Source organism: Triturus cristatus, chromosome 1_1, assembly GCF_964204655.1.
Source record: "Triturus cristatus chromosome 1_1, aTriCri1.1, whole genome shotgun sequence".
Taxonomy (NCBI): Eukaryota; Metazoa; Chordata; class Amphibia; order Caudata; family Salamandridae; genus Triturus; species Triturus cristatus.
Genome location: NC_140579.1, coordinates 1,131,915,517 through 1,132,059,695, shown reverse-complemented (window position 1 = coordinate 1,132,059,695; position 144,179 = coordinate 1,131,915,517). Strand labels below are relative to the sequence as shown.

The 144,179-nt window shown below is 48.9% G+C and overlaps 1 protein-coding gene and 1 long non-coding RNA gene across 3 annotated transcripts; both read left to right on the top strand.

The window, feature by feature from the left end:
• The first annotated feature begins 30,062 nt into the window (after positions 1–30,062).
• On the top strand, positions 30,063–108,772 carry BLACAT1 (BLACAT1 overlapping LEMD1 locus). Of its 2 annotated transcripts, XM_085599771.1 has the most exons (3): positions 30,063–30,128; positions 99,287–99,431; positions 106,259–108,772. In XM_085599771.1, the coding sequence occupies exon 3, from the start codon at positions 106,302–106,304 to the stop codon at positions 106,401–106,403; it is 102 nt and encodes a 33-aa protein (XP_085455897.1). In that variant the 5' UTR covers positions 30,063–30,128; positions 99,287–99,431; positions 106,259–106,301; the 3' UTR covers positions 106,404–108,772. The 2 variants fall into 2 exon arrangements, with proteins under 2 accessions (XP_085455897.1, XP_085455898.1); XM_085599772.1 differs by lacking the exons at positions 30,063–30,128; positions 99,287–99,431 and adding an exon at positions 35,435–35,595.
• Positions 35,710–36,125, top strand: LOC146871732 (uncharacterized). Its single transcript, XR_014959596.1, has 3 exons — positions 35,710–35,776; positions 35,871–35,943; positions 36,026–36,125. It is a non-coding gene; the product is annotated as an uncharacterized LOC146871732 (long non-coding RNA).
• Positions 108,773–144,179: the final 35,407 nt, after the last annotated feature.

Sequence of the window (144,179 nt, the reverse complement as noted above, 5' to 3'; positions counted from 1 at the left end):
GCTGGAGGGGGACCTTAGGGTGTTGGAGCTCCGCATGGCTGGTGGGGAGGAAGGGCAGACACACTCAGACTTTAGAGCTAAATTATCGGAATATACTGAAACAGCGCTTCGGGAGTCCAAATTTATGGGAAAATATTGGAAACCTTGGAGATATGGTGAGGGGGAGCGCCCTGGGAGGGCTCTAGCGGAGGTCATACGGCAGCCCCGGTACTCCGGCTACATCTTGGAGATAGCTGACCCACGCGGAGAGACGCATAGGGACACAGAGGGGATTCTGGCGGCATTCACATCACACTATTCCTCGCTATACACTTCGCAACGCAAGGATCCTCTTGACTTGGATACTTTCCTAGGGGAGGTTGCGTTGGGCTGGTTGGAAATTCATCACAGGGAGTTCCTGTGTGCACCATTTGAGTTGGATGAGGTACGCGAAGCGATCATGCAGCAGAAGTCTGGTAAGGCGCCGGGGTCGGACGGCATTCTAGCTGAATTTTATAAATCCTATATAGATACTTTAGCCCCTATATTGAAGGAGCTTTACCAGGAATCCTTGGAGTGTGGGGTGCTTCCCCCCTCCATGAGGGAGGCTCTGATAACCTCCCTCCTGAAGCCGGGCAAGGTGGCCTCCTCCTGTGACTCTTATAGACCGCTGTCACTCCTTAACTGTGACACCAAAATCCTAGAGAAGCTCATCGCTAATCGGGTGCTTCTCCTGATGGGAAAGTTGGTCCTACCAGACCAGGCCGGTTTCATTCCGGGACGGGCGACGTCCCATAATCTTCGAACACTGTTCTCCATAGTACAGAATGTTTCCCCGGAACTCCCGCTGGCCGCTATTTTCTTGGATGCTACAAAAGCGTTCGACTCGGTAGAGTGGGACTACCTATTTGGCATACTGCTTCGTATGGGATTCCCCCCCTTATCTGTGTCTTGGATACAATTGCTGTATCAACAGCCCACTGCCAGGGTACTGATCAACGGTCGTCGCCGATTCACATTACTAGAGGGACTAGACAGGGATGCCCGCTATCCCCCTATTGTTTGCCCTCGCGATCGAGACACTGGCGTGTAGATTACGCCAGCATCACAGGGATAGAGCACTTCGGTGCCCCCTCCGACAAATACTGATCTCTCTCTATGCGGATGATCTGACGCTATATGTCCGGGACCCCCAGCACAATCTCAATCCTATACTGCGGGGGTTTCTTGTATATGGCAAGCTTTCCGGAATTCACATTAATTGGGCGAAGTCGCAGCTGCTGCCGCTGACGACGGCAGTATCCAGGTTTTCCCTGGACTATCCGTTGGAGTGGTGTGATACTGACCTGCGGTATCTAGGGATCCAAGTGTCTGGGGACAGGGACGAAATGATCCGCCTCAACTATGGTACGGCTTTGGACCGGCTTGCCACGCGCATAACGCATAACGAGGTGGATATCCCTTCCCCTGTCTATGGCAGGGAGAGCATCTTTGATCAAGATGGTGATCCTTCCACAGTTCTTGTATCTTTTCCTGAACCTCCCTTATAACCCTGGGCGTCATTTTTTCAAATTGCTTCGGACGAAATTGATACGGTTATTTTGGGGAGGTAGACAGCCCTGAGTGCGATGGGCAACGCTTACCCGACCTTATGAGCAAGGTGGATTTGATATCCCGGACTTCGAACTCTATCATGCTTGTGCCCAGGCCCACTATGCATATTTCTGGGTGCACCCGCCGGACTGCATGCCGCAGGTCGTGGCGGAACACGGGCTAGCAGATCCTATCCCACTGGACGGATTGCTACACGCCCCGCCTCGCTCGCGCAGCACTGATCCGACCACAGTCACGAGCACGGTGGACGCGTGGCATTATATACTGCGTGTTTTGGGGGACCCACCTTTATACTCCTCGCTACTGCCCTTGTCGTACCACCCACAGCTGTCCCTGCTGCAGGAGGCAGGTTTTAGACAGCTATGCAGGCAATTGCAAGTAGGGAAATGGGGAGATCTGTTTCGTGGTGGCGTTTTTGGTACGTCAGAACAGTTCTTTGGAGATATTTGCCCCACAGCCTTAGAATGTTTTCTGTTTGTACGACTTTGGCAGGGCAAGCGTGCTATACTCCCGCACTTCCCACAAGAGCCCACGAATTTCAAGCCACTTCATCAGATGGTACAGATGGCTGACCCCAAGCATTTGGTGTCCACCTTATATAGGACGATTCGAACCGAGCGCGCACCACCACAGAGTGCTGCCCGGTCGCTGTGGTCCACAGATCTTGGCGCTGACATAACGGACGAACAATGGCACTATTGCTGCGCACAAACTGCACACATCTGCTAGCTGTTGCTTGCGCATAATTCATTACAAGTTTCTGCAACGCATGTACTGTAACCCGGCCAAGATGTTTCGGTTCAGACTTAGAGACTTGGATCAATGTGATAGGTGTGGTGCTAGTGGGGCAGGATTCTTACATCTAGCCTGGGAGTGCCCGCAGGTGAGAGAGTATTGGACACAGGTTGTTGGTGCAGTGTCTGGTATGACGTCTGTGCCGCTGGAATGTGATCCCTTGTTGGCGCTCCTACTAAACATATTCCCAAAACATATCGCCGCTACATTACCATCTCTCTTTTATTGGCAAAACGCAGAGTGGCCTGCAGGTGGGGGAGGGTTACATCTTGCAAACCGAGAGTAGAGCAACTAAATGGTATGGCGCTGGTCGGCTATGGCCTGGGAAACAGCTAGGAATATACAGCGCTGATGGTGCGGGGGTTCCTGTGGCCGCATTGGCTGAATGTAGCTGGGGTGATGCGTGGTGTGGCTGCTCCTCCTGGTGTAAGCTGAGGTTGGGATGGGGTGGCAGGCTGGATCATGAGTGGCTGACCGAGGATGACTGAACAGAGTCATAACTCTAGACTAACGGTTATGTCCTGGAATGTCCGTGGGCTGAATGATGCAAGAAAATGTCGGAGGGTGGAGGCCTATTTGGACCAGCATCAGGTGCAGGTCGCCCTATTGCAGGAAACGCATCTTAGCCCCCGGTCAGCCTACACTTTCGCGAATAGGTGGGCGGCAGTACGTTGTTTCTCCTCATATTCTGGGTATGCCAGAGGTACGGCGATTCTGATTAAAAAAACGGTGCCGTTCGTAAGGTTGGGTGAACGCATGGATGAAGAGGGGAGATTCGTCTTGTTGTGGGGCAGACTGGGTACTGATACGATTACAATTGTCAACTGTTATGGGCCTAATGTGGACACGCCTGCGTTTTACACCACACTGTGGGGCGAGATACTGAATACTGGATCCATGCATATCATATGGGGTGGGGATTTTAATATCACATTGTCGCCTGGGCTGGATAGATCGGATGGTAGCCCCCAATATAACAGAAACGCGAGAGATGCGGTGGCGGGTATAATGACGGAAGGTGCCCTAATAGATAGTTGGAGGTTTGCGCATGCTGGAGTCCGCGAGGGAACGCATTTCACGGTGTATGCCAACACTTGGTCTAGACTCGACTACTGCCTACTGTCCCGTGGACTGGCGGTTGATTTGGGCAGGGTGACGCATTTGCCACGGTCCTACTCGGACCATTGTCCGGTGCTGGTGCAGGTAGCGATCCCGGGGTACGGCAGGGCAGCGCCGCGGTGGCGTTTGCAACCCACGGCACTATTGGATCCACTATTCCAGACGGAATTGGGGGAGGAGATTGCGGAATTTTTTCCACGTAATAAGGGGTCAGTGGCCAGTGTTGAGACCATCTGGGAGGCGTTTAAGGTCACGATTCGTGGTTTTTATATCTCCAAGAGCTTTGGAGTATTGAAGTCGATACGCAGCACGCTTACTAAGCTGGAGGCCGAACTCAAGGAGCTGGAGTCTGCCATGGCCCGAGGGCCGATGGGCCCACTCCATAAGGAGTTTAGGGACAAGCTGTCGCAGTACGAGCGAGAGGCGGAAAGAGAGGCCAATTTTAGGGGGAAGCACTGGCAGGCCCGTCGATATTGTGAGGGGGAGAGACCTGGGCAGGCATTAGCAGGCATCACTGGGCACTTACAGGGCGCCTCGCACATATTAGAGATACGCGCGCAGAGCGGAGCTATATATCAAGACACAAAGGGGATATTACGGCAATTCACTGAGCATTACAAGGGATTATACATAGCCCGTGACGTTGGCGAGGTCCAGTTTGGAGACTTCTTAGACGATATAGCTTTATGCTGGTTGAGTGATGAACACAGGCAATTTCTGGGAGCTCCATTTGAGCTTGATGAGATACGGGAAGCGATAATGTCTGAGTAATGGCAAGGCGCCTGGGCTGGATGGCTTGCCGGCGGAATTTTATAAATGCTATATTGACATAATGGCTCCTGTGCTTCGAGAGGTCTATGAGGACTCTCTGGAGGCAGGCGTGTTGCCGGGGTCGATGAGAGAGGTGGTGATCACCTCCCTGTTGAAACCTGATAAGGCGGCGGAGGATTGTGACTCCTATAGACCACTGTCCCTGATAAATTGTGATGCCAAGATTCTGGCGAAGGTGTTGGCCACGCGACTCTCATTGTTAATGACTAAAATTGCCCTTCCTGATCAGGCAGGATTTGTCCCGGGTAGATCCACCGCTAGTAACTTGCGAACGCTTTTCTCCTTGATTCAAACGATTGCGCCGGAACTGCCTGTCGCGGCTATATTCCTGGACGCCACTAAGGCGTTCGACTCAGTTGAGTGGAATTATCTATTCGCTATTCTGTACCGGATGGGTTTTCCCAAAATCTTTGTCGCTTGGATAAAATTGCTTTATACTGACCCCACGGCTAGAGTGTTGATCAATGGGGACCTATCGAATCCGATTCCTTTAACTAGGGGGACCCGACAAGGGTGCCCGCTGTCCCCGCTGCTGTTCGCCATAGCCATTGAACCTCTGGCATGTCGTATCCGACAACTCCACAAGCACAGTGCCTTCAAATGCTGTCAAAGGCAGATTGATGTGTCCTTATATGCTGATGATATAACGCTCTATGTGGTAGACCCGAAGACTAACCTGAATTCGCTGCTCCGCGAATTTGTGGTATTTGGGAGATTGTCTGGGATCCACATTAACTGGAGGAAGTCGCAATTTTTCCCCCTGACGGCCGCGGTCGGCCGATATGCACTAGATTACCCGCTGGAGTGGTGTGACTCGGATCTCCGATATATGGGGGTTCGAGTTTCGACGACCCGGGAAGAGACTCTACGTCTGAATTATGGCACAGCCGTGAGCAAGCTGACGGAGGATGTGTCGCGCTGGATCTCGTTGCCGTTGACCATGGCCGGTAGGGCTTCATTGATTAAAATGGTGGTGCTGCCTCGTTTTTTGTACTTCTTCCAGAACATTCCGTATTACCCAGGTGCATTCTTCTTCCGGACGCTGCGCTCTGAGTTGCTGCGATTGTTCTGGGCAGGTAAGCAGCCCCGACTGGCCTGGTCAACTATCATCATGCCGTACAGTAAAGGGGGATTTGACGTTCCCGATTTTCAGGTGTATTATCTGAGCGCGCAGGCACACTTTGCATATCATTGGGTTACCCCTACGCGCTGCATGCTGCAGCTGGCGGTTGAGGACTGGGTGGCTCGGCCTCTGCCGTTACAGGGACTAATCCATGGTCCAGTCACTGCGATCGAGACACCGCTTACCACCGTGACTTGCACGATTGATGCTTGGCAGCGCATATTGCGCAGGCTGACAGCCGGTCTGCTGTATGCCCCGCGGTTGCCGTTGGTTTATCATCCAGGCCTCTCTCTGTTGCAGGAAGGCGGGTTCCGCGTGTTGTGTGCTAAGATAAAGATCCGATTCTGGGGACATCTTTTCGAGAATGGTCAGTTTAAGACGAAGGAACAATTTTTCGCGGGGCATCAGCCTAATCCACTGGAGGTCTTTTATTATCTCCGGCTGCGGCAAGGGATGAGACTGGTGATGCCGCATTATCCGATGGAGCCAGAGGTGGTGAAGCCGTTGCAGGTTATGCTCGCTTCTACGGATGGTCGGCACTTGGTCTCTCAGTTATATGGCAGTATTCGTGAGGGTGGTGGGACTGCAGGATGTAAAGCGCTTCACGGATGGACTGTTGAGATGGGTAGGGACATTACGGAGGCGCAATGGGCGTATTGCTGCGAGCTCACTTCCCAGATCTCATCCAGCTGCAGATTGCGCATTATCCATTATAAGTTTCTGCAGCGCTGGTATTACACTCCTGTTAGGAAGTATCGATTTCGTTTGTCAGATTCTGATCGATGTGAGAGGTGCCGCTCGGAGGGGGCTGATTTTCTGCATCTGGCTTGGACATGTGCAGGGGTGGCTGACTACTGGCTGCAGGTCCACGCTGCGCTTACGGCCATGGTGGGGGATGTGGTTGAGCTTGACCCGCTAGTGATGCTGTTGGGCTATACGGTGTCGGTGCCTAAGGTGCACCGTAAATTTGTTAACATTGTGTTGTTGCTGGTGAAACGGCGTGTTGCATGTAGGTGGGGTAGGGGTCGCGCACCAAAGTTCAAGGAGTGGATAGAGGATGTTCTGTACTGTCAGGACCAGAATGCGATATATGCCGAAATGCAGCCTCTGAAGAGTAGGGCAAAGGACATATGGGATCCGTTTCGAGCATATCTAGCGGCGCAGACTAGCTCCACTGAAGGGGGCAGGTAGGGGCCGTGGAGAGTAGTGCGGACGGGTGTGACGTCCGGCTAGTGGGGGCTCATGGTGGCATGGACGTGGTGGAGAAGAGAAGAGTGGGGATGTGGGTGGCGGGGTACTCTGCTTGCGTGCCCAGAGTGACTGGTATTGGTGTGACCCATGGTGGACTATGTGTATATATTGTGCCCCATGATTGGGGTATGTTGGCGGTACATGACCCGAGTGGGCCTAATGGACATTCCCTCGCTATGTGACCTGCGGATGCTCTGTATTACTCAACATTGACGTACAGAGGGGTGTATACAAACGTGCCGCCGGGCCCCCGGGTTGTCGGCTAATTGGCTGTGTAAACGATGTTTGAAATCTAAATGCAATATCTACTGTAGCCGGCCGGTGAGGTTGTAGGCGAATGACTGTATGGTTGCTGAAAGGTGAAATAAAGGTTTTTGAATCAAAAAAAAAAAGGAGTGGTTACATGACATGATTTACTGTCAGGAACAATTGTCGATCTATGCGGAAACGATCCCGTGCGCCTCTCGACCTAGTGATATCTAGGGCCCCTTAAAAGATTATTTGCTATCACACACAGTGAATGCCCCGACAGAGGCAGCTGGTCCTACTGAGGGGGATGGGGATCCACATACTACAGGATAGGGTGTGGGGGGATGATTAGGGACAATATGTGGAGTGCCCGGCCCTGGGGGGGCATGTGACCCTGCGATGGAGATACCGTGGATGATGGTTCTTATGAAAGTTATCCGTGGATCCCGATGTCGTGCACTGGACCCCCATTGATGTACTGTATAGGAGTTTGATATTTGTGATCTGTAACGTTAGAGGCTGACGAATGTGCAGAGGAACACCCCCATGGCTTTAACTGTATAATGGCCATGGCCCTTACAAATATTGTATTTTGTCGCACACAATATATGCTCCATGTATGTCCTTCTTTTTGGTACGTTACTGTTATTACCTGTGTGTCTGATTTCACATCCTTCTGCAGAGCCTTGTTTTGTGTAAAACTAAAAATCATAAATAAAGATTTAAAAAAAAAAAGTCCAGTCATGTGTCTCTGTGTGGTGAGTTGGTGATTATTGTGGGACATTACAAGTGCTTAACCCTATGTACTCTGGAGATTAGCCTGACTGCTCGCGCCACACTACCTAGAGGGTGAGCAGGGGTTATTTGCTAAGAGTAATCCTTTGCCCTGACGTGGAGGAGAGGGTCCCTGCTTGTCGCAAGTGCATACCTGCGCCAACCAGAGACCCCCGATTCTAACAAGTGTGCACAAAGGGAGGAGTCATGACTGTGCACAGAGTGGAGAGCTGGCATAGGCCCGAGCTATGCTCGATCATCCAGCCCGACAGGTTCACCCCTGCCCAGGTTATTCCCCATTCTCCACAGCTCCTGTGCTGTATGAAGACACTGCCCCTCTGGGATGCCGGTTATTCCTCATTTCCCCTCCTCTCCACAGGCTCCTGCCGCGGTAAGTGCTTGTTTTGCAGTTTTTCTATAGCGCCGACTCCATGTTGCAGCGCTTTACACGAGGCCCAGTGACATTCCACATGGACACACTCCTTTAGGCACCAGGGGATTTCCCAGGATCACAGGATGTGGAGCTGGCGCCGAGACTCGACCCTTCTCCCCGGCAGGGCCGGCCTTAGGCATGTGCAAGCTGTGCACCTGCACAGGGCCGCCAAACCCCAGGGGCCGCCACGAGGAATCGGATACAATACATATTCGTGGCGGCCCCTGGCAGGGATTTGGCGGCCTCTGGCTAAGTTTAAGCACTTGCGCGCCCTCTTTTGAAACCCGGCCCTACGGGACTAACTGTTAAACCCGAGCGGCCTGTTTCTCGATGCTCCCTTGCCTCTGGGACTCTCTGCGGCGGGTCTAACGGGGGTCTTTGCAGACGGTGCCCAAGGTTTCTGCTGAGACTCGTCACTTGTGCGAGGGCGGGCCGGGCGCGCGCCGTGTGTGCGCAGGCGGGGAAGCAGGGGTAGGAGGCACGCAGCAGTCCCTCCTGCAGCTCCCGCGCCTCTGCAGTTCGGCGGCGGCCGCGGCAGCGCGTTGCGGACTCCCCTCTGAGCGTGGCACGGTGAGTAGGCCCCGGACCTCGGACTCACTCAAGTAAACAGCAGCAGCTCAGTGGTGATGTTTACCAAGGGTGGGGGGGGGGGGCGGGGGGGATTACACATGTAAAGGTCTGGAAGGCTGCAAGAATCCCCCCCCCCCCCGAGTTGTACTTTGAGTTTCGCTACTTTACAGCATCGGTAAATTTCAAAATGCTTTATGCAAATACAGTGCAGCTCGGGCAAAAACAAACATATATGAGCCTACAATGGGCACCATATACATTTTTTTATTTACTGATCAAAAATCGGTAAATAGAAAAAATGTCACCTGTGTGAAAGCGCTTTTCAAAAGCGGGACAGCCAGGCAGCAAATGGCAGCTGCCCAGACATCCAACATAAGTATATGTTGAGGATTTGAAGAGGTGTGGAGGGAGAAGAAATAGCTGGAAGCAAAGACCCTCACAATTCAAAATGAGGAGCGAGCAGGGGTGTAGCTTCCATTAGTGCAGCAGGTGCAGAGGCACCAGGGCCCAGAGGCCTGAGAGGCCTCTCATTATTGTCCTATTTCACAGTTCAAACAGCAGCCAGGTGGCGCATTTCCTTCCCTGTACTAGTGCATATGGCACACTGACTACTCCACTAGGAGGGAGGTGGAATAATTTAGGAAGACAGAGGAGAGAACGACAGATGAGATGTGGTTGACGTGAGCGCTAGGGATGGAACAGAAAGGGAAGACAAGAGACAGGGAACAAGAGAGAGATGGGTGGTTACAGATACATAGGACAGAGAGGGACGAATTGATGTTTATTTGTAAGATAATTACAAGACGGAGTACACAAACATAAATGTGAAATATGTACAAATATAGTTCAGCGAACAATCATAATTTGTAATTAGGAAAAGATAACACTTTTGAGACAAATAATTTAATAGCGTTGATATTTCTTCCCACGCATTTGGATGCAGGGAGGCGACAGCGCATAAAATAGCGTAGCAGATAGCTAAAAAAAAAGTCGCTATATCAGGGAAATCTGGCCTCCAAACTTCTAAAAAAAAAAAAACAGCCCAAACACTGATCGGTCAGACCATCCCATGGGGCACTGCGTGATTGCACTATAGGTCAGTCCGACCCTGGATCTGAGACCTGGAGGGACCCAGCACACCTAAAGCCCTGGGACATCAGTTTAAGGTTCTTTCACACAGAGGACGGCTACAGAAAATCACTTGTATTTCAAAACAATCTTCACAAGCTGCATATGTGAAAGCTTTGTTCACACACAGGCCAGACACAGCATGTCTTACAATTTAAGTCTCTCACACAGAACTGGTAAGTAAATCTTGTGCAGCACAAAAATGCATGTTCTTCCCATGCAAGATGAGGGAGAGGAGAGGAGTTGGCTTAATGGCTAGGACGGTCGACCTCGAATCTGGGGAACTGGGTTCGAGTCTTGGCAATGACGCTGAAGATCCTGTGATTCTGGGCAAATCACTTTATCTCCCTGTGCCTAACAAAAATTAATGTGTCCTCATGTAATGCAACTAGTGCTATGTAAGGCGTTCTGATACCTGATAACTCCAGGACAAGTGTGTCACGAGGCGGCTATGCAGTGTCTGCAACGGACATGGCAATGTGTAAGACACCATATTCAATATGGTATCGATATTACTGTTTCCAGGCAAAGAGCCACAGATTCTCTCTCTGTGGGGGGGCTGTGGGTCCGGGGCCCCCCTGTCATGGCCCTGCAGCCGTCTGTGCCAGTCCCTCACATCGTGTGTCACAATGCCCTCCTCCTCCTAAATGTTATCGTTCTGAGACGAATTCGGAAGGGTAGGAGCAGCCGCAGGTACTGGTCATCTAACGCCTTTTCTGGACGTTTTATTAAAACACCTTCCTGACCTCCGCCCCGCCCGGACCCCCTCTTCCGGGGCCCCCTACCTACGCTCCCTGCATAGGGCCACCATGAGCCTAGAGCCGCCCCTGTCCCCGGCTCTGAACTCGGCCTCTCGCTCCCCTGTGAGAGGCCAGTGGGGCAAGAACTGCGTCAGGTCGGTGTCTAGGGGCAGCAGATAGTGCCTAGAGGGGCCGGGGCTGAACACAGAGTGGATAATAGAAGGGCAAGGTGCACAGTGTGTGGAGGCTGGAGTGTGCACAGTGTGTGGAGGCAGGAGTGTGCACAGAGGGAGGAGTATGCACAGAGGGCAGAGGGACGAGTGTGAAGAGAGGGGAGATGGAGGAGTGTGACACAGAGAGCAGATGAAGTAGTGTGCATAGAGAAGAGAGTTGCACAGAGAGCAGAGGGAGGAGTGTGCACAGAGGAAGAGGGAGGAGTGTGTGCAGAGGGAGGAGTGTGCACAGAGAGGGCGAAGGTATGAGTGCACATAGGGAGGAGGCATGGGTGTGCACAGAGGGAATAGAGGCGTGTGCACAGAGGGAAGAGGGAGGAGTGTGCACAGAGAGGGCAGAGGCATGAGTGTGCACAGAGGGAGGAGGCATGAGTGTGCGCAGAGCGAAAAGAGAGGAAAGAGTGAGGAGTGAGCACAGAGGGCACAGAGGCATGAGGGTGCACAGAGGGAGGAGGCATGAGGTTGCACAGAGGGAAGAGATAGGAGTGTGCACAGAGGGAAAAGGGAAGAGTGTGCACAGAGAGGGCAGAGGCATGAGTGTGCACAGAGGGAGGAGTCATGAGTGTGCACAGAGTGGAGAGCTGACATCGGCTGAGCTATGCTCGATCATCCAGCCCGACAGGTTCACCGCTCACCACGTGAAGCCTCTTCAGCTAAATATAAAGCCGAGGAAGGACTGTGATGAGTGTCTCCCACTGGAGTATTCCTCATTCCGTGGCCTCACCCCTGCCCAGGTTACTCCCCATTCTCCACAGCGCGTGTGCTGTATGACGACACTGCCCCTCTGGGCTGCCGGTTATTCCTCATTCCCCCTCCTCTCCACAGGCTCAGGCTGCGGCAAGTGCTTGTTTTGCCGTTTGTCTATAGCACCGACTCGGTGTTGCAGCGCTTTACACGAGGCCCAGTGACATTCCACAGGGATATAGTGCCAATATCGGCAACTGTTGTCACATCACACATAGTAAATACATAAATAAACCACACGACACTTTTTGTAAGTGGAGAAATATTGCTGCAGGTTTATTAGCATAACCAATATGCAAACATGGTGGGTTATCTTACGGGCGATCCGATCCCAGGGCAGGCCAACCCCTAGCAGCCTGCCCATCTGATAAGCCTAAATTACACCATGGCAGTCGCCGATTGGTGCATACCAAATCTTGGGAGGGGCCACTCCTCCCATCCGTGGACCAACAGTCCACGTGCTTACTCACGCCCCCCCCCCCCCGAAAGAGGTGGGCGGAGCGTATGCTGGCAGCCCCCGGTTGCTCAGACCCACAACCGCCCGTAGGACTAACGGGGCGCCGTAGTTCTTCCAGGGGACAACTCTAGACATCCCTGGGTATCCTGGCTTAGCACCACGCTGTGCTGCTGCATGAAGTACCCCTTGGTATCTGCAGACTCTGGATCGCCCTGTAACTCCTCCACAGCCTTGGGAGTGGCCACCGTCACTACGAGGGCCCCCCACCAAGGTAGCCTTATTTCCTTACAACCTGCTGCAGCCAAAGCTTCCCCTAGGTCCAGTAGGAAAGGATCCATGCCTAAACTAGAGAGGTGCACCCCATCTCCCTCCAGGCACCCTGTGGACTCGGCGTGTATAAGACCTTGCCTGATGAAGCCAAAACCTCTTTGCGTTTTAACTTACAACATGCTGATAACCGGGCTTCCCCAGGTCCAGCCAAACAAGTCTTAGCCAATGCAGAACCGGAGCCAGCATGCCCCCCTCAGGACAAGTGCCCCCATTCTTTCAAAACTCCCCGTGGATTTTGACTGATATGACCTGAAACCTAAAAATAGGCGTTGGTCCAATGTTACCTTTGCATGGCTGAAGAACAATACCTATGACAAGCCACTCCTGCCAGGGAGTGCCTGCGGGTGGAGGTAAGAGTTGACAAACCCGCTCTACTTCCACTTACCTCAGTTATCTGAGTCTAGCACTAGTCGGAGTAAGACCATCACTTTCCGACAGTCACCACCCTATGTGAAGCCTTGCCCTCCCACACTTCTGCTCGCATACCAGGGAGCAGACAGGACAGCGTGACCCAGGGGGGAACCAAAGCATAAACACCTCCCATGTTGAATACTGGGAATGCCAATAGTTCTCCTGCTACTTTGTAGCCTAAATATGCTTCCCAGGAGTTTCCCCCAATCATAAGGACCCAATCACCCCCGTTGGAAGGCCACTTCCACAACCTGCCAGCCAGTGCTAGAGGGCGGAAGAAGTTACCCGTTACCGTTACTCACATCAATCGTACCTGTTTTGTCGAACTAAAGGACTGGCTACTAAGTGAGCTGACCAGGCTCTGCCCTTGTAACCAGAGGTCAGACCCAAGCCCCTCTAAGTTCTGCTGCTTCACCTGCCTGTTAACACGAATCCCAGGGCAGACCACCGGCCTCTAACCCATGGTTGGCCATGCCAGAGCTGAAACACCTCTGAAAAGCATGACAACAGGCTAACCGCCAACATTGCCTTCTGAATGTTCCTGACACTGCCAAGGAACATGCGCATAGCTGAAGCAACTGGCACCATACCATAAAAGTACCAGTTTAGCCTTCTATGACTGTAAAATGTGCTCTTGTGGTTGTCCATATTAGTGCTCCCTCCCATCCATATCAGCCCTAACCACGCAACCCACACCCTCTTGACACTGGCACACTCCCGCCCCAGCAGACACTAGAGTGCCTGTTTGTGTGTAGCCCCTAACCTACGTTTATCACTGTCGGTATACCATGGTGTGGTGGCACTCAGCTGACTCTACTGCTGAGTGCACATTGCACCATCACAGATATGTCTTTGCCTATTCCATGTCTGGCTGCAAAGTTAGATGACATTGCCAGCCCCAGTCCCGGGTGAAAATAGCAGCTTTACTGCTGCTGGTGCTATTGAGGTACACGTAGCCTGTTGAAACAGAATGTAATTCCCTTACTACTGGTGTGCATCAACCCACAACCATTGGCTCTCCATGGTACAATACCTTCCTGCTAGTAGTGGTTTCCTTGAAGAATGTTGACAAATCATTGTTCGCAATGGCGGAACTGCAGGATCTAAAGAGTTTCTAGAAGGACACCTAGTTCACACCCCCAAAATCACAATTATAGCTGTGTTGCATGCGGAAGGGCAACCTACCAAAGTATCCAAACGCAACCAAGAAGTCTAACCTTACCCTGAACAGTAACCCCAACTGGCCCCGAAGTGAGACAAAGCATGCTAGGGCAACTCAGCAGCCTCCCTCCTACTTTGCTGCTGGTTATAGGCTCAACAAATTGACAGCTGATAGCTCTGACCCCCCGTGCGACCCCTGATCGCTAACTTTGCCAGGGGGGCGGGGGGGGGTTCCTTCAGTACTACCTAACATGCACCATTCTACCAGTGCCTAAAAGACCTTTGTCCTGCTGCCTGGCCTAATTGTTCTGGCCCCGCACTAGAGGCTCCCGCTTAGGCCTTGGGTCAAAACAATTCACCAGGACATTGCTTGGCAGGGTGTGCTGCCAGGTTCTGCCTCCTCATCCATCGCATCCAGTTATGTAATCAACACTCATCAGCCACCTACAGCCATCCGGACTAGGACTTCCAGAGTCACAACAGGAATCACAGTCACAACCCAGAGAACGGACGTGCTCACCCCAACCTACTGATGCACAGACCGCTTGCATACTGCTCACAGTATGGCTGGGACAAGAGAGGCTGTTAAATTAAACCCCTTTTTGATGAACGTTAGACAGACCCGACAGGGAGCATCATGTGAAATGAGGTCGGGACCACCACACCCGGCTGTGAATCCGCCCGGTGAATTTTGTCATGACCCCTACTAAGCCCTTAGTGATCACCAACAACAACCTGCAGTGGCCAGGTGGCAGGCACCCTGCGGGACCTTCAAATCCCAATAGTCTCCAACTCCTTGCCGCCTGGCGGCACTCCCTGCTGCAGGTATCTTGTTGCCACCACAACTCGCCCCTCTTGACCCGTAGAAAATTACATCGCTGAACTTGGGCATTCGCCCTCGTCCCCATATCGGCCTGCAGCGCGGTGAAGTGTAATGGCATGGGTAGGAAGAGCATACGCGTGGAAAAACATGCACGGTAAGATGTGTGGTAAAGGCATGCAATGTATTTTCCTGCAGTGTTATTATGCATAAAGGGGCCACCTCCGCTTCAGGAGGACCTAGGTATCTGACTAATAACTCCTTTCACTTTCCACCCCCATGATCTCAACTGCTAGGTTCAAGTGCACGGGTACCATTCTTTGGCAAACACACCCATCATGAATACAATTTATGCACACCACTACAAAGTGGGAAGCAGCTTAACAAAAGAGACTACATTAACAACACTACGGGTCTTCATAGAACAATAAGGACAATTACTTGCAAGAGGTATCAAGCTATGTTTTTTTTTTTTTATTTCCGGGTGACCCCAAAATGGGTTACTAAATGACAAAGTGCGGGGACATATTTAAATTGACTTCTGCCGTAGTCAAGCGCATGAGGTTTTTTTTTTTTTTTGGGGACCACAAATTCCGAAAACTTTTTGGGTCAAAGAAAGAGGGAAATTAAAAGCTTTAGTGTTGGAATCTGAGGTTTTCCGTTGTGCCGAATACTTGTATTTGTTCACGTAGTGGGTAAACGTGTCGATCAGAATCTAGAGGCGGTTGGACACCGAATACTTAACTTGCCATGTTTAATCTCGTCTTTCTTTGTAAAGGGCTTTGCGTGAGCGTGCACTGCAGCTGTATAAGCAGCAAGCCTTCGCGCTGGGTAGGCAGAGGCAGAAAGACCAGATCCGGCCCCTTTGGAGGCGGGTGGTGCAGTCGGCCCTGGTCTGGCACGCCTCCTGGACCAGGGTCTCTGCTTGTGTAACAAGCTCCTGTAGCGTCGGTTAACTGTTCAGTGACCCAAACATTATATAAATAGCTTGTATGCAAAATTAACAACTGGCACAAGGTGCTTGGTGAGGCGCAACACATTGGGGAAGGGCAGGAGCTTGGTGAAAGACTTATTTAAGTTTTTATGTGAGTGTTGCGGCGAAAGCTTCACACTTATTATAAACGATGTCAAAGCACTTTCATGGGTTGCGGCACGTGCCATGGAATTTCTACTGTACCAGCTACAAACTATCTTCCGTACACGGCATGCACTGCGTGACTTGTTGGCATCCTTGTAGATTCCGATTATCAGATTAACTACAAGCATGCCCAGACCCCAATACCCGGGAGCTCTTCACTATCAATGAACGTCACGAAGCGCTGTCCAAGAAATAAGCCGTTGACTGCGTCCAATCCACTCACTCGTCATTGGATATCTAACACAGTAGAACTTTCCTTCACCGCAACACGGACCATGTATGTTTCTAAAACATCCCGAGGTTCGCTTCAATAAATCTCTATGATTTACTACTAGCAATTTTATTGAAAAGTATCGTTTAGCACCAGCATCTTTATTTACAAACCCAGTAAGTTTTTTGCTGCTTATTTATAACACAACCGCCTAGCGTTATGGGACATTATGGTTTATGTGCAGATTAGCGAAACACAATAGCGTGTGCAGAACTAGAATGACAGCTGGAAATACATTTTGGTTGGTGAGGGTGCTTGGTCCTGGCATATCCCAGAGGCTCTTCACCCGGTTTCCTAACAGAGCCTGGGCCGAGCCCTGCATGATCGGTGCTGGCTGAAGCGGGGTCTGCCCGTGCTCTTCAGGTAGCAGCTGCCTTTGTTTCAACCGCAGCAGTACCCCGGTTACCTGCCCATCTCCTATCCCGTTTTCCAAAGGGAACGCTTTGGGAAGCCTGCAGCAAGCACGCGCCCAAAACACCACTGCCTTGCCTGGGCATCAGTTTATACACCATGGAGTAACACTCCCTCCCACAAAGGCTGAAAAAGGGGTGGTGGTCTGGAGACTGGTGCGAGTGGCGAATAAAAAGGGAGGCTAATATGGCTCAGCTCTGGTAAAGCGCTACTTAAGAACGAAGTGTTAAGTGTTACTGTAACTACAAAACCCTTTTCTCCATGCAGACTTTTTTTTTTTTACCATAAATGTTTACAGGTAATTAGCGCCATTTTAAGCAAAAAATAAATAAATAAAATTCTCTGCGCGTTAACCCTTTCCTCTGCACCTAATCTTACATCCAGTGTAAACCAAACACTTATTTCCTGCCTGAACACCATTGTGGGCTAAAAATATCACGTTACATTAAGGATGTTATGTATGGCATGGAACCTGTGGATGCCGAACGGCAGCATGTATCTAGGTAACATTACACCCAAGAGCGAGGGAATTGAGTTCTTGTATTTGGAGATAGAGAGTAACTAACCGGAGGTCGTGATTTATGGGGACCAACAGGTGTCTCCGCCGGGTCTACCTGCTTGTTGTACAGTACATCCCTGCGACCCAGGGAGCAATGCCGAATTATCATCACCGGCGAAACATAAACGCGACTCTGTGGGCGCAAGAAAGCCTGGCCACTGCGGTGCGATCAGTCGCCTGACGGCCCCCCAAATTACCCCCTCCTCCACCCCCTATTCCTGGTTGGAGTCTGCCGGTCTTGGTCGGAACCTGAGTTGCAGCGCAGAGGACTGCGATATCCGTAGGTTGCATGGTGGAGTGAGAACGGGCCGAAATTGCAAAGTTCCCATGCCGGTGTTCCATGCAATATGTCATATAACTAGTATTTTGCAATATAGCAACCTATGATGTACTTTGGTGTAGTAGTATCTTTCAGTACAGTCCGGTGCTGCCGATAGCTGCGCTTCATATTACATTTGTCGGTAGCAGTAAGGATGTGTGTAGCATGGAGGGTAGGAGTGATTTATGGCAGTCCCCGGCTCCTGTTAGGTGTGTAAACCTAACACTTCTATATGTTCTTCGTGATGAGAAGCAATGCATATATCTCATGCCAAGACATCAGACCTCTTGCCCTGCTTCTAGTGCCTAGACCCATCTCTCTCGACTTTGCGCATGGCTTTGCCCAGTGGCAAATCAGAACGAGACCTGATTTTAGGTCTCGAGTTAGGCAAGAGCTTATGATTTTATAAGGGTTTCTAGTGTATTGGGTCCCAGACTGAGCAGTTTCTCAGCGGTGGCGATGTAATCTGCTAAGGGGACTATCGCCTGTGCGCTCGGGCCTTGGAAGCACAAAAGGGGGGGCGAGCCCCCGCAGCAGGCGTGAACAGGATGACTCGGAGACTGTAGTCTGGTCACCTTACCAGGGAGCCAAAACCGCTGTCCGAAGCAGAAGCCGGACCACCCCCCCCCCACAATCCCGGAGACCAGAAGCAGCAGATGCGCTGCCTGTCCACCACCGCCCAGGTCATGGGTACGTACTGTGCCCATTTCGGCCGCCCCAGTAAGCTCTGGTGTGCTACGGCACTTAGGGTCGCAGAAGTACACACGAGGCCCGGGGGCCCGCCACAGCAACATGGTGCTCCGCCCCCACCACTCCCAGCCGAGGTAAGCCCGCAGCTCTGCCCCTCCCCGCCAATACTTCATAGCTCGGGGGCCGCCTAGTGAGCCCAACCCACAGCTGGGGGGGGGAAGACAACAAAAACCAGGGCCGGCAGCAAAAGTCGGTACCCGCCAGGACGGCAAGTTGGGGGTAGCAGGCAACAGGGAAGTGAGGCGGGGTTCGAGGTGCTTCAGGGCGCAGGCAACAGGAAGTAGTGACCCTGAGGCGAACTCACGGCGAGTTGGAACCACTGAGGCTAGTGAGGGTTGAGCGTGGGCAGTGAGCATGGAGGAGGCCGGCATAGATCTGATGCGTTTTACGCTCAACAAAACGGCTGGCAAGCCCACCTCTGGCTCTCCGCTATGCTCGTGTCTGTGCTCCTTCATTAACCCTGGAGTCCATTAAAGTTTGACAGCCTCTGCACCGACGATTTGGCACGAGGGGAGGGGGGACATACACGGAGCCTTACCCCCTCCCCTCCTTGCCAGGGAATGCCCAGTCGTCCCCAGCTCGATACCACTCTACCGGGAGCCACTTGGCGCACCTGCATTCCCGCGCTCTTGCCACTCCCGAACATGAACGGGACGGGAAAGGGCCCGGATGCTGAGTTCCTGCCCCCCAGGTGCATCACCCCTGCACTGCACGAGCGCCCTGTACTGGAGGAGCTGCATCACACCCCCCCCCCAATCCAGCACCAGCCCTGCAATGGCCGGACGGTACCGGGTGTTAATTGTTAGGGGGGGGCACAAAAACTCACCGTGTGTAGTGTTACAATTAGCGCTCTAGCGTTTAACGCTAGAGCGCGCAATGTGATTACGCAACGCGTACGCCACGTTCGTGGCGTACGCCTGGTTATAAATAATAAAGGGGCGCGGCCTGAGAGTCAGTCACGCGCCGACACCCGTACACAGTGTGGTGTCCCTTACTGCAGCTGCAGCGCGAGCATCGGGGGGTCCACACCAGCGCAAGCGGCCCCCACAACACTGGCGACGAGAGCGGAGATCACACCACGTGTGCCCCAGCTGATCGACGCGCTCCGCGGCAGTCCCGCGCGCGCGCACGTGCTCCTGACGGGCCGACTGGAAGGAACAGGCTCAATCTCATGCGGGCGGTGCAGCTGGGCCCCTTTAACCACCGGTGAGTGCACGTGTGCACCAAACACAGCCCATCCTGGCAGATGAACATCCCTGCCACTGAACTGTAGACCTCTGTGTCCCTGCTGTGTCCTGGCTGGGCCTTGAAGCCCTCTGCCCCAGTTGCCTGCTGCACCCGGGCTGAACCCTTACGCCCTCTGTCATCACCAAGTGTGGGCATCTCCTGCCACTGCGGCCTCCTCTGCCTGCTGCCGTCCCGCCTGCTGTGCTGTGCCCCAGGGAGCCATGGGGGATGATGAGCGCCCCGCCCAGGCAGTGCCACTGCACCCCGCGTCCGGCGTTCTGCCGCCGTTTAGTGAAGCTGCTGACCCTGCCACGGCCGCCCCACGCTGGCAGACGTGGATTGGCCGACTCGACAACTATTTTGCGGGCACCAGGGAGACGGATGGCACCGTGAAAAGATCCCTACTACTCCACTACGCAGGGGAAGAAGTCTATCTCCTATTCAAGCACCTCCCCAACACAGGGAACGCGGACGACTATGACGCGGCAGTGAGAGCCCTCAATGCTCATTTCGACCCCCAGTTGAACCCAGACTTTGAACACTTCAAGTTGCGCCAAGCGAGACAAAAGGAAGGGGAGTCGGTGGATGCATTCCACGCTCGACTGAGGGTGCTGGCAGACACGCACCTCGTGGGTGATAGAGCCAAGGAGGAGATCAGGGCCCAGATCATATGCGGCATATGCAGCAAAAAGCTACGGACACTCATTCTCCGCCAACCGAACATCCCGATGGCGGACATTCTAGTGCTGGCACGGTCCCATGATCTATCCGACGCCCGCGCGGAGGAGATGGAGATGGCTCTCACAAGAAGCGCCGGATCAGGAGTAACAGTCAAGACAGAGCGGGCCGACGCAATACAGTCGCGTGGAGCTTCCCGCCGGCCGGCGGCAAAGAAGACTGCAGCCCCGTGCGGGTACTGCGGGTATGATGAGCACGGAGGCAGACCGTGCCCCGCGAAAGGAAAGGTGTGTGACAACTGCGGCGTGATGAACCACTTTGCGTCTGTTTGTCGCAAACGCGCCACGCAACGAGACCGGAGAGGAAAGAGGCCGGAGAAGGCCATGGTGAGACAACTATCCCAGCTGTCGTTGTCCTCTCCCACCAACCCAAGGAGCAAGCAAGCACAGGCCCTGCAGGAAAATGCAACGGAGTCCGATGATGACGAAGGGGAGACATACCTGATTTCATTCACCAGAGCCCTCAAGAGTTCGAGGAGACCACAACCGAGGTGTGACATCCTAGTCGCCGGGTCCCGGATAAACGCAGTGATCGACACAGGGGCGTCAGTCACCGTGATGGGAGTGCAACAATACAATCGCCTCCGACCCAAGCCGGAACTCCGACGGTCAAAAGCCCAGATTTATGCCTACGGGAGTGACACACCCCTGCCGTTGGCAGGAAAGATGACGGTGCCGGTGAAGTCAGATGACGCAGAGATAACGATTGACATACATGTGGTCAATCAAGAGGCCGACACCCTCCTCAGCGGGCACGCAGCCGAAGACCTAGGGTTGATCGCATTCCTCCGGAAGGTGCAAGAATCCCAGACGACTACCCTGCTGGACCAGTTTCCAGAGCTGTTCACTGGTCTGGGGAACATCCGACGACCACCAGTCAAGCTCCACATTGACCGGTCGGTCACACCCACAGCGCTAAAACACAGGAGGATTCCCTTCCACCTACGTCCGTTGGTAGAGGAGGAGCTGAAGAGGTTGGAAGAGCAAGGTGTCATAGAGACAGTAACCGGACCCACCCCCTGGGTATCACCCATGGTGATAGCGGAAAAGCCCCGGCAACCAGGCAAGATTCGAGTGTGCATCGACATGAGGCTGCCCAACAAGGCCATCAAAAGGGAGAGGCACATCACACCCACGATGGATGACATAATCGCAGACCTTAACGGAGCACGGTGGTTCTCCAAACTGGACCTCAACGCGGGGTACCACCAACTAACGCTGGCCGAAGAGAGCAGGTATATTACTACATTCAGCACGCACCTGGGGCTACGCAGGTACCGACGCCTCAACTTTGGCATCTCTTCAGCGGCCGAAATATTTCAGAACACTATTAGAGACATCTTGCAGGGGCTACCGGGAGTGCTAAACATCAGTGATGACATACTGATAAACGCCACAACCGTGGATGAACACTACCGACGAGTCCGGTCCACATTAATGAGGCTGAGAGAGTTTGGAGTCACGTTGCACAAGGAGAAGTGCCAGTTCTTTCAACAAAGCATCGAGTTCTTCGGATACACGTTTACCAACCATGGCATTCAAGTAGATCCAAGAAAATCCCAGGCCATCAAGAACGCCCCACCACCAACTTCGGCGTCGGAAGTCCGCAGTTTTCTCGGGATGGCCACGTACTGTGGGCGGTTCATCCCAAACCTGGCCACCACGGCGGAACCTCTCCGACGCCTCACGAAAGCAGAGGCCCTATGGCGCTGGGGGCAAGAGGAAGAAGACGCCTTCAATGCGATCAAGACCACGCTCCTGGACCAGGTCACCCTGGTATACTTTGATCCGACCAGGAAAAAAGAACTGCTTGTCGACGCCAGCCCGGTGGGACTGGGCGCAGTCCTTACGCAAGAGCAAGAACCAGGAACATGGGCCACCCTGGCATACGCCAGCAAGGCGCTCACCCCGACTGAACAGCGGTATTCTCAGATTGAACGCGAGGCACTAGCTATCCGATGGGGTTGCCGGCATTTCCACCTATATGTCTGCGGACACCCGTTTACTGTGGTGACAGACCACCAGCCTTTGGTGCCCCTGTTCAAAGGGACAGCACCCCACCCCCCCCGAGGATCGAGAGGTGGGCCATCGGCCTACAGCAATACCAGATGGAGGTGACATACCGGCCAGGTGCGAAGAACCCGGCAGACTTTCTGTCACGACACCCGGAAAAGGGGGTGACATCTTCGGGCGGGAAGGAAGAAGAAGAGGAGACCGAGGCACACATCGACCTCTTAGCTGCTCTAACGTGCCCGCGGATACTGACAATCCAAGAGATCATACGTGCTGGGGAGCACGACGCCGTGCTGGCAAGGACACGGGGAGCTCTTCAAAAAGGGTCCTGGGTTGATTTCCTGCACACCGCCAACTCGTGGGCAGATGAGGACAAGAAGGACTTGCAGCAGATGTGGCGAGTGCGGAATGAACTAAGCATGACCCGTGATGGTGTCGTCCTGCGAGGGTCTAGGATCGTCATGCCCACCGCACTACGCCGTCAGGCCACGACAATTGCTCACGAGGGCCACCAAGGGACGGAGAAGATGAAGACACGGATGAGGGCGAAGATATGGTTCCCGGGGCTAGACGGCATGGTGGATGAGGTGGTAAGAAGCTGTGCCGCGTGCCAGGTGACGAGCGGCCCGGAACCTCCGGCCCCCATCGTGACAGAAGAACCAGGAAGATACCCGTGGGACAAGATTAGTATAGACTTCGGGAGCCTCCCAAACGGAAAAGTGTCGCTGGTGGTCATGGACAACTTCTCGAAGTATCCCATAGTGGAAGCTCTACCGTCTACAGCCTTCATGTTCCTGGGACCAGCGCTGGAGAAAATATTTGCCATGTTCGGGCGGCCCTCGGAGGTGAAGAGTGACAATGGGCCACCCTTCCATGGTCATGAGTTCCGGGAGTTCCTTCAGCGTCAGGGAGTACAACATCGGCAAATCACTCCTCAGTGGCCACAGGCCAACGGAGAAGTAGAGCGTTTCATGAGGACCCTGAATAAAGTAATTCGAATAGCCGGAGTAGAGCAACTAGACCCCGAGAGGGAAATCCAGCGATTCCTGGGAGAATATCGGAGCACGCCCCACTGCTCCACCAAACAAGCCCCGTGGTCTCTCATGCTCAATGGGCCCCGCCGCGATGGGCTACCCAAAGTCCCAGGGTGGGCGCCCCCACCGTTCGAGGCGGAGGAGGTTTTCCAAAGACGAGCACACCGCAACCGACAAGTAAGCCGAGCCAGAGGCAGTCAAGACCGCGACATCAGACCAGGGGACAACGTCCTCGTGAAGGACAGAAGGCCAGGAGGAAAATTCAGACCCCGGTATGAACCAGGCAGTTGGACTGTGGCACAGAGGCGGGGTACAATGGTCACAGCAGAAAGAGGGGCGGAGTCGACCACCAGGAACATCTCGTGGTTCAAACACATTCCGGAGGCCACCGACCGCGACCAGAGGGGACTGGACGGAGGGGAGGAAGAGATCTCAACCCCAGAGTTGGGACCAGGACTGACGTCCAGTGGGGCCTGCAGCGCCCCAGAGCAGAGCCATCATGCCCCCACGGAAGGTGAAGCCCCGAATAACCACCCACCCAGCTCCGGCACTCGTGCCACTGCCAGGTATGGTCTGAGAGCGAATCCTACGCCCAGCAGCCGCCTTAAAGACTTTGCCTGCCACGCAAGTGAGTGACTATTATGGACATTAGTTTATTTTGTTGTCCAAGTTGGGGAGGGATGTTACAATTAGCGCTCTAGCGTTTAACGCTAGAGCGCGCAATGTGATTACGCAACGCGTACGCCACGTTCGTGGCGTACGCCTGGTTATAAATAATAAAGGGGCGCGGCCTGAGAGTCAGTCACGCGCCGACACCCGTACACAGTGTGGTGTCCCTTACTGCAGCTGCGGCGCGAGCATCGGGGGGTCCGCACCAGCGCAAGCGGCCCCCACAACATGTAGCAGCTCCTCACCGACCAGATGGCGTGATGCACGGCGCCCAGGGTAGTGGTAAAAGATATGACCAGTCAGTGTATAGGCAGGGGGGTGCGAGTTCGGACCCATGGCGCACGCCACACGTGTCCAGGCAGGCCAGCACCACGTCCAAACGGCATCCAGGGCCAAGGCGAGACGAGAGGGACAAGAGGGCGAGGAAGGGGCGGGGACAGCCTAAATACCCCTGCCCCCTCCCCCTCTGCCGGAAGTATCCATTCGCCGGACGTCTTCCCTGGCTGAGCCCAGGGACTAGACCGGCTACCCCCAGTGCCTTCATGCGGCACTAAGGCGGCCGCCCTGTTAGGGGGGCTGCTGCGCAACCCCCGGGGCAGCCTTGCACACTCCTATAGGTGCCAGGGGATTGCCCAGGATCACAGAATGTGGAGCTGGCGCCGAGACTCGACCCTGCCCCCGGCTCCCAACTCGGCCTCTCTGCTTGCTCCCCCTTGAGAGGTCAGTGGGGTAAGAACTGCATCAGGGCGGTGTCCGGGGGCAGCAGATATCGCCTAAAGGGGCCGGGCTGAACACAGCGTGGATATTAGAAGGGCAAGGGGCCCAGCGTGAGGAGGCTGGAGTGTGCACAGTGTGTGGAGGCAGGACTGTGCACAGAGAGGGGAGTGGTGCACAGGGAGGAGTGTGCACAGTGTGCGGAGGCAGGAGTGTGCACAATCTGCGGAGGCAGGTGTGTGCACAGTGTGCGGAGGCAGGAGTTTGCACAGAGGGAGGAGTGTGCACAGAGGGCAGAGGGAGGAGTGTGCAGAGAGGGGAGAGGGAGGAGTGTGATACAGAGAGCAGAGGGAGGAGTGTGCACAGAGGATGAGGGAGGAGTGTGTACAGAGGGCAGAGGGAGGAGTGTGAACAGAGAGGGTAGAGGCATGAGTGTGCACAGAGGGAGGAGGCATGAGTGTGCACAGAGGGTAGAGAGGAGTGTGCATAGAGGGAAGAGGGAGGAGTGTGCACAGAGAGGGCACAGGCATGAGTGTGCACAGAGAGAGGAGTCATGAGTGTGCACAGAGGGGAGTGCAGTTTTTCTATAGCGCCGACTAAGTGTTGCAGTGCTTTACACGAGGCCCAGTGACATTCCACAGGGACACACTCCTTTAGGCGCCGGGGAATTGCCCGGGATCACAGGATGTGGAGCTGGTGCCGAGTCTCAACTCTGCGCCCCCCTCGCCTTGCTCCCCCGTGAGAGGCCAGTAGGGCAAGAACTGTATCAGGGTGGTGTCTGGGGGCAGCAGATAGTGCCTAGAGGGGTCGGGGGTGAACACAGAGTGGATAATAGAAGGGCAAGGTGCACAGTGTGTGGAGGCTGGAGTGTGCACAGTGTGTTAAAGCAGGAGTGTGCACAGAGAGGGGAGAGGTGCACAGGGAGGAGTGTGCACAGTGTGCGGAGACAGGAGTGTGCACAGTGTGCGGAGGCAGGAGTGTGCACAGAGGGAGAAGTGGGCACAGAGGGCAGAGGGAGGAGTGTACATAGAGAAGAGAGGTGCACAGAGAGCAGAGGGAGGAGTGTGCACAGAGGAAGAGGGAGGAGTGTGTAAAAAGTGCAGAGGGAGGAGTGTGCACAGAGAGTGCAAAGGCATGAGTGTGCACAGAGGGGAGAGAGAGGAGTGTGCACAGATGGAAGAGGGAGGAGTGTGTACAGAGGGAAGAGGGAGGAGTGTGCACAGAGGGCAGAGGCATGAGTGTGCACAGAGGGCAGAGGCATGAGTGTGCACAGACGGAGGAGGCATGAGTGTGCACAGAGGGATGAGAGGAGTGTAGGAGTAGGATCTGCTTCACATGGGTACCCCCACTTTTTGCTGGTGTTTCACTGCTTTTCGACCTTAGTCTGGCTGTGGGCCTGCTAATCAGGACCCCAGTCTAGCTGCTTCCTCTCTAAAATGGTTTGCATGCACATTAGGTACATATCTAATTGGATTCTGGAGTGCCGTATAAGCCCCTGGTATATGGTATACTATGTACCTAGGGCATAGGTACCTCAGAGGCCTACCAGTGGCTGAAGCATGTATTATGCCACCCCTTGGAAGCACTCCAAAGTGGCACCACAGGTCTGCTACTGCAGCCTGGGTAAGGGTGTGCTAGCACCCCTTACAGTGGTATAGGCTACCTATATCACTACCATTGCACACACATACAAAATCTATAAGTAATCCTGAAGGCAGAGTGCTTGGTTTTTATGTGAGAGGGTGCCCCTGCATGAGCAGAGCCCCTCTGCAGCGTTCGGAGTACCTCCTATGATGCTGTTTGTGGTGCAGCCTGACCATATACTCTTAAGTGCATTATAACCTCGTGGTAAATGCTAACTTTGGGATGGCTGCATGGAAACATGTCGTGTTTGGTGTCAAACGCTTTGGAATACTACCCCCCTCCCCACCAGTGCTGGCGGCGGGGGTAGCATTCCACCCTTCTAGAGGGAGAGACATGTTCACACTGGTCTAAACCAGTAGGACTTTCTACAGCCCTGGCATCACATAATGTATGCCTCTGCCACAGACACGGGTCTGGCCTCCTGCTGCTGACCGAAACTCCAGCAGGGGAGACCTGGACAATAGGTTTCCTGTCCCAGAGAGGTGTAACCACCTCCCCAGACAGGCAGATGTGTTTTGGGGCTGGGCGGGAGCACTCTCTGGTGCTTTGAAGTCCTGCACTGGGGGCACACTTGGTGTCCCTGTGCATAGTCCAGTTCAAACCGGTTGCAGGGGATACCTGCCCCTGCTCTGGCGCAAAACTGGACAAAGGAAATGGGTGTAACCACCCCTCTTTCCAAACCCTCCCATAGGTGGGTCCCTAGAGTATGTCCAACCTCCAAACTTAGTATAAGTATGGGAACCCAGTCCTTGCGACTTTAGATTACCCTGGACGAAACTCTGCAACATATATCCTGGGCCTTCGACGTTCTATCCGGACTAGAAGACTGAAAAAATCTCCCTTGGAGTCAAGGAGTGACTCCCCTGCTTGGCAGGCACCAAAGAAGCAATTGTCCGGTCTGCAATTCCGAAGCTCCCGTTGGACGCCAAATTCTCTGCATCACCAGAGGTGAATTTCCTGACTTCCCCGAGGCTATCCTGAGTCCGCAGCAAAGCTGAGGCCCGTGACTATCGTGGGTGACGAGGAACCGTGAGCCCTGGGCACCGTGTACTGTTGCTGGTACATCGACTTCCTGTTTATCCTTGAAGTTCTGCTTTGGACTCCGAGTAGCCCCAGCCTTGAGCACTGACTGTACACTATTGAGTGGTCCCAGCAAACAGTATTTTAAAAAAAGAAGGACAATAAACACGTTATAGTCACACAGAATTGAGAACAATGTATGATAAACAGCAAGTGTTATTTAATCACACTGCTACATTCAGAGAATTCAATTAATATATACATCAAAATTCAATTGCATACATACTAAGTGCCCAGAAGAACAGGGAAAGAAGAGGAAAAAAGGAAGTGGGTGATTTGCGTGAGGATAAAAAAGTGTCAAGGAAATCGTGTAAGCAAATAATGCCAGGTTCAGAAGTCCAAATAAATCAATTATGGCCCAATTTTATGCCAAAAGTACATATACTGTTCATATAATTTGATAGCTAGACCATACAAAAGAATAACAGTCACAAAATCTCTGTTAATCCAAAGGGCTAGCTCAAGGGAAAGATTGTCGACGTTTCGACCCCAAGGTACATTGTAGGTCGTTTAACACCTTACACGGGGGTCTTCCTCAGGACAGTATTGGGGGTAAAAAAGGGCGCCTAAAAATAAAATGAAACACTAATTATATAGCCAACGTGAGGCAAAAGTAACCTAGTTAATATTAAACCCAGATGAAGGTCCATTATATTTACCATAACAAGTCCTACAATGAGGACTGGAAAGTCAAGGAATCTGGCACATTGGCTCCAGATGCTAGAAAGCGGCATCAACACCTGAAAGATAAGGTGTGGTGTATAAGCCCAAATCAACAGTTGAGGGCAAACAAAATAACTAAATTAACGGAAGGGCCGTGATATAAGAATGCAAATACTTACACACAACGCGGGAAAATCAGCGCGTCCCTTCCATGTCAGAAACATTGATCAGACATTCCTGCCCGTAATTGTCGGCTAGGAATAATTTCAGCATACAGTTCTGAAAAGTTTAGAAGTTTAAAACGGGGATTACAAACCAACTAAGTGCCCAAGAGATCGTTTGAAAGGGAGTGAAAGAATGGAGAGTATTCTACCTGTTCATACGGTAATTCAAGGCGTATCGGGCATCTGCTCTCTAGTAAAATTAACGGTGCTGGATCTGAAATTGAGCACTGACTGCACCAAAGATCTCTGGCCTCCACTCCACGAGTGACCCGTGGGCCAGGTTCAAGTGCGACCGCTCGAGGCTCCTTCACGATCGCTAGCCCGTTGGCTAGTGGGTCCCCACAAAGGCAACTCCTCTTCTGCTTGGGCCTTTCTGGTTGCTCCAGACATGCCCTGACTTACCCTCACTGGGTGAGTCCCTCAGACCTTGCTGGTCTGCACCGACGTTCTTCTTCTCTTTCCATGAGACTTGCCGTTGCCAAGGCTTGTTGGGTCCAATCTGGTCGCCAACACCGCAGCACTCGACAGACTTCGTGGGACAGCTCAAATTCGGCTCGTGGACTTCATCGACACCTCCTGGACGTCGTGGCTGAAGAGTCAAGACACCCGTCAACTTACCTGAAGCACCTGACATCCGTGGGCATTGGTCCATCCTGCCCTCCGTCACTGGCAAGTGACCCAGACTCTGTCCCCTCTGCTTTCAGGTTCCTTCCATCCTAGATCCAGGCTTGGATCTCTTCGGACACTTCCCTTCTTCACGGCAGCAGCAGTTCTTCGCCAGCTTCCATTGCAATCGACAACGCGACCCGACACCTATGCACCCGGCTTCCCTGGGTGAGGTAACTCGAGTACTCCGGTGCTCCCGTCGGTGCTAGCCCTAGAAGTTCTTAAGTCCAAAAGGGTTTGGTCCTGACTCGATTCTAAGTGTCCCTAATCTTTAAATTTCCAACCGCGACATTGCTCATAGAAGCTAACGGGAACCCGCGGTTGTGTTTACACACTGCACACAGTCCCCGTGGGTCCCCTGTGTCACTACCTTGGGTGGTTCCAGCGATTCTACAGGCTCTAGGCCTTGTGTCTAGTTCAGTCGTGGTTCTTATACCTTTTTATTGGTATATGGTTTGGTACGCTCCTAGGGCCCAAACGTGTATTTGTGCTATTACTACTGAGATTGCTAACTTGGAAATTAAGTACTTCGAACTCCAGTCTCATAAAGAGACTAGAGGGGTGTGTTTTATCCTAAATACATATATTTTAAATATATACCTGGTGTGGTTGTCCTTTCATTTGGTCATTCAAGAGATTATAGACTGGTAAAACAAGCTGCTTCACATTCCTTCAAGACTTAGCCTGAAGGCTGCTCTCCATAGCTACCACTAGGATAGCTTTCAATAAAGGTTGTCTTTAACCAATTCACCATAAGGGGTTGTTTGGACTGATACAAGGTGCCCACTATAATTAGTGGACAGCATATATCAGGCCAACTTCTCACAAGGAGTGTGTACAGAGGGAAGAGAGAGGAGTGTGCACAGAGGGAAGAGAGAGGAGTGTGCACAGAGGGAAGAGGGAGGAGTGTGCACAGAGGGCAGAGGCATGAGTGTGCACAGAGGGAGGAATCAAGAGTGTGCACAGAGGGGAGAGCTGACATCGCCAGAGCTATGCTCGATCATCCAGCCTGACAACCGCTCACCACGTGAAGCCTCTTCAACTAAATATAAAGCTATATTTCTGCTAAAAAAAACCATGATGGACTGTGATGAGTGTCTCCCACTCGGGGTATTCCTCATTCCGTGGCCCCACCCCTGCCCCCGGTATTCCCCATTCTCCACAGCGCCTGTGCTGTATGAAGACACTGCCCCTCTGGGCAGGCGGTTATTCCTCATTCCCCCTCCTCTTCACAGTCTATGGCAGCGGTAAGTGCTTGTTTTGCAGTTTTTCTATAGCGCTGACTCGGTGTTGCAGCGCTTTACACGAGGCCCAGTGACATTCCACAGGGACACACTCCGTTAGGCGCCGGGAGATTGACCATGATCACAGGATGTGGAGCTGGCGCCGACACTCGACCCCGCCCCCCGGTTCCGAACTCGGCCTCTCTGCTTGCTCCTCAGTGAGAGACCAGCGGGGCATGAACTGCGTCAGGTCGGTGTCTGGGGGCAGCAGATAGCGCCTAGAGGGGCCGGGGCTGAACACAGGGTGGATAATAGAAGGGCAAGGTGCACAGTGTGTGGAGGCTGGAGTGTGCACAGAGAGGGGAGAGGTGCACAGGGAGGAGGGTGCACAGTGTGCGGAGGCAGGAGTGCACAATGTGCGGAGGCAGGAGTGTGCACAGTGTGCAGAGGCAGGAGTTTGCACAGAGGGAGGAGTGTGCACAGAAGGCAGAGGGAGGAGTGTGCAGAGAGGGGAGAGGGAGGAGTGTGATACAGAGAGCAGAAGGAGGAGTGTGCATAGAGGGAGGAGTGTGGGGAGAGGGAGGAGTGATACAGAGAGCAGAGGGAGGAGTGTGCACAGAGGATGAGGGAGGAATGTGTACCGAGGGCAGAGGGAGGAGTGTACACAGATAGGGCAGAGGCATGAGTGTGCACTGAGGGAGGAGGCTTGAGTGTGCACTGAGGGAGGAGGCATGAGTGTGCACAGGGGTAGAGACAGGAGTGTGCACAGAGGGAAGAGGCAGGAGTGTGCACAGAGAGGGCACAGGCATGAGTGTGCACAGAGGGAGGAGTCATGAGTGTGCACAGAGGGAAGAGGGAGGAGTGTGCACAGAGAGGGCAGAGGCATGAGTGTGCACAGAGGGAGGAGTCATGAGTGTGCACAGAGGGGAGAGCTTGTTTTGCAGTTTTTCTATAGCGCCGACTCGGTGTTGCAGCGCTTTACACGAGGCCCAGTGACATTCCACAGGGACACACTCCGTTAGGCGTTGGAGGATTGCCCAGGATCACAGGATGTTGAGCTGGCGCCAAGACTCGACCCTGCCCCCCGGCTCCGAACTCGGCCTCTCTGGTTGCTCCCCCGTGAGAGGCCAGCGGGGCAAGAACTGCGTCAGGGTGGTGTCTGGGGGCAGCAGATAGCGCCTAGAGGGGCAGGGGCTGAACACAGAGTGGATAATAGAAGGGCAAAGTGCACAGTGTGTGGAGGTTGGAGTGTGCACAGTGAGTGGAGGCAGGAGTGTGCACAGAGAGGGGAGAGGTGCACAGGGAGTAGTGTGCACAGTGTGCGGAGGCAGGAATGTGCACAGTGTGCGGAGACAGGAGTGTGCACAGTGTGCGGAGGCAGGAGGTTGCACAGAGAGAGGCGTGTGCACAGATGGCAGAGGGAGAAGTGGGCAAAGAAGGAAGAGGTAGGAGTTTGCACAGAGAGCAGAGAGAGGAGTGTGCACAGAATGAAGAGGGAGGAGTGTGCACAGAGAGGAAAGAGGGAGGAGTGTGCATAGAGGGAAGAGGGGAGTATGCACAGCGAGGGAAGAGGGAGAAGGTGGACGTACAGCTTATGAAGGCAGGAGGTGTACGTAGAGCGTACACAGATAGGATGTGTACATAGAGCATGCAGAGGCAGGAGTTGTACATAGAATGTACAGAGGCAGTAGATATACGTAGAATGTGCAGAAGCAGGAGGGGTACGTAGAATGTACACAGGCAGAAGGTGTACATAAAATATACTGAGGCAGGAGGTGTACTTAGAAGGTACAGAGCCAGGAGCTGTACATAGAATGTACAGAGGCAGGAGGTGTACGTAGAAAGTACAGAGACAGGAGGTGTACATAGAATGTACAGAGGCAGGAGGTGTACGTAGAAAGTACAGAGACAGGAGGTGTACTTAGAGAGTGCAGAGGCAGGAGGTGTACATAGAACGTAAAGGGGCAAGAAGTGTACATAGAATGTACAGAGGCAGGAGGTGTACGTAGAATGTACAGAGGCAGGAGGGGTACGTAGAATGTACACAGGCAGAAGGTGTACATAAAATATACTGAGGCAGGAGGTGTACTTAGAAGGTACAGAGCCAGGAGCTGTACATAGAATGTACAGAGGCAGGAGGTGTACGTAGAAAGTACAGAGACAGGAGGTGTACATAGAATGTACAGAGGCAGGAGGTGTACGTAGAAAGTACAGAGACAGGAGGTGTACTTAGAGTGTGCAGAGGCAGGAGGTGTACGTAGAACGTAAAGGGGCAAGAAGTGTACGTAGAATGTACAGAGGCAGGAGGTGTACGTAGAATGTACAGAGGCAGGAGATGTACGTAGAATGTACAGAGGCAGGAGCAATACGTAGAATGGACAGAGGCAGGAGCAATACGTAGAATGGACAGAGGCAAGAGCAATACGTAGAATGTACAGAGGCAGGTGTACGTAGAATGTACAGAGGCAGGAGGTGTACGTAGAATGTACAGAGGCAGGAGGTGTACATAGAATGTACAGAGGCAGGAGGTGAATGTAGAATGTACAGAGGCAGGAGGTTTATGTAGAATGTGCAGAGGCAGGAGGTGTACATAAAATGTACAGAGGCAGGAGGTTTATGTAGAATGTACAGAGGCAGGAGGTGTACGTAGAGTGTACACTTTTGGACTAGGGCTCATATGCACCCTGCCATTTTGGGACCATCGCCTAAAGACACTTTTGTCTCATTTTAGCGACCTTGGTCCGTACCTCCGGTCCCGCCGGTCTCTAGCTGGGCGACCTTTCGATCCTCTATCTTCTCATCCTTTGTGAACAATGCTGATGCCCCATATCCCATCACTCATCTTCCCTCCCTCACTCTCTTTTTACCTCCCCTATTCCTTTCCTCTCTCCACTGAACTTCTCTCCCTTTGCCTGCTTTTTCCCTATGCCTGAGCCATGCTTCTGTAACTCATGAATATATATATATATATATATATGTAATATATACTTGTCCAAGCCTAATCGCTGTTAAAATGTAATCCTGAGTAAATTTACTATTTGTATATATAGAACTCTAACCACTAGTACATGTAGTAGACCTTTGTACTTACTACCATTCCTATGAGTGTGCACAGTGTGCGGAGGCAGGAGGTTGCACAGAGAGAGGCGTGTGCACAGATGGCAGAGGGAGAAGTGGGCAAAGAAGGAAGAGGTAGGAGTTTGCACAGAGAGCAGAGAGAGGAGTGTGCACAGAATGAAGAGGGAGGAGTGTGCACAGAGAGGAAAGAGGGAGGAGTGTGCATAGAGGGAAGAGGGGAGTATGCACAGCGAGGGAAGAGGGAGAAGGTGGACGTACAGCTTATGAAGGCAGGAGGTGTACGTAGAGCGTACACAGATAGGATGTGTACATAGCGCATGCAGAGGCAGGAGTTGTACATAGAATGTACAGAGGCAGTAGATGTGCGTAGAATGTACAGAAGCAGGAGGGGTACGTAGAATGTACACAGGCAGAAGGTGTACATAAAATATACTGAGGCAGGAGGTGTACTTAGAAGGTACAGAGCCAGGAGCTGTACATAGAATGTACAGAGGCAGGAGGTGTACGTAGAAAGTACAGAGACAGGAGGTGTACATAGAATGTACAGAGGCAGGAGGTGTACGTAGAAAGTACAGAGACAGGAGGTGTACTTAGAGTGTGCAGAGGCAGGAGGTGTACGTAGAACGTAAAGGGGCAAGAAGTGTACGTAGAATGTACAGAGGCAGGAGGTGTACGTAGAATGTACAGAGGCAGGAGATGTACGTAAAATGCACAGAGGCAGGAGCAATACGTAGAATGGACAAAGGCAGGAGCAATACGTAGAATGGACAGAGGCAGGAGGTGTACGTAGAATGTACAGAGGCAGGAGGTGTACGTAGAATGTACAGAGGCAGGAGGTGAATGTAGAATGTACAGAGGCAGGAGGTGAATGTAGAATGTACAGAGGCAGGAGGTGAATGTAGAATGTACAGAGGCAGGAGGTTTATGTAGAATGTGCAGAGGCAGGAGGTGTACATAAAATGTACAGAGGCAGGAGGTTTATGTAGAATGTACAGAGGCAGGAGGTGTACGTAGAGTGTACACTTTTGGACTAGGACTCATATGCACCCCGCCATTTTGGGACCATCGCCTAAAGACACTTTTGTCTCATCTTAGCGACCTTGGTCCGTACCTCCGGTCCCGCCGGTCTCTAGCTGGGCGACCTTTCGATCCTCTATCTTCTCATCCTTTGTGAACAATGCTGATGCCCCATATCCCATCACTCATATTCCCTCCCTCACTCTCTTTTTACCTCCCCTATTCCTTTCCTCTCTCCACTGAACTTCTCTCCCTTTGCCTGCTTTTTGCCTATGCCTGAGCCATGCTTCTGTAACTCATGAATATATATATATATGTAAATATGTAATATATACTTGTCCAAGCCTAATCGCTGTTAAAATGTAATCCTGAGTGAATTTACTATTTGTATATAACTCTAACCACTAGTACATGTAGTAGACCTTTGTACTTACTACCATTCCTATGTGATTTTAGAGTTTATCCGTTTGTATCTCTTCCTTAAGTGACTTTACAACTTGTACATTTGCAATTTTTTTCTGTTTATATCTCTTCCTTGAGTAATTTTACAACTTGTACATTTGCAATTTTTTCTGTTTGTATATCCTATGTAACTCATGTAATCCAAAGTCCTTATGTAACGCACCTGGTTCTTTTGTAAAGCGCTCTGACACCTTTGGGTAATGTTCGCACTATATGAAATCGCATTAGATAAATGCCATCACATAATGCCATCCATACCGGATGAATCACGGAGTATTAGTCTCTGTTATAACTGCTCATTTAAAAGGCTCATGAAATTCTTATTAGTTACAGAAACTGTGTAATGATGTCTGCGCCCAATCTTGGAAAACTTCTACATACAATGTTGTCAGTTGTTAGATACACGCTTTAAATATGTTACGAAAATAAACAAAGCACATCAACTATGACAGGGAAATGTCCTCCCAAACGCTGTTTGTTATGATTCACAACGCGATCCTCCATATGATTGCGTGTTGATGTATGCGGTACCAATCACTATTGCACCTGCTTTTGCAACCGCTTTTTTACATATACTCACAACGGACACATATTCTTTATTAAAAGTGCCCCCCTTCTGTGCCACAGCAGTTTTTTGCCACAGTGTAATCTTATCCTTTATTCTGTAATTACCTTCTCTTTACTCATCTGTTGACCGTTCACTCTCTGGTCTTTCCTTACTTTTTTTTTTTCCAACCGAAAACCGGATGACACGGTGCTGCAGCATTCGACTGTGATGCCTGCAGGTCACTCCATTTTTCGGCGGGTAGACGATGTATTTAAGGGACGAAGAAGCACAGGCTCACTGTCATTTGGCCGATAGCAGACAGACTAACGCTGTCGTGCTGCCCGCGCAGTGGACCGTCACGCGCCTTGGGGACTCCATTAATTGAAGGTAAGAAACTGACAGTGTTGCACACTCGTAGGGCCTCCAGTAGCTTCACTTTCCCTGTTGCCTCACTAATCGGTTGATTCCTGCTAATTACAGGATTCATTTTCATTGAAGAATATTGCAGACAGACAAACGCTGGTTACTGCAAGCTCGCTCCATTATACTAGCTTCACACTACATTTAGGTAAGAATCTTTGGCCTTGTCCACCATTGCTCCACCGCGCTACGCAATTATGATTTGGGACCAAGTGTAATTCCGTCACCCCTGCCATTCTCAGGTATCCCCATATTGAACACTCGTGAACCACAGGTCAGCGCGACAGCACCGCCTGCGATTAACACCAAATCCAGGTAAATTCAGTCCCCAGAGGGATATATTTTATAGACATGCACCTGACTTGCGCAGGCCCTGATTGTCTCCCATTATCAACAGAGTTCCTCATTACCGTCTTCATACACGTTTCTGTGTATCATCAATCCAGTAACCGTGCTGAGCTACCCACAGATTGCCAGCCTTCACACTCACTTGGGGTAAGGTTTCCTCAGTGTGCATTTTCAAAAGTACAGGCAGCCCTTACAGCATCCCTATCCTCTTTCTTGCTGTCCCCATACTAAATATTCTTCTCTTTTTCTTTTTTTTTTTCCTTTTTTCTTCTCACATAATCAGTACCCGGCTGGGTATCCTTGTGACTATCTCGTTTTTAGGTCGAGCCTAGTGCAGCGCAACTGCTGCTTGCTCGACTTTTAGTAAAGGGGTAAAAAAAAAGTGCTACCAGATGCTGCCATGGCCGGCCTAGAGCTTGAGTGCATGTGCGCGGGCGCGCGCTTTGCATGCCTCTCTCTGCGCTTCAATTCCCTCCCCCTCCCCCACCAGAGATCTCGTCACTCTGCTGGCCTCATTAAGTGCATCGCGATTGCGATCACGTTCACTTTCGCACAATACTCCCGGGCTTCTCTTGTGTTTCTTCCCCCACTGTTCTTCCTTTAATTCCCGCTTCAGCGTCAGCTCTTGTTTATCACAGAGACTTGGCTTGATGTTCTCTCTAATGCTATTGTGGCCTTAGCCACGCCAGCTGGCTATAAAATCCATTGAGTTGATCGCCCTGTCGGCAGAGGGGGGGGGGGCTGGCTATTCTGTATAGAGAGTGCTGGGCTCTGTTTAGCGAAACATCTTCCATTTGGGGTGCATGTGAAGTTCTTGACTTTGGCTTACAACTCTCTGCCCACTTTACTTTGGGGGGGTCTCTGATTTATCGTCCACCGGGGACAGCTAATGTATTTTTGAATTCATGTGGGGTCGCTTTAGCTGACAGAGTTCTGCGGTTCTCGAACTGTTTGCTTCTCGGGGACTTTAATATCCATCTCGACGCTACGGATACAGCAGATTCGACTGTTTTTATCGATTCGCTGCATTTGGTCCATCTCTCCCAATGGGTCACTTATCCGACCCATCAAGGAGGTCATACTTTGGATTACATTTGCTCCAATTTTTCTATTGTAGTTGAAAGGCCTCTTCCGGTTGCCTGGACGGATCATTTTCCTATATTTTTTTCTTGGGACATTATGCGTCCAACCCGCCCAGGCAGTGTCCATCGGCCACCTACTTTTAGGAAATTGGATGCTGGGCAGTTGAGTAGCTGCTTGGCAGCCTCTTGCCCTTCCTTTTCTGAGGACCTTGAGGATAATGTTTCAAGGTTTGCAGATTGGATCACGGCCGCAATCGGCGCTCCCTCGCCTCCGGGTCGGACTATTCTGAGAAGAGAGCCCCCTTCTAAGCCTTGGTTTTCTTCGGAATTGGGGATTCTGAAGCACGCCTGTAAGGTACTGGAGAGAGCATGGCGTTCCAGTGGTTATTGCCCTATAGCTAAACTTGCATTCAGAACTAAACAAAACTTTATTATGCGGCCATTCGTCTGGCCAACGGCCGATATTTCTCCGATCGTATTGATCGTGCAAATAATAATTCCAGAGAAATATTTTCTATTGTGAAGAGTTTTGTATCTCACAGTGCCCATGCTTTGGTGGTACCCTCATCGATTATCTGGTGTAACACCTTAGTTAAATTTTTTTTTTGAGGGACAAAATAGTTAGCATTCAGGACTCCTTTTCAACGGTGTCCTTGAATTCTACTTCTGCCTGGTTGGGGAAGCAGATGTTAAAGATTACTTCCATTTTTTTACAACTTTTAAACCTGCTGATCTGTCTTGTACCCTTAGGATTCTTAAGGCACTCAAATCTGGTTCTCCTAAGCACCCTTGTGCAGCTAGGCTTCTATCTGAAGTAGCAGACTCGATTAACTTCGAAGTCAACCATATGGTCAATGCATCACTTCGTGAGGCCTGTGTCCCATTATCCTGGAAGCAGGCACTGATCTTCCACCACCTCAAGAAGCCTTCTCTTGACCCTCTGCATCCGGAGAATTATCGCCCTATCACGCTCCTACCAAGTTTGGCGAAGGTCTGCGAGAAGGTTGTTACATCCCAGCTTACCAACTATGTAGAGGTGTCTGGTTTGCTTCACCCAGCTCAATCGGGCTTCCGTGCTTTTTATAGCACGGAGTCAGCATTGCTGGAGGTGACTGAGGCAGTTCGGGAGTGTTTGGATGCCGATGGGAAAGCGGCCTTGGTTATGCTTGATCTCTCAGCGGCATTCGATACTGTGCCACACTCTTTGCTTCTCGATCGACTAGAGGCTATTGGTGTCTCGGGAGCGGTGCTGCGCTGGATCAGATCCTTTTTGGAAAACAGATCACAGCAGTCTGGCTTCCACCATATGCCTCTACACCTATGCAGTTGGTAACCGGTGTTCCTCAGGGGTCATCGCTTAGCCCTCTCCTTTTCAACATCTATGTGACTCCGCTGATTTATCTTGTGGAGTCACTGGGAGCTAAGGTGATGGCCAATGCTGATGATACTCAGCTATTGTTCTCTTGGAGGAAAGGAGATGGCTCGGTTAAGGCTGCACAGCACTGTTTGTCGGCCGTGTTTCACTGGCTGGCGAATGCACAATTGAAGTGCAACGAAGAAAAATCTGAAGTGCTTTTGTATGGATCGTTCCCTGCGGACTTTAGGGAAAGGATGTGGCCTTCGGATTTTCCTCGCCCATCTATAGGTAAGGGAACCTGCTTCGGCACTTTAAAAATTTTAAGGAAGTTTCTTCCTCTTTTGCCTGTTAGTGCCAAGGAAACTGTGGTCCGGGCCTTGATTTTGTCTCGCTTGGACTATGCCAACGCCATTCTGGTTGGTAGCCCAGGTTATCTGGTTAAAAAGCTGCAAGTAGTGCAAAATTCAGCAGCTAGACTGCTTCTGGGCCTTTCTCCCACACATAGTGTTCGGAGCCATTTACACAGCTTGCATTGGCTCCCAGTTGAATCTCGGCTGAAATTTAAGATGTTATCCATTGTACATCGGGCCCTATCTTCAAAAGTGATTTGTTTTCTATAGTCCTAGTAGACAGCTTCGTTCTTCTGACCAGCTGCTGATGCAGATTCCTAGGTTTAAGCGCCAAAGGCTTGGTGGGAACTCTTTTGTTCGTAAAGCCGGTCTGGCCTGGAATGGGCTACCATTGGCACTCCGGGACATTCAGGACCCACTGTTGTTTAGAAAAAAGCTTAAAACCTTACTCTTTTAATGTTTGATGTATGTGTAGTTCACCTTTTTTCTGGAGTAAGCGCTGGGACACTTTGAGTAGCCGAGCGCTTTATAAATTCAATATAACATAACATAACATTCCCCGTACTTCTCTTCACATACTGCTTCTCCCTCTCACCTTGCGTCTCTTTTACTGCTAGTTCTCTCGTCCTATACTGTTGCTCTTCCCCGCTATTACCTCACTAAGGTAATGGGTGCATCTGTCCATTTTGTTTTTAGGTCTCGGCTAGCGAAGGCTGCGCTTGCGCAGTCTCGCTCGCAAGATTTAATGTTTTCAGAAGTGGGGCCCCTCTTCTTCCCTCTTCTCCATTGGCTGGCCTCTTAAATGCTGGTCAGCCATTGGAGAAGAGCTTTGTCTCTCCAAACAAGCCCCGTCTTTTTCGGATTCGTGGGCGTGTTTTTTCGATTCTTTCTCTTTTTTAAGCCCCTCCCCTTTTACACTGTTTTTTTACATTTCTTGTTTCTTAGGGTCACGCCCTTGCTTTGAATTGGGCAACGTCAATATTTATTTTAAACTATATGTTCTCATTGGTCTGCAGCATTTTTTGTTACCGTCCTGTGGCTTTTTTTCACACGCCCATAAGACAGCGAGTCTACGGCATGTCTTGCTCACGCTGCCTACACGCACCAGTCGGCTCTCTGATTGGTTGGCAACTACCAAATAAGCACTGTAATTGGTGGACCTTGTCAACCAATCAGAGAGCCTACTGGCGCGTGCAGGCAGCATGAGCAAGACACGCTGTAGACTCGCTGTCCAAAGGGCGTGTCGATCTTCATCCTTCGGTTTCACATCATGCAGTCTTGTAGGTCTCACCTCTCCACTCCCGAGATTGTAGCGTAACATGTGCCCCTTGCTCAGGCGCTTAGGCCTCGATAGCGGCAGCAGTGAATTGAACCGGAGGTATCCCTGAAGCTAAACGGACACGACAGGTAATGCGACTGAATGGCGTATCTGCCCTGAGAGCAATAAGGGCCTAAGGCTAACTCTGACTGCCTGCCTGGATGAATCTAACTGGGCCCGCAACGCTGCCGTAACACAGAGAGGAGGTGCCTCGGAGGTGCGGCCCTAGCAGAGAAACGACGTCTGGAGATCCTCCCTGGAGCCCTAGGAAACAGTGGGCTCTTCGGCGCCCTGCTCTGTTCCCGGGGATCGACTGCTGCCACTTCCATGTTGCCCCCCCACTGCTTCTCGACTACCTCCCCTGGGTGGAATGTGTGGTGCGTTCCCCCCCATCGGCTGGCCTCCTCGAGTAGATTATATGCTTGCTTGCCCATAGACCGCCACTTCGGGGTGTCTCTGCACGCTGTGCTCGGTGCTACAGCCCGTCTCTGCTCGCTGCGCTCCCGGTGAAGAGTGCGGTGTGAGCTTGCCTCTGTCTCACACTTGGGACGGCTCTACCCCCGGCAGGAGGGCAGAAGCGTCAAGTCTGGGAGTGACATCTCGCTCTACTCCCCACCCCCTGGCGGCAGTGCCAGCTGCCTGCAGCTCCAGCTGATAAGATCAGAGCCCTGCGGAGAGCTTAGCAGTAAGGCAGGAGCGCAGAACAAGGCACCCGGAACACCTCGCCACACCACCCCGGCGCGGAGGGGGTTGTCTGCCACCGTCACTTTTCTCCTGCTCCGTTTCCTTCACTTTACCACTACCTTTACTTTACCTTGATCCGTTCACTCCTCCACCTGTGTGTCTGCTTCATATCTGCTGTGAGAAGTTGGCCTGGTATATGCTGTTCACTAGTTCTAGTGACCACCTTGTACCATGCCAAGCAACCCTTATGGTGTGGTTGTAAGTCAACCTTTTTGGACTAGCTGCCCTAGTGGTAGCGTAGGCTAAGCAGTCTTTGAGGCTAAACTCGTGAAGCGTGTTAAGCAAGCTGTTTTACCAATAGTAACCCCCTTTTATACCAATGAAAGGACACCACACAGATATATATTCAAAATATATATGTGTTTATTTCTCAAAGTAACCCCTAGTCTCTTTATGAGCACAGGAGCACAAATCGTCAAACAAGATTATCACAGAATACACAGAAGTTGCACTTTATATGGATAGGCCCTGGTGGCCACTCGAACCATATACTAAAATAGTGGTATAAGTACCACGAACAGAAAAGGGAAAAGGCCTAGGGCCTCTAGAATCGCTGGGCCTACAAGGAGCTAACGTCAGTTAGTGACCAGGAGGTCCACGGGTGGCGTGTGCAGAGCAAATAGTCACACGCGGGCTCCCATAGGTTTCAATGGGTGCGTAAAAAGTACAAAGTTACTGCAAAAGGAATCTTCCGGATGACCTAGGAACTTAAGATTTGGAACACAGGCACTAGAGATGTATTACTACACATGGGCACAGGTGTGCCAGCTTTACCTCACCCACAGGAAGCGGGTGCATAGGCCTCAAAGTGCGTCGGGTTTCTTCTATCTGTTCCGTTGAGCCTGGGACAAAGATGCTGCAGGCGGTCGGTCGGGAAGGGATGCAGTGGATCCAAGAGTGGATCGGAGATGTTGAAGACCTGTAAGCAGAGGGGACAGTGTTCACAGTCACTAGCCAGTGACCAGCGTGGCACCAGGTGGGTACCAGGCGATGTCGGGTGCAAACAGGTGATGAGGGGTAGCTTGTCTCCGCAGCCACGTGGTCCCTGAAGGTCGACGACGTCCAGGAGTCGGCTCACGAGCTGTCCCACGCAGGCTCTCGCTGTCGGCGGTGTCGGCGACTTGATCGAAGCAAACAAGCCTTGGCAAAAGCAATTGCAGGAGGATTCGGAAATCAGCTGTTGGTTCTGACCAGCAAGGTCAGAGGGATTGCTCCTTTGGAGGGGAGCAAGGGCCAGTCTGGAGCAACCAGACCAGCGGTGTTTGTCGTAGATTTCGTCGCCAAGATGGCCACTAGCCAGCGGGCCAGCAACCGGTTAGGCGCGTCGAGTGGCAAAATGCAGAAGGGCCCCACGCAGATCGTGGAGATGCTGGAGGGCTCACCTTTGGTGCAGATGCTGCTCGAGGGTTGGGCTTCTCAGGACCCAAAGCACAACTTGGAGGGAGCCTCGGTTGTTGCACTGGTCAGCTTATCGTAGTCGTTCCAAGATGGCTGGCTCCACGTGTCTCGGTGCCTCCACGGGTCTCCTCTTTTCAGGGACTGTGGATCGGGCGGTGAGAGGTCTGGAGGTCCAGGTCTTGTCAGTCTCTGGGCTCGGGCTCCGGCGGGAGGCGGCGGCAAAGCAGACGTTGATGCGCTGGATGGTGCTTGCGTTAGCAAGGTGGTCACTCCCTGACCACAGGGGAGATTTTCTTCAGTCTTCTGTGCAGCAGAATGTCGAAGTTCCCGTCTTCTTCTTAGTTTCAAGTTGATTCCAGGATGTCTGAAGTCTTAGGACACAGCTCCTACCTTTAAGCGGATTCTAGGGGCCGGACTACCTGCTAGGTCCCTCCCTATGGGTGGGACCAGGAAGGGGGGTGGTTACACCCCCAATCCTTTGTCCAGCTCGCCCCAGGCCCGGGACTGGTGTGCCCCAGGACCGGTTTGAACTGGCATATGCACCGAGGCTCCTTGTGAGCCACAGGCATGTCTGGTTTCTTTCAAGCCCTACCTGACCAATACACAAAATCCTGTCTGGGGTGGTGCACGCACCTCCCCTGGCAGGAAACCCTTTGTCCACACCTCCCAAGCTGGAAGGACTCCCAGCAGCAGGAGGGCAGACTTGTGTCTGTGGTGGCAGCATCCATTTTGTGGAGCTGAGGCTATGTCTGATTTTACCCGGGTTTCAGGTACTGTACATGTCGTGTCCCTCTAGAAGGGTGGAATGCTAACCCCGTCGCCAGAATTGGCGAGGGGTTAGTATTCCAATTCGTATGACACCTTACTCGACATGTTTTGATAAAGCCAAACCAAAGATAGCATTTAACCGCGAGGTTCATAATGCACTTAAGAGTATATGGTATGACGATATCTGGAAACAGTAGAAGGAAGTTGTTCCGACCACTGCAGACAGGCTCAGCTCATGCCAGAGCACCATCTCACATGGAACCAAGCACTCTGCCTTCAGGATTGTTAAGGCCTGCCATAGGAGTGACTTATAGGTTACCAGGTGTCCCATTTAAGTTTAGGTATAGGTATACTACACCTAAGTAAGAGGTGATTACACCAACTTACCCCAGCTGAGTGATCAGCCAGTTGTGTCAGATTGTTAGGCCAAGCCTGGGGTGGCATAATACATGCTGCAGCCCTTGGCAGGCCTGGGGTACACCAATGCCCTGGGTACCTAGTGTACACTGGTACAGGGGCTGACAGGGTGATCCAACCAATTGGGTATGTACCTAGGGTACATGGAGTCCATTTTAAAGAGAGAGCAGATAGCCTGAGAGCCTGAATGGCAGGATCTCAGGCCAACTAAGTCGAAAAACCAGCTAGACACTAGGCAAAAATTTGGGGGTAACCATAGTCAGATATCCACCTTCCTACACAACCCCCCCCCAAACGAAGGGAGATAAGGCTGACCTTGACCAGGTAAGCCTATATTGCCCAAGTGGCCATATAAGGAGGAACCAGCACTGGCATGGTTACCCCCTGTCTCATGGTCCACTAAGCAATCCCTCACCCTAAGGGTATCAGAGGGTCTCCACCATAGGGAATCTCTACCTGTGGTGTGTCTTGGCAAAGTAAAAGGCTGGTGTTGAGATGGAGTACTGAAGTGAGTGTCCTCAAAGTGAGGCCTCAGCTTCCTCCAATCATCCTCCACCATGGATGCCTTTCTTTCTTTAACTGAGTTGCACTGTGCTCTCAGGGTCAGCCTCTGGCTACCTAAAGCTGGAGGCTGGGTCCCTTTTGTGGGCTTACTGGAGGGACGGGTCAGGTTTGGGGCCCTAAGGTCCCATGTTTGCCTGTGCCCAACAGAATCCCCCTGGGGGAGGTCCCTAACTACCTGTAAAGGAGATCCCTCAGGAATGTTTTTACCCATCACCTGACTAGGGCTACTAGCCAGGCAATCCTCATTCTTTTGATGGGGGGGTTCTTGTGGACAGGGGCCCTCTGGGGGTCCACTGGCCTCCCTGACCTCTGCAGCCCTGGGCTGACTGAGGCAGGGTAGAGAGAGGCAGGCTACCTGCACCAGACTGGATCCCACCTTGGAAGGGGCCACTGACATCAGAGGCTCTGCCAGGCCAGGCCTGGCTACCTCTGGGGCAGTTCCTTCACAAGGGGTGAGGTCAGATCCCTGAGGAGGCTGACCTTTTCCTAATGTCTGGGGAGAGGGAGACTTTTCTTCCTCCCCACTACTCTCAGTTTGTGTGGAGTGATCCATTGTTTCAGGCTTCACTACACCTATGTCAGTCTGAGTATAGGCTGAGACCATTACAGCCTTGCCAACCTTTTCAGGGGGGCACTCAGTTTGTGTTTGAGCTGTGACTGTCACAGCTCTGCCAGTCCCTACAGGGAAGTCTGTCTGTGCCTGGGCTGTGGCTACCACTGCCCTTCCAACCTTTTCAGGGAGGAAATCTATTTGGACAGGGGTTGTGAATGGCACAACCCCCCTACCCTTTTGTGAAAGGCCTACCATTTTAGAATGGGTGTCTTGTTCAACTCCAGCCCAAGCTGAGAGTTCTAAGTCATTCCCCAGTAAGCAGTCTACAGGCAAGGTTGGGGACACTGCTACCCTTTTAGGGCCAGTGACCCCTCCCCAGCTGAGACATACCTCTGCCATGGGATGACTGTTCTGTTTGCCATCAATGTTAGTCACCTGGTAGGAGAAACCGGGCAAAAGCTGCTCAGAGGGAACTAGCCAATGGGCCACCATTGTGATGCTAGCCCCAGTGTCTCTGTAGGCCTCAGCTTTTGTACCATTGATGTAGGGCTCCTGTCTGTACCTACCCAAAGTGTTGGGACAGGCAGTGAAGTTGGCAAACCCCATGCCACCATCACAGACAAGAGTGGTTGCTGTAGGGGAATTGGCTAAGCCAGGGTCCCCCTGTGTTCCCCAAGTAAACCCACCCAGATTTCTGGGGGCACTCCCACCACCTGGGGGATTACTGCTAACAGTAATAGGTGGTGTGACAGGAGTAATTGGAGGAACAGTTTTGTTTTTAGCCCTTGGGCAACCGCTGTCAGTTTTCCAATGCCCAGGAGTTTTACACTCATGGCAGTAGGGCTTTTTAGCTGTGGTAGAGGAGGGAGCTTGGGACCCACCACCCTGTGTGGAGTTTTGGGGCCCTGAGGAAGGTTTCTCTTTTTCTTTATCCCCACCCTTCTCTTGAGGCTTGGTGGTATCTTTCTTTTGGTCACCACCCTGGTTTTTAGGCCTGATCCTGGTCCTGACCCATTTATCTGCCCTCTTTCCCAATTCTTGGGGAGAGGTCAAATCTGAGTCTACCAGGTGTTGATGGAGAAGCTGGTTTTGACAATTACTTAAAATCTGCTCTCTCATCATCAAATTGTACAATCCTGTATAATCAGACACCTTACTTCCCAGCAACCAACCCTCCAAAGCCTTAGTGGCACATTCCACATATTCAGACCAGTCCTGAGTCTGTGTCTTCTGGGTGTCTCTGAACATTAACCTGTACTGTTCAGTGGTTAAGCCTAACCCATCAACTAGGACACTCTTCAGGACTCTGTAATTTCTGACATCCTCTTCTCTAACAGTGAGGAGTCTATCTCTGCCTCTCCCCTCAAAGGAGAGCCATAAGATTGCTGCCCACTGGTCTTCAGGAACCTGCTGCACTTTGCAGGCTCTCTCAAGAGCAGTCATCCATTTGTGGATGTCATCCCCACTTTTGTAGGGGGGCACAATCTTGGACAGGTTCCTATTGTCAAAGACCCTATCTTTGTCCCTAGGGACATTGCTGCCACCAGTGGGTATAGACCCACTCTCTCTATGCTGCCTAGCCTTGCTCAGTTTTTCTTCCATCAGGGCTACTTCTAGCTCCTGCTTCCTGATCCTCAGCTGGGCTTCCTGCATTCTGGCCTCATGTTCCCTCCTCTGAGGGGTGGTCATCCTTTTCCTGGAGTGACCTTGAGAGCCTCTAGAGCCATGAGAAGCATTGGAGTCACCTGAGCGATTCCTTTGCCTCCCAAGCCCTGTGTTAAGTCCACTGGGGAGATCCAATGGGGGGAACCCATTGTCAGTCCCCAATAGCCTTAGTTTAGCTGGGCCAAGTATAATACTTGGCACTGGGCTAGTTCTCCCTTCATCATCACTACTTTCTGTATCCTCACCACTTTCCTCCCCTGTAGTATGGTTCTCATCTAAGGGATGGCTATTGGAACTGGGTACCTCTGTAGTATCTTCAGAAGGGGGGCCTCCTGTTCCTGACCCTAAGGGGGCTAACTGGGAAGCTTTCTTGAGTGCTCTCTGATTCTCATCATTCTGTAAGAGCTCTCTGAGCTCAGCAGAGTTTGGGTTCTTGGGCTGTTTAAGGCCTCTAAGAGTTGCCAAATGCCTGAGCTCATTCTGATTAAGGGTAGCAAAGCTGGATGGTGCCCTCTGGGGGTCACTCTCAACAGAGATGGGTACAGTGGACCCCTCTGCCCCGGCCATTGCTCTTAAGTGTGGGTGGATGTGTTGCAATCTACCTACACTTGGGTTTACCTACTAAACCTATCTAGTAGTTGTAGTCAGGGTGTGCTACTCCCTTTGCTCTACAACAACTAAGTTCAGTAGAACTTAAGTATATCTAATCTTCTTTTATATGTACCTACAGGTACCTATGTGATCTTTCAATTGGTAACCAAGAGATTACAATGGTAAAACACAGCAAGCTCAAATCCAACCGCTGCTCACCAATGTGAGAAGTTGGCCTGGTATATGCTGTTCACTAGTTCTAGTGACCACCTTGTACCATGCCAAGCAACCCTTATGGTGTGGTTGTAAGTCAACCTTTTTGGACTAGCTGCCCTAGTGGTAGCGTAGGCTAAGCAGTCTTTGAGGCTAAACTCGTGAAGCGTGTTAAGCAAGCTGTTTTACCAATAGTAACCCCCTTTTATACCAATGAAAGGACACCACACAGATATATATTCAAAATATATATGTGTTTATTTCTCAAAGTAACCCCTAGTCTCTTTATGAGCACAGGAGCACAAATCGTCAAACAAGATTATCACAGAATACACAGAAGTTGCACTTTATATGGATAGGCCCTGGTGGCCACTCGAACCATATACTAAAATAGTGGTATAAGTACCACGAACAGAAAAGGGAAAAGGCCTAGGGCCTCTAGAATCGCTGGGCCTACAAGGAGCTAACGTCAGTTAGTGACCAGGAGGTCCACGGGTGGCGTGTGCAGAGCAAATAGTCACACGCGGGCTCCCATAGGTTTCAATGGGTGCGTAAAAAGTACAAAGTTACTGCAAAAGGAATCTTCCGGATGACCTAGGAACTTAAGATTTGGAACACAGGCACTAGAGATGTATTACTACACATGGGCACAGGTGTGCCAGCTTTACCTCACCCACAGGAAGCGGGTGCATAGGCCTCAAAGTGCGTCGGGTTTCTTCTATCTGTTCCGTTGAGCCTGGGACAAAGATGCTGCAGGCGGTCGGTCGGGAAGGGATGCAGTGGATCCAAGAGTGGATCGGAGATGTTGAAGACCTGTAAGCAGAGGGGACAGTGTTCACAGTCACTAGCCAGTGACCAGCGTGGCACCAGGTGGGTACCAGGCGATGTCGGGTGCAAACAGGTGATGAGGGGTAGCTTGTCTCCGCAGCCACGTGGTCCCTGAAGGTCGACGACGTCCAGGAGTCGGCTCACGAGCTGTCCCACGCAGGCTCTCGCTGTCGGCGGTGTCGGCGACTTGATCGAAGCAAACAAGCCTTGGCAAAAGCAATTGCAGGAGGATTCGGAAATCAGCTGTTGGTTCTGACCAGCAAGGTCAGAGGGATTGCTCCTTTGGAGGGGAGCAAGGGCCAGTCTGGAGCAACCAGACCAGCGGTGTTTGTCGTAGATTTCGTCGCCAAGATGGCCACTAGCCAGCGGGCCAGCAACCGGTTAGGCGCGTCGAGTGGCAAAATGCAGAAGGGCCCCACGCAGATCGTGGAGATGCTGGAGGGCTCACCTTTGGTGCAGATGCTGCTCGAGGGTTGGGCTTCTCAGGACCCAAAGCACAACTTGGAGGGAGCCTCGGTTGTTGCACTGGTCAGCTTATCGTAGTCGTTCCAAGATGGCTGGCTCCACGTGTCTCGGTGCCTCCACGGGTCTCCTCTTTTCAGGGACTGTGGATCGGGCGGTGAGAGGTCTGGAGGTCCAGGTCTTGTCAGTCTCTGGGCTCGGGCTCCGGCGGGAGGCGGCGGCAAAGCAGACGTTGATGCGCTGGATGGTGCTTGCGTTAGCAAGGTGGTCACTCCCTGACCACAGGGGAGATTTTCTTCAGTCTTCTGTGCAGCAGAATGTCGAAGTTCCCGTCTTCTTCTTAGTTTCAAGTTGATTCCAGGATGTCTGAAGTCTTAGGACACAGCTCCTACCTTTAAGCGGATTCTAGGGGCCGGACTACCTGCTAGGTCCCTCCCTATGGGTGGGACCAGGAAGGGGGGTGGTTACACCCCCAATCCTTTGTCCAGCTCGCCCCAGGCCCGGGACTGGTGTGCCCCAGGACCGGTTTGAACTGGCATATGCACCGAGGCTCCTTGTGAGCCACAGGCATGTCTGGTTTCTTTCAAGCCCTACCTGACCAATACACAAAATCCTGTCTGGGGTGGTGCACGCACCTCCCCTGGCAGGAAACCCTTTGTCCACACCTCCCAAGCTGGAAGGACTCCCAGCAGCAGGAGGGCAGACTTGTGTCTGTGGTGGCAGCATCCATTTTGTGGAGCTGAGGCTATGTCTGATTTTACCCGGGTTTCAGGTACTGTACATGTCGTGTCCCTCTAGAAGGGTGGAATGCTAACCCCGTCGCCAGAATTGGCGAGGGGTTAGTATTCCAATTCGTATGACACCTTACTCGACATGTTTTGATAAAGCCAAACCAAAGATAGCATTTAACCGCGAGGTTCATAATGCACTTAAGAGTATATGGTATGACGATATCTGGAAACAGTAGAAGGAAGTTGTTCCGACCACTGCAGACAGGCTCAGCTCATGCCAGAGCACCATCTCACATGGAACCAAGCACTCTGCCTTCAGGATTGTTAAGGCCTGCCATAGGAGTGACTTATAGGTTACCAGGTGTCCCATTTAAGTTTAGGTATAGGTATACTACACCTAAGTAAGAGGTGATTACACCAACTTACCCCAGCTGAGTGATCAGCCAGTTGTGTCAGATTGTTAGGCCAAGCCTGGGGTGGCATAATACATGCTGCAGCCCTTGGCAGGCCTGGGGTACACCAATGCCCTGGGTACCTAGTGTACACTGGTACAGGGGCTGACAGGGTGATCCAACCAATTGGGTATGTACCTAGGGTACATGGAGTCCATTTTAAAGAGAGAGCAGATAGCCTGAGAGCCTGAATGGCAGGATCTCAGGCCAACTAAGTCGAAAAACCAGCTAGACACTAGGCAAAAATTTGGGGGTAACCATAGTCAGATATCCACCTTCCTACATCTGCCCTCCACCTATGTGCCTACGTTCCTCACCCTGTACCATCTCTACTCCACGCGCAACCCCGCTCCACCTGAGTCCCCTCACCTGTGCCATACGCCCCCTCACCAGCACGTCTCGTCTACTACACCCGTATTCCTGCTCCACCCGTACCTTCCCGCTCCTCAACCTGTGCCCTAGCCTCTACTCCGACTCTTCCCCCTGATTCACCTGTTCCCGCCCACCGGCACTCTCCTCTACTCCTGCACACTCCATCCCTCCAGCCCTCCACCTGCACCCTCCACCTGCTCACTGCACCCCTCCATCTCTCCACCTGCTTCCTTCTGCCTCCCAACAGGTGAATCCCTTCTACGCCACCTGTAACCCTGCTCCGTCTGAAGCCCCTCATCTCCTCCACACTCCACCCCTCCACCTGTTCCCTTCTGCCTCTAAACAGGCACATCCTCTACTCCACCTGGGACTCTCTTCCACCTGAAGCCCCTCCTCTCTCCCACCTCCAGCTCCCGCTCTACCCCTCCAGCACCAGTTACCCTCATCTTAGCTCTCCTCCCTCCACTGTTCTTCTCTCTCTTTGCCCACCTAGTTTCCCTCCTCTCCATCTGCACTGCGATACTTTCTCTCCAGCTGCCCTCTCTCCATTCTCTCGGTTTTCACTTACACACATTCGCAGAGCTTATTTCTCTCCATATGTTCCCATACCAGGCGCTTCATGCAGTTTGGTGCTTACTTTCCGTCCATATTAAACAATAGCAAATGTTTCAGCACACAGACTAATATGCTGCATTGCTAAATACATATATGGTCCCAAAGGCGAGACCGATGCATTGCAAATGCTCGTTCTCTCTCCTTTCCGTTGCTCTCCCGCTTGCTGTTTCTGTCCCCCCCTTCTGTTTTTCTCTCCCTGTTGTCTCTCCTTTTTCTCCCCCCACTTCTGTTTCTCCGCCTTTCCCTCTACTCCATCCCCGTATTTTTTGTGTTGCAGTCCAAGGTGCTCTATAAAAATATTACTTTCTCTCTTCAACAACCCACTCATCTCCTGGACTTCTGTCACCACTTCTCCTGCCAACTCTTGCCTGTGCGGCTTGTGAATATTTTCCTTTCCCTCCTCCTGCCTTCAGAAACCCTTTTGTCTCCCTCTCCACATCAGTCTTTCATATTTTTCTCATGTCATAACTCCTCTTAAAACGCACCTGCGGCATCTCCCACTCCTTGTTAACAGCCGCTCGTCTGCGCCTCTTTCATGCATGCAATTAGGTGTGAAAGGTTCCATTAATGGATGGAGAGCACTTTGGGTGAAACGTTATTTACATTTGCAATGATAAAAGGCACCCACCAAACAATTTGTACTCTGATGTACTGTCTGAGCCCACTCACTTTATCCAGTTGGGCGAGTTTTTCTCTTCTTTGTTGAAGACGTTGTTTTGTCATGGAGGCCGACGATGACATGGATAGAAGGTGGGTACACAGTTGTTCGCGTTTTTGGGCACATTGCCACCTAGAGTCATTTAGCCAAACCTGATTTTTTGACTCCCAGCAGTACACTTCGGGTTACTGACTACATTTTCTTAAGATCTCTGCATCACTGATTTGGTGCATTGGTGCTTTATCAGTATTTATTCAATTGTAGCCTGATGCCAGAAAATGCCACTTCACAGCACTACTTAGGTCATCGGACTGAGTGCAGGTGGAAATAGTGTCTTCACCAATGTTTGGTCGGAGCACGTCTCAGTGTTGGCAGATGCAGGGGCACAGTGGAGGGTTGTCTATCTGCTTGGTCCGCATTAGATAGAAGCCTGTTATTGATGTGCATGCTGCCAATGCGGTGGGTTTTAGGATGACACTTGTTATTTGAGGGGTTTGGTCCCAAGATCTGGGTGGCATGTTGATGTTATGCCACCCTTGTTGAAAAGGAGGGTTTCGGGGCTAAAGTTGCTGCCAGCTTGCTCCATTAGTGGGGCATTGATAGAGTTAATGTTTCTGCCGGCATGTTTCTGCTGTCTAGTTGGGCTCAAACACGTGGCCAGGTTGTGGAGGCACTGGGAAAATTCTTGAATTCAAAGATTGTCCAGAAGTGGGCAATAACACGTTTCCATCGAACATTTTAAAGATCCACTGGCAGGAAGCTCTGGGGCAGATTTACAAGCGCCTTGCGCCACTTTTGCGTTATTTTTCCCATGTTAAAAATGACGCAAAAGTGGCGCAAGAGGCTTGTAAATCTGCCCCCCTGTATTTTGCCATCGAGTAGCCTGGTTTTGATTGTACCAGCTCACCAGCTATGACATCATCGCAGCTTGCAATCTATCGCACTAACAAGCTCCAAATGGGTCACAAAGCAAACATGGCTGAACCCCGAACATTTCTGAGAGAAGTTTGTCTTGTCAGATAAAACCCTGTTTGCCCTGTGCAGTTGTGGGCAGGGTTAAGATAGAACAGCAAACTAAATCCATTGACAATCTGAAAAGGGAAGCCCGTATTAGAATTTTGGGCACACTCTAGTGCTCAAAGAGGATTCTCTTACTACAGTGGTAAATTGTTTTGCAATCTGTTGGAGCTCCAGTGTGAAGGAATCAGCCAGGGGTGTGTAAAGATTACAAGCTGCCGTCAATCCAAAGGGAAGTGACCCCCAAAATTTGGGGTACCATGATGCTCTCCCTGTCATCAGCAGGCATCCACCACGTTGGACGTCAATTCACCAAAATGCCAGAGGTAGCGGAGGTACTTCACATGCCCCTTGACCTTAACTTTCACTCACACCTACATATGCTTGTACATACACTCACATTCACACATACACACACACTCTGCCTACACATGCACACACAGACACACTCTGTCTTACATAAACACACTCAAACGGCAAGCACGCACACAACATACATTTAAAAGCATTTCTTTTTACTTACCTCAGCTGCCAGGGAAAGTCATATTCCCGCTATTTGCAAATAATGTAATGTTATTCACTACTAATATAATAAGAAATTGACAAAAAAAACGAGGTGAGTGAGGCCCCCACTTACATCCATAAGGACGAGCTGCTTCTGTCCTGCCACTGCTGACGCTAGGGGTCACAAAGACAGTGCAAGGGGTCACAAGGGGAATGACGTCCATGTCAAGCACTGGGTGCTGCAGGTGGCTCGATTGGTTGTTGCCGTGGCTCATCTTCCGACAGTCATCACAGAATTGACCGGAGTTCGTGGCGGAAGCGTTGCATTGAACAACCACTGTTATTGGATCTCACTTATAAGGTGCCACCACATTATAAACAAGCATTGGCATAGCCAATAGGTCTCGCCTTTGGGACCTTATAAGTGTTTAGCCATGCAACAGTTAATGTTGTTGCACTAAGGATATTGTGCTGCATAACTAAATACTTATAAGGTCCCAAAGGCGAGACCTATTGGCTCTCTACCTCTATCTCTACCCCTCTCTCTCTCTCTCTCTCTCTCTCTCTCTACCTCTCTTTCTACTGCACTCTCTCTACCTCTCTCTACCTCTCTACATCTCTCTCTACCTCTCTCTCTACACACCTCTCTCTACCCACGTTTCTCTACACACCTCTTTCTCTCTCTCTACACACCTCTCTTCCTCTCACTACACCTGTCTCTCTCTCTCTCTCTCTCTCTCTACACACCTCTCTCTCTCTATATATATATATATATACACCTCTCTCTCTCTCTCTCTCTCTCTCTCTTTCTATACACGCCTCTCTATCTCTACCTCTAAGTGGCAGCCGGAGCCTAATAGCACTGCTTGTCCTTTAAAAAAAAAAAAACAAGCATTGGCATAGCTCTCGCCTTTGGGACCTTATAAGTGTTTAACCATGCAACAGTTAATGTTGTTGCACCAAGGATATTGTGCTGCATAACTACTTATAAGGTCCCAAAAGCGAGACCTATTGGCTATGCCAATACTTGTTTAGGTCGAGCCTGAGCCTGAGCCAGCGCGCATGAGCTGCTCTGGTGATCTGCTGTAGTGGAGTAAGGAATAGAAGCCCGGCCCACTCTCAGCCCATATTTGCCATTGGCTCATGTCATTGTCCGAGGTTGCTGACTTCAATTCAAGCGTGTAATCCATACATCCACAGTGCATATACCTATTTGGATCAGCGGTCGATGACTATTATTTTGGAACCATTGTTCAAATATCACGCCATATTGGCGCAATGATCACTATTTACTATCATGAACTGTTCACATTCGGATTTACGGGATTTATAGAATTAAAGCACGATTCACTGACAATCGAGAAGCTATAAAAAGCGTAGCAAGATCCTCAGTTGGTTGCATTTTTGATCAGCGTCTTTAAACATAAGTGTAGAGAGAACCACTTATTTTTTTTGGGCTATGGCGACTAAGCAGATATTACACCTTTAACAGTTAAACTTGAACTTTGAATGAGGTCCTCTGCATCTGTATCAATTAGAGAATATTTACATCAAGATACACGAGTATTTAACCTTGAGCGGGTTCCTGATGAAGGCTTAGCCAAAACGCGTTGTGTCTACAAACCGCCTGATGTGAAAATCATTGTTTTAAGTTGTTATGTTTTATTTGTTTAAGTATCCAATATTTTGATTAAATTCAGAGAATGCACAATCCAAGAGAGTTCTGTATTATAGCAAATGTATATCTGAATGAATTCCAGTTGAGGATATTATCATCTGTATACATTTATATCATGGACCTTTAGGAAGATAATACATGTGGATACTAATATTATTTATTCATTGTCAGCATTAGACATGTTTATATATATTTAATTAATTTAAAAAAAATCTATTTTTGTATTATAAAAAAAGCAGATAAATATATTAAAGTAATTTATCATTAACTTGCACTTTTTTCTTATTTCATGTATGTATTCATTGTTATTGTGTTGTTATCAAATTATTGTTGAGTTTGGATTCTACATGTGGTCTATATGTTATACACACTGTGCCCGGTGTTTCTTCATTTTCCCTAACTATTGTCCGTCCTAAATGCTGGCAGCTTCTGATTGGCAAATAGGCTTGTTAGTCCCTCCTTAGTACCGCCTCTTCTTCATTTGTCACCTCCCATGGCAACTGGCCCCTTTACTTTGGTTGTTACACGTTCTTAAGTCTGTGAGGAATATTTTCTTTATTGATTTTCAGGCAGCCGGTACAATGGCGGCCACTTCTTTCCAATGCAGTAGGTCTCACATTTAAATGCGAGACCTAGTGCATTGCAAATATTTGTCATCGAGTGGTGGGGTGGCTAGCAGGGGTTGCCATGCACCAAAGGAGTACCCGGGAGTTGGGTACTAACATTAATATTTGGTTTAGCTTAATATAAGGCAAACTGGACCCGAAGGTGTCGGAGCGCTTTTTGTTTCGCACGCACGGGGAGGCTGAATGATTTGCCCTGCATCATAGGTGTTTCGAGCCAAACTTCAAGGAGACCGCTCTTCCTTACATCCCTACCGCCTTGGAGGCTCTGCTTCACAACAGGCTGCTGAAGCCTGTGGTCCTTGTGATGGGCAGAGTTCCTCCCGCCTGTCTGATAGAAACATCCAGAACAGAGTGAAGTCGGAAGCTGGTCATGCCTGCTAGGATTGGATCCGAGCCACGGTACTTCAATCACCTCTTGGCAAGAGAGCTCTCAGATCTGCGTGTGGCAGTGCGCCGACAAGCATGGCTGCTGCCACCGGGAAGCCCGCGCCTTTCCATCCGCTCCTTCTCTGCATCTAGCTGTGGAACATGCCCAGGTATACTCAGGGCAGCTACTTTGGCTTATCCCTGGACTTCTACCGTACCAGCGACGGGAGCTAAGGCACACTGGGGCCCTCAGCTGTACTCGACATCAGAAGAGAGCCCGGTTCATCAGCCGGGCCTGGTTCTTCAGGGTGGATCCTGGAACTTTGCTTGTACTCTATGGGGTTATTTAGGGTTTGGCAGACTACAGCCTGTCATATTTAGAGAGCTCTGCCTGCCTGGCCAAGATCTCTGTTCCCTTCAGAGAAGCCACATGACTCTGCTGAAGGCCCGGTACGTCTCCTCTGGTTAGCGGCCATATTTCATGTGTTCACTCGCCATTTGTTTTTTAAAAACAAACTCTCAAAACGGAGGCTATTTTAAAAAACAATAAACTAATGGCTCCGCCAACCTGGGAGTTGACCCCCCTAGCCGTTTTCTCTTAGGGTGTGTTTTGTTTGTTTGGGACCACGTGGATTTCCGCGGCGTCCCTGAAAGGGGAAAAAGTAATTAGAACATTCACCCTAAATAGGAAGAAGTTGGGTCATCGGTCTAAGGGTTCTGCAGAGCTGGCAGTGTACCTGACTTTAAATAAAGCGTGTGGAATGTCAGTTTGCAGGATGGTACTTCACCACACTGACTGCCAACCCCTAAAGAACCATCTATGTACTTGTCCAGTCACCTTTATTTACCTTCCTTAGTTTAACCGGCTCCAATGCTAGGCCCATCCGGCTCCATGCTATCAAGGGCGATGTGACGTCCACCTTGTCTATTCCCTTGCACGTGCTGCACTGTGGGAGTGGACGTCATGCTCACTCCTATAGACTGCATTGCACCAAGGCACACAAGGACAGTGGTTTGTATGCTGAAAGCCCCTGCCCCGGACACTGGAGCCAACAGGTGACCCTGTTTATGGATCAGCGCCTCCTACCAAGGTGTACCTTATTTTTTGTAACAGAAGCGTGAAGGTAACAGGGTATTTGGGGACAGAGGGCTAAGACGAATAATAGCATATTGGATGATGCACATAGTAACTGATGCAAAAAAAACACTTTTCAGCATACAAGTGTTGTAGATTAGGGGCTGGGAGGAGCTGAATACTGGCGTCAAGTGAAGGTAGTGCTGCTGTTTCAGAGGAAGGGAATGACTGAATGAAACAGTTTTATAGAGCGCGCATTACCTGAGTGTGTCTTAGCGAAGTGTGAGACACAAGCGGCCTCTGGCTTTATCCTTCTCCAAAGCGCCGAGGGACGTAATTACAAATTGCCTAACGCTTAACTGCTTACTGGTGAACCTCTACTGCTGCCTTAGTGCCAATATCAGCACAATCCCCAGCCCTCCCACAGGATCGATGGATTGTTGGCCAGATTTTGAATGATATTGCGATCGTACTTGGAAACATTACTGTAGTTTTTTGGTCGATAATTGAGTTTTTCAAGATCTTTGTTGACTAGAGTCTCAAAAGTATCCAATGTCTTATGCGAAGTTGGAGGCATAAATGTGCTTTTTGGTTTAAATCGCAACTGAGTCTGTTCAGTTTCTTGATGGTCAGAAACTACAACATTGGTGAAAAAATGTTTCAGTCTGATGGTACGCATGAATTTGAATAAGTAACTCTGAGTTTGGAAAGAGGTGGTGTGGGATGTAGGTACAAATGACAATCCCCATCCAAGGAGGGCCGTTTCTTGCTCGTTGAGTGTATAGGAAGAGATGTTGATCACTAGATTACTGTTTTCCCACTGCGTAAAGACTTTCCGCCTGCTTCCTTTCCCTCTGCGTGTTTTTCGTGTTGATCGATTACTCTGCAACCTGCTGACAAAGGAGGGGCCATAGTGGTTATGGACACTGAGTATTATCATCTCAAAGTATCATCACATGTTTCGGACACTAACACCTATATGTTACTTCCTTTTGATCCTACTGCCCAACTTCAAGATATGCTTAATAATCTCCTTAAGGTGGCATGTGACAACGAATGGATCAATGACGCTACACGCCTTTACCTAACGACCACTAACCCACGGAGGCCTCAATTGTATATGATTCCTAAAATACACAAGGACCCTAATGATCCACCATTCCGTCCAATTGTGTCCGGATGTGGCTCCATTTTTGATCCTGTTGGGAAATTCTTGGACTACTTCTTACAACAGTTCGTCCAGAAGTGGTGTACATACTTAGAGGACACGACACATTTTCTTCAGATTTTACAACAAGTTGTGATTGATCCTCAATGTTCCATTTATTTATGTACAATTGATGTAACAGCACTCTACACCTCAATACCGCACGCAGCAGGGCTTGATGTGGTCGAATGGGCGCTTCTCCAAATGGATGATATAGGCATTGAGAAAATTTTCATTCTTCAACTCCTTAAATTTTGTCTACATAACAGTTAATTTGAATATCAACACAAATTCTTTGCACAACTCACAGGAACATCAATGGGTTTTTCCGGAGCACCGGCATATGCCAATATCTTCATGTCGCAATAAGAGCAGGCCAACATTATTGCTAATCCCACTTGGTGGTCTCAAATCATTCTTTACTATCGCTACATTGACGACATTTTTCTCATTTGGAATGACTCCGAATTATCTTTTACCACAATGATTGAGTCTTTGAACAGCATAAATCCACACATTCAACTCACATACCAAATTCATAAAGACACCATACATTACCTTGATGTGCAAGTTGTGAAAACATCATCCAATCATTTTCAAACTACCAATTACCACAAGCCTACAGACCGAAACAGCTTACTAGCTTTTTCAAGCTTCCATCCACGAAGTCTTATCAGGAACCTGCCTTTATCCCAGTTCATCAGGATACGTAGAATTTGTTCTGACACTGAAAACAGTTCCACTGAATTACTTGAAACTTCCAAACGGTTTTCAGCAAGGGGTTATCCCCAGGAAGTTCTCACGAATTGTTTATCAAAAGCTATGAGTAAACCTCGTCAGGACCTCCTAACACAACAACCACGCATTCCTCAACAACGACTGGTATTTGTGACCAAATTTTCAACCATTTCTCCCAACATAAGGAACATCATTAATTTCCATTGGGAACTTCTACAACAAGAGGAGGATTTTCATGACCTGTTTCAACATAAACCCCTGTTTGCGCATACTAGAGGAAGAAATTTACGCACTTTCTTGAATTCCCCGGTCATCACTAAGGAACCAACTGTACATCATGGGACGAGAAGATGCTTATCTTGTATTCATTGCAACAATGTAATCACAGGGAACATGTTAACCCATCCTTTATCTGGCATGAAGATACAGCTTAAACACACCAGCGACTGCAACACAGCTAACGTCATTTATTGTATTAAATTTCCTTGCGGAAAAGCATACGTAGGGAAGACGGAACGAAAAATCTAAACTCGCATAACTGAACATAAATCCAGAATCAGACACAAGAACACTACCTCAAGTCTTGCAACGCATTGGACCGAGGCTAAACATACGATTTCACAACTGCGGTTCCAAATTATTGAGACAATAAATGTTCGACCAGGTTTAGATCTAACCAACATGCTCTTACGTAAAGAAATCTACTGGATCCAAAAACTACATACTCTGACCCCATCTGGTCTCAATGATCGTCTGGATATGTCATGTTTCTTATAATAAGTCTATCTACAGTAAACCTCAGGATTCCCTCGACACTTAATCTCTCCTTCCCATATCATCTACTTTCTTTCAATTACACACCTGCGTTTGGATGCAATAGTCCTGGACAGTCCCCTCATCCTATTACTCACTCTCCATTTATCACACAACATTTTTAGGTTTTTGGCGTTTATTATCTGTACCCCTTCTATATCATTCTGGTTGCTTTGCCTTCTTTCTACTCTTGGAGTTTGGTCTATATATTTTTCACACTAGCTATCTTTTTCCTTCTTCGCAGTACCTTATGCCTTTGTGGGCAGATAGTTGTCACGCTCCCCTTATGTATTCCTTCCTCTCCGTTTTGTACATATTGGCCCTGAGGCCCGACATCGGATCCGTTGTCGACAATTCTCTTACCTTTTTTTTTTTTTTTTTAGCAATTTATTATCCCACTTCCATCTTTCACCATTGTGTTTCTCATGAGGTAGTTTCATGATTTATTCCCTATTACATGTGCACATGTCTTTAGTAGTATTAGACCTTTACTATTACATCATGGCGGGACTCTCGCCTGTCCCGTTTCTATCTTTAATATGGCCCACATAGGACGTCACCCACTGGAGCCGTCCTCCCTTTTTAGTCTTTATTTAGTGGCTCTCTGCAATCTCGCGAGTATTCCCTCCAGGTACCGGTCCTCATCTGATCCAACGGTTCGCGCTCTTCTTCCTCGACATCCATGTAAGTTTCTCTCCTTGTTTTTTCCGCATAGCTTCGTTCGTTTTCTAGACTGTTGTTCGTTTGTTTAATGAGACTGCCCCATCATTCTTATCCGTATATTTTTACGTTTTTTAGCTCAACACCACTTTGTTTCACCACGCGAACAGCTGTGGGTAAGTGGGAAGCCACTTTTCCTCACATTTAATCATTTTGTTTACCCAGCACTTTTTCTCCAATTTTTATCGTTGTTTCTCCCGCAGCATTATATCGGCTGGTATTTACGCTTTTGCCCGCAATCTTCCCCTCAATGAGTTTCTTTTTGGTGCATTAGACGAGGTGGGTCCACCTCGCCATGTATACCTTCGAATCACTTTTTCCTCTTTTCATAATTTCCAGTAGAGTACAAATTATCACACTCTTGATTATCACCACGGTGCATGACTTTTTCTGGTGGCGTGGTTCTTGCTGCCTCCATTTCAGCACAGTAAATTGTTGTATCCATACACTCCAAAAACTGGGTCTTGTTTCACTATTGATGTAGTGTGGCTAATAGTATGTTGAATCATTTGTAATGGTTTTTCATTGGGTACAACCAGTATGTGTTTGATTATTAGTAATGTCAATCATTATTGTGTTTTTGTTTCTAGATTTCCCCTGACGAAGGGACGTGTCGGTCCCGAAATGCATTGGGCTCATCTTTATTCTCTCGTGTACTAAACTGTGTTAACCCAAAATGTACCTTGTTCGTTTATTGACATATGTTTATCAGTATCAGGATGCACTACAAGTGATGTGTTCTGTAACAAAATGAACTATATGTATATGAGTGAAAATGATTTACATATATGAATTAATATATGTTCACTGAATTCAATTGATTTGTTTGATTACTTTGCATTTGATAAGGTGATTAATAATCAAGGGTCATAGTTACCCCTAGCACTGTGCGCAGTGGCGACTACCGCTTGGTTAGTTTCTTTTTCTTTCAGACATTATAACTCAGACACAACACATTTTTGGTGGAGAAACTTGCTGCAGGTTTATTAACATAACAATATATCAACATGGTGGGTTAACTTACGGGCAATCCCAGGGCAGGCAGCCCCTCGCCGCCTGCCCACCTGGACCGTAGGACTAACGGGGCGCCGTCGTTCCTCCAGGATCCCACGTGAGGACCTCCCTGGGGATAATTGGCTTTAGCACCCTTAATGTGCTCCTGTAGAGGGTACCCTTCTGTACCTTACAGCCTTTGGATCGCCCCGTAACTCCGCCTGCAACACAAAATAAAAGGGTTTAGTTGAAACAACCCCCTGCCTGTGCGCCGGGAAAGCGGTGGGGAGGGAAAACGGCGTCCAGGCAGGCAGGAGGGTCACCAGCGATCAGCCAAAGAGGTCGATCGGACAGTGGGAAAGGTTTAAATACCTTTACCCCGCCCCCCCCCCTCCTACCAGAAGTGACGCTGCACCGAGGGGACCCACCAGGGTCCCCTGACCACTATACTGCGGGCGACAGTGCCATCCTGTGGCACTAAGGCTGGCCGCCCTCTTAGGAGGGCCCCCTGCGTGGGCCCGGGGCAGCCTGGCATAGTGCCAATATCGGCACAATCCCCCAGCCCTCCCACAGCAAAACATGTAATAACTCAGACACAACACATTTTTGGTGGAGAAACTTGCTGCAGGTTTATTAACATAACAATATGTCAACATGGTGGGTTAACTTATGGGCGATCCCAGGGCAGGCAGTCCCTCGCCGCCTGCCCACCTGATGAGCCATAAAACACGGTGGCCACGGCCAATCGGTGTTTGTCCTTTTGGGGGAGGTGACAGTCCCTCGCCGCCTGCCCACCTGATGAGCCATAAAACCCGGTGGCCACGGCCAACCGGTGTTTGTCCTTTTGGGGGAGGTGATAGCCCCTCCCTCTGGCGGACCGCCAGTCCGCCCCTTACTCACGCCCCTCCCAGCTAAGGGGGGCGGAGCGTTGCAGGCAACCCCCGATTGCTCAGGTGCACAACCGCCCGTAGGACTAACGGGGCGCCGTCGCTCCTCCAGGATCCCACGCGAGGACCTCCCTGGGGATAATTGGCTTTAGCACCCTTACTGTGCTCCTGTAGAGAGTACCCTTCTGTACCTTACAGCCTTTGGATCGCCCTGTAACTCCCGCCACAGCCCTGGTGTGGCCCCCGTCACCCCAGGGCCCCCCACCATATAGCCCTATCTACTTACACCCTGCTGTTTCCAAAGCCTCCCCCAGATCCAATAAGAATAAGTCCATACCCACTCTGGACTGGTGAATCCCATCCGGCTCGAAGCACCCTGTGCATTTAGCGTGTAGCAACCTGTGCCGGATAAACCCAAAAACCCTTTGCTCCGTGAACTTCCGCATAGCGCTGTTCACCCTTCTGCGCGAGGTCTCCATGGCATCCCCGGAACGCGCGCCCCGCCCGACCTGCCTCGGTGTAATTTCCGACCACCATAATTCACTGGTACCCAGCTTGTTGCTCAACTCACACATGGTGGCCCTCATCATGTGAAGCAGGTCCCTTCTCCCCAGGCGAACCAGGTCATTCCCTCCTAGGTGTACTACTAATAAATCGGGCGGTGAGACACTCTTCCCCCAATCTCTGAAGGACTCTCTTCATCAGGCTATTCCAACGCAAGTCTGGTGTCCCAATCCATATTATCCTCGTGGCTGTAAACCCGTGCCGCCATTTTCTGCTATCCGCCCACTGAGATACCCTCTGTACTCCCAAATGGCCCATCACCCAGACCGTTTTTCCTGGCAAAATAAAGATGAGGAAGTTTGAAAATCAATTTATTAAACAGAGCACAGCAAACGTCATTACACTTGCACACAAGTACACCAAAAGTAACAACACCGACAAATGTCGCAACCCTATTTGACACAACTAACACTTCCTCTCTCAGATTTTGCATGGGGCCCCTTATGGTCGAAAGTATTTTTTATAACAATTGGACTCCCAACACCCCACCAGTTTGATGCTTTCCTCCGGCAAACCCGCCTGGAAAGCAGTGGTCGCTGTCCCTATTCGGAAAGAGTGGCTGCAGAAACATGTGCCCTGGATCTTTTTGCCTGACAGCTCTAAACACACCGCCATTATACGCTGTACCTGGTACTTGGCCAAGGGAGTACTGTCAGTGTGCACTAGCAGGTAACCTTCTGTTGTGGGCCGCAGCGCCAGGTATGACGTGCCTAGGCGCACAGGACAATACTCGGCGATCTCACGAACTACCCCCGCCTGGTCTGTTTTGGATCTACGTAGTCTAACGGTGAGGGAACCGCCTGCCAACACAGAGTCCTGTTTGTTCAAAGCCACCCCCGACGTGTCCTGTCTAGACCTCGCTACAAGTTCCCCCATTCTAAAAGCCCTGAAAAAGGCCAGGCTAAAGGTAGCCGCGAAGAGGGCCGCCTCAAAAGCAGAGTGGGTTGCCCTGCCAACCCAATCCAGCATCCCTTGAAGTGTTGCGAAATCTATGGCAGCCCTGTTGCCAGGTGCTCGAGGCTCACTCCGGGCCCAGCCTTTGAGCGCCGCCCGGATCAAGAAAGACTTCGTGGGATCTTCCTGCCCCCTTAATCTTGCTTGGTGGCTGATCGCCGGCAGGTGTCCCCCAAACCACGGTTGGCTCTTCCCGTGGTCCTTGGCCACCAAAATGAAGTCCTGCTCTCCAGGGATGACCTCCCTTCTTCCCATGCGCCAGTGACAACAGAATTTGGTCACACACGCCCTGTACCGCTTGACGGTCTGAGGTGCTAAGGACAGCTCACCCATCCTCCTCAAGCGCCTGACAGATTCAGTAGGACCCATAGATGTGCTGGAAAAGGGGTCATCTCCTCCCTCGCTCTTGGCCACGTCTCCCGGAACCTGTGCCACTGAAAACGAGAAAGAGCATCAGCTGCTATGTTCTGCACCCCCTGAATTTGTTGCGCCCTACACTCTATGTTAACCAGACACACACTCACCAGTTCCCTCAGTAAACACAAGACAAGCGGGCAGGATGCAGACTGAGAATTGATTGCCTGGACCACCGCCAGGTTGTCGGACCAGAAAAAGGACCCTACGTGCAAACAGAACAGAGAGCCATAAGTGGAAGGCCACCACTATTGGGAACAATTCCAGTACTGTGATGTTGGCCGTGATCTTCTTCCTGCACCACACATTGGGCCATCTCTGTGCGCACCACTCTGTGTCCAGGATGACCCCAAAACCCTCCCTGCCAGACGCATCCGTGAACAAGGCAAGTTCCGGGGATCCCGCCCAAGACTGCGCCATTGAATCTTTCCAAGAAGCTTGCCCACATGCCCATGTCTTCCTTCAACCCCTTGCTTAGCCTGACTAGGTGATGCTTCTTTTTGACCTAGGCCGTTGCCCTAGCGATCCTCCGTGCAAAACCCCTCCCCGCTGGGATTATCCTGGCAGCAAAGTTAAGCTTGCCCAGCAGGCTCTGCAAGAAGCCCAAAGTGACCTTCTCCTCCCCTAAGGCTGACTGAATGTGCTGTGCAAGGTCCTGGACCTTGTCTGCTGGGAGCCTGGATTCCCCTGCTAAGGTGTCAAGTTCGATCCCTAAAAAGGTTAGAACTTGCGCAGGACCTTCCGTCTTACCTGGCGCCAGGGGGACACCCAAATGACTGGCCAGCCGCTCAAAATCCTTAAGGGCATTGCTGCAGTTCTGCGACCCATCTGTCCCAATGAATAGGAAATCATCTAGGTAGTGAGTTACCCCTACGACCCCATAGCATATCTGAAGGGCCCAATGGAGGAAGCTACTGAATGCTTCGAAGTAAGCACAAGAGACTGCACAACCCATGGGCATGCACCGGTCGTAAAAGTACCTGCCTTCTAGCTTGAAACCTAGCAGGTGTTGGCTGCTTGGATGCACTGGTAGTAAGCGAAACGCCGATTCGATGTCCGCTTTGGCTAATCAGGCGCCCTTGCCTGCCCTCCTGACTAGGTCCAAAGCCACGTCCAGTGTACAATACGTGACAGAACAAGCGCCTTCCTCCAGCCCATGGTTGACCGAGCCCCCTTCCGGGTAAGAGAGGTGGTGTATAAGGCGGAAAGACACAGGCTCCTTCTTGGGCACCACCCCCAGAGGAGAAACCACAAAATTCTCAAGGGTCAGGCGCAGGAAAGGGCCCACCACTCTCCCAAGTGCCCTCTCCTTCTCTACTTTGGCCCGAACAACTTCAGGCAGTTCTTTGGCTGACCTGAGGTTATCGGCCTCCCTTGCCCCTTCGGGTCCCACAAAAGGAATTCTGAAGCCCTCGCTGAATCCTAATAAAAGCAACTGACTGTCCTGTGTGAGGGGGTACTGCCTGAGGAGAGGTAAAAGGTTTGACAAACAGACTGGCGAGGGGCCCTTAATCGTGCCCCCATCTACCTGTTGTCGGTCCCCCGAGTGAAAAGATGGTGTGTTGAGTGGGCAAAAACTGTGTGGACCCAGAACTTGCTACCTCAAGGGAGGGGGAGGGACCCGGGATGCCTCCCCTAACTACCAGTGTCTTGCTTACCCTTGGTGGTGCCTCCTTGTGAGTAGCAAGAACCCACTTGGTGTGGCCCCCCCACATTTGTTGCATGCGTGTAAGAATTTGCATGTTTTACCCCAAGAGCAGGACCCCGTGTTGAACAAACGGCAGGTCCCTGGTGGCGACCTTCTGAAATCCCCTCTATTGCCCCCTCTCCACCTGTTCCCCCCCCCCCCCCCCCCAAAAGGACTGTTTGTCCCCCCCCCCCCCCCGAGTCTCAGGGTGAGAGGTACTACTACTAGCTTCCTTGGTAACCTGACTTTTAGTCTGTGCCCCTGTGCCTAGCAGCGCGTGTGATCCCATGTGATCTAGCCAAAGCTGTACTACTTTCTGGTACCACCGCATCTCCGGACATAAGGGCATCTGTTTTCTAAACTCCCTGTCATAGTTAACCCAGCCCTGTCCCCCCCACTTCATCGCCTCAGTGCGGATTAAAGCACTGTATTGGATCAGCCTGCTCTGGATGTTATTCAAGGATGACAACGGACAGGATGGCAAACGCATCTAGCCAGTTCTCAATGGTCTTCTCTGGCCACGGCTGGTACTTAACCTTCTTGTCATCCTCCTTGACCCCCGCTTTTCTGGCATCTACCCCATCCTGAGCCAACAAGAGCAGAGAGAAGATATCTATCAGCTCACGCCTCCATATAACCTCCTTGGCCGCTTAGGGGACCTGCCAGGCCAAGGAGCAGTGACCTGACCACAAAGGAGCCGCTGCGACGAGCTGGACTGGAGCGGGGGGCGCGGTCTGCCTAACCAGGGGGACCCCCAGCGGCAGCGTGATGACCGGGGAAGATAGCGTTCCTAGCACGGCTGACTACCACCTGCAGGGGAGCTAACAAGCGCACTGGCAGATGGCAGCGCAAGCGTGGCCGTCACTCCAGACGACCCCCCAGGGATGGCGGGGGCAGGCGCCCCCGGCAGGGTTTGCTGAATATCCGTCTGTCTAACCCACACCCTTGCAGCCGCCGCGCCCCTCCCTCTCCTGCAGGAGTGCTGATGTTCAAAGGTGGGTGGCAGGTGCTCACCTGTCCCCCTCTTAGCTCTGCCATGAAGTTCTTGAGCGTGTCAGTGAGCTTACCAAGGTCCTCTCGTATAGCGTACATAGATGCGGCCGGATTGTCTTGCGTGGTCGCTGGCCCCAGGGGCTGAGGGGTAGCTTGCTGGGGCCCTATCTGCTTCTGCGCGTGCAGTGCCCTGGATTTGGCTGGCAGCGGGTCTGCCGGGAAGTCCTTTGACGTGGGCTTACAGACCCGCTTCGAAGCTCTCGATGGCCCGTCCTCAGAGTTGAGGTCCAGCTCCGGAGGAGGTGGCTCGCAGACGACGCCAGAGTCCTCCGATTCAACGGCCTTCAGGATTCCCGTGGCCCAAGACAGGCCCTTCCCCTTGGCCATCTGCATAAACGCCGCCCATTGCGCTTCCTGTGTGGCGTCCGGCAACGAATCGTCCACCTGCGACGTCTGCGTGAAAAGGGGTGGTGACCCTTGGCTCTCCATGACCGATCGTCGGATCCCCTATCCTCAATCCACAGAGATAAAGATAGTGTCAGACATCACAATACTACGCCCTGTTTTGGCCAGGACTCTTGCCGCTAGCTGCTGTGTCCCATCCACACCACCCTTAAGCACTTACTCAGGAGACGTCAGATATGATTGTGTGCGTTCCAAGACTGAAAACGGCGAAATTCTAAGTGCAAGATAAAAGACAAGTTAGCATAGTCCCCCGTCGTGTCCAGAGACCTTCCTTGCTGGACACTGATAAATCTTCGACCCCCTCCCATTCCGTGTCTGAAACACACCCTCCCTGAAGCACCACCTGCCTGTACCTGATCCAATGTTCAGCGTATGCTCTTCTCTTATTTCCGCTTGAATGTTTGTCCACTTAACTTCTGAAAATAGAAAACAAGCGTTAGCCTCCTTGCCTTGTTGCCCCAGCCCATCACACACTGGCCCCAGTGTGCTCTGCCCCTTGTAGCTATCGATGTTACTGGTAGCTCCCAGATGAGTTGGGCGGTGGTCGGCGCTGTTCCTGCATAGGGACATAAGAGATAAACATGAGAAACCCCCCCCCCCCCCGACCCCCCATCACGCACACACTGATAAATACACGTGGCACGATGTTCCAAATGCCCCCACCCGCATCCATATGGATAGGCCTTGGCGTCGGAGGCTGGGGAAAAGCGCATGTCCTTGCCCAGCATGCGTTGTACGGGGGGGGCGAGGAAAACGCTGAAAAGGAAGGGAATATGTTCACACGCCCCTCACACCCGGGTGAGAAGCTGTGTGTTAGAAATGGGATCTCTGGTTGGCTAAGGCTTGCGCCAAAGCCAGGCAGAGACCACCACTCTAAGTCAGGGCTGGGGAGTTACACGCCAAAGATAACCCCTGCTCACCCCCTTGGTAGCTTGGCACGAGCAGTCAGGCTTATCCCGGAGGCAATGTGTAAAGCGTTGGCGCGCGCACACAGCAACAACACCCTAGGCCCACCACAAAAGAAACTCCACACAAGGTTATATATAAAAATAGCCTTTGTATTATACCAAAACACATTAGATAATATTCACACAATTTACACTGGGCCAACTGGCACCGGGCAGAATTTACAGGGGGACTATTTACACAAGACAGGGCCAATGGACCACCGTTAGAATCATCACAAATCACCAATTGTAAATGTAGAACAAATAATAAATGTAGCGCACAACCAGTAACCACTGGTAAAAGGTAAGTACACCCTACGCAATCCTAAACACCGTAGGCATATATCACGCAGGGAACCATGAACTCACTAGCATAACCTATACTAGGAAAACAATCTCCTAAGCATAGACACATTTAGAAATAGCAATAAGCATGAAGGCAATGCACATTATGCAAAGGTACACATGTAGAAATATCCATGTACCCTAGGTGAGGGCACAACACAGAAAAACTGTCCCCAGGCCAACTTTGCCTCTCAGGGGCTCAAACGCCCTTTGTCCAAAATGTCCGGGCTGGCCTGCGCAGGCAGTAAAGCCAAGGTGCGCAATTGCACCACCTAAACGTGGCATCTGCCCACTAATTGCTGGGCAGCTGTAGAAATCAAGGAAAAGGCCTGGCACTTACTGTGCCCTCTGAACCCAAGTCCAGAACGTTGCAGCTACCCTCTGTCTGGCGGGGCAGCTGTGAGTATGCAAATAGGCCCGGGCACACCCGTGCCTTCTGGGCCTCACTGGGGCTCTCCAATTAACTCTGCCCCCTCCGTGTAGCTGGCTGCACTCTTGCCGGGCAGCTGGGGAAGGTAGGCAAAAAAAACAACCACTGGCACTCACGTGCACCTCGAGTCCCACTGGGGCTTTGGAGACAATATGCCCTCAGCAGAACTTAGCGCGGGCACCACGGTGCCTGGGGAAGCCCCTCTTGGGGGGGGGGGGGGGGGCTCTTGGAAACAACTGCCCAGCAACGCTGGAGCGGTCCGCTGCCCTGCGGGACCACTCAGCAACTGTGCCCTCTGAAGAGTTAATACTGGCTGGAGGGGGGCGGGCACCGGCACCAAAGTACTGGCCAGACTCAGGCCCTCCTTGGAGGAGGAAGACACGGCCCCCCCCCCTCTACTTCACTCACCGGACTGTCTTGGCTGCTCCTCCGGTGGGGTCCTCTCGCTCTTTGGGGGCCTCTGCAGCTGCACGCGGCTCTCTTCACCCGGGCCCCCTCCTGGGACCCGGGACTTGAATGCGGAGTCTGCCGAGCTCCAGACCTTCAAGGCAGTCCGTCCCAGTGCGGGGTGGGCTCCCACCTGGGTCTTGGGACGCGGCGCCTCTCCTCGCTGACGGAGGCGGAGTAGGCTTCCGCCCTCCGTCCGGACTCCTTGCTTCCTCTTCTCTTCATTGCCACAGGAGCGCGGGGTAGGCTCCCGTCTGCTTCCTGCTCACGCCCCGCCCACGTCTCCACGAAGTTCGCCTGACTTCCTGGTGAAGCCCGGCTGCCGCGGTGATTACTCTTCGCAGGCCATACGGGGTAGGCTCCCGTTCAGCGGCAAAAACGCGAGGTGGGCACCCGCTATTAAAATAAAGGCACCAGAGGCTGCTAAAACGCGGGGTGGGCACCCGCTATGAATTAAAGGCACCAGACGCTGCAAAACGCGGGGTGGGCACCTGCTATTAATTAAAGGCACTACAATAAAGCGCTCCTCAGGGAAGGAAGATCAAGCGCCTCCCAGGCTGAAAAGTAAAACGATCACCAAGCCATAGCGCTTCCCAGGCGCTGGAGTTAAAGAGTCCAGAGAAAGTCTTTTTAGGATGAAAGGGGGGGGGGGCAAAGCTGGGCCCAGGGGCCAGCTCACAGGCCCTCCAGCAGGGAGGCAGCCCCCAGTGGCGGTTCCTCCTGGCGCCCAGCAGCAGGCCCCCCTCAAATTAGGAACAAGAGAGAACACTTTACATGGGGTCACAGACCCTTTTTATACACAGGTGTCCTTTGTCTCCGGCTGCAGGGTTAAGTAAAAACCAGATGCAACTGGTTTTGGAGCACTCTGTTGTGCTCAGCCCCTCTCCCCATTCACTGGACAGGCTAGGGACATCAGTCGCACCACAGGGGGCCGAGCCAGCATTGTGTAGGGAAGATCCAGTCCTATTCAGGTCCCAGGTGCAGTCCTCCCACCCATCTGGATGTAAATCTCCTTATTCACCACTGGGGCAGATCCATCCTGACTCCTGGAGCCAGGCACACCAGCCAGACAGTCACTTCAAATTTATTACACAGACATGCCAGCTTCTAGAAGTGGCACTTCTACACTAGACACAGTAACGCCGCACACATAATCGTGCAGCATTCAATCTCACGAGTTCGCACATACTAAACTCGACCCTGCACTCCTCTTACATCAGGAACTACCATGGACACACATATCCCCCATGCATTCCTATGGGAGGGCAGGTCAGTCTCACTAAAGACATGCACAGCGCGCACGCACTTTCCACTGGGACACAGTGTAAAAGCACCTAGAGGCCTAAAACCACTTACACGACATAGGGAAAGGCTAGGACAAATGCAAAATGTTTTGGGGGTGAACCTGCCAGAAGGGCCAAGTCCAACACTACCCCCTTCCAGCCAAAACGCAGGGGAGACCAATCACCACCGTGCTGGGATTCCCTGCTTTGGGCGATAGAACACAGACGCGGGCCCGCAACGGCAGGGTCACCCTCCGGTTCTGCGCCACTCTGAACCCACGTGGTTCCCTCTGTAAAAGCTCTGCGGACCAACTGGGCTACCCCACTGGTACTCCTCAGCTGTCCGCGGCCAGGCCCTAGGCCATTCAGATGCCACTGGTCCTTGCCTGTCCACAGAGTGGGGGGTAGTAACCCCTGACACATAGTAACCACTCTCCACTCTACCCCTCATCAGGGCAGTTCTAAACTGCCACTGATCCTCCAGCCTAGGGTGTGTACCCTCAAGCTGACCAACAGTCCCGGGCGAGGCTCTCCTCCCCCTACCTCTTCTTCTAGGGTTCCGTCCACTCTTCCTCTGAGAGGCGACCTCGTAACACAATTCACCCACCAGCTCAGGACCTCTCCCTGAGAACTGGTCTCCCAACCTAGGGTTTAACCCCTCAGGTTGCACCGGGGTCAGAGGCGAGGACTCCCTCCCTCTGCACCCCCTTCCAGAGTCCGGCACCCTCCCAACTGGAGTGGTGCCCCTAGAAGCTACATCGGTCAGGACACTGCTTACAGTCGTCCTTCCCTCCAAGTCAGGCGAATCCTGAACCTGGCCTCCCAACCATTGGTCTAAACCCTTTGGCTGAGTACTTGCCTGGCACTCCAGGACTTCTGGGGACTTGCATACCATTCCCCCCGAGGGTAACATATGCATCATATGTTGCGTGACAGTCTGCCTGGCGCAGATCTCCCGTCCCCTGTCCACCTGACAGTGCGTGAAGATCCCCCAGGACAGACGTGTGGTCACCATGGTCACCTCTAGGAGACTCGGCCCTCCCGGCTGGTCCCTGACCCACTGGCTCCTCCACTGGGGAACACAGCCCCATGCCACCCCTCTCGCTGGACTTCTGTACCCTCCCTACTGGAGCGGCACTGCCAGACACCAGAACCACTGGAGCTCTATTTACAGATGCTCCAGGTTCTCCATACACTAGGTGATCCTCCTCAAATGGACTAACAGGACAGCCTAGGCCCCCAACCTGGTGTTCCTGAAGAAACCATCCAGGCTCTGAGACTGGGTTTCGGGCATCTGGGGACTCAAAGTCACACACTCACTCCTACTCCACTGAGATAGGTTGTGAGCCCCTACACCCCTCTCACTACTCTGGGACCTAGCTGGGCTACTCTGAGCCTCTTCCCCAACACTGGACGGGAAGATACCTGAGCCACTACTGTTGGAAGTACTCTCCCATGCTTCATCAGAACCTTGGGCACTTTCCCAACGGTCTGCTTTTTCTGCAAGCTCCCAAGGATCACAGGCCTCCAACCCCAACAGGTGTTGGCGCAACTCCGGCCCACAACCACTACTGAGCATTTGTTCTTTGAGAATCATATTGAGCGGTTCACCAAAGTCATATTCCGGGTCAAGCTTTACCCAATTGACCAGTGCATCATTACATTCCTCCACAAACTCCTCCCAAGACTGGTGAGACAGATTCCTACTGCCCCTGAATTTCAACCTATACTCCTCTTCTTGGGAAACAGGTACCATACTCTGGGAACTGGGAATGGGACTCTCTGCACTGGACTCTATATTGCTGCCACCACTGGATCCCACCCTTACTGGTGAATCCAGAAAACCACAACTGCACTTAGGGGATATTCTACCCTCGTGAGCCAATTTCTCCCTGGCAAAGGCCCGCTCAGCCTCCGCCATCCTCTCCTGCGCTAAGACCCTCTCGGTCTCAAACTGTTTCTCCTCCACATTCAGCTGCGCTATCTCCTTGGCATGCTCTAACCTGAGCTTCTCCAAAGCCAGCTGATGCTCCCTTTCTTCCCTCCTATCTACCCACTCATCTGGGGATAGGAAAACGGATGGGGCGCTGCCCCTGACACTGGACCCAGCAAGGGACTCCCTATCTATGGGGTCTTCACTATCTACTGGTGTCCCTGTCCTGTCACTTTCTTCCTCCTCTTCAGACTCCTCAGGGCTCCCCTCAGACCCACCACCCTCTTGGCGTGCGGCCCGGGCCCTCTCCTCCTCACTGCGCTCACGTTCCCATTCATCCTTTTGCCATTGGATCAGGTTCTCCCTAAGTTTTGACGGGGAGTCTGACCCACTCACTGCTATATCTCTCTCCTCACAAAACTCAACCAACTCCCACATACTGTATCTAAACAGACCACAGAAATTAAAAGCAGACTCCATTTTGGCAGGACGCTCAGGGATACGTGCAACACAAGGGACCTAGGTGTCTGAGCTGACGCAAGAGTACACAATTTTCAAATGACACTTTTTAGGAGAAGAATTTTTAAAAATAAAACTCAGAACAATAATCCCCAAACACGTGATTATCTAAAATGCAGAGTTTTGTAGTGCAGCCAGTCGTCGCTGTGGTACTGCGCAAACGCAAGTCCTAATCCCACCGCTGATCACCAATGTTAGAAATGGGATCTCTGGTTTGCTTAAGGCTTGCGCCAAAGCCAGGCAGAGACCACCACTCTAGTGAGGGCTGGCGAGTTACACGCCAAAGATAACCCCTGCTCACCCCCTTGGTAGCTTGGCACGAGCAGTCAGGCTTATCCCGGAGGCAATGTGTAAAGCGTTGGCGCGCGCACACAGCAACAACACCCTAGGCCCACCACAAAAGAAACTCCACACAAGGTTATATATAAAAATAGCCTTTGTATTATACCAAAACACATTAGATAATATTCACACAATTTACACTGGGCCAACTGGCACCAGGCAGAATTTACAGGGGGACTATTTACACAAGACAGGGCCAATGGACCACCGTTAGAATCATCACAAATCACCAATTGTAAATGTAGAACAAATATTAAATGTAGCGCACAACCAGTAACCACTGGTAAAAGGTAAGTACACCCTACGCAATCCTAAACACCGTAGGCATATATCAAGCAGGGAACCATGAACTCACTAGCATAACCTATACTAGGAAAACAATCTCCTAAGCATAGACACATTTAGAAATAGCAATAAGCATGAAGGCAATGCACATTATGCAAAAGTACACATGTAGAAATAACCCTGTACCCTAGGTGAGGGCACAACACAGAAAAACTGTCCCCAAGCCAACTTGGCCTCTCAGGGGCTCAAACGCCCTTTGTCCAAAATGTCCGGGCTGGGCTGCGCAGGCAGTAAAGCCAAGGTGCGCAATTGCACCAAATAAACGTGGCATCTGCCCACTAATTGCTGGGCAGCTGTAGAAATCAAGGAAAAGGCCTGGCACTTACTGTGCCCTCTGAACCCAAGTCCAGAACGTCGCAGCTACCCTCTGTCTGGCGGGGCAGCTGTGAGTATGCAAATAGGCCCGGGCACACCTGTGCCCTCTGGGCTTCACTGGGGCTCTCCAATTAACTCTGCCCCCTCCGTGTAGCTGGCTGCACTCTTGCCGGGCAGCTGGGGAAGGTAGGCAAAAAAAACAACCACTGGCACTCACGTTCACCTCGAGTCCCACTGGCGCTTTGGAGACAATATGCCCTCAGCAGAACTTAGCGCGGGCACCACGGTGCCTGGGGAAGCCCCTCTCGGGGGGGGGGCTCTTGGAAACAACTGCCCAGCAACGCTGGAGCGGTCCGCTGCCCTGCGGGACCACTCAGCAACTGTGCCCTCTGAAGAGTTAATACTGGCTGGAGGGGGGCGGGCACCGGCACCAAAGTACTGGCCAGACTCAGGCCCTCCTTGGAGGAGGAAGACACGCCCCCCCCCTCTACTTCACTCACCGGACTGTCTTGGCTGCTCCTCCGGTGGGGTCCTCTCGCTCTTTGGGGGCCTCTGCAGCTGCACGCGGCTCTCTTCACCCGGGCCCCCTCCTGGGACCCGGGACTTGGATGCGGAGCCTGCCGAGCTCCAGACCTTCAAGGCAGCCCGTCCCATTGCGGGGTGGGCTCCCACCTGGGTCTTGGGACGCGGCGCCTCTCCTCGCCGACGGAGGCGGAGTAGGCTCCCGCCCTCCGTCCCGACTCCTTGCTTCCTCTTCTCTTCATTGCCACAGGAGCGCGGGGTAGGCTCCCGTCTGCTTCCTGCTCACGCCCCGCCCACGTCTCCACGACATGGGGCGCCCACACTGAAGAACGGCTAGCGGCCCGGGCCACGACACCACCACCCTCCCGCACAACAAATACTACCCAGGGGAGAAAGGGGGAAACAGGCGGGGGCAGGAAGGTACTCACAATTAAAATGCACCAGGGCAGCCAGGCAGGAGGGCGAAGAGGGAGAACCGGGCAGGCAAGCAGTAGGGTCAACGGCGTCCAGGCAGGAGGGTCACCGTCGATTAGTCAAAGAGGTCGATCGGACAGCGGGAAAGGTTTAAATGCCTTTACCCCCCCCCCCCCCTACCGGAAGAGACGCTGCACCGAGGGGACCCACCAGGGTCCCCTGACCACTATACTGCTGGCGACAGTGCCATCCTAAGAGGGCCCCCATGCAGGGGGCCCTCTTAGGAGGGCCCCCTGCATGGGCCCGGACAGCCTGGCATTCTGTCCTGATCGCATTATGTGATCCTGGGCAAATCGCACTACCGTGGCCTGCTTAGCCAGCGCTAGGAGTCTGCAAGTATCAATCACTACAGAACTCGCATTTACAAGTCATTTAAAACGGGATTTTGGCACAGACAGGGCAGAGATGCGGATCAAAACAATATTAAACTGACCACCTAGCCTGGTCCGCCGTGTTGCTTGTTCCTTAGCTAGAAGTTTTCTAAGCAGGCTGGTGCCTCTGATAGGCTGTAAGATTTGGTGCAGAGTCAGTCGAATGACAGGCTCTGCCGGGGGATTCGAAGGTCACTTCTCCTCCACCCGTGGATATTCTGCTAATTGAGGCGTTACTGTCACTGTGAGTCCATCTGCTAAACTAAAGTTATCATCTTCAACAACTTGACATGTAGTGGTCTTGGTAACCTAAGTGTTTCACCAGCAGATGAATCTACCCTTCCACAGTTTTTTATCCACTTCCTGTGGGCCCTTATCCTTTCTAATATGTGTTCCCTTCCACTTCCCTAGTTTTCTTTCCCCTTCCCATAGTGTTCTTTCCTTATCGTGGATTCTCTCCTCGTTCCTAGTTGTTTTCCTTCCTTGTAGTTTTCTCTCAATTGTTTAGTCATTTCCACTCCTCTGTTTATCTCTCCATTATGTAAAATATCTTCCTACTTTTACCAGTGTCGTCCACCTACTGCTTATTAAGTTTGGTGTTAGCCAAAATATTTTGATTTTACTTCGATAATAGGTGTGATATTTTTACGCATTACGGCTTCCAGCCAGCGCTGTTCATCTACTGGTCTGTTTTTGTATCATTCACATTCTTCTCCTGCCCACTGCTACATGTAGCATGGGGCAGTGGGTCAGCCCACTTCATCCATTGGCTACCTTCACTGTGAGTGATCACATTCTACCCTGCCACAGGAGCACATCCACAAACCAATCCCCTTAAGTACCACGGACTACTATTGTAATGTGTGCTTTTTTAAACCAAAAAATATAAATTTTTGCTTTTAGCCAAGGTGTTTTTTTTTTTAGATCGACAAGGACCTGGCTGCTTCCCCAAACAATAAAGTTTTGTGAAAACCATGACAAAACAAAATCAATAACAAAGTGAAAAGGCTGACTACCGACAATAGGCCTATATAGGCAAATATTTGTTATGCTCTCCTGTTATATAACTCTCAACTCCTATTTCCGTATCGAATCCTGTTACTTTCCAATCCCTATTTTTTCTTTCCTATATCCGTTTTCTCTTTCCTATCCACATTTTCTCTTTCCTTCCCATATTTTGTTCATCCCTCTGCCGATTTCCCTCAAGCCGATCTTACCCTTTACTTCTCGTTTCTTCATTGCCCAGTCTGTTTTCTTTTTTAGGTCGAGCCTGGGCAGCGCAGTATTGGAGTATGGCTTTGAAGCCCCGCCCACTCTCTGCCCATATTTTTAATTGGCTTGTGTCATTGTCCTTCGTAAACACTGGCTTCTGAGTGGTTATTATGCTTGTTAGTCCCTCCTTGGTACCGCCTTGCCTGCATTTGTTACCTCTCATAACGACTCGACCTTTTACTGGTGTTGTTACATAGCCTGCTTTAAAGGTCGGTGAACACTATTTTATTTAATGTTTTTCCCCTATTCCACCCACTACCTCGCAGCAGCTACTTGGTTTTATTTACATTTTTACTAATGGCGGTCCGCTTTGACTATAGCGGCCTTGTTTTTTTAAATTTATTTTAGCAGCGTGGTCTGCATTTAGCAGCCGCGCCTATTTATTTATTTTGTTAACTAGCGACCATGCAGCGCTTTCACATTTATGGAGACTGTGCCCTTTCTTTACACAATCCATGTCTAAAGAAAGGTACGTGGCTGACATTAAAGTGAAAGCGTGGCATGGGAGCTTTTACCCACAAAAAAAAACATCTGTTTGTCAACAAAACAGATGTTTTTTTGGTCAATGGCCCTGTGCCGCCATTTCACTTTAATGTAGGATACGCCCCTTTCTTTAGACGTGGCTTGTCTAAAGAACGGGGTGTGGCCTCCATAAATGTGAAAGCGCAGCATGGGTACTAGTAAAACAAATATTTGCAATGAAATAGGTCTCGCATTTGCGAGAGTTTAAGGTATTGCATTTCCAATAGCTTAAACTCCCGTTAATGCGAGACCTTTTGCATTGCAAATGCTTGTTCTTTTTCACCATAACCCACTGTTGGCACGTACACCTCACGCAGCTGCGCAGTCCACCCATCAGGTACTCTTGAATGTAATGCCCTTTTATCTATTTTGTCACCTTTGAAAAGCGTGGACTATAAGGCAGCGTGCCCTTAGAATGCGGGCCCTCAGGATGCGGGCCCTCGGGATCCTGGCCACGCCCTCGTGGCTCCAGGCGGAAGCATTGGTCGCCGAGGACGGCAGGAAGTACTTCCGGGGCGAAGTGACGTCACTTCCGGCCGGGGCCGGTATTGAGGGGGGAGGAGAGGGCTGGGGGCCTATTTAGGGCACGTTGCCCAGGCCCTCGTCCTCTCTTCCTTGCAGCGCCGGCCCCGCGTGCAGGGGATTTCGTGAATTTTTGCTTTGAGACCCTAGACCACGTATAGGGTTGAAACGTCGTCGGCAACAAAAGAAAGCGAACCATTAACAGCGTGTATTATTGTATATAGCTGCTGTGTATTGTGTATAGATGTGCTAAATGGTCGACTTTTTTAAATACTTTGGAAACCTTGTAAAAGACTGTTACAATTGTGTCACCAATATTTTAGGTTCTTGTTTTTCACTGGGGACACCACACACATTTTCTTTTGCATTGTATATAGAATTTTGTCTGAAAAATATAAAATACGACTGTATCAAACTGAACCATAGGCGTATGTGGTTTCTTCGTCCTCATATCATTTTAACCCTTCCATTGCGCTTGTGCATCTCAATATCAACACATGATTTTATTATTCCACAGCAACAACTGTTTGTGACAATAATGATGACTGGATTGGGCAGGGAGCTCCCATTGACGAGAGGGGCCGTTTGGAGGCGACCATTGGCTGTAGACGGCATCCGTCATCCGGGTCTCGTCCATCGTTGCCACTGTAGCACCGCTCCAGGGGGCGGTGCTGGCCGCGCTGGGAGCCCAGCTGCTGCGGATTAGTCACTGGAGCGGAGGAGAGGGCTTGAGCGGGGGAGCCGTAGTAGCACTGCTGAGGGGGAGTGAAACTAGGCGTTAATATGTGACCCGAGGCAGCGGGGGAGCCGCAGTTCCACTGCTGACAGTGAGTGAGACTAGGCGCTAATATGTGAACCGAGGTAACGGGGCTGCCGGCTGGATGGAGGATGCCCACGGTCACACAGCGCCAAGGGCATGGGAGGTGCAGCGCGCTGGGAAGGAGAGCGGGCCATGTGCCATAGCCTGTGACCAGCAGCGGAAGGGAAGCACTGCAGCAGGCAAGGTGCCCAGCTCCCCGCTCAATGTCCCCGCTGCCAGTCCACAGAAAGGAGGCAACACTCACTGAGTCATGAACGGCTCCTGTGCAATGGGACGGCGAGGCAGTCTTGGCACCAATACTTGCTGCGCTGACAGGACAGATGCACAGAATACGGAGTGCGCCCATACCACGGCATGCTCCCCTCACTCGTCGGTGCATTCCAGTTTCAAATAGCGGTGCTTCCTGCGCTGCGAGGCCTTCTGCTCACAGCGATACCTCACTTGCAACCGCTTACCCTTCGTCCAGATAAAATCGCCCAGACTAGAATAAAAATTGTAATCCTTGTTCAAAAGAAACTTTCCTGAAACAGCTAATGAGAAGCTGCGACTGCTAAATGTAGTGTCGCTTCAGGGAGCACCTCTACCAGATGCTACGAAAAGTGCCTCAGCACAGCGCCTTCTCACTGCTGCTGCGCGCAACACTACACAAACCATTAGAATTACAATTGAATTGAGCTTCACAGCTGTGCTCGCAGTCTGCGCTGTGTTGTCGTAGTTACAAGTGCTGACCTTTAGAAAACTACTTTATGCATTTGCAAAAACTCTACATCTTTGGGTCGTTCTTTTTGTTAAAAAAAAAAGACAAACATGGGTGTCTGTGTGTTTATCCTCCGGTGCATCCACTTTTGTGCCTCTTGCGTTTGGAGTCATGCATGCCCGCCATCAACGTAATTTAAAAACTACTGGCAGTGCACACTCCTCCAAAAGGAATACGATACCAAGACAAATACACAATTCATACAGCTACAAGCGTGCTGAAATACTGCACACTCTGTAAGGCGTTCGTTAAATATCTTCAATGCTGCGATGCATACACAGCGCCATGAGGTCATGTAAGTGACAAGCACTGCGTTATCCAATACCTGACGATTTTAACAAAGCTATATAGCGATGTATCGAGGAGTTAAAAACCTGCACGCGTGACAGCCGCAACCCAGAAGGAATGGCACAAGTAAGCACTTTCTGGTTTCAACAGGGTATGAAGCGCTACACAGATGCTTCAGCACAAGTTCGTAAAGGGGTGATTTTGAAATGCAAGACTGTGGAAAAAACCGGTGCACTGCTATCTGTTCCCCACCTGTATGTCCAAGAATGCAGATAAACCTGATAAAAGCAGAGTGGACAGAGCAGTAAAGAGACGGAGCAGATCCGATCAATGCTTCCCTTTTCAGATCTTGTGCTCAAATCAAATACGAGCGTGCACGCAGACAACCCATTCTCTCCCCCTGCTGTTTCTGGAGCCACATATGCATTTAAAGTGGTATGAAACATATTGTCAACTAAGGAAACTGCTTTAACCTTCTCTTGCTGGCTGAAAGTGCCTTGTTCTCGTACTTTTAAATAGAGCTATCTATGCCAACTTCCCTTCATTACGGTCCCCTGAAGATGGGGGATTGCTGGCTGACTGGATTTGATTTAGTTTTATGAAGATAAAGAAACACTAGAAACCGATTGACGGTTTTGTGTTCATGTTTAGAAGTCATATGAGCACTTTAGCCCCGCCCCCTCACATATGATGCATTTGCCGTGGGTTCTTTAAATTGGAAAGTGGAGATATGCGAGCGAGTGGTTGCTATGCTGTGGAAAAATACACAGAGCTCATGAAAGAGTAACAAACATGGCAATTGACACAGCTTTTTCTGTACGCGCACACTGACCTTTTCGTGATGACAAACTCTTATTATGGTGGAAGTAAACATTAACCTGCTGGGCCAATAAAGCATCCACGGCGTGGAATACAAAAAGCAACACAGGCCTGATTGCAAAAGTCGGACGACAACTTGGAAGCAGTGAGAGCCGACAGGGTTCAATTGTTTGCTTTACCAGTGACTTCATATTCTCTCGATCTCTGCTGCTGTTAATATACTACTAGATAATTCATCCCGTGGCGGTCCCTGGAACAGTGGTTGTTTGTTGCACATATGCTGTCTTTTATTCATCCGAGAAATTGATCTGTCTTCTAATGGGCATATTCCTTTCATGGTCCTGGAAATCGTTCCTGGCTTTAAAACCAACTTACATCTCAGCGCAACCAGTGCTTGTGAAAAACACATTTAGCAATTGAATTCTAGAACTAGGAATACATTTCATTTTGCCAGAATACCATCGGTATGTGAGTGAATTATAGTAAATTATAATAAGATGATGAAAATCGGTTTCTTGAAAGATGTTAAATGCACGAGCATCTCATTTTACAAAGCACTCGAAACAATGCCATATCATTTATACACCGAAAAACACAGCAATGCACATCGAACGTTTATATGGAAATGTAAGAAATACACAGTGATGAGAGCAGAAGCGAGGATTTAAATATGGGAGATATGGCTCATTTGGGGAACTGCCCAGAAGTGTACAGAGGTGCAGAAAGCCATCTGAAAGTTCTTTTGTCTCATATTCTGGGAACAGACTCAAAGGGCTCAATTAATATAGAAGATTTAAGCATTGTAGGTCGGAGCACTATCTGCAGAGAGCACACCACCCCTCCCGATTACAAGTTTTACGAGGTCCAGGAAAGCACCCAGTAAAACCCCATGGGGCATATTCTCAAGGACTTATCGCTGAGTTAACAGCACTTTATCGCAGCCAAAGTGGTGATAAAAATATCGCACCATTCACAAGCCAGTGCTAACAGCCCATATCACCAATTTACCTGCGATAGCAGCCGCAAAAAACATCGCCACGCAGGACACCGGCAACTATCGCTAATGAGATCCAGAGTAGGCGTTCCGTGCAAAAAGCAGTGAACACACCACTTCAATAAGATCACAAAACAGGCGATAGGGCGCGTTGGCACCAGGAAGATAACACCTGCTCTGACCTGGTGTAAAGTCGGACGACTACCTGCAACATAAAAGGGAGCCCAGCCCAGACCCACAATGCCATGGAGCCAACGATCATGCAGCACGGACACCCAAGAGGGCCACGACACCCACTGCCCCCACCCCTGGGTCCACCACCCCGACCTCCCCCAAACATATGTGACAGCAACCTTACGAAATCTGGAACCAAACAAATCGCCTGATGTCACAAAATCCAACACACTACATGCACGTGAGGTTGGAAAAATGAGAATCACAGTTATCTTTGGATTATCAAACAAAACATTTTATTAAAAATAAACACAAAAATAACTGTAGCAGGAGCCATGGCGTGTCATCTCTGGACACTCTGTGAGTCACAGCCTGGAAGACAAATTTCAAGATAAGACTGTGCCTCATGCGTGCCTCAAAGGACAGAGAGAGAGAGAAAGAGAGTGATAGAGAGAGAGTGAGTGAGAGAGAAAGAGAGAGACAGAGAAAGGAAGAGAGGGAGTGAGTGCGACACTTCGGACCAAGGCCTCACTGCTCACCTTTCTGCCACCGATGTGTCTCCAACCACGTGCCGGTACACACTGCAGCCCTCCAGCTCACTCATCTGAAACAGAGTCCAGATTTAGGACGGGGCATCATTGCAGGCTGCACACCCGCTCAGCAATTAAGGTGCCCCTACCTCAGTGCACCAAAAGTCACCATTCCGTGACGGTGTGCCTGTGCCAGACGCAGTGTGTCCGGTGCCACCGTCTTTCTCCGCAAATCATGGTCCCTCCAGGATTGTGTATCGTGGATGCCATCATGTAAGCTCCGACCCTGGGGACTGCGATGTGGTAGTGCCCTAGGCCCACATGCATAAATGATGCGCACACCCAGATAGAGTGGAAATAGCTTCCAGCACGTGCGCCCGGGCCCTTTTATTGGCAGGGTCACGTGTCCTGTGACGCCTGTGCTGGATGGGTGTGGTATGGGTGTAAACCAGCCGTGAGGGAGCGGCTATGGCATGCTGACAACTAGACCTGTGATCAGCAGATCACTACAAGGAAGACCTGAGACATGTAGCGTTGTCTTCCCCCCTGTAAGCGTATGCTGAATGGGCTGGCCTGGTGTATGCCAGTCCAGCGTAAGGGTGTGAACACTGACCCCGGGGCTCTGGGCGTGGTTCCGTCCTGGGCTGTATGTGAAAGTAACTGGAGAGGGTGTTACCCGGACCGCAATCGTTAATGTGTCACCCTGCGACCTTAGTCCCACAACATGAGCAAAATGGACATAAGGGGGAATCACTGACCCAACATTCATCCATACTTCAACACTTGAAAGATCGTGGACATGACACGTCTGTGTGAATATGAATGTTTAATGCACATTCAATGGAGTGTTGTAGCTGGAGCAGTACAGGGCCATGCAAACCCTACTTTACATTGTTGGCCCATGGAGGGCCAGCCGGAGTCCTTCAGGGAATGACAAATCCAACGGAAGGGGAAGAGCTCAGTCCGCAGTCTGAATGCTGTGTCACTGGTGACCAATCAGAATATGGCAGTCCATGTCGAGGTCAAAGGTGAGTGTCGCAGAGCACATCGGGGGACAGTTGAGGGTGAGGATGCAGAGGGCAGACCCAAGCACAAACCGTCCAAATGGCGAAGATGATCGCTACTTGTTTTTTCTTACCAGGAGGTCAGATTCATCCGCATCTTCATCCTCTGCTGTTTCAGGTGCCTCACGTGTGGGCGGTGGTGTTCTGTCTCCAGCACTCTGTGGCACTGGAACTTCAGGGGGCGAAGATGTGGATGTGGTGGTAGCAGCAGCAGTCATCAGTGGCAAGACTTGTTGACGCAATGCCATGAGGAGGGTCTTCAGGTCATTGAGGAACCCAGCTACCACTAGCTGGTGTGCGGCCGTGGCAGATGCTCTTTCGCTTGCATCCACTCTATGCTCTCCATGAACATCCGCATGTGTCCCAACTCCCGTGTGACATCGCTGGAGCCACTCGGAATAGACAGTTGTTCTTGTCTCCGAATCAGGACTCCAGCAATGTCAGCCATGGTTCGTTGGAGGGCATGGAGCGGACTGTGGGTGTCCATTAGGGACTGTGAGAGGTCCCGGATGGGTTTGAGACACCCACGTATGGCATCTAGTTTGTCTGCCATGCGGTCGAACCCCACCCGCACCTGTTCAGCCAACTGCTCCTGGCACACCAACGAATGGCGTTGGAAGGCATGTGGTCTACGTGGTGGTCCTGGCAGGCAGCCGTGGTGGTGGGTGCTGCCTGATGTGTGGTCTGTGCAGGGGGATGGGTCTCCTCGTAGCAGCTGGGCTGCCCTGCTCCTGGAGGTGTTACCTCGCAGCTTGCCAAGAACTCTTTGAGGGCGTCGTTGTCGAAGGTGTGGTGGTCCTCATCGTCATCAGAGAAGAGAGGTTTGGACTGCTTTGCAAGAGGCGTTGTAATTCCCTCTGCAATGTGAAGGGGAGATGCATTTTAACATTGTGTTTACATGTATGTTGACGCATTGTACATGTTTACATTCAGACTGCATGACAGTGTACATTGTGATTGTTTGGGAGGAGCCTGCTATCTGATGCGGAACAGTGGACATTTCAACACCATCACGGATGTGTGTTTGTACTTGTACATCATCATCTCACATTTCCCTGGAATGCCAAATGTGATTCCGCATTTTCGACACACAAGCGGCACCAGTTGTGTCCTCTGTTCTGTTGTGTGCGTGTTGCGGTTTGTACCACATTGTAGTCAATGTGGATGTGCCCTGCCTGTTAAGTGTGTGCAGCATTTTGGGTGAGTCGCCCCTGCAGCTTTGATTTTGCTGCCCCTTCTCCCTTTTAATGAAGTGTGCCTTTGACTTCTGTGCTTATACAGTGCTGAGAGGTTGCATACTTGGAGACATTGGTCTCTTGGTAGGTTTTGGGTGTCTGGGGCCTGGTTTGATTGCAGATGTGCTGTACTTAATTGTGCATGTGTGCCATTGTGCCCATCTCCCCCTGTACACCCAGTCCCTGGTCGTTACTCACCCTGGGGCTGTTGTGTCCGGTCCTGTCGAGCAGTGTCCGGTCCCCCAACTCCTGCCACCGTCTCCCTTCTGATGACTGTGGACACCATTTCCTCCATCTTGTCCAGCTCCTCCTGTGGCGCTGGACTGCCACCTCCAGTCTGCATTGCTGCCTTTTGGTTGGTGGCGAGTTTGTTCTTGGTTTTGCGCTTGACATCATGCCAGCACCTCTTGACCTCATCCATTGTCCTCTTCCACACTCCGACTGCATTCACGTTGTCCACGATGGACTGCCATATTCCATTTTTAGTTGCCAATGACACAGTGGAGGTGAGGAACAGTTGTTGTTGGTGTTCTACCACCTCCTTTATCATGATCCTGTTTTCCTGTGGACTGAATCGCTTCTTCCTACTCTTCTTCTCCTTGACATTCCCTGGCCTGAGGTCCCAGGCTGGTCCTCCGGGGTGCTTGTGGGGGTCTGGTTGTCCCCTGGACTTGCTCCGGCTGCGTCCATTGTGCTTCGTTGTGTTTTGTCTTTTGTTTTTTGTGGGTTTTTTTCACTTTTGTAGTTGTTTTTCCCACCTGCCGTGTGTGAATTGCAGGTCTGGGGAAGATTGTCGCAGATTTTTTTTATCGCGGTTGGGCCCATCGCGACTTTTTCGGATTGTGGTTTGTTTTTTTATCACCGTCCCGGTGCCTTTTACGTGGATATTTTATGCGTTATCGTGGGACTATCGCATGGTACCACCGTGTTGAGAATTGTACGTTAACACTGTGTTATTTTCCTGAAATGGACTGCGATATGCTGAGTTGCGTTAAGTAACTATTGCGATTTTTAACACGTTCTTGAGCATATACCACCGTGTCTTTCTACCCACAGAGAGGGCCCGGAATCGTGAACTGCATGTCATTCCCCATTTAACATTTGAAAACCTCTGATGTCCGGCAGTTAAGTAAGAGATATTGTCTAGAATACTTATCTTACAAAAGCCAAGCTTACAGATGCCACTATGGGAATGGCCAGAACTCAAAGCCTTGACAGTCTCACATGATACGAGGCCATGGATGGAAGAGGTGCTGCTCTCGTAGGGAGACTTGTACGACCAGGGTGCATTAAATACATTTCAAGGAATAGTGGAAAAATCCAGAGTGAAACAGGGCCAATTACTGACACGCAGGGCACTGATCCATGTGGTTTGTACTGTATCAAGGCAGGAGGAACCTGTAAATAGGGAGATATTACAATGCTTGCATACTCATAGGAACAGATGTCGGGCTGAGAATGTTTTATACTGCCCTGTGAAGTAGTTTTTGCGCCAGTGCCTGAAAATTCATAACTGATTGTCTACCTGCTTGACCCAAAAGTTATCCAACAAGCAAAGAGCAGCAGCCAAGGAATTTATTAAAAAGTGTCCCGTAATTGCAGGCTGAAATTCACATGGTTCCATTATCTGCTTGAGTTCTGGCTTACACCAAAGCATATAGGGTTCATGTTCCTGGGGGAATACTCACAATGTCCCAGGTGTGGACAGCTGGAGGCACATTTTTACCACATGGTGTTTCTGTACTTCTCTTGCTTCTTTCTGCTCCTCTGTTTCCTCTTTCTGCACTTCTCTTGCATCTTTTTGCATGTGTCTTTCTTCTTTCTGCATCTCTCTTCCTTTTTTCTGCACCTCACTTGCCTCTTTCTGCACCTCATTCTCTTCGTTCTGCACCTCCCTTGCTTCTTTCTACACCTCCCTTGCTTCTTTCTGCACCTGTCTTGCTTCTTTCTGCACCCATGTTGTCTCTTTCTGAACTTCTTGTGCCTCTTTCTGCACCCCTCTGTTGCTTCTTTCTGCAATTCTCTTGCTTCTTTCTGCACCCCCTTGCCTTTTTCTGTACCCTTCTTGCCTCTTTGTGTACTACTCCTGCTTCATTCTGTACCTCTTGCCTCTTTCCGTACCTCTCTTGCCTCTTTCTGCACCTCTGTTGGTTCTTTTTGCACTCCTCTTGCTTCTTTCTTAACCTCTGTCCCAACTTTCTCCATGCCTCTTGCCTCTTTCTGCACCTCTCTTGCCTCAGTCTGCCCACCTGTTCCCTCTTTCTGCACCCCTTTTGCCTGTTTCTACAACTCGCTTGCCTCCTTCCACACCTCAGTTGGTTCTTTCTGCACTGCTCTTGCTTCTTTCTTCACCTCTCTTGCTTCTTTCTGCACTCCTCTTGCCTCTTTCTGCACCCCTCTTGCCTCCTTCTGCACCCCCTTGCCTCCTTCTGCACCTCCCTTGCTTCTTTCTACACCTTTCTTGCTTCTTTCTGCACTTCTCCTGCCTCTTTATGTACCCCTCTTGCCTCTTTCTGCACCTCTCTTGCCTCTTTCTGCGCTCCTGTTACCTTTTTCTGCACCGCTGTTGCTTCTTTCTGCACTACTGTTACCTTTTTCTGCACCTCTCTTGCCTCTTTCTGCAACTCTCTTGCCTATTTCTACAGTTCTATTGTCTCCTTCTGCACCTCTGTTGCTTCTTTGTGCACCCCTCTTCCCTCTTTCTGCACCTCTGTTGCTTCTTTCTTCTCTTGCTTCTTTCTGCACTTCTGTTGCTTCTTTCTGCACTCCTCTTGCCTCTTTCTGTACCTTTCTTCCCTCTTCCTGCACCTCTCTTGCCTCTTTCTGCACCCTCTTCCCTTTTTCTGCATCTCTCTTGCCTGTTTCTGCAACTCTCTTGCCTCTTTGTACAGTTCTCTTGACTCCTTCTGTACCTCTGTTGCTTCTTTCTACACTTCTCTTGCCTCTTTCTGCATCCTTCTTGCTTCCTTCTGCACCACTGCTTCTTTCTGCACTCCTCTTGCCTCTTTCTGTACCTTTCTTCCCTCTTTCTGCACCATTCTTGCCTCTTTCTGCACCCCTCTTCCCTTTTTCTGTACCTCTCTTGCCTGTTTCTACAACTCTTGCCTCTTTCTACAGTTCTTTTGTCTCCTTCTGCACCTATGTTGCTTCTTTGTGCACTTCTCTTGCCTCTTTCTCCACCCTTCTTGCTTCCTTCGCACCTCTGTTGCTTCTTTCTGCACTTCTCTTGCCTCTTTCTGTACCTTTCTTCCCTCTTTCTGCACCTCTTGTCTCTTTCTGCACTCCTGTTCTCTTTTTCTGCACCTCTCTTGCCTGTTTCTGAAACTCTCTTGCCTCTTTCTAAAATTCTCTTGTCTCCTTCTGCACTTCTGTTGCTTCTTTCTGCACCCCTCTTGCCTCTTTCGGCACCTCTGTTGGTCATTTCTGCATTTCTCTTGCTTCTTTTTGCACTTTTCTTTGTCTTTCTGGACTTCTGTTGCCTCTTTCTTCATTTCTCTTCCTTCTTTCTGTGCCTTTCATCCTCTTTTCACACATGTCCTACCTCTGTAGGCATAGTTAGAAATTATAATTTTAAAAACCTTTGAAATTCACTGGAAAAACCACAGGTTTCAGGGGCGTTATAGTTAGAGATTAGCATTTTAAAAATCTTAGAAATTCACTGAAAAAAACATACGTTTCAGGGACGTTGTAGTTAGAAATGATCATTTAAAAAACCTTTGAAATTCAGTGAAAAAACCATAGGTTTCAGGGACGTTATAGTTAGTTGGACGTTTCACTCCTACAAAACTAGAGAAATTCGGCCGTTATAGTTAGTTGAGCTAACTATAACTCGTGCTCCCGCAATGCACTGCTGATGACGTTACATATTACATCATTCATGACATGGTCAGTGCCATCACTGATGACATCATCCACATGATAAATTCATGCACCTCCTCACACCCGAACATAACCTTTGATACTCCCACTCTAAAATACAAACTACCATTTTTGAAACCATAGACACACCAATACCAGTTACTACGTACCCACTCACTGATTCCTAGGTCTACACATACGTCCACCCATTCACCCATACAGTCATTCATATATGCAGTCACTTATCAATACAGCACTATCATTTGCACTCGTACACCTATAAAGACCCTCACACATCACCACTCATCCATAGAGCTATTCACACACCTAGTCAATCATGCAAAGAATCATTCACACTCCCATTTACTCACCTATACAGTTATACACACACCACCTCACTTATTCATACAGATACTTACACATACTTACTCTCTTATACAATCACTGATACAAGCACACACTCATCCACACAGCCACTCTCACAATCACTCACTCTCACATACAGTGATTTATATACTCCAACACTCACATATACTGCCTTTCACATATGTAGTTACTCCCACATGTACCACTGAGACACCATTCACTCACTAACACACCCATACACACTCACCCACCCACACAGCCCTTCACAGATGCACTCTTGAACCCATACTCCCAGTGAATCACCCACTCACACATCTATGAACATAGTCAGAAACCCCCCACCCACCCACACAGACACTCAGGCACCCATACAGAAACTCAGACAACCAATCAATAACCCATAAAGGCACACATGTAGCTACTCACCAACCCATGCAGCCACTTACACACCAACTGGCAGACTGATACAGACATTTACACAGTTTACTCACTAACCCATGCATTCAGTAAGGCACGTTTAATCACTCACTTATACAGTCAGTCACACTCCTACTAAATCATCTATTCAGACACTCATACACCCACTCATACTTCAATACACCTTGGCATCAGTGCTTAATTTGTAAAATAATGGGTGCAGGTGCTCACAATTTTTCTTAGGAGGCCACACCCATTTCCCCCCGGCTCCACCCATTTCCTCCAGTGGCTCCACCCACATCTGCCACTGGCACGGCTGAACACCAGGTGTAATACCTGATCAGAATTTCTGTTAGTGAGCCTTCCTAAAGTAAAGGAGGTTCTCACCCTGATTAAATTTTGGGGAAAAATGAAAGCAAAAAGTGCATTCATAGCACAATTTTGGCAAAAAGGGTGTGTGGTGAAATAAAGCTAATCTATGATCACATGATTTGGGCAAGCAAGGTAGCTGTGTTTAACCTCAGGTGACTCAGGTTTCACACTGTGTACTTAGAGCAGAGGTGACAAGCAGAATCCGTATTTTATTTCTAGCAGCTTTACATGTTGTGATGTGTGGTGAGATCCCAGAATGAGGGCAGAAAAGCACTGCTCAACAATCAAGACTACATTATACTTGTTTTCATGCAAAGGGAGGTTTATTGGATTCACAATGTGTTGAGCCCAGGGATTCCTACCGGGTTCCCTGTGATTCATCGTTGGCAGCGGCAGTCACTAGGTCACGTGATCACCTCTCCTGAAAACTCACTTTGTTTTGTGTGGGCATATGACTCGAGCTTTCAATAAATGAAGAAAAAAACACCCTAGCACAATTTAAGCAGAAAAAGTTCACAGACCCCTTTACCATAACAAACGTTTGTGAAAGTTGAATTTATTCTGAAATCCATCTGTTGTGCCTCACATGGATTTCTATATTTGAAACAAAAATTGATTCTGCAGAGAATGCAGCAACTATGTGGAATTCATATGCAAAAATACTTTTCTGCTATTAGCTAACCTCCTTCAGCCCATTTAAATTACAAAGCGTTCCCATTTCTTTCTGGAAGTTGGGTGCCGTTTTTAAAAGCTCTTCTTTTTTTCTGGTTCTTCTTACCCCCATCAGCCCATCTCTTCACTCCAATAAATTTAAAAGCAACTGGAACATTAGAAACGGCCTTCTCATACAGATATCTGCAATTCCTTTTGACTATTTCTTCTTATAAATGTGATCTTGTACCCTTGCAATCATGTTTCCTCACGTGAGGTCAGCAGACAGTGTGAACTGGTAAAAGGTGTGGTTAAACGAAAACACTACAAAAATGCACCGTTCTCTTTTACAAGGCCAAGGCAATAACACATGCATACATATGACACACACATCCACCCTACCCCCCTTCCTCCCAGCACCAACAATGATTTCCTCCACTTACCTGATCCATGAGGGTGATTCCTGGTCACAGTGGGCCACCGGATGGGTGCTCCAATTAGCTTGTGCACACCACGTGTTAGTTTGCAGTTCAGAAAGCCCTGCAGTGCTTCCGGCCCAGCTGCTCCCAGTAATGCTGCCATGCTCGTGCAGCACAGCTATTAGAGGGCTGGCCGTTTTTATAGTGTACAGAGGAACACGTCCACACCTGCATCTGACAATGACTGAAGTTGGTAGTGGCCCCGACCACGAGCGGTCCAAATGCAGAATTTCAGGTCAGTGCAAGGTCATTAAAGAAAGGCTGCTACGCACTTCTAATCTGCTCTATGACATTGTGGAATGTTTGTTCTGAACTTTCCCAGCCTGCCTCAGCCCACCTCAGCCATGAGCCCGCTCTCAGCCATGATTATCCAATAGAAATGGCATGTGAAGGGCAGGCATGCACTGCTGACCTCACAAACGTGATGATGATGCACGCTCAAAATGCCTGGACCAGGGTGGGCCAGCGTGCGAAGACCCACAAGCTGAGGCCAAGGAGAGCAGGTACATTTTTGTTAATAGTTACTGGGCCTGCTGCCCAGGGGAAAAACAATCTTATCGACCCGGCCCTGTAAAATAAGTGCACCGGCACAAATTAAGCACTGCTGGGCATACATATATATATATATATATATATATATATATATATATATATATATATATTACCTACTGGCGGTCGCCAGTAGGTAGTTATAGTTAGGACCGTGTTTCCATAGGAAATCTGAAAATTCTATTTTGAATAACTTTGGCGCCGGTTGACGAATCTTGGCGAAATTTTCAAAACTAATGGGGCGCTCCGCTCAGCTCCTACCCTGAAAGTTTCGGGGTGATTCGTCAAGTGGGGGCAGAGAAAAAAGGGGGTCCCAAAACGCGTTTTCCCCATGCATTTTTCCATAGGGACTTTAGTCGCAGCTACAGCCCGAACGGCTGAACAGAATTATGTGAAATTTGGCAGAGAGGTATGAAGTGCCGTTTGCAGGTTTGGTGTAAATCTGTTCAGTATTTCCTGAGAAATTAGCATTTAAATCAATATATATATCTGTACGCGCGCAGCGTGCGTGCACTGAGCAAGTCCTGTGCGCGCACCTTGCCGTGTGCGAGCGCACTTCTGATTGGTTGTTAGATGTCAGTAAACATTCGAATCGGTGGAAATCAGGAAGCGGCGGCCGCCATTTTGTCTCTCGCATAAAGAGGGGGTGATAAACAAAGGGGGAGAACTTGAAAAGGGGGCAGAGTGGGGAGATATTGACTCACTAGGCATTGTAAGGGGGTCACAGTAGGACCTTGTAGGGCAAAAAAAAAGATTTACATTTTGAAAAGAAATATCGCCGAGTGCGCGCACCCGAAAAAAAAAAAAAAAAAAAAGATATTCGCAATTAAGTAAAAAGATATAAGGTGGCTCTAAAAAGAGCCCTTGTGTTTATTGTGTGTTTTTTGGTACCTACAAGTAAGTACCGATGCAGAGTCTAAAGTTCAAGAGGAAGACTCTGTTGCCTTCATCAGTGAAGTGTACACCATCTCCTCTATAAATGTCTTGCATGTTGTAACGCAAGTTGTTGTGGTATATAGAACCCATACCATAGTCTCTGAGGAAAGCAGAAATAGAATTGTTGATGTGCTTCCTTGCTTTGTCAATCTGCGGACAAAATTGGTTGGACAAGTTCCACTTTTGCCTTTGGCATATGTTAGAATATACAAAGGCAGTTTGTGGAAAAAGCGACATCAATTGCACAAAGGTGTCCTTAATAAGCATTTCCAGACCTACCCCAGTTAAAGTGCCTAGGTCATTACCACCACAGTGCACAATAATAAGGTTAGGCTGTGGGAGATGTAGAAAGGTTTTCACCAAAGGCATTAATTGGTGCCACTTTAACCCTCTCTGACCAATCCATTTAATGTCTACATTTGGCAAAGCAAGGTCTCTCACCATACCTCTTTTTTCTGTAAATTTTTCACTCCAGAAGACATAGCTGTGACCTACAATCCACACTGTGAACATCATCCAAGGAGATCTGGATGCACTCAGGAGGTGTCTTTCAGTAGAAAGGTAATATGAAATGAAAGACAGTTGAAAAATGGGGGCACACATAGTTTTTTTTATAAAAAGAACTCATTGGCTGTTTCAAACCATTCTACACTAAAAACTAGGCTGTATGTTTAAATTTTAAAAAGCATGTTTTGTATTGGTACAGAAAAATGTGTTACCAAAGAACATTACTATGGATTGGCTGTTAGGTTTGAAAAGTCAAGCACTCTTGCTCTTTGGATATGAAACATTGTCTGCTGAACTTCTGACCTCTCTCTTCACAGCAGTGTTCCATGACCTGTTGCTATGGTAGCAGGCAGAAGTCAAGTTGGAGGAAGGGTACATTTGGAAAGGGGTTGAAGTTTTCAACCAATAGAAATGTGTGATTTCATTTGAAAAAAAGTGGGAAGCACTGAGATTTGAAATTAACATGTATATGTGTGAAAAAAGAGAGGGAACATTGCCATTTACTGGTTCTGGAGAGAGGAGAGAGGTGTAGAGCTCTGATATTCTGACTCTGATAGTCTGCTGTTTGAGTGGCACATTTCTTTCACAACTAACTAATTTTAAAGGTGAGTTATGAGTTTGAGAGGGGAAGTATGTGGTGATTTTTGAGATAAATATTAGAATTGTGAATCTTCTTCAAAAGTTATGTTTTACATTTTGAGGTTTGCGAGATATTTAACTGTTTTGAACTTGTAAGATATTATGGAGTATGTTTTCACAATAAGTTAATGTGTACTGGTAAGAATGAGGAATACTGTTTTGTGCCTACCATCAAACCATGAGTCTGTGTGCAGAGAAGAATTGTTGACAGAGATTTAATTTGCGTTGCTGTTGAAAAGTAAGACTTGCAGTTGAAAGGAAAGGACAGCTTGTTTTTAATTGTGATGGTTAGAATTTAGCAGAAATCACTTTGAAAGAAAAGAGAGGAAAATGGTAGCACATTTGAAATTAGCATTAGTTCTGTAAGAATTGCAGACCCAGGAAAGGGGCAGCCTGTGTTTTGTGCCTACCAACACAGCATGAGTCTGTGTGCATATAGGAATTGTGGCCATAGATGTATTTTGTGTTGCAGTTGTTCTGTAAAACATGCACTTGCAGGAAAGGGACAGCTTGTTTTCTTCAAATGTGGTGGTTAGCAGTCAACAGAAATCACTTAATCTGAAATGAGAGGCAAAAGCTAAAACATTTGAAACCAATAGGGTAGATTTTCAATTCAAAATAGCAAAGGCACAGGTAGTTGCCATATGTTCAAAACTGAAAATAACCCTTAGCACACATGCACTGTTACATACATCCCAGCAGTCTTCATGCAGTTTTGGAAGTCTCTTTGCTCATCTGTCTTGTACCAGACAATACGCAGTCTCAAGAAACAAACTCTTGGCACACACACAGCAGCTTCTCTCACACTCCCATGTGTAGTACTCAGGTCTGTGTGGTGTTTCAGATAGCACTGTGTAACGCAAACACATTCAACGTCATCAAGGCACATTTTGTTTGCTCTAGTGTAGTCACTCACCCAGATTGCACATGCTCATGGTATGATGTAGCTGTTAGGACATGTGGTCTTTTCTGCCTCTGTGATCTAGAAGGAAAATGTGTCAGGCTGTAACAGTAATTATCACTTGTTCTACCACAGTAGTAAATGTGCTTTCAAATTGCAAATCAAATTCTGTTTTCTGCTTAGACGCACACTATGAGGTTGTGTGCGCACAGGAATTGTGGCCAGAGATGTAATTTGTGTTGCAGTTGTTCTGTAAAACATGCACTTGCAGGAAAGGGACAGCTTGTTTTCTTCAAATGTGGTGGTTAGCACTCAGCAGAAATCACTTAATCGCAAATGGGAGGCAAAAGCTAAAACATTTGAAACCAACAGGGTAGATTTCCCTTTCAAAATAGCAAAGGCACATGTAGATGCCATATGTTCAAAACTGAAAATAACCCTTAGCACACATGCACTGTTACATACATCCCAGCAGTCTTCATGCAGTTTTGGAAGTCTCTTTGCTCATCTGTCTTGCACCAGACAATACACTGTGTCCAGAAACACACTCTTGGCACACACGCAGCAGCTTCTCCAACACTCCCATGTGTAGTACTCAGGTCTGTGTGGTGTTTCAGATAGCACTGTGTAACGCAAACACATTCAACGTCACCAAGGCTCATTTTCTTTGATCTAGTCTAATCACTCACCCTGTAACACATGGTTATGGTCTCAAGGAGCTGTTAGGACATGTGCTGTTTTCTGCCTCTGTAAATGATAAGGAAAATGTGTCAGGCTGTAAGTCACTGGATGCATTTTGTCAACATGCCTCAACATAGTGTGAATGCTAAAAGAATACTTCTTGTTAGGATTCCCACGTGACAAGACTTTTTGACAAAGTACACAAGTAACTTTAGGTGCATTTACCTTTTTTTGTCCCTCTGGAAAAGTGAAAAACTGCCATATAAAGCTGTCTTTCTGCTTCCTGCTCCTCTGCCACTCAAGAGTGTCCTGGTCACTGTCTGAAGATGGTTGCTGTTCAGCCATTGTCTCTCAACAACAGAATAGCTCCTTCTCCAAAGGAATCAGAACTAATAATGAGGGGAGTAGGTGTGGTTTGGAAAGAATCTGGAACTGAAAGTACTTCAAACCAATCAAAAGTGATGATTCTTGATCACATGACTTGCCATGAGGGGATTGGGTGTGGTGTTGAAACAATCAGAAACTGAAAGTAATGATAACCAATAAGAAGTGTTGTTTTATTAAGCATATAACCCGAGGTGCGCGCACTGCGCAAGCTCCGAGCGCGCACCTCGTGATTACGCATGCGCGAACGCGTAGGAGCGCATGTGCATACGTCATATGCGCGTACGTAGCGCGCATACGTTGAACACGCGTATACGCGAACGTTATTGCGCGTAATTTAAGCGTATGCGGAAGTGAACCGCGTGGAGCGCGTAGGACGCACGCACGCATGCGTACGTACGTACGCATACGTACTGAGTGCGCGCTCCCAGCGCGCACTATGACGTATATATGCGTACGTAAATAACGTACGACGGTATTCATAAAAAACTTACGAAATTGTACTAGGAGCGCGCTCAGAGCGCGCACCCCAAGAATTTATATAAAAAAAAAAAGTGGAGAAAAATTAATTGCAAAAATTAAAAAAACTGTTCAACTTTATCCTAATTGAAATTTAAAAAAAAAAAGCAAAAACAAATAAAAGGATACAGATAATATATAAATGAATACATAGGAATTTTATTTTTATTATAAAAAAAAAAATATTTAATTAAATAATTCAAAAATTAGCATTTAAAAAACCGTACAAATTCACTGAAAAAACCAAAGGTTTCACACACGTTATAGTTAGGAATTAGCATTTAAAAAACCTTGCAAATTCACTGAAAAAAACATAGGTTTCACACATGTTATAGTTAGCTGGACATTTCTCTCATACAAAACCAATGAAATTCCCCCGTTATAGTTAGTTCAGCTAACTATAACTCGCGCCCCCGCAATGCACTGCTGATGACGTCACATATTACATCACTCATGACATGGTCAGTGACATCACTCATGACATCATTGATGACATCTCAAATGATATCACTGATGACATCACTGATGACATCATCATTGTGGTAGAGTGGCAGACCTCCTCTCCCCCTAATATAACCTTTGATACACACATTCAAAAATAGAGACTAAAATTTTCAAAACAATCGACATACCAATACCAGTTACAACAACCTCTTCAGTAATTCTAAGATCCACATACACATCCACTCATTCACCAACAGTACTGTACAGTCACTCATACATGTACTCACTCATCATATGTACTCATACACCTATACATCCTGTTACACAATGCCTCTCATCTATAGAGTTACTGACACACATAGTCACTCATGCTAATAAAGAATCAAACATACATTTACTTGCATATACAGTTATACACACACCACCACACTTACTTCTACGGGAACTTACACATACTTAGTCTTTTAAACAATCACTTATAGAAACACATACTTATTCATACAGGAACTCTTTCAATCTCTCACTCTCACATATACTCACTTATATACACCAATAGTCACATATACTAGTTTAAAACATATGTAGTTACTCGTAGAGACACTATTGAGACAGTCATTCACTCACTAACACACCCATACACACACTCATCCACCCATACAGTCCTGCAGACGTGCTGTCTTCAACACATACAAACAGTGAGTCACTCATTCATGCACCTATGCACTACGTAATACCCCCCACCGAACCATGCAGACACTCAGACTGATGCTCAAAAAACCAACTAATAACCTATATAGACACCCATGTAGCTACTCAACAACCCATGCAGCCACTTATACACAAAGTGAGAGACTGATACAGATATTTACATATTTAAAGATTACTCACTAAGCCATGTATTCACCATGATACACTTAATCAGTCAGTTACACAATCAATTTTTCAAAAACAAATCATCCATTTAGACACTTATATACCCATTTATTCTTCCATCGACCTTGAGATATACATATATAAAACATATTTAATTTTCAGAAAAACACACATTCACTGGATGATGTCATCAGTGATGTCATTTGAGATGTCATGAGTGATGTCATGAGTGATGTCACTGACCATGTCATGAGTGATGTAATATGTGACGTCATCAGCAGTGCATTGCGGGGGCGCGAGTTATAGTTAGCTGAACTAACTATAACGGGGGAATTTCATTGGTTTTCTATGAGAGAAATGTCCAGCTAACTATAACATGTGTGAAACCTATGGTTTTTTCAGTGAATTTGCAAGGTTTTTTAAATGCTAATTCTTAACTATAACGTGTGTGAAACCTTTGGTTTTTTCAGTGAATATATATATATATATATATATATATATATCTATCCAACAAGTAATGCTCCCCAGGAGTGGCTGAATCGTTGTAGCCTCAAACCAAGAGATCACAGACACGGATCATATTTAAACTTTACAGAAACACACAGTCACTGGATGATGTCATCAGTGATGTCATTTGAGATGTCATCAGTGATGTCACTGACCATGTCATGAATGATGTAATATGTGACGTCATCAGCAGTGCATTGCGGGGGCGCGAGTTATAGTTAGCTCAACTAACTAAAATGTCCAACTAACTATAACATCCCTGAAGCCTATGGTTTTTTCAGTGGATATATATAGATAGATAGATAGATAGATAGATAGATAGATAGATAGATATTATTTTTTCCCCTGAAGAAAACAAAGGGTACAAGGACATTATAGTTAGGCTCAGATATCACATGCACAAAACTATTAGAAATTCAGCAGTAATAGTTACCTGAGTTAACTATAACTTACGTCCCCGCAATGCCTGCTTATGACCTCATATATCATATCACCCATGACATGGTCAGAGACATCACTGATGACATCATTCAGTGATTGTAAGTGTTTCATTAATGTTTATGACATTTAAAGATCTATAATATGTGGGGGCATAAGTTATAGTTAGCTCAGGTAACAACAAATGCTGAATTTCTATAGTTTTGTATGTGTGAAATCTGAGCCTAACTATAACGTTCTTGTAGCCTTTGTTTTCTTCAGGAGAAAAAAAATTAAAAAGAATATCTATCTATCTATCTATCTGATCGATATTATTTTTTATTTTTGTGAGTCAGTGAGTGGGTGCACTAGTATTATGTTTTGCCATTCACCAGCTATTTCCTCCTACCTATCTTGTGTATATTTCTTTTCTATCGCATTAGCTTGACTGGTTCTGGCATGATTCTGGCTCGCTAGTGAGCCACCCAATCCATGGATTTGGTGGTGGGAATTTTTACCTATGAGCAGGCGGGAGATGGTATTAATTGAGAATGATCCCTCGAGGAAAAGGCTTGGTCGGATTTGGAACCCTGTTTGTGGTTGGTTGGCCAAGGTGGCTGCGTCTCAGGACTGGTCCGCCTAGTCTAGGTTATTGGTTCTATCTGTTTTTCCACGTGCTCTCCTTCACCTATGTTACATGTGTCATTAGGTATTTTATGGTTTTGTCATGGTTGTTTCTTTCCTTCATTCTTTTTTTCTTTTTTTTGTCTGTCCCGTAATTATGTGTAAATTAAAAACAGAGAGAATCCTTTTTATGCCATTTTATAATGGATTGTATATTGTTGACAGCTGTCATTTTTTAGATATTTTTAATTTTAAGACTCAATACCGATGTTTGCTTCATTTTTTATAGTGAAAAAGGATAAAGACTTGATTAGTTAATTGAGAAACATTATGTCCGATTCCATAGATCTGGAATGTAGACAGATAATTTGCTATTTGTAATCTCACAGGTTAATATAGAAGGCAAACATTTTGGTGTGGATTTCTTCCTTTAACAATCCCTAAGCACTGAATATCTTCACTGTAATAATCCATGCTACACATTCTTAGGAGGGTCTGACAGGTGCTGTTGTCTGCAAGTCCCTTGTCATAAAAAGCATTTAAAATAATCTAGATACATACATATACGTATATAGAGGGTCTTTGGGTCAGCCTTTTTATATCTGAATGTCATTCACATTCTGCTTCTCCCCATGACAGCATACTGCAGGGGAAAATGGGTTAGCCCAGTGGTTCTTAGCCTGTGGTCCTGCAACCCCTGTGGTTCACTAAGCCTTCTGAGAGGGTCCGTGACTGCTTAGAATATAAAATAATCCACACAGATTAATAAAGTGTTTATAAATAAAGAAGCAAAATGTACAGTTGAAAATTCAAACAAATGCTATATATGTGAAGGTTTGAAACTAGACACAAAAAAAAAAAATTTGGTGTCCTCAGATTGATTTGAGGGAGCAGGGAAAATTCATCAAACAGAATATGGTATGGACGATCTGTGTCCTCAATTGAATTTAGAAAAGCTCCAACCTACCCATTAATTTTGTTTTTTTATGCTTGTTTTTGAATTGAATAAAATATTTCACGATTTGTGTATTTCTTTGATTAATGCTTTTTTCTGTAATTTTGTATATTGTTTTGCAGATCAACTCATTGAATAAGGGTTTCCAGATTTCAACAGAGGCTCCAGCTGGGTCTCCTGGTTCCAATAGTGATTCAGTGGGGGTCCCTGGATACAATTAATGACTAAACATGGGTCCATAGAACTCAAAAGTCGAAGAACAACTGGGTTAGTCCTTTTCTGCCATTGGCTCTACTGCCCTGTGAATGACAGCATTTTGTCTGATCGTACTTACAAATCTATCTGAGAAATAGTGCATGCAGTTCAGTGCCTGGGCTGGTGGGCTAGTCCTTATTTTTAACTTTTATAGACTTACTTTCAATTCTTCCTTCCTACTTCTACTTTTCTTAGACCATCCTGCTGCTTCCCAGATAGTCCGAACAGGCCTCTAACTTGCTGCTCAATTCATATGCATTGTGTCGCATCCTGTGCAGCTGCTACTGTTAAACATATTTGGAAACGTATTACTATTCCAAGATGTCCACCATATTTGAAAGCATTTAGCAGGCCACCACATCCATTACATACTTTAGTATTTGAAGATTGCCTCCCAGTGTGATGCCTACAGAGCGGCAATCTTAGAATGGTATTGTGCATAGTGCACCTTTGTTTTTACTTCTCCAAGATGGCGAACACATTACTTCCAAACATGACGGATATATGGGAACTTGAAAACAGCGATGCGCCATATACAATACCATGCACGGCGGTGGTCTGCTGCTATGTTTCATTTGTTTTTGCATTGCAAGTACATGCCTGCCAAGTTTAAGTGGTTGCTTGTTTTTTTTTCCTACTCTTATTCTTTTAATTTATTTAGCATATACTTGTCGAGTTTGTGTGTCTGGTTTATTTATTATTCAGTGGATGGATGTATGAGTGCAAGGATGAGTGCATGTATGATGACAAGTTAGTAAGTGCTTAAACTCAACAATAGTTGAAGAGGCACTTTTAGTATTAACCAGAACTATTGGCAGTGCCAATTCTTATTCATTTTTTCACTTTTCTGTTTGAGCCTTAATACTTTGTGCTGTTAAGCACAGCAACCAGGAAGCTGGGTATATTGGGATTCTGGGAGAAACGTGTCATGCAACAAAGGGATCGATAAGGTCCTTTTCAGATGTATCGTGTTTCCAACCTGGGTTTCCAAACGTCAATGAGGGCAACTAAGGCACAACCTTTTAATCAAACTCGCAAAGTGAATGGTTGTGAGATATCTCGCTGAGTGGTACTTTTCCCCATCGTTTAGATTCCTAATGGCAGAAATGTAAACAATGTTAGCCGGAAATTCAAATCAGCATGATATTTTGCTTACTGGAAATTTTTACGAGTGGCGTTTTACGTTTATAGAAGAGTGTGCATTTGTGCGTTCCAATATGCATGCTTGTATGCATGCATGCATGCACACGAGTGTTCTTCTCCAATGATCTCTTAATTTACACCCAGCCTCCTAAGTATCTTTCACACCATCTCCTTGGAGCACGGCCAGATAAGGTGCTGAAGTTGAGATAATTTCTCCGACCTGGGTCCAAAGTGGCTTAGTAGGAATACCAGTTCCAGTGGCGGCTGCTACTTAATGTCGGTGGGGTGGCGGGTTGCGGGGTTGGGTACGAGGAGAGGGGAGCAAAAAAAATCACTTGCATGCAGGCCAGCCTCCGCCTCCCAATCCTCTTCGGTTGTTCAGTGGGCTGCATGACTCAAGGGGCAGGAAGCACAAGGCTCCCAGGCTCCCCTAGCCAATCACAATGCTGCTTTACAGCAATTCTGTGATTTGTCTGGGCGCTGTGGTTCGTCACTCGGAGAGGGACTGTGACGTTGTGCATGTTCTCCATACAGGCTGTACAATACAGCCTGGTGGAGAACATGCAAAGTGCACATGACGTCTGGCCAAACAGTCATGCGCACTTAAGAGAGTGCTCACAACTCCTCCCCCTGCTCCTCTGTAACAGCCCAGCCCCAGCCCACCCCTAACCAGCTGAGCCACGAAAAAAAAAAACAATGCACTATTATCATTTTATTTTTCCTTTTTGACCTGCTCCCAGAGCAGTGGGGCAATGCTCCTCCGCCTTAGCGAAGGAGCCACCGCTGACCATTTCGAGAGGCACTGATTAATGCTCCCTGTTCAGTTTTAAGGGGCTAAGTCTAGAGTATTTCCAGTTTCATGACAAATACTTCATATGAATCTTGAGGCCACCACCGTGGTGATGGGATTAGTTCTGGAGGTCATGTCTGAGTATTGTGTCTTGTTTTTGTAGAATTATGACAAAATAGAAATAAGGCACGGAAAGGCAACCACACTGTGAATTGTTTTACACAAATTTCCTGTTTGTGCAAAATTGCTGGACTTTGCTTATACAATTTGTGGGAAATTAAAAAAAAAATCTGTAAACTTCATGAGCTTATTAAAGTGTGGGAAGTTTGGACAAAAAGGCAGACGAGAAAAAACACTTAAAGTCGGACCTGCAGGATTAAAAAACACCCTGCACTTTAAACAGGAAATTTATTCCTAAATATTTTTTGTGTGACAACTGGCCCATGAGTGAGAGAATGTGAAGATTAAAAGTTTCTACAGTCATGAAATGTAAAAGTTGAGAATTATGCACCCCTTTAAGGACAGGCTGTACTCCACGCACCTCTACTCTAAACATGCATTCACGGGAAGAATGGACAGGAAAGGGGAATGAGAGGGGCATTGAACTGATAATGTTCAGGAAATGCCTGGCAATAAAAGGTGGGTTTTCAGAGTTATCTTTGAGCCTGCAGTAGATCAGTGCTAAATTTAAGCTGGTGGTTTCCGGTGCTTGACACTGGCACTTAATTCTCAACACTGGCACAAATGAAAGTCTACCTCATGGTGGCGCTGTCTGTGTTAAATTTGAGATGAGCAGAGCAACAGTTTTCATAATTCAATGTACATTAAAATGACTATTCAGACTATTCCACATCATTCTTATAGCTTTGGGTGGCGCCTGGAACAGTAAGGAGTTTGATGTTTCTGTTGGTACTTTTATTGACAGCACTGTCAGAGGCAATGGGTGGTGCAGCGTGCAGGGCCTCATGTGAAGGGCCCTGGCACGCACTTTATTGCAAATTAAGCACTGAAGTGGATCCATCCTGCCCATCTCTGAAGAGCAGAATAAACATAACAATAATTAACCTCCTTCCTAAACCACAGTCCCTGTTTCAAGCTATGTCAATGAAGAATTGTAGATCCAGAAGAAGCTCACAGCTGATTCTTTTCTGTGAAAGCATAAGTGACCAGATCCCTTACCAAACATTGACAGCCTCTCTCTCATGCATTAAATAAGAAACAGGGCCAAAATGGACGGAGTCAACCATTTCCACTCTTCTTGGCCACTCAGGAAGCCACATAGTCGTAAGGGATTTATTTCCCCCTCCCCTGATTTGAGTGGTTGCATGTGGAAAAGAGATGAAAGAGAATTCCTTTAACAGGAAAACCGATAGAGATGTAGCGACAGAACACAAGATATTCTTTTCTCTTTAAGGCTGGTGGCTCGCACTAGGAAAACACTCCCATAAGAGCAGTATATGACCATGTTAGACACTGCCTTTACCCCACCCACTTCACATTGCTGGTGTATCTTTAGTAAGCCAAACGTGTTTTACTTTGTAATCATTGCAAAATATATTTTAGCAAATGTTAGTGGAAATCCATGGTAATAGAAATCTAATTGGCGTTCTATTGGTGAAAGTCCTAGGAGAAGTAGAACAGAGTCCTGACATGTTTGGCTCTGTGAACCAAGCGCAATGTTTGGAACTTCCTCTTATAGGGTGCCAGCACAAGACGTTTACTGAAAAAGACCTACCCTCAGTTTGGCCAGTGCAGATTGAGTCCAGGCTATCTGAATTTTTGCAAGCCTAAAGGGTTTGGTGAGATGTTGAGGAACTTTGGAAAATGGTTTTCTTCTGCAAACATGGCAAGTGCATTAGGCAGTTACTGAGAAAGATTGAGAACGTATTCTTTGTATTTTATGACTGGTATTGGTGTCAGAACTCTGCAGTGAACACATGCCAGTTTTTCTATTTTTATACCCGAAGTGGAGAGCTACATGTATGATAGATCCCAGCTTGAAAATAGTCCTAGCTTTCATGTGTGGCTGTTGAAGTGCGGTGAGAGCAGGGGCGGTGTGTTCTGTTGTTCACCTGACACCAGTTTGCTGTCGGATGTAGGGTGCTTTCATAGGAGCATCTTGGGAATATCTGATCGTAAATATTTCATGTAGTCCAGTACAATTCAACAAAAGCTTTTAAATTAGTTTCTGGGATGTAAAGTATAACCCCATGGAAGAGTTGACTTGGAAATTGATGTGCTTGAAAACTGAGGTTTTTTCCAAGGGTGAAGGCCATAGACTTTTTCAATGTGTCGACTTAAAGTCTAACATTTTCAGTGTAGAAACCGATAATCAAGTGTACTTTGTGCAAAAAGAAATATGAAGGTTGACATCAGGAGAATCTTTCTGAAGATATTTATATATCAAACCAGATCAAATAAAGAATTGAAAAGCCAGCCGACACGTGTTTCGTCACAACGCGGTACAATTGTGACTCTTCAGGGTGCAGTACCGGTGATAATTCCAACCCGGTAAGGACACAGGTTTATCGAACAATGAGGACAGGTAGGAAGGAAAGGGTCGTCCTTCCTAGGTGTTTCAGAAATAGTCTGAAAACACGAATAAACGGACGTGGGCCCACTACACTGGAATTTTAGACGTGTCTACTATTCGCCCGTCACTCGGGAGCTGAGGTCTCCCGTTCCCACGGACTGACACGTCAGATTTATTCGTGTTTTCAGACTATTTCTGAAACACCTAGGAAGGACGACCCTTTCCTTCCTACCTGTCCTCATTGTTCGATAAACATATAAATATAGCAGTTTCTACACTGAAACCATCAAACTGTAAACGTGTGCACAGGACTTTGTTCTAATTTCTACAGTGTGGGTCTTAACCTGCACACTCGCAGGGGTTGTTTTGGGTTTGTATTCCCCTGACCTGGCAGCACCGTACTCATTTGTCACATCTGTTAATTCGATTGCGTACCTGCTTGAGCGCCATTTCTTCCTGTCCTCAATCAAAACCCTCCACCAAACCAGTAACATTTTCAGCGTATCCAACCACACTGGCACTAATAAAGCACGGCGGGGGGCGAGGGATCAGAAGAAATGCTAGTTTTAGATGATTAAGTTTGATGTATTGGGAGGGTGTCCAGGATTGTTGTCATCAAGAATCTGGGTCAAGGGTAAAATGTCATCACTGGAAGAAACTTTCAGGTTCAACGGAGTCTTATCAGTGAAGTTACAGTAAGAGATAAGATAGAGGTTGAGAAGAGAGCCTAGGATGAATGTAAAAACTGAACAGTATATGCGCCAGAACAGATACTAGCGAACACTCTGCTTTGAAGAAGAGAAATAGGATAGTGTTCCTGATTTTTATTTGCTAGCTGTAATGATCAAAGTAGAGGTAAGGACAATCCCATCAATTCCCATGCATTGTTTACTGATATTTAGAAAAGAGGGGTGATTAAACTATCAAAAAGATAATAGGTTTAGCAAGATCAGTACGCAAGAGACACCAATATTGAGGATGCATAATGCATCATCTACTATTGGTAGCCTTGTGGTATCTGTGTTGCAATCTGGCCTAAATGAAAATTTAGGTTGTCAAATATACTTTTCTGAAATGTTTTGTTTTGACAACAGTGCTCTTAAACAGCTTTCTACGGCTTTTTCTAGACTCGGAAGGTTCGTCACAAGGCAAAGATCTTCCAGATCAACTCCTGTTTTATTAAGGAGAAGGGTTGTTTGACCTACTTTTGAACCGACTGGGACCTCTCTTTGTCTTATGAATGTGTTAATCAACTTGTTCTGAATGGGAAAATGCAGGTGCCTATGTCATTAGGAAGGATGCCCGGAATCAGGCTGAGAAAGTGGGATGAGGGTCCGATAATGGTAATAGTAATAGTGTTAATAACTTTGCCGAAAGTAATCTCCTTGAAAGATAACTACACATGATGTTTCTTCACTGGTGCCCCAAGACCATGGTCACTGATTAGGAGTAGAAGGGAAATGTGTCCTCACATTTGTCAATGGGTGTGCTGACCACAAGAGGATTGGAAGGATATGTGCTCAATTTGCTAATTTCATGCAATATTTTGGGAGATTTTTGAGTAGAGTCTTTTGCTCTGTCTTGAATATGGAATTTACCCAGATGACGGGTGATTTGTAGTTCTTGTAGTTTCTGGGGGGAGGAGGGAGTGGGAATTTGCACGCCAGACATATTCAGTAGCCACAAGTGACGTGGACTTTCTTTCCTCAATTTATGTTTCAGTTGCATAAAGGATCAGGTTCTTTGTGTTTTAGAATTTGGGGGAGTGCTTCATGAAACATGGAATATAAAAGAGTTACATTATAATGGATTCTCACTTGCTCTTCTGGAAAAGCAGGTAAGTTTAAGGAGACACTTGCTTATAGCTAAGAGATATTAATGTGTTCCATGTGTCTGACACAGTGTAGGGATCTTATAGGTTGATCATTAATCACCACTCTCGAGTGGATGATGGCAAAGGCAATGAGGAAATGGTCATACCAGTCAACAGGGCTTGGGGTGGTGAACTTAAGAAGCCCTTCGTTGGATGGTGGCAGATCTAGGATCACTCCATGGTTGTGTGTGAGTGCCGTGAACACATGTACGAAGACTGTGTTGAAGGGAAAAGAAAGATGGGACGCAGCTTTATTCTTGAAACTGTGCCAGTGTATGTTGAAGACTTTGCACAGGTGCAGAAGAGCAGTTTTAGGTACTGATCATTGGGCAGGCATTGAGGGATGGACCCAGACTACAAATAAGGTTCCTCAAAGACAGATGGACCCCAAAAGGCCTACCAAATCTTCCTCTCTCCAAACATAATCACACACAGTAACATGGGCTGCAACCTTACCAGCCACGCATGTAACTCTTTCTGTACCTCCTTTCTCTTCTTAGGTGTCTCCAGATGAAACAGCAGAAGGATCAGCAGCCCTAGGCGATGCCACAGTTCACCTTTGCCTGCTTCTGTGGACTCCATGGCTTCTGCAGGATGAAGAGGAAAAAGGAGGAGCCCAATGGGGAGCAGGAAACATCAGTATGACGGGGAGAGGCCCCTGAACAGAGACTTGCATTTGGGGCCACCATCTCCCATGGTGTATATATTTGAACTTTAACTATCACCTTGAATGGCACTTTGCAAAACCTGTTCCTACTGCAGGGCTGAGGGTCCTCCCCCTGGCCTGCTTGCTAGCGGTCTATATTTGAATAAGTGTCTGGGATGAGTGGGGAAAGGAGTGCTGGGTTTTAGAGACATCCTAAAATGGTGGAAACACAGTGTTCCCCTTATAACTATCAGCTACAGTATCATAAACACCACATATTGAATATTACAGCCATGTCAAGAGACCTCATTGGGGAATAGTGCATTCAATGCTACAGGGCACATCAGGGATCTTGTGTCTAGTTCTGAGGTCGATTTGAAACAGTTCAGTCTTGGGCACTGCTTAAACCAAAAGTCCAATGAGGCAAGGGTTGGTGAAAGTAAAGAGGTTAAATGCTTTTGGGCACTGTGCTAAACCTCTAGTCAAACCACAGGCATGTGTTACTCACCACACACATTAGGGATACTGGCTGCAGTATTTTGTGACCATTTAACATATAAAAGTTCCATCTTTCAACTACAGCTCTAAAACATAATTCCTTCTTTCAACTCCTCTTATACGGACACATTTGAAACCAATTAAATTGTCCGAAGAAAAGCAAATTGTTTTATTATGGGTTAGAAGAATTCTTGAAGGTCTGTGCTGTGATGGACTTATCTGATAAAACTCTTCTGGTATAAAAGACAAAATATCAAAAGACATTCTATTTAATCCATAATATCTAAAGGAATAGTATCAGAAACCTCAGTAACAAATGTATAAGATAAAGTACTCAAAAAAAGAGAAGATGGGGGACAAGGAGCTTGATGAAGGTCCAGTGCCCATGCTCCCAAATAATGAATCAATCAAAATGAAGGGCCACTGTTCCTGAGAGAAGACAGAGGGAGTCGTTTTAGAGAGATAAGAGTGGAAGTCAAGGTGACTTTTACTTGGGGCTCTCACACATCCCAAGGGATGTCATGCTTCATCATAAGGCAGTGCTCCTTGTCAGGCCGGTACCGCAATGCCCTACGGTTCCCTGAAGGGTCGCTTTGGCAGAGATCTTTTTGTTATTATGCCGTATGATGCGTGCGAGGTAGTGCTCGTGAAGTGATAAGTGAATTAAAAGTGGCTAGAGGGTATCTGTTTGGATCAGATTGCCAGAGATCCCTCTGTCACAGTTAAAAAAAACAAAAGGTTAGTGGCTACTAGAGGGTTGTAATGGCCCTAAGTAGCCAATAGATGCTATGCAAGTGTGTAGATGAGGTATACTAGGTCGACATGTTTCGCGCTTATAATGGTCTCAGGAGGAGATCCCTAGTGCTTCATCAGGACCAAAGAAAAGGTAGGATAGAGTGTTTACGTATTGGAGATGGCCTCCCCAAATGAAGTAGGGCCGCCACCAGTGGGACCCTGGAGGTGGTCCAATCTATGGGACTTATGGGAGAATAGTCCCCATGAGTCAAACAAGAGGATGCATTTCGTAACGATGGTTGTAGCGAAAGGCACAAGCTGCTGCACCTACCTGAACTCTCGTAAGCTCGAAGAGGTAAAAATAAAGTACCCCCTACTGTACATTCTAAGAATATTGCAAGTCACTGAGGAGATCTGTGGCCATATATCACTGAAGAGTTCTGTAACCATATAGGGACATGAAGCCGAAGGCTAACTTCTTTCAATAGGTCATGGAACTCCAAGGTGACTTGCAATATCCTTGTAGGGTACAGCAGGGGGGTACTTTATTCCTCATAACACATGATCACACCATAACCCTTCTCACAAACCACTTAAGAACTTTGTGTGGTGTTCTTTTGAGTGAAAGAGGCAGAATGTTTGATAATATAAAGAATAAAATTAGAATCTCTAGTGCAAAATAAACACACGCAAAAGCAGTTAGATATTTGTTGAAACAATATATTAGAAACAGTTTAAAAGAGCATTACCTGATGAAGATGTTTCTCCAGGCACCAACCTGCCTCTCCCTCTGGAAGTAATTTCTGATATGTGAACATAAATTTAATATAGAGCATGGCAATTCAAAACGAAAGCATGACAAATGTTTAGAAGACAGAATAGACAGACGTTGGGGTTGTATAATAGAGGCACACATGGATAACCCATGTGTTAGAAATGGGATTTCTGGTTGGCTAGGGCTTGCGCCAAAGCCAGACAGAAACCACCACTCTAGTCAGGGCTGGGGAGTTACACGCCAAAGATAACCCCTGCTCACCCCCTTGGTAGCTTGGCACGAGCAGTCAGGCTTATCCCTGAGGCGATGTGTAAAGCGTTTGCGCGCGCACCCAGCAACAACACCCAAGGCCCACCACAAAGGAAACTCCACACAAGGTATTCTATAAAAATAGCCTTTGTATTATACACAACACATTAGATAAAAACACACACTCTACAATGTGCCAACAGGCACGGGCAGAATTTACAAGGGATTATATATACAGGGGACAGGGCCACCTGGACCACTGTCAGGAATTAGCACTTTTTAGAACATAGGAATAATACTGTAGTACAAAATAACATATGTAGCACCCAACCAGTAACTACTGGTATCAGGTAAGTACCACCTACGCAACCCTAACCACCTTAGGAAAATATTGCGCAGGGAATCAGGACCTCACTAGCACCACCTGTACTAGGGAGAAAACAACCACCTAAGTATCACAATACCTGTAGGGGTAAACGCACTTTATACATGATGCATCACATTCAGAGGTGTAGAACAAGGGAAACACATGATGCATAAAATACATTCAGCGGTGTAAAGCAAAGCACATGACGCATAACCACATTCAGAGGTGCAGGAAAGGAACAATAGCGCAAAACTCACATTCGCCACCACCTGTGGCAGTCCCTAGGCCAACTGGCCTTGTCGGGGCTAGGACGCCCTATGTCCCAGCAAAGTCAGGGCGCGGCTGCGCAAGCTGCGCAAGCTAAAACACAGAGGCCCCAACCTAAACGTTGCAGCTGCCCACTAAGTGCTGGGCAGCTGTAGGGACTGGGGCCTGGGCACCTCGGGGCCCTTAGAACACTTATGGGAGTCGTTGGAGCCTGTCTGGGCTCTGAATGGTGTAGGCCACGCGTTGGAGCCTCTCTGGGCTCTAGCCAAATGATGGGTCAAACATGGGAGCCTTCTAGGCTCTCAGAACACATGTGCCCCCGTATGTTGGAGCTACACTGAGCTCTAAAACGAATATGCCCCCTTTGGCGGTAGCCCTTCTGGGCTTGAGACAGGGAGAAATGCCCCCGTAGCGTTGGAGCGCAGGAGCGCTCAAATACAACTATGCCCCTAATGTTGGAGTCCCTCTGGACTCTGAAACACAATGGCCCCAACCGTTGGAGTCCCTTTGGACTCGAAGATGATGCTTTTCTGCACACGGCTGCCGCTGCCCACTGTCAGGCGGGGCAGCGGGGATGGGGAACGAGGACGGCGCTCCCCGGCCCGGACTTCGATAGGGGGGGGGGCGGGCACCGAGAAGCGTGCCCCGACACACCCCCAACCACCCAGTGGCCGAGCCCCACTCACCGGCAGCACCACGATGGAGTCCCCCTCTGGGACTCAGGAGTTCCCGACACCACTCACCGGGGCGAAGGCTCAGGTCCCGCCCTGGAACTCGGGCACTCTTTGGATGCCGGCACCACTCCCTGGAGCGCGCTGGCTTCCTCCGGGCGACGCAGGGCTCTCTTTCACCGACGGAGGCGGGGTAGGCTCCCGCCCTCCGTCCGGACTCTAGGCTGACGGTCCTCTTCCTGATCTCCGTCACAGGAGCGCGGGGTAGGCTCCCGTCCGCTTCCTGTTTTAGACCACGCCCACGTCCCTCACAGATTGCCTGACTTCCTGTTTGAGAACCGGGCTGCCGCGGTGATTTCTCCGGTGATAAGAGGGGTGGGCTCCCTCGGTATGCACTATACGGCGGGGTGGGCACCCGCCGTAGGAATACTTAAATCAGCGGGGTGGGCACCCGCCAACAAGCACACAATGCGGGGTGGGCACCCGCTTCGAATGTCGCAAAAATAGCAGGGAATCCCTACGTCGGGGTTCCCTCACTGGTAATTGCAGCGCCGCGCTGCTGGCCCCAATTAAAGCGCTCCTAGCGCTATAAGTGAATGAAAAGGCGCTTCCAGGCGCTTTAGGGTCACCAACAAGCGCAAAGTCCGGCAAAGTCCCTGGGAAGGTAGGCAGGGGGCCAGGCTGGGCCAGGGGCCAGCTCACTGGGCCCTCCAGGGCAGGGAGGCAATCCCAAGTGGCGGTTCCTCCTGGCCTCCAGCAGCAGCAGCAGCAGCCCCCTCCTGTCAGGATCCAAAGTAGAACATTTTCTGTGGGGACACAGCCCCATTTTTATACAGAAAAACCCTTTGTTCTGGGTTCAGAGTGAGGGGGAAAACCAGTCGCAGCTGGTTGGGGAGCACCCTTGATGTGCTCAGCCCCTCACTCTATTCACTGGCAGGGCTAGGGTCGTCAGTCGCACCACAGGGGGTGGAGCCAGCATTGTGTGGGGGAAAGCCCTGCCCTATTCAGGTCCAAGGTGCACTCCTCCCCAGCCATCAGCATGCTAATCTCACACTCACCACTGGGGCAGACCCAACCAGACTCCTGGAGCCAGGCTCACCATTCAGCTCCAGCCAATCACACGCCAGACACACTGCACACAGAAGTGCCCACTTCTAGAAGTGGCACTTCCACACTAGGTACATGCACGCCGCACACATCATCGCGCAGCATTCACTCCCACGAGTCCGCACATACCAAACTCGGGCCTGCACACCCCACGCATCAGGAACTACTAGGGACACATACATTCCCCATGCATTCCTATGGGAGGGCAGGCCTATCTCACCACATGCACTCAGAGCACGCACGCACTTTACCCTGGGACACAGGGAAAGTGCGCAGAAACCAAAAAATCACCACACCAAGTCACCAGTAAAAAGCAAAAAAAGTTCAGGGGTGAACCTGCCAGAAGGGCCAAGTCCAACACCATGTGTGCCTCTAACACGCAGACCAAACCACAAATGCTTCTTAACCATGCATTCCTTTACAATCCATGCTTTTTCCATGCAATTTTGTGGGATAGGCATGAATGGTAAAGGAGTAGGTATGGCTAAGGACACCACTACCCTGACCTCCCCACCCCTGTGCTGTCCCTAAAACCGTGCCCCTTTACAAACACTGCATCGACCCCCCCACACCCGCCCTGTCCCTAAAACTACCCTGTCTACCCATCCCCTTCCCCTGCCCTAAGGCCTAAAACCCTGCCCATTTACTTACACTACCCCGATCCCCCCTACCACCTGTGCTGTCCCAAAAACCTACTCTAATCCCTTCCCCTTCCCCTGTTGCAAGGCCTAAAACCCTGCCCATTTACATACACTACCCCGAACTACCTCACAAGCTGTCCCTAAAACTACCCCCACCCACCGAGCCCTGAAATTTCCCCCCCAGCCATGAAAACTACCCCTCAGCCCTACTTACGTCACTGTCTCTTCCTGGCATCTTCCTGCTTCCGCCTTCACCACAGCAGCAGCCGCCAGCACTTAGAGTGGTTAAGGCAAGCATGGTTGAGCTTGTGTAGTCGGAATACACGTGTTTAAGACCGTGGTGTTATGACTGTTTCCCAGAATTAGGAGTGACAACATATTTCTAAAAATCTGCCTTGTATTAACAGAAACTCTTTCTGTTGGCAGAGGCAGGCTTAGATTGTGAAGAGAGCATTCAGTGGGAGTGACTGTGAAGAGATGTTCTCTGTCAGGGAGTGTCTCTATAGCAGGAATTACTTCCATAGGTGTGGGCTCAGTCAGGATATGCAGTGATGCCCTTCTGTCACCATTTTCTAAATACAATAGTAACACCGGCTGCAATGAAAGCACTGAGACTACACAGAGATATTGTCAGCAGCATACTTTAACAGTCATCTTTCATACTACAGGGAAGCCGGCTATGGAAGATCTGATCAGAAAAACTTCTCTGTGTCCCTGATTTTGGTAGGAGATAGTGGAGCAGAGAATATATTTAGATTGCATTCGTTGTTCCACCCACATTGCAAAGGCAACGTGTCGTTCAGCGTTCATGTTATTTGGTGTTTCCCCGAACCCTGTCAGGGGTCTGCACCAGGCCCTCTTGAACACTGAGGGGTCTGGGGACTGGAACAAGGCCAGGTGAGGGGTCAACCATGAGGACTTTATTGAGCACTGAGGAGTCAGGAGGCTAAGGCAGGGTCATGTCAGCAGTCAGCCACCAGGACTCTATTGAGCACTGAGGGATTAGGAGGTTGCTACCAGCCAGACTCCGAACAAGGTCATGTTTTGGGTTTATCGCCATGCCTCCTCTGAGCAATAAAGCATCAGGAGGTTGACATCAGGCGTGGAATAGGACTTGTCGAGGTTCTATCACCAGGACTCTGCTGTTGGCCCCATGTGAGACCCAAGGCTCTCTTGACCACTGACCTGCCCGGAGTCTGCTACCAGGCCTCCATTGAACTCGACCTTGTCAGGAAGTTGCCACAAGGTTTGAAACTCAATTATGTCAGGAGTCTGCGGCTACGTCTTTCTTTGACACAAACAGAAATATATTAGTTTGCAATGGGAGTTAGGGTTTTAGAGTAAACGCAGAAACAAGATCACACATATACACATAGTCACAGAGCTCAGAGGAAGACTTCTAATTTTATACTCAGTTGGCCTATTTTTCTCTACAGATTATTAAAGTAGGCTGTGCGCTCTGATAATCAGCCAAGCCCGGGGGACTTGCCTTTTCCTACTTTCCATGAATGTATTAGTCATAGATCCACGCCATGTGCCAAATAAACATCAAAAGACCATTTGAAATTCAAATCAAGTTTTCAGAACTCAGTATGAATATCCAATCAGGCTGTGGCTCTGGCGCCTACCACCAGCAATTCCACTTAGGTGCAGAAAGGCAATTGTGCAGCAGATAAGCTGGAGCGGGGGCGGTGAAGGCATGAAAACGAGGATGCCTTCACCAACTGATCAAACCGCTCTGAAAGGTCATGTCTGGCCAGAGACTCAAGATGCTACAATAATTGTTATAAATGTAAGGACACTGCCTGTTCTCCTTGCCACTTTGGTCTTTTTTATGTTTACTTTTTATAAAAAAGCATTTTACATTTTTTTCCACCTTCCAATACTTATCTGTTAGGTAATGACTATGAAAATTAAGAGCATTGTTCAGAATGTTAAACCAATTGTGACATAGCAGACACGGTAACTCTTTAATTTCTCGAGCACTACTATCCTGGCTTTCCTGTCCCTCCGCAGTCATTGTTCCACTGCCCCACGCTACACAGCGCAAATCCACAAACAATAAGAGGGTAGACAGGGGTGAATGCTGTTAAGCTCGGATGCCTGCACTGCACTTCACCTGTTCAAATGCTTCTCTGTCCGAGCATGCCTTCAAGGGAAAAAGAGAGACATCTGTGTAAAATAGCTTCTGAGGCCGTTTAGGTGGAAGAAGAAACCTCCTGATGAAACTCAAAAAACTTTTCTTTTTAATTTTTGTGCACTGCAGAAAACATGAGTTCATGGCTTGTAGAAATATGTACAGTGAGACACAATAAACAGACCTGCTCCAGCTGAGAGTGACACTATCCGGCACAATGAACTAGTATCCCGAATGCAAGGCAGGCTAGTTTTAGGTGAGAAAACAGGGGGTGATAGCTTCCAGCCCCTTGCGCCAGGACCCCAAATATGAAAAGGTGTGCTCTGGCCATTCAGTACCTGAAATCCTACTACAACACCACAAACGTCACCACGCCTACTGCCCACCATTCTGCCTGCACTGTCTGCTTGAATGTAAAGTCTCAGGTTTGTGTGAAAAGATCAACGGCTGATGACCCACAAGAAGTTATGTTGAGATACCATTACCATCCAGAATTCCTCTCTCATCAACACAACCTCAAGCAGGATAATTATCAGGCATGCTGTCATAGAAGTTTCATGCAACGGCGACCTTCACCTATGTCTTGTTGATCGTGTTCCTCTTTCCTTCAGCTGCCTGCATTGGAAGGGAGATGAGTCAATTTGTATGAAGCGGCCAACTTCCAGAAACATTCCTTCAGCAACAGACTCCAGCCAATGACTGCTTGTCCATTGTATTTGACCAATCTGGAGATGAGCTATTTGTAACATCATAGTTTGACGAAAATACCACAAAAGACAGCATGTATTGGATCACTAGGTCTGATCTTCAGGTTTAGGTATCCCCGTAAGGCCATGCTAACTAAATACGTAGACGTGAAGGTGACCTAGAGAGTGCTTCCAGCCATGGAAAAATTAGCATAAGCATAACTTTCGGTCCTCTGCTCTCATGTAAATGGCTGCTTGTGATGTCACAGGATGCTACATCGTTAGGTTTACTTTTATAGTGCGGTCTTGATCCTGAGCACTTCTCACATTGGATGTCCATTTTGGACAGACACCGTACATGCAGTATACACTGGGAGATAGGCATACTTCTGGTGATACATTATTGCAATATTATATCCTGTGACTGCACAGTTAATGCACATTTATAGTGTAAGAAATCAAAGGTTTTATCTCTGTATGACCTCAACAGTTGCATTCTTGGTTGCAACAAACATTGCATGTCCCATCGCATCAAATGTTGCCTTATTTCAGATCAAATGTTGCATCCTCTGACAACTAATGTTGCCTTCTCAGAAATTAAATATCACACTCTCTATTGCAACAAATGTTCGCACTATACAGCAAAGATAGTATACTAAGTTTCACTGTGTTAACGTCTGTGCTATAGCAAATGTTACATTCTCTGTTGCATCAAATATTGCATCCTCTGAAATCAAATGTTGCCTTTTCTGAAATCAAATACCACAGTTTCTACCGCAAACAAAATGCATTCTCTATTGCATCAAATGTAGTATTCGCTTTTGCTCTGTTATTTTCTTTAGTACATCAAAAGTTACATTCTCTTTTGCATCAGATGTTGTACTCTCTGTCATCAAATGCCTCAATCCGTAACATGAAAATGTTGCAGGCTTTATAATCAAATGTCCGCCTCTGCTGCATCAAATGCCACATTCTCTATTAGCGCAAAAGCTGCATCCTTTATGCCATATATGCCATAATCTTTATTGCAATGTCAAAAGACAAATTCCGTGTGACATCACATTGCATTCTCTATGACACTGCCATATTTGCTCTCTAGAACATCACATCCCAATCGTACATACACTAATTATCACACTTTCCGTGACAGCAAATATCACAGTCTCTGTAGCATCAAATACACATTGTCTAGGAGTTCAAATATTGGATTTTTTTATCTATTAGATCATGAACAGCCAGGGACGTTTCTACCATTAGGCAAGACTAGGCGGTCGCCTAGGGCGGCAAAAGCGGGGGATGGTAGAAAGGGCCCTGCATGCACGCTGCTGATACCACTACCTAATGCGTCAGAAGAGGAAGTGTGCTTTAGCACGCTCAATTGATAAACTCGAAAAAAGTACTGGTGATGCATCTCACAAACATGCATATTTCGCATCTAAACAAAATGTATTTCGGTAATACAACCGCAAAGTGGATACGTACTCAAATACGCCGACTTTTGAACAAAAATAACCCCTCCTCTTCCTAAATTAATATAACCTGTTGTATCGACAGAACCCTCAAAACTATGGAAAACTATGAATTTCCATCCAGTCTTAAGGGCTTATGGTGCATATGCACACCACGACTGACTCACCAGTGCGGTTGATTCCACACCTGACCTAGAGAAGCGTCCTTTCACTGCACCGGAAGGACTAACGCTCTGTAAGAAGGAACACAAATAAGGGGTTGAGAGACCAGCCACCAGGTGCGGTCAACGTGTGGATAGATTTCCTGGAAGTGTCTTGTCTGTAATTTTTCCATGAAGAAGTGGGTGAGCTGCAGCGAACAGCTCTCGTTTTCACCGTTCATATCCCAGGGACAGGCTATGGTGCCGTCATTCCTCGTTATGTGTTTTTGCCTGGCCTGTAGAATTTTCTGCACGACTGCTTCCTACGTCGTGCCCTGTGTGCTCTGCATGATTTTTCTGTCCTGCAGATCAGTGCTGCACTTTGTTGATCTACCAGACTGCTCGTCCCGGTCCTGCAACAATTCACTGTGGAGTTTAATGAGAGAGGACCCGGGAGAGGAGGTGATAAGACTGGGGAGTTCAGAGAAGAGAGGTGCAGAGGAGAACCAAAGGAAGAGAGAGGGGAGAGGTGCACAGGAACAACTGCAAACTGAGGCGTGAGAAGAGCTGAGGGAAATGTGCAGAAGGAGACGTGAGGGGTGAAGAGAAAGACCCGCAGGAGGAGAGGTGCACGGGGTGACATGTGAGAGTCGGAGGGAGCCATGCACGAGGGGCAGTGACTGGTGCAGAGAGCCCTGCAGAGGAGAGAGGGGATCCGGAAGGAGGCCTCCTGGTAGAGAGGCCCCGAACACCGAGGTTGTGGGGATAAGAAGGGAGCGCAGGAGAAGAAGTGAAAGGTAAAAGGAGGAAGCAGGGAGCGCTCCAGGGTAAGCCAGAGGCGCCATGGGAGAAGCGAGAGCTGCCGGGTGAGGATGGGAGTGCCGGCATTGGCATTTGGGATGAGAAGGGCACGAGGACAGAGAGTACAATGATCCATGCAAGAGGGAAGGTGCAACAGTGACGCGAGAGCAAGGACACTACTGAGGACTGTCACAGAGCGAGAGGTGCGGAGGGGTGCTACCCACGGAGAGGCACTGAGGACTGGCACTTATTGAATGATAGTGAAGGGCGCTGAGGACTGGCACCGAGGATTGGTACTCACAGACTGTCTTGAGGATTGGTACTCACAGAGGGGCAGTGAGGACTGACACTGAGCGAGAGGTGCTGAGGGGTGCTACCCACGGAGAGGCACTGAGGACTGGCACTGATTGAATGATAGTGAAGGGTATGAGGTCTGGCACAGAGGATTGGTACTCACAGACTGTCTTGAGGATTGGTACTCACAGAGGGGCACGGAGGACTGGTACTGAGCGAGGTGTGCGGAAGACTGGCGCTAAGGACTGCTACTAACAGAGGGGCACTGAGGACTGTCACTGGAGAGGGATTATGCGGACTGGCACTGAGCGAAGGGCACTGAGGACTGGTACTCACGCAGGGCCACTGCGGACTGTTACTGAGCGAGCAGTACTGAGGACTGGTGCTTAAAGAGGACTGACCCTGAACAAGAAGTATGGAAGACTCCTATTAATGAGGGGAGGGGGAAGGGGGTCCGAGGACTAGTATTTGTCATTAAGGACTGGCACTGAGTGGAACTGAGACTGGCATTGAGCGAGGAGCACGGAGGGCTGGCACAATAGGGAGGGGTATTAAGGACTGGCACTGAGAATTGGTACTCACGGATGGTCTTTCAGGACTGACACGGACCAATTGAGCATTGAAAACTGTGTTGAGTGAGGGGTACAGAGGACAGGTACTGACCAAGTGACCCTGAAGATTGTGTTCACTGTGGAGTACTGAGGGCAGGTAGTGACCGAGTGAGCATGAAGACTGCGTTCACTGATGGGTACTGTTCAGTTCAGTTCAAATATCTTTATTCGAATGTATGCATTACATTCATAAAAGTACATTTTAAAAACATACAGACATAACATATTCCATTGATATAAAATAAAAGAGAACCATCCATTTCATCTGTGAGACACAAGGTAATATGCGTGGGTATTGTAGAACCAGAATAACACATAAAGTGCAACAGGTTAAAAATATAAATAGTTATACAAAGTTAAAAGGGATAAAAAGTACAACGATAGTAGCAGCATAATTAACCTTCCATACTTTTCCTGAAAATAATAGCTAGTTTCAAAAAGCTACATACAAACAAGGTACAATCACAATTCAGGAGTTGGAGGTAATAAAGTGCTGGTTTGATCTGAGTAAATTGTAGATCTTTTAGACAAGGCTTTAGGTACAACTTCCGAGGTACTGTATAATAAGGACAAATAAATAAGAAGTGTGCCAAATCTTGCGGAGACTTCCCGTCGCAGCCGCAAGCAGGTAACACTTGACCTCGATGGGCTCCTCTTGGTGTTGCCAACAGGAGATGAAATAAATCAAAACGGAACCTTGTCAAGAGATAACGTTCATATCCAGACATAGGCCAGGATAGATATGGTTCCATTTGAGGACATGTTTTAAGTAGGGCGTGTTTCCTTACACTGTCTTTCATCAACTCGCCCTCCTCCCGGGCAAGGTACCTAGTAGACATGAATGTCTTTTTCACAAAAATTACATCAGCTTTGGTTATAGAGTTTGGGGATGAGAACAAATCCGGCCGCCCCATTTCGGTTAGACGGTCGTTAATGTACCTCAGCCACGGAACCTTGAACCTACCTTCCCAGGTTAGAGCTTCTTCTAATATAGCATGGGTAAGAGGTAAATCGTCGTTAAGCCAAGAGTTCAGCCAACATAATAGGGGATTTGCTGCTATTCTGTCACTCAGGAATGGTACACCTAACTCCTCGTGTACCGAGAAATTTCCGGTGCCCCTTGGCAGCCTCAATACCTTCTTTAAGAAATTATTTTCTGCAACCTCCAGGGCTCGTGTCTGGCAGTAGCCCCATATCTCACTGCCATAGCAGGCGATGGCAACACTTTTGGCTTGATATAATTTGAGCAAGGCGGCCACCGGGCTGTTGCCCATTTTTCTTGCAAAGCCGAGTATTGCTGCATTGACACGTATTACTTCTCCCTTCTTTTTAACGACAGCTGGGCCCCACTCTAGTTGGTCGTCGAGGAGGACCCCGAGGTATGAGAAGGTTTTGGAATTTGGAATTCTTTCCCCATTTGTATAAAAAGAATTAGGTTTGCGCGACCCCTGGCCTATTTTCATAGTGTAGGACTTTGAGTTATTGATACTTAAGCCTCTGGACTCCATAAATTCAAAGAAAGAATTCAGAAGTTTTTGGAGACCAATTGCGGTCCTTGAAATAAGGACAGCGTCGTCCACGTAGAGTAAGACTGGGACACCTTTTCTACCTACATAGGGGTAGTCTGCACCTGTTCTCAACAAACAGTCCTCCAGCTCATTTATGTACAAATTGAAGAGAAATGGTGCTAAAATACATCCTTGGCGGACGCCCCTATTTATTCTGATGTCCCCTGTCACCTTCAAGTCTTGGGAGTAACGGACGTTGGCTCTTGTATCTGAATGCAAATCGATCAGGACATGAACTAAGTTCTGATCAATGCCCATTTTTAGCATAATGTCCCATAATTTACCTCTGTCCACACAATCAAATGCGGACGATAGGTCCATAAAGGCCATGTGTATGGTTCCCTGGCGGGCTAAAGTGTATTTGCTTACAATTAAATACAGGTTCAGGCACTGGGTTACTGTTGAATGGCCAGGTCTGAAGCCGTATTGTATTGAGGATAAAATATTTTTCTCATTTGCCCATATTGTAAGCCTATTCAAAATCACACCCCCTACCACTTTTGCTACAGAGTTAATTAAAGATATTGGCCTGTAGCATAACGGGCTACCACGGTCACCCTTTTTAAACACTGGGACGATAGTTGATTGTCCCCAGGATTTTGGGCACCCAGAAATTGCAGCTGCGTTTATTACGTTCGTAAGGATAGGAGCCCATAACCGAATACAAGATTTAAAAAGATCCGGAGGAAGGCCATCCGGACCAGGTGCCTTATTGCTAGTTAGACCTTGGATTGCCTTTTCTACTTCGTTGACTGAAAAACAAGGAGAATTCTCCAATGGGATTAAGAAGTCGTGATCTAGAAATTGATCATGGCTTTTAAAAATTGCGCTAAAATGGGACACCCAATCTGCCTCTGGGATGTTTGTGCCTATTGCAGTATCACTTGGGTTGTCAAATAGAGGTTTGTTGACAATCTCCCAAAATTTGCTGCTATTTCCCAGGACAGTTGGGTCAAGCAGAGACTCCCAGATACTGGCCTTAATTTCCTTTTTCCGCTTTTCTAATGTTTTTTTATAAGTGGAGCGGAGGATCTTGATTTCGCCTAGATCTCTAGGTTTGATTTTTAACGCCTTTCTTAAGTCTCTGCTTGCCACGGAACATGCGTGATCAAACCATTTAGGGTGACTATCAACTTGCCCATTCACTGGAACTAATAACATAGAGCTTACTGTTAACGCTACCCCTTCAAAAGTAGCTAAAATTTGCTTTGGGGACATAGAAGTTGAAACACAGGCCGCTAATTCCTCGCCACATAACTTGTTAATATCATTGTAGAGATTTTCTTGGTTTACCCTATGCCATTTCAAACGACGTTTACCATTTATACTTTGTAAAATTCCCCCATCTTTACATTGTTTTCGTAATTCAAATATACCCCCATTCAAATTAATAGAAATGGGGTTGTGATCACTATAAACATTCATGTGAATAGTAAAGCAAGAGGTCTGGTTAACAAGGTCTGCAGATAATAATATGTGGTCAATAAAAGACCCGTGACGAGACCCTTTAAACGTCGGAACATCGTAAACTTTGGACTCTGGGACCAAGGACATGGCTACAAACAAGTTATTTTCATTGAGCAGATCATTAAGAAGAGAGCCGCGTCTAGTATGATCAAAGTGAAAACCATCCATGCTGTTACACCCAAGGGATCCCATTGGGGTATCTCGAGGGTTACCGCATGGATGTACATTAAAATCTCCTACAATCAATACTTTACAAGGTAATATGCCTGTTCCTTCTTTCAGCATTTCATTCAACAACAATATATTACACTCCCCTTGGCTAGATGTGGCGTTATAAAAATTAACTAAAGTCAAAGCATTTTTGCCTCTCTTCAGTACAAGCACTTGAAAGTTACTGTTTACATCTTGGTGGTTAGTTATATCACAAGAAAGGGCCAAGTTTATAAAAATGGCCAGGCCCCCTTTTGCTCTGCCGCTAGTTGAGGGGGATGCTGGCCTAAGGAAGCTTTGATACCCTTCAATGAAGGCAATATTTTCTTCCAGCCATGTTTCTTGGAGACATATAATCGCATATTTTTTGACAAATGCCAGCCAGGCAGGGTCACAAATCTTATCTGCCAGGCCTGCAATGTTCCAAGAAACCAAACTCATTTTACAAACATCATCATTCTCTATATTCATGGGAGCCTCGTTACTAATAGGTTCTAGTAACTGGTTTGGTTGTTCATCGGCAGTAACTCCCGGGGTTTCTACTGCAGAGGGCTTTAATTCTACATTAGATGGGTGGACATTAAGTGCTTCAGGCTGATGATGCAGTATATTAAAATGCTCATGATCAAAGGATACGGACCTGGGTAATAAAAGATCTGTGTCTGGTTCGACAAGATTATTGCTGTCTAATTCTTTATTTGGATGGAAAATAATATCATCGTGGTCAAAATTGTTTAATGAGGAATCAGCAAGCGTAGGTATTGCTGCTGCAGCATACAGTCAATCAACCCCCTCCAGTCCATTTTGCTCATAAAAAACACCAAACCTATTTGAGGTAGGTACATTGTAATATGTGTTAGGAGGTATTAATTGAAAATAATTTTGATAGCAATATGGACCATCTGAGGCCTCCCGTCTATCATAATAAGCAACTGGATGGTTAACATTTCTGGGCCCCCCGGATATATCACTTCTATGCTGTCTGTGAGTTCCTGTATTATAAAAATCATACTTCATCGGTATTTCTCCGTTAAAATGTGAATTATAGGTGACATAATTTTCCTCTTCCTCAATGATAGAGTGTATAGACAACTTATTAATGCTGTGATCACTTGAGGGATAAAAATAACTTAAGTCTTTAGTGCGGATCAAACTATTGATCGTGTCATCTTTCCAGCCAATAATGTGCTTTACTGCACGCTTATCAGCAAAAGTAACAACAATGCAGTCCCCCTCAGTAGATTTAAATCTGTGGCCCACCCAGTCGACCCTCCTGACATTTAAAATTTTACCACTAATGTGTCTGGGGATCGGTCTATGGGTGGTTAACCAATGACTTACTTTATTTTTCAAGTCCCCATATCTCTCCGCCTTATCCTTTTCTAGTTGCGGGACACCTATCATTACTATGGTGTGTAATTGGGATTCCGGAGGGAGATTAATATAAATGGGTTTTTTATTTTGTGGGGGCTGCATAGAATTTCCTGTTGATCGTATATTAGTGGCTAGGGGTACCACTGGTGGAGTCCTAACGGGCTTAGCTTGGACGGCAGGTGCTACTTGAGATGAATCTTCTGTGGCCCATTCGCTCTCGTCATTGTCAGCTATAGAACATACCAACATAGGAGATACACTCGGCAACACTATTGGTTCTTTTTGTGGTCTTATGTGTTGTGGTTGGTCACTCTGGACATTAACTCCCATGGAATTAATAATTGCCGTATTGCAACTGACGGTTTCTGTATTGTCAGTCTGTGTAAAGGCAAGAGGAGGTTTAGGGTTAGCAATCTGGTCATTATCTTGATGTTTCTCGAGTTTTACTAGAAGTAACTCTATATTAGTAATTTTCTCGTTTAAAGGTTGAAGGAGAAGTCTAACCAACCGTTCTAAATCTTTCAAATAAGATGTATCAGTTAATCTTATCCCTTCAGTCTGGGTTATCTCATCCGTGTGAGGTTTATTAGTTTTTGGCTGATTTTCTATGGCTATTGGTAAATCTTGCTTGACAGGTGTTATAGTCATGTTAGATGTACTCATTATTGGTTTAGCCAATCTAAAATTAAACCATACATCTTTAGCTGAGGGCTTATGGTTACCCAGGGGTTTATAGATCTTCCTCATAATAGATTTGGTTTTTTTTCTCCCATTACGCCCTTTCTTCTTTTTGGGGGAAGGAGACTTATCTGTTACTGTTATACTAGCCAGGGGGGAACTTTCAGCAAGTACCTCCCCTGGGGAGTTTATTAACGTATTTCCTGATTGTATTAGGCACGGACTAGCCCCACCATTGGTAATGGTCGAAGGACTTCTTTCATTACCATTTAGAGTGATTAGACCTGGGGGTGTATCATTTCTACAACCTTTACCACTCGGTAACCCCGAGAAAGATTGCAGCAAGAGTGAATCATCCACATTTATAATTGACTCCACAGTGTTATTATGCTCAGTGGTGTGCATTGAGAGATTTGGGAAACACATATTCGGGGTCAAGGAGAGACGTCTCTCCGTATTTTGGATCGCATCAGCTACTACACTGATAGTTTTCTGTAACATGAGGTCAATAGCTGTTAAGGATGGCAAGGGTGTAGATGGGGCGGGATTTTTTCTGGTAGATGATCTTGTAGCCACAGGAGTCTTTCTGGCTTTCGTCATTTTTTACAAACTGTCCCACAGTATTACAATACAGCTAGATATTACACTTATCCGTACGAGCTATCATATGGTACACGGATAGGATACTGGAATCACCTCAATGCTTTGTCCTGGGCTGGAGAAGAATACAATGGGGATGGCCCGTCCCGTCTCCCTCGGTCCCCTGAGGGCCACAGAGGGCCCGCCCTTTGCCCGGGCTTAGCCCGGCGCTGCCCGCGCGCGGTCCCGCGACGCGGGGAGAGTCCTCCAAATTTAAATGCCTCCTGGCGCCAAATCGATGGTGTCAATGACGGCTTCCTGCCGCAAAGGCTCTTGGGAGTGGTAGTCCCTCCCGCTCTGCGACCGCGCCGGTGCAAGGAGGCGCGGCGGCGGGGAGAGACCCACAGGGCAGCAGGAGAGTGTGGAGCAGCAGTAGACCCAACACCCCGGTAAAGTTAATTGTTTCGGTTTTGTCAACAGCACACCCGCTCTGCCGGGAGAGTCCTCCAAATTTAAATGCCTCCTGGCGCCAAATCGATGGTGTCAATGACGGCTTCCTGCCGCAAAGGCTCTTGGGAGTGGTAGTCCCTCCCGCTCTGCGACCGCGCCGGTGCAAGGAGGCGCGGCGGCGGGGAGAGACCCACAGGGCAGCAGGAGAGTGTGGAGCAGCAGTAGACCCAACACCCCGGTAAAGTTAATTGTTTCGGTTTTGTCAACAGCACACCCTGGGTACTGAAAACAGGGACCTACCGAGGGAGCATTGACAACTGTGTTCACTGAGGGGTACTGAAGACAGGCACTGACAGTGAGCATTGAAAACTGTGTTCACTGAGGGGTTTTGAGGGCAGGTAGTGACCGAGTGAGCATGAAGACTGTGTTCACTGAGGGGTACTGAAGACAGGTACTGGCCGAGTGAGCACAGAAGACTGTGTTCACTGATGGGTACTGAGGACAGGTACGACCAAGTGAGCCCCGATGTCTGTGTTCACTGATGGGTACTGAGGACAGGTACTGGGTGAGTGGGCAATGCAAGTTACTATTTTTGTTGTTTATGGTTTTGAAAACGAGGTGCACTTGGTGCCTTGGTGTTATTTAAACACAAGGCTCTATTGGGCATCCATGTACATAATTCTGTGAGTGTATGGCTACTGTAACGGTCTGGTCTGGGCCTTTCGTTGAGGTTGTTTGCAGGACTGACTGTTGTGTTTCCTGATAGTAAATGAGAGTAACACAGAAGGGTTCGGCAGTAGAGGGTGTGCCTCTCTAGCCTGGCTGGCAGGGAGAGAGAGTGATGGTAGTAAAATGGATGGGGCGACATTTTTCAATTCTCGCCTAGGGCGGCAAAACACCTAGAGACGGCCCTGTGAACAGCCAACGGAATCTAAAGACATCTACTGACAATTCTTCTTTGAAAATGTATGTAAATGTGTCTCAGGTGCTGCATTTCATGTTTTACATATTTTTATGGATTTTTTTATTTTTTTTGTGGTGACACACACTGGAAAGCAGCAGTATAAGGCGTTGTTTCTGTCTGGTATTGGCGTTCTTGCAGTCTCCTGATGTAACACCATAGTGCATGTGGAATGTACCAGCAGTTCAGGAATCCCTGTCATGTGAAAAGAATAATTGATTTTAAACATCCTGCTGTAAAGGCACAGGTCTTCCCCTACACATGGGTTAGTTGCTTTAGGCTAGCTATGCGTGTGTGCACAGGTTCAGACATCCAGATATGCCTCCATCTTCACTTATATTTTAAAAATATTTGAATGTGGACTGATCGTTTGGCGACCACTCATCCAAAGCTATTCTAAAGGGTGTAAGCACGTTGGGGACAGTAAGGCGTGGTGAACGTCTGGAAGGCTTCTCACCCTCCTGTTGATTGTCAGTATATTTTCACTTGAGAACATCACATACATGAACCACTCATCTCTGCCTAGAAGGGAGGCACACCATTGCAAGCACAGTTTGCTCGGGAAAGCATGCTCAAATAGCTGCTTAGTCGAACATCTCAACTATGTAAGTTTTTGAGCCAACACTGACAGACATGAGCCGAAGAAGGAACGCCAGGCTTAGAAACACCCATTCACACAAAGTCAATTTGTGTAAGCTTTAAATATTTTTCGTAGAAGACAATGTGTGTCAGCCATCTTCCCCCACATATAGGATAAGGGAGTTTGTAATTGATTATATCAGCCTTTAAGGAAATTGGGGGGTCTCCGGACATGCCACTCTCTGAAAGGGCGCCGAGATCCAGCAGATTCAGTCATATTATGTGACCCACTCGGTCCTGGTCTAGCTCTCCCTCAGAGAAGTCTTAAATTTACGCCACTGCACATGTACTCGGTGCAGTGCAAACCATCCTGGAGTCCGGCCTCACTACAAGCACTTTGAGTCTCTTTCAGGGTCTTTGTGTCGCTGCAAAAAGTAGGAATATGCCTGTTCTGTCGGGGTTGCAAGGCAGCGGCCTAGTTATTCATGTTTTTGCAGTTATTTAACTGCCAGGGCTTTAAATAAATAATGTCAGAGTTCTTTAGCTAACAAAAGAAGATACCAGACTACAAAACTGCCCAACAAGTGTAACACGTTCAAAGTTCAGGCCCCTGCGAGGCGGCTGTCTTCGGATATGAAAAGGTGGTCGTGTTCGGTAGGCCCTTGTGAGAAGCTAATGGCGGTAATGGGGAGCAGAGTCGAGTTTCGGGCTCTGCACATTAAAGACTAGCGGCACACGGGGCCTTATTTACAAATCTCTTGCGCCGCTGGTGCGTCACTTTTAACATGGGAAAAGTGACTCATAAATGGCGCAAGGGGCTTGTAAATTTGCCCCACTGTGTCTAGAGACAACCGATACACTCCCTTATCCACAAGTCAAAGGGCTTGGGAACCTGCTCGGTGTTTCATGGAGACAAAGGGCCTCTACGAGGCAGTAACATAATCACATCATTGCATATCGATAATAACGCAGACGACAAAGTCATGAGTCCTGTGAGGTACCCACCAGCGAGGAGCGATGGCCAGGGTATGTGTACATGGAACAGACCTAGTGACAGACACGGAATGCGGTGTCTGGGCGGGGACGAGGCAGAAACTGGGGGTGCATTGCTGAAGTAGCCCTATGGTCAGCCGGTCCCTGCTGCACAGAGGCCCCTTGTTCCCTTGTCACCGACACTGGTTCCCAGAGGCTCCAGTCCAGTGACACAGGCCGGGCCAGTGACAACAACGCGCGTTCTGTCCTCTTCCCACAGGTAACTTGATGAAGTGACTGCGCGGGGAGCGGGGCTGACAGGCGAGCTGCCTCGGAGTATTGTGTCAGGAGACGGGCCGGATCCTGTAAGAAGCCGATACAGCTGGGTTTCAGGGAGCCCCATGCCAGTCCTCGGAAGCCAGGCTTCCACTCCACAGGCCGCATGGGGCTTCACAGAACCAGAGATACGACTGTGAGGACAGCCAGGACGGGCACCGCTGGCCTGTCAGCGTGAGCAGGTCACGAGGCTCCCCAGGTACGGGGACACCAATGCCACCTCTCTGCATCCAATCGCCTGTGGAGATAAGTGCGCAAGGCAATACTAAGGGTGATTGTGGGAAGAGTCAGGCGACCGCGCAGCTTGCGGCTGGACATGATGAAGATGACTGACGTGACATACGTCAGACATCTGTCACTATCAGGAAGTTAAAATTACCTATTTTCCAAACACCAGCGGGGGAGGGGGGGGGGGGGGTTCTGCAGCTGAATAAGGTTAGGACAGTACAAGTGATGGAGCAGGGTGTTTTTTCTCCAAAACGGAATACCTGTTTCATTTTCGCATGTTATAATTAAAAGTACTATTGAATAATTATTAATGATTAATAGTTTGTCGAATGTAGACTAATCAACCTTATTAACAAGAGAATTACACGTGGGAATGCTATTGCATGGCTAAATAACAAGTGAACTAAGTTGGTGAGCAGACTGACAGAAAACGATGTTGCTTATGTGATGTTATGGTGTTTTGCGCTTATAATTAATATGCATTAATGGCTTATGATGTCGCAAATGGCTAGAAAAATACACACACATAAGGGTATTAGCTGGGGAATAACACGGTTTAATCATTTCTATGCAGTAATTATGTTTTGTGTTTCTTTACTCTTAAGTTGACAATTGTGGCCTACTGAAAGATGGCCACCTCCTGCAGCCTGCAGTCGAGTAGATGACTTAATGGAAAATTTTGCAAGAAGGCTTCGTGTTGCCTGTGACCTTGCCCTCTTGTCGTACTGAAAAGCCATGAACATGACGACAAATCCAGGCTGGCAGCCAAAAAACCCCTGGATGAGAAAATTGTAGCAACTGAATAAATCTGACTACATGAACTTTCGGTGGTCTCATAAAATGATACATTTAATCTGGGAAAAACATCCGTAGAAGTATCGGATAAAATTATGGACATTACATTTTCTATTCATCGTTTAAGACAGACAATATTTGGGAACTTTTGCTCATGTTGCAAGACGACATTATTTCCGCCATTCATCCGTTCTGAATAAAGAAATGATACTTTTTAGAATGTAATTTTCAGTATAAAAGTACGTAGAATAGAGAGGTCTAGCGCCACTTCTTCCCGAGCTGATGATGCGAGGTCCCTATGCTGACGGAGAGGACGATGACTCTACATGACAACAGAAGACTATAATTTTTCTCCAGAGGACCGGTTTCTGACTTAGGATCTGACATTTAGACAGAATAGGTAAATATGAGAGAAATGAAATTGCATTTAATTGGCTTTTCTTGAAATATTAGATAAATGAACAATTTGTTTGAATTCCTGTCTCAGGTGATTATTTCTGGTCATGTTTATTTGATTTATTGTGTATTCATTGAAATGTATTCCTCTAGATCTTCAGCAACTAGCTGGTCGCATTGACCTCAAAGTATAGGCAGATCAGATAGAGCATATGTGAAAGCTGGTTTTACTCCTTTACAGGGCACGGATAGTGTGATTTGTAGTGAATGTTGGTGTAATGGGCCCCACCAGCGTATGATGTGTGTATGCGTGTGTGACTGTGAAATCATTCCGTCCGTGGAAGTAGAGGGGATTCGGAAGCTCTGATCTGTACCACAAGCAGTTGTCATTATTCTCAAACAAGGATCTGTCCAGAGGGTCACCTTGAAAGGCGCTTGCCAAAGGCCAGGGCCACTGATGGACAGACTGGCTCTTACTGCAAAAGGTATCAGCCTAGCTGCAATCCTACATTCTCCATCGAATAGCCCATATCAGCACGTTTCCCTCCTCTGCTTTCACCTTTGCCTCACCTTTCTGGCCTTTCATGGTTATGCGCACAGGCTCCATCTGGCTTTCCTCTGTCATCATGGCTCATTAAGCGCATCGCTCACGGGCACCCTTACTGCGCGCGCACATCGCACACCAGTCGCCAGACGTGCCTCCTTGTTTTACATGTGAATAACAGGCAATGGCGGCTGCACAACTTTATTTGCCCTTCTCAGTTTCAATTAGTGGCAGCCCTGCGAACCCGGGACAGCCACCGATGCTTCCTACTCTCCCCAGGGACTGCAGAGGAGGCGGTTGTAGCGAGCGCTTCTCTGCCTCCAGGGCGCCGAAGTTCACAAACTCCCGACGCCTGCTGGGGGTGGAGGAGGATCGGGGGGCTTTGCTCATTCCCGGCAGTTCATTGTGGTAGTTTCCAATAGAACACCGTGCCTCACGTAAGCTTCATAAAAATATAATCTGGTCTCATACATTTGCTGTGATTGTGATGTATGGCATGATACAGCCCTCTGTCAAATTCAACATCCTGCACTATTGAGACAACACTTATAAAAGCACCATTGAGGTGTTTCTGGTCACACTATACATCGCATCATTTTACCTTTCATTAAACCCATGCCTACCGTCTCCCCGTTCTTCAACACTACAAACAATCTCTCCCACCGCACACACTCCTCCAAATACTGCAGAGCATAGCCCCACCCAGCACTCAGCCCCATCTCAATGTCATCACCTCCCAATCAACTCCTCCCCACTTTCCACCCCAGGTCACCAGGTTTCGCCCTCCGTGGCAAAACCGAGACCTATAGACATCTGGAAATGTTTAGACACCCTCCCTCATCCCTCGCCTAGTTTTTTTTCCCGTCGTTCTCGGTTGTTAGGGTGAATGGAACATTGCACAGATGAATGAAGTAGATTTGCAAATGCTTTTTCTTATTAGCTACTTTTTCTTGCCTTGTTTAACTTTCCCACCTCTCACTCACAACCTCTAACACCGGTTTGCACTTTCTACCACCATTTCCGCTATTGTACTTCCTGCTCTCCACCTTAGCCTCAACCCTTTGTGGAATCTGACTGTGCATTCCCAGAAATACTGCTCTACCGACTCCCTCGTTAATCACTCGTCTCTCACACAGTTTCTAGGCAGGCAACGCACACTACATTAGAGCACTTACTCCGTGAATGTGACACTATTGACAGGGTCCTTAGAAGCAGATTAATTAATGCAACTCCCAATTTAACCCACTTAAACAACGATGCTCTGTGCCACGCCCTCTCACTCCACACCTCAGTGGCGGACTCACCATTCTCCATCTATGGCACTCTCCAGGTGGACTGCAGGTGACGGTGGGTGGACTGCTTTAACCCACCAATGCCCCCCACGACCCCATACTAGTGGCAGCCTCCAACAGGTGGTTTTAACATTCTTGCCGGCCTGCTGGGACTGATTTTGGTCTCTAATCCGACCCTTGAAACTTCTGCCCTTCGTTCTCTCTGTAAATCAAAATATCACTTATTGGCCAGGCGCTAACAGCAGAAATCTGGGCTTTTCTTGAAAGAATCTAATTGATGGCAGTCACGTCACGACCTACAGCTGAGACCATTATTCACACTGACATATTCGCCTAGACTGCGTTACATATCACCTGCAGCCCAAACTGTATTATACATCACCTGCAGCCCAGACTGCATAACACATAACCTGCAGCCCAGACTGCATTACACATCAACAGCAGCCCAGACTGCATTACACATCACCTGCAGCCCAGCCTGCATTACACATCACCTGCAGCCCAGCCTGCATTACACATCACCTGCAGTCCAGACTGCATTACACATCGCACTCACAGTGCCTTAGACCTTTTGCAGCAAGAAAGCACCATATGCCTTCCTTTGCAGCCACACAGCACCTCACACCTTCTCCTACAGCTACATAGTGTCTGATACTGTTCTTGGCTGCCAAACAGTGCTTAACACCTTCTAGTTTCCATAGGCTTTGTTCAAAGATTGAGGACTGAAGCTTCCTGCCACTTGTCTTCATCAAACTTATAAAAATGTATCAATCAAAGTTTTGCCTTTCGTGTACAAGCCAACTTAGTGAAATGTATGCATGAGCAACAAATATGGATCAAGTTTTCAAAAATATTTACCCCCCCACTCCACCTCCAGAAACAAAAGAAACAACAGAACGATAAATAAATTATCTTAGTTATTCAATGGTAAGCAACTTCTTGTCATTCGTAGTTGGCAGTAGCCAGCCTCTGCATGGTGCTAGAAAGAGTCCACCTATACATTTCTGTAAAACTTGGTGTAGGAGAGTAGGATCTGCACTTGTGTTGCCCCTACTTTTTTTCTGATGTATACACTGGTTTCTGGCTATAGTCTGGCTGGGTCCATGCTAATCAGGGCCCCAGTCTAACTGATCTCTCTAAACAACTTGGTGTGCATATTAGATGCACTAGTGATTGGATACTGTGGTACCTTATGAGCCCCTAGTATATGGTACCTTAGGTACCTAGGGCATTGGTACTTCACAGGCCTACCAGGGGCTGCAGCATGTATTATGCCACCCCTGGGAAGCACTCACAATCTGACACCACAGGCCTGCTACTGCAGCCTGTGTGAGGTAGTGTTAGCACTCCTCACTGAGGTATAGGTTCCTATATCTCACCATACACACACATATAAACCTATCAGTCACCCCTATGGTAGGCCCTATCAATCCCAAGGGCAGGGTGCATGGTTTACTATGTGAGGGGATGCTTCTGCCTGAGCAGGACCCCTCTGCAGCTGGCAGAGTCTATTCTCTGCTGCTGTTTGTGGATGCGGTTAAACCATATACTCTTAAGTGCACTATAACCTCGCGGTAAATGCTACCTTTGGAATGACTGCATCAAAATATGTCGTGTTTGGTGTCAAACAACTTGGAATCCTACCCCCACACCAGTAACTGGTGTGGGAGTAGGATCCCACCCTTCTAGAGGGGACGACATGTACACACTGTACTACACGGTAGAAATACAGCAGTAGGCTCCTCTGTGCATATGCCAGCTCAAACCAGTTCAGGGGCTACCTGCCCCTGCTCTGGCGTGAAACTGGACAAAGGGAAGTGGGTGTAACCACCCACTACCCTGACCCTCCTAGAGGAGTGGTCATAGAGCTAGTCCCTCCCATCTTTTCACTATAAGATACCACACATTGCCAATGCAATTTAGATTACACCTGGACGACGCTCTACGAAGAAGAATCCTGGCCCTTCAACTTTCTACTATCTCTAGAAGACCGAAGGATCTCCCTTGGAGTCAAGGAGTGACTCCCCTGCTTGGCAGGCACCAAAACTACTGAACTACGGTTGCAAACTTTACCGCTCCCGCCGGAGCCCGAAGTCCCTGCGTCCCCTGAAGCAGATTTCCTGACCTCTGGACGGCCATTTTGAGTCCCCAGCGAAGCTGTGGCATCTGGACCCCACGAGTGACGAGGAACAGCAATACCAGGGAACCGTGCACTGATTTCAAGTGCAAGCTCTAAACTACGTCCAACGAAGTTGTGCTTTGGACCACTTGTTGTCCAAGTCCCAAGCAGGTCTAGTACCGAAGATCAGCAGCCTACCTCATCCCGAGTGACCGTGGGCTGTTGGTAAACTTTTCCTGCAAAGGCGTCTTCGCAGTTGCTTGCCCGTTGGCTAGTAACTCTCCAGAAGACTTCCACATCATCTTCAAGGGCTCGCCTGATTGCTCTTGGCCTGCCCTCACTTACCCTTGCTGGGTAAGTCCATCAGACCTTGCTGGTCTGCTCCATCGACAATCTTCCATCCACACAAGACTTGCAGTTGCCAAGGCTTGTTGGCTCCAAACCGAGTGCCGATACCGTCAACAGCTGCAGACTTTGTGGGACGCTCCGAATCCAGCTGCTGGTCTTCATCGATCCCTCCTGGACCTCGTGAGCGAAGAGACAAAACGACATCAGAAGAAGATGCAACAGCTGTGGTCATCCATCTTGCTGGCCACCGGTCACTGGCAAGTGACTTTGAACTCTGTCCCCTCAATTTCCAGGTCTTCTGCAACTCCAATCCATCTTTGGATTCCAGCGGACACTTCTCTCGACGACACAAGCAGCAAGTCTTCAGTGATCTCCATTGAAAACAGCATCGCGACCCAACACCAAAGGACACGTATGCACCCGGCTTCCCTGTGTGAGGTAACTCTTGCATTACGGTGCCCAAGTGTGTATTGGCTCTCAAAATACTTACCCTGTAAGTTGTTTGCTTGTTGTTTGCTTGTTGTCGACTCCGAAGTGCCCTAGAACTGTAAAATACAAACCGCGACATTTGCCATTGAAACCTATGAGAAACCCGCGTGTGTGTTTAGACACTGCACGCGCCTCCTGTGGGCTGATTACTTACCTGCTAACACTGCAGAAGTGAAGCCCCAGCGATTCCCAAGGCCCTAGGCCTCTTCATATTGCAAGTCGAGTTTGTTAAACCACTATTTTAGTATATGGTCTGGTTCGCCCCTAGGGCTACAGCCATATTTGTGCTTAATTTATTGAGAACTGTTGATCTTTTGAATGTTTACCTGGCTCTAATCTCATAAAGAGATTAGTAGAGTATATTTAGAAATAAATACATATATATTTGATATATATAACAGTGTGGTGTCTTTTCATTTGGTAATTCAAGAGATTATAAGGTAAAACAAGCTGCTTTACATTCCTCAGAGACTTAGCCTGAAGGCTGCTCTCCACAGCTACCACTAGGATAGCTTTCTTTAAAAGGTTGTCTTTAAACCTATCTACCAAGAGTCGAATTGGACTGGTGCAAGGTGGCCACTATAACTAGTGACCAGCATATGCCAGGCCAACTTCTCACACTTGGGCACTGTGCAAACAATGGGGAAATATAACTCCTACTATTTCACAGTCATGTTTTGGATGCAAGTTTAGCGCAAGGTCTATAGCTAGTCTGTCCAATTTCAGTATTTTCCACGCATGTGAACTCTGCAGCATTCCATTGCTCTAGAGGCCTGCTCCAGCACTCCGGAGGAGGCCATGTAGAGTTATGCAGGTTCTTTTAAGATGCAAAGTTAAGTGGTCTAAAATCATTCCTTTAAGCATGTCCAAGAACAGCATGTTGGGTTCCTTCAGTTTCGTTAGCCTTAACTGACACTGCGTTTCCCTTTATATTTTAATCATTGAAATAAACCTGCAGCCAGGCAGACCCTTCCGAACATTTTCATGCTGTGTCAGTGGCCAGAGCTGAACTGCCACAATATATGTTCCTAGACCTTGATCTCTGTCCACTTTTCAGTTAGTCCTCTGGAAAAAGGAACCACCTTAGCGACTCAAAACTGTGATTGGACAATGTTAGACCTGACATCCTTGGCGTGGGTTTTTCCCCTATCTTTTGCCTCTGCTACCTGGATTTTTGATGCTGTGCTGGATTTCGTTTTTGCTGGTTTAGATACTTTGGACACTCTGCCACTGCTAATCAGTGCCAGAGTGTAAGTGCTCCCTGTTTAAAATATCATATTGATTGGATATACCTGATTGGCATATTTGTATCACCATGAAGTCCCTAGTAAAGTGCACTGTGTGTGCCAGGGCTGGTGATGACAGATGCTACTAGTGGGCCTGCAGCGCTGATTGCGCCGCCCACACGAGTAGCCTTAAATGGTGTCTCAGGCCTGCCACCGCAGGCCTGCCTGCAGTCCCTGGACTACCATGTTCTCCTGGCCAGTGTCCACACTGACCGGGCCTAACCCTTCCCTTTTTATGCACATCAGTCATCCCTATGAAAGGCCCAAGGTACCCCCTGGGCAGGGTGCAGTGTATGTAAAAGGTAGAGCATGTACTAGAGCAGGTATCATGCTCTGGTAGTGAACAGCGGCCATTTTGTGTGTTCACTGCTGCAAGGTTATCTTGCTCCATAGGCTAACATGGGGGAGGCTGGTGCCAATGGCCATCAGCCTATCGTCTCATAGGAACAAGATAAGACATGAGTGTTTGATATCCCTGAGCTCAGCATTTAATAACACATCTTTTAGGAGAGGATGCTGTTAAATCCTGAGTTGGAGAACAGTACTTTTTAGAGGGTAGCTGTTCTCTTGTCTGACCCTTCTGTGTGCCTGGGCATGCTTGTGGATTGACTGTCTGGTTTGAGAGTGACAGGGGCTGGGGAGCACCCAGGAGGTTGGATGAGTCAGCCCTTTGCTGAATGACTGCATTTGCAAGTAGAGTGGGGGGAGGAGATAGCACCTGGGAGTGAATAGGGCTGTGCCTGCCTGCCACACTGCTGGCTCCACCTCCTGCTGGGCGGCTGACGACTCTGCCCCTCACTCTGAAAGGAAAGCAGAGGCCAGGAAAACAAAGTGCTCCAGCAACACCCAGAACTGGATCAGACCGGGCTCAGGACCCACTTGCACAAAGACTTCAAAGACTTTAAGGGGTATAAGTACAGGACCCCTGACAACAGATTTTTAGATTTCTACAATCAAGAGGAACCTCTGCTGAAAGACGGACTGCTGAAGGACCAAAGGAAGATTGCCTTGCTGTGTGCTCTAAGGGCTGACCTGTCCTGCTGTACAACTGAAGCTGAGGAGGAGAAGGGGCCTTGCTGTGTGCTGTGGCCCTGCCTACTTGACCTAACCAAGACTTTGCTGTGTGCTGTGTCTGCAACTTGAAATCTCCAAGGGCCTGAGAAGAGCTGGCCTCCTGTTTGGCAACCCAGGGATACAAAGGTTGCCGAGACTTCCAAACTCTGCTGTGTCCCGTGAAATGCGCTGGCTGCTCTCTGCTTTGCTTAGGGGAGCCGTGCTGATCTGTGCCTGAGACCGGCTGCCGCGCTGAAGAGGCCATCGTGCTCATCGGTACCTGTGTAACAGCGGCTAGAAAGGTTGTGGGGCGCCCCCAGGGCTGGCGAAGCAGCTGTGAGGTTTGGCGGAGCCACGATCAACCCGCTGACCGGAGGCGCCTTGGAATATCCTGCCCGCAATTCACTGCTGCAGCCCGGGGGCCCGAGATCGACCAGAAGCTGTGCCACTCTGCTCCACAGTGCCGCGAAGGATGGAGCGAGGAGGTTGCGACCAGATTGGCTGGCGGCAGGGGCTTGGCCGAAGGAGCCGCGCTATGATTGGCGGACGCCCGGTGACGTTCGACGTCGTGGCTGGAGGCTCGTCGAGGGAGCCGCAACCTGATTGGGCCACCGCTCGAGAAGCTGCAAGAACCTCGTAGCGAAGAAGGGCTCTGACGCGCCGAGTCCGTGCGCCCCGATCCGCAGCCTGGTGAGTCTGTGTACGGAGAGAAGCGCTACAGTTGCAAGCGCAGGGGCATAGCTGGAGGAGGTACTTTCAGTACCGAGAAAGCCATATACTTTTTGACACCCAACGCTCACAAGAGACTAGAGACTATTCATTTTATATGCCTAGCGATCCGAGAAAGCTAAAGAGAAACGGAAGATTAATGTGCAATGCTATGACGGTTGAATCTTACTGCTGAAACTAGATAAAGTTATATTTTTAATATACTCAGCTGTGTGGTCTACATTTGTGGGTTACCGGGGGGGTCTTTGTGGTTGTTACTTGCAAATACTTTACACATTGCCTTGGGGATAAGCCTGTCTGCTCGAGCCCAGCTACCTACAGGGTGAGCAGGGGTTATCTACCGTGTGTGTCCCTGTACCCTGACTAGAAGCAAGGGTCCCTATTTGGTCTAAGGTACTTACCTCTGCCAACTAGAGACCCCCAGATCTAACATTGGTGGTCAGCGGTGCGGATTAGAACCAGTATTTGCACTTGACCTGCAGTGATTCTCTGTACATCACTAGTCTAGTTAGCAGTGACATATTGCACAAAGTTTTTGAAACCTATTTTTGGAAGACCTAGGAAGCATCATGTCTCTGAATGGAGTAGGTGAGGAGATGGAATTGCAATTTGAAGTAAAGGAGTTGTTCACATACAAAAAGGAGCAGCTGAAGCAATTCTGCAAGCAGCTAGGATGCCCAGTGAAGGGCAGCGCTAACAAAGAGGAGCTACAGAAAGCTCTAAGAGCCTGGTGGGAGGCCAAACATGTTGAGCCAGAGGATTTGACTGGAGAGGAAGGTGCACAGGAGCATGGATTTGGATCCAGTGATTTGCCAGTGAATAGACCAGCATCTAGGGCTGGCAGCACCCCTTCCAGTCGGGGCCTCTCTCCAGAAGAGCTGGAGGAGAATCAGAGGATTAGGGCCCATGAGATTGAACTTTTTAAGCTCAAAGCTCAAGCAGAGGAAAGAAAATTGCGCCTTGACAGTGAGACGAAGGCGGAAGAGAGGAGGAATGCTCTCGCTTTGGAAGAGAGAAAACTCCAGTTGGCTCATGAGTTGAGCATGAGGGAGCTGGACATTAAAGCTAAACAGGTGGAGTCCAGTCCTAATGGTGGCAGCGCACAACCAGTACAAGGCGGGTAAAGTATACATACCAAAAGATTTGGTGCAGAATTATCAGAGGGGTGAGGATATCTATGCATGGTTTAGATCCTATGAGCTTGCCTTGAAGATGAATGAAGTGCCTGAAAAGAGTTGGGGGGCAGGTTTGTGGAAGCATTTTGAGGCCTCTGGGAGGGATGTCTTAGCACCCTTAGAAGCAGCAGGTACCTTAACCTACCCCACTATGAAGGAGGCCTTATGCCTCAGGTATGGGCTTACACCAGAACAGAACCGCCAGAAGTTTAGGAACTTCAAGAAACTTGATTCAAGTACTTGGGTGGAGTGTGTGAGTATGTACACGCGTGCACTGGAAGGTTGGATAAAGGGCAGCAAAGTTACTGATTATGTGGGGTTGTGTCACTTGATCAGTTGGGAGCACTTGAGTAGTCTATGTGTTCCAGAGCTGCGCCAGCATCTATTAGACAGCAAGTTAACTGATCCCAGTGAGCTTGCTAAAGAGGCAGACCGCTGGACTAGCACCAGGGTCAACAAAAGGGTGGTAAGTATCCCAGCCAAGGGTGGACAGGGTCCCCAGCAGAAAGGTGGGGAGGACAAGGCTAACAGTAAGGAGTTCTCTAAAGGGCCCCAAAACAGTTCCCAGGAAAAGGAGTCCCAAGCCCCCAAGCCTAAGAAGTCTTGGCCCCATAAGGGCAGACAGGACAACAGACCTCCCCCTACTTGCTATGCTTGTGGGGAAGTGGGGCACATCGCCCCTAAATGTCCCAAGAAACCCCCAGCACAAGCTGCTGCTCCAGTCCCAGGGTTAGCTAGTGTAGCTTTGGGAGGGGATTTGATTTCCAGTGGGGAGGAGGGATTAGCTATGATGACCCTTGTCTCTTTAGGAGACCAAGAGATGGTCCAGGATACCTTGATACCCGCTAACACTAAAAAATACGGGCAGAAGGTGACCATCAATGGGAGGGAGATAGAGGCTCTGAGAGACACCGGGGCTAGTGTGACATCTGTCAGGTGTCAGTGGGTGTCTGAAGAGCAAGTCATTCCCAATGTACTCCGCCCAGTGGTGGCAGCTGACACCTCAGTGCGCCTCTGCAAGATGGCGCGTGTTCCCTTTACATGGGGGGGAGTCTCTGGTACCTTGGAAGTCTGTGTCAGTGATGCCTTGCCTGTAGATTGTCTGTTGGGTAACGACCTGGAGAGTTCCCCATGGAAGGACGTAGAGCACAGAACTCACTTGGAAATGTTAGGTCTGCCAGCGTGGATCTGTGTATCCACACGTGCCATGACAGCCAGTAAGGGAGGATCAGTAGAACTGGAGCCTGGAACAATGGCCCAGGAACCTGCCAGGAGAGGAAGGGGCAGAGGGCGCGGGAAACCGGCCCCCACTGTTCCCATGGTCCAGGAGGAGGCAGAACCTGAGGGGGATGCCCTGGAACCTACAGGGGAACAGGTGGCCGAACTGGGGGAATTGCCTGAGCTGACCCATTGGCAGCAAGAGGGTGGTCCCTCCAGGGAGGAATTCTGCCAGGCTCAGAAGGAGTGCCCTTCTCTCATTGGTGTGCGGCAGCAGGCTGCAGACCAGGCAGCGGGCCTAGGGTCCAAGGAACATTTGATCTACTGGGAGGATGACTTACTTTATAGTGAGCCTAAGTTTGCTGAGCCCGGTGCAGCCCGTGTGCTGGTGCTACCCGAGCGCTTCAGGAACTTCTTACTGGGTCTGGCTCATGACATGCCTCTCGCAGGACATCTGGGGCAAGACAAGACCTATCACAGGCTTGTCACCCACTCTTACTGGCCCCAGATGAAGAAACACATCAGTACCTTTTGTAAGTCTTGCCAAACATGCCAAGCCAGTGGTAAGAGCGGAGGAAAGTGCGTGGCACCCATCCAACCTTTTCCTGTGGTGAGCACCCCTTTTGAGCGGGAGGGCATTGATATCGTAGGGCCCCTGGACCCCAAGACCGCCTTAGGCAACAGGTTCATCCTGGTCTTGGTGGACCACGCCACCCGGTACCCGGAAGCAGTCCCTCTCAGGACAATCACAGCCCCCGTGGTGGGCCGTGCATTGATGGGGATCTTTTCCCGTGTGGGGTTCCCCAGAGAGGTGGTCTCCGACCGGGGTACCAACTTCATCTCTAGGTACATGAAGTCTCTGTGGGAGGAGTGTGGGGTAACTTATAAGTTCACCACTCCTTACCACCCTCAAGGAAATGGGTTGGTTGAAAGGTTCAACCGCACCCTGAAAGGCATGATTATGGGCCTAGCGGAGCCCATGAGACGGAAGTGGGACGTCTTGTTACCATGCCTGTTGTTTGCCTACAGGGAGGTGCCTCAGAAGTCCTTAGGGTTCAGCCCCTTCTAACTACTGTATGGCCACCCTGTTAGAGGACCTCTCACACTGGTGAAGGAGGGGTGGGAGAAATCCCGTGGGAAAACCCCCCAGGATGTGTTCAGCTATGTGCTGGCCATCCGCAACCAGACGCAGCGCTTCAGGAAGCTCGCTCAAGAGAACCTAGAAGCCAGCCAGGAAGAGATGAAAAGATGGTACGGCCAGAATACCACTCTGGTTGAATTTCATCCTGGGCAGAAGTGTGGGTGATGGCGCCGGTGGAGCCTTGTGCGCTCCGTGACAAGTGGACCGGGCCATATGGGGTGGTAGAGCGCAAGAGTGAGGTGACCTACCTGATCAACATGAAGACTCCTAGGCAGCCCCTGAGAGTCTTGCATGTGAACCGCCTCAAGCCCCACTTTGAGAGGTCTGAAGTGACAATGCTCATGGCTACAGATGATGGAGGGGAAGAGGATAGTGATCCTCTCCCTGACCTCCTGGCAGCCAAGGAGCAAGACGGGTCAGTGGATGGTGTGGTCCTCTCGCTCACCCTGACCCCAGAACAACAGAGAGACTGTCGCCAGGTGTTGGGTCAGTTTGCCTCCCTGTTTTCTCTGACCCCAGGTGTCACCAATTGGTGCGTCCATGATGTGGACACTGGAGATAGTCTACCTGTGAAACAGAAGTTTTACAGAGTAGCTGACAAGGTCAGGGCCAGCATCAAGGAAGAAGTTTCCAAGATGTTGGCGCTAGGGGTAATTGAGCCCTCCAGCAGTCCCTGGGCTAGCCCAGTGGTCCTAGTTCCTAAGAAAGCTGCTACACCCGGTGGACCGCCAGAACTTCGGTTTTGCGTGGACTACCGTGGGCTCAATGCGGTCACCAAAACTGACGCGCACCCCATCCCCAGAGCTGATGAGCTTGTGGATCGGTTGGGAGCTGCCAGGTATCTCAGCACCTTTGATTTGACTTCAGGGTACTGGCAGATTGCCTTAACTGAGGGGGCAAAGGAGAGGTCGGCATTTTTAACACCAGAGGGGCATTTCCAGTTTCGCGTCATGCCCTTTGGATTGAAAAATGCCCCTGCCACCTTCCAGAGACTGGTCAACCGGGTACTGACCGGGCTGGAGCAATTCAGCGCCGCATACTTGGATGACATTGCTGTGTTCAGCTCCACTTGGGAGGAACACTTGCAGCACCTCTGTGAAGCGTTGAAGGCTCTGCAGAAGGCAGGCCTCACTATCAAGGCCAGCAAGTGCCAGATAAGGCAGGGATCCGTGGTGTACTTGGGACATCAGGTGGGGAGCGGCCAGGTGGCGCCCCTACAGGCGAAGATTGATACCATTCTGGCTTGGGAACCCCGCAAGACCCAGACAGAGGTGAGAGCCTTTTTAGGACTCACCGGGTATTACAGACGGTTCATCAAGGGATATGGCACCATTGTTGCCCCCTTGACAGAACTAACCTCTAGAAATCAGCCCAGGAAAGTGAATTGGACCGAGGCCTGTCAAACTGCTTTTGATGCCCTGAAAACTGCAATGTGCACATCACCGGTGCTTAAGGCACCTGACTTTTCCAGTGAGTTCATAGTGCAAACAGACGCTTCAGAGCAAGGTGTGGGAGCAGTACTCTCACAGATGGACGACGAGGGCGGGGACCAACCGGTAGCTTTCATTAGTAGGAGGCTACTCTCCAGGGAACAGAGGTGGAGTGCTATTGAAAGGGAAGCATTCGCTGTGGTCTGGGCCCTGAAGAAGCTGAGGCCCTACCTGTTTGGGACTCACTTCCGTGTTCAGACCGACCACAGGCCCCTCAGATGGTTAATGCAGATGAGGGGTGAGAATCCGAAACTGTTGAGGTGGTCCATCTCCCTACAGGGAATGGACTTCACGGTGGAACACCGTCCCGGTACAGAACACGCCAATGCTGATGGTCTGTCCAGGTTTTTCCGCCTTAGTGATGAGAACTCCCAAGAGGGTGGGTAGTTCTCCCCACTTTCAGCTGGAGGGGACACGTGTTAGACCTGACATCCTTGGCGTGGGTTTTTCCCCTATCTTTTGCCTCTGCTACCTGGATTTTTGATGCTGTGCTGGATTTCGTTTTTGCTGGTTTAGATGCTTTGGACACTCTGCCACTGCTAATCAGTGCTAGAGTGTAAGTGCTCCCTGTGTAAAATATCATATTGATTGGATATACCTGATTGGCATATTTGTATCACCATGAAGTCCCTAGTAAAGTGCACTTGTGTGCCAGGGCTGGTGATGACAGATGCTACTAGTGGGCCTGCAGCGCTGATTGCGCCGCCCACACGAGTAGCCCTAAATGGTGTCTCAGGCCTGCCACCGCAGGCCTGCCTGCAGTCCCTGGACTGCCATGTTCTCCTGGCCAGTGTCCACACTGGCCGGGCCTAACCCTTCCCTTTTTATGCACATCAGTCATGTCTATGGAAGGCCCAAGGTACCCCCTGGGCAGGGTGCAGTGTATGTAAAAGATAGAGCATGTACTAGTGCAGGTATCATGATCTGGTAGTGAACAGCGGGCATTTTGTGTGTTCACTGCTGCAAGGTTATCTTGCTCCATAGGCTAACATGGGGAGTCTGGTGCCAATGGCCATCAGCCTATCGTCTCATAGGAACAAGATAAGACATGAATGTTTGATATCCCTGAGCTCAGCATTTAATAACACATCTTTTAGGAGAGGTTGTTGTTAAATCCTGAGTTGGAGAACAGTACTTTTTAGAGGGTAGCTGTTCTCTTGTCTGACCCTTCTGTGTGCCTGGGCATGCTTGTGGATTGACTGTCTGGTTTGAGAGTGACAGGGGCTGGGGAGCCCCCAGGAGGTTGGATGAGTCAGCCCTTTGCTGAATGACTGCATTTGCAAGTAGAGTGGGGGGAGGAGATAGCACCTGGGAGTGAATAGGGCTGTGCCTGCCTGCCACACTGCTGGCTCCACCTCCTTCTGGGCGGCTGACGAATCTGCCCCTCACTCTGAAAGGAAAGCAGAAGCCAGGAAAACAAAGTGCTCCAGCAACACCCAGAACTGGATCAGACCGGGCTCAGGACCCACTTGCACAAAGACTTCAAAGACTTTTAGGGGTATAAGTACAGGACCCCTGACAACAGATTTTTAGATTTCTACAATCAAGAGGAACCTCTGCTGAATGACGGACCGCTGAAGGACCAAAGGAAGATTGCCTTGCTGTGTGCTCTAAGGGCTGACCTGTCCTGCTGTACAACTGAAGCTGAGGAGGAGAAAGGGCCTTGCTGTGTGCTGTGGCCCTGCCTACTTGACCTAACCAAGACTTTGCTGTGTGCTGTGTCTGCAACTTGAAATCTCCAAGGGCCTGAGAAGAGCTGGCCTCCTGTTTGGCAACCCAGGGACACAAAGGTTGCCGAGACTTCCAAACTCTGCTGTGTCCCATAAAATGCGCTGGCTGCTCTCTGCTTTCCTTAGGGGAGCCGTGCTGATCTGTGCCTGAGACCGGCTGCCGCGCTGAAGAGGCTAACGTGCTCATCGGCACCTGTGTAACGGCGGCTAGAAAGGTTGTGGGGCACCCCCAGGGCTGGCGAAGCAGCTGTGAGGTTTGGCGGAGCCACGATCAACCCGCTGACCGGAGGCGCCTTGGAATATCCTGCCCGCAATTCACCGCTGCAGCCCTGCGGCCCGAGATCGACCAGAAGCTGTGCCACTCTGCTCCACAGTGCCGCGAAGGAAGGAGCGAGGAGGTCGCGACCTGATTGGCTGGCGGCAGGGGCTTGGCCGAAGGAGCCGCGCTACGATTGGCGGACGCCCGGTGACGTTCGACGTCGTCGCTGGAGGCACGTCGAGGGAGCAGCAACCTGATTGGGCCACCGCTCGAGAAGCTGCAAGAACCTCGTAGCGAAGAAGGGCTCCGACGCGCCGAGTCCGTGCGCCCCGATCCGCAGCCTGGTGAGTCTGTGTACGGAGAGAAGCGCTACAGTTGCAAGCGCAGGGGCATAGCTGGAGGAGGTACTTTCGGTACCGAGAAAGCCATATACTTTTTGACACCCAACGCTCACAAGAGACTAGAGACTATTCATTTTATATGCCTAGCGATCGGAGAAAGCTAAAGAGAAACGGAAGATTAATGTGCAATGCTATGACGGTTGAATCTTACTGCTGAAACTAGATAAAGTTATATTTTTAATATACTCAGCTGTGTGGTCTACATTTGTGGTGTACCGGGGGGGTCATTGTGGTTGTTACTTGCAAATACTTTACACATTGCCTTGGGGATAAGCCTGTCTGCTCGAGCCAAGCTACCTAGAGGGTGAGCAGGGGTTATCTACCGTGTGTGTCCCTGTACCCTGACTAGAAGCAAGGGTCTCTATTTGGTCTAAGGTACTTACCTCTGCCAACTACAGACCCCCAGATTTAACAGACAAAACACAGAACTCTCCCTGAACTGCATTAACCCCCACAGTTA

Coding starts and splice junctions, on each gene's coding strand:
- BLACAT1 (XM_085599771.1), top strand. CDS start 106,302: ATGCCACAGTTCACCTTTGCCTGCTTCTGTGGACTCCATGGCTTCTGC.